The 144,179-nt window shown below is 36.0% G+C and overlaps 4 protein-coding genes and 1 pseudogene across 8 annotated transcripts; 3 read left to right on the forward strand and 2 right to left on the reverse strand.

Moving 5' to 3' along the window:
* The first annotated feature begins 1,853 nt into the window (after nucleotides 1-1,853).
* Nucleotides 1,854-47,390, forward strand: pak6 (p21 (RAC1) activated kinase 6). 4 transcript variants are annotated; one of them, XM_088925780.1, is made up of 9 exons: nucleotides 1,854-2,055; nucleotides 24,272-24,499; nucleotides 35,242-35,889; nucleotides 38,751-39,272; nucleotides 40,755-40,888; nucleotides 43,104-43,230; nucleotides 43,752-43,877; nucleotides 44,921-45,055; nucleotides 45,938-47,390. In XM_088925780.1, exons 2-9 carry the CDS (start codon nucleotides 24,296-24,298, stop codon nucleotides 46,103-46,105), a joined length of 2,064 nt encoding a protein of 687 aa, XP_088781906.1. In that variant the 5' UTR covers nucleotides 1,854-2,055; nucleotides 24,272-24,295; the 3' UTR covers nucleotides 46,106-47,390. The 4 variants fall into 4 exon arrangements, with proteins under 4 accessions (XP_088781906.1, XP_088781905.1, XP_088781904.1 ...); XM_088925779.1 differs by lacking the exon at nucleotides 1,854-2,055 and adding an exon at nucleotides 10,302-10,402; XM_088925778.1 differs by lacking the exon at nucleotides 1,854-2,055 and adding an exon at nucleotides 10,384-10,596.
* A 2,177-nt stretch (nucleotides 47,391-49,567) lies between these two features.
* ankrd63 (ankyrin repeat domain 63) lies at nucleotides 49,568-51,921 on the reverse strand. The gene has a single exon (XM_088925402.1). It carries the CDS (start codon nucleotides 51,795-51,797, stop codon nucleotides 50,193-50,195), a length of 1,605 nt encoding a protein of 534 aa, XP_088781528.1. The 5' UTR covers nucleotides 51,798-51,921; the 3' UTR covers nucleotides 49,568-50,192.
* Nucleotides 51,922-74,839: 22,918 nt separating this feature from the next.
* Nucleotides 74,840-83,722, forward strand: LOC148828340 (myosin-7 pseudogene; annotated as a pseudogene). The gene has a single exon (XR_016091526.1). The product of XR_016091526.1 is annotated as a myosin-7 pseudogene (transcript).
* A 10,065-nt stretch (nucleotides 83,723-93,787) lies between these two features.
* On the reverse strand, nucleotides 93,788-131,211 carry plcb2 (phospholipase C, beta 2). The gene is made up of 31 exons (XM_088925219.1): nucleotides 131,131-131,211; nucleotides 128,560-128,637; nucleotides 127,456-127,524; nucleotides 121,465-121,605; nucleotides 119,627-119,706; nucleotides 117,975-118,028; nucleotides 117,502-117,577; nucleotides 117,056-117,156; nucleotides 116,455-116,621; nucleotides 115,434-115,580; nucleotides 114,472-114,629; nucleotides 112,876-112,958; nucleotides 112,087-112,171; nucleotides 109,695-109,887; nucleotides 108,589-108,689; nucleotides 108,220-108,316; nucleotides 107,438-107,522; nucleotides 105,818-105,942; nucleotides 104,865-105,016; nucleotides 104,064-104,228; nucleotides 102,680-102,779; nucleotides 102,019-102,123; nucleotides 101,589-101,650; nucleotides 100,968-101,067; nucleotides 99,526-100,221; nucleotides 98,938-99,112; nucleotides 98,466-98,595; nucleotides 97,868-97,944; nucleotides 96,094-96,100; nucleotides 95,143-95,229; nucleotides 93,788-93,976 (listed from the first exon to the last, which is right to left on the reverse strand). The coding sequence occupies exons 1-31, from the start codon at nucleotides 131,209-131,211 to the stop codon at nucleotides 93,788-93,790; spliced, it is 3,966 nt and encodes a 1,321-aa protein (XP_088781345.1).
* Nucleotides 131,212-139,205: 7,994 nt separating this feature from the next.
* On the forward strand, nucleotides 139,206-141,169 carry LOC148828342 (uncharacterized). The gene has a single exon (XM_088925970.1). The coding sequence runs from the start codon at nucleotides 139,614-139,616 to the stop codon at nucleotides 140,535-140,537; it is 924 nt and encodes a 307-aa protein (XP_088782096.1). The 5' UTR covers nucleotides 139,206-139,613; the 3' UTR covers nucleotides 140,538-141,169.
* Nucleotides 141,170-144,179: the final 3,010 nt, after the last annotated feature.

Consider the following 144,179-nt stretch of genomic DNA (forward strand, 5'->3'; position numbering starts at 1 on the left):
TTAATTCAGTTTTGCCAAAGCCTATACAGGCTACAAGCGCAAAGGCAAAGGACAGGTTACCATGGCAAACACAAATTTCCAGGTTTCCCAGAAATCAATTACCCTTCCATTATGTTGGACTGTGGGAGGAACCTAGTACACCTAGAGGAAACCCATGCAAACATGGGGAGAACATATGAACTCCATATAGACAGCACCCTAGGAACTGAGCCCAGGGGCACAGCACTGAAAGGCAGCAACGCTAACCACTGCACCACTGTGTTACTCTGAAGTGCCTAATTTTCAGCAAATTCCTTGCACAAAGCATCATGCAATCTCTCCCCAACTTGCTGATTAAGGATTTTCTGAGTAAACGGTTTTACTAGGTTATCGATTGATAATGAATAGGAATGAAGGAAATGACTGTATCGGATAACTCCCACAGTGAATTGGCAGTGCATATTTCAGCTAGCATACCTGCATAAGGACACTCCTGAAACTCCCTAGGGTGCATACTGCTTACAAATCCATCCAGTTTTTTAAAAGCTGAAAGCAAATTTTAAAGAGGCCTCGCACAGAAAATTCAAATAAATGAGTCTGTAATTTAAAGAAATAAAAACCATTATATTATTTTTGAAATCAAGTATGAGTGCAGGAAACAAACGTGTATACAAGCAAACAGTTCAATTGCTGGCAATACCCAGAACTGGTGATTAAGGGCCCAGTTGGCATGAGCAGCCACAGGGGTACTGCAGTGCCAGGATTGAGAACTAGTGATCTAAGGTATTCTTCATAGGTTATAAAAAAACCTGATGTAAAAAAAGCGTCTTTCCCTTTTGGATTCCCGAATTGAGAAAAACATTTTATCAGTTATCTGCAAAAGGCATTTACAATGTACACAATATGTCAAATCGATTACTGCTTCTTTCTATTTCACAGTGTATTTTTTTTTCTTTGAATTGGATCTGTAATGCAATCAGTTGAAATTTGTTGGGTAAAAGATAAGTCTATGAGACATGATAATGTGCAACTTAAATAAAAAATGTTAACTGCATTTTTCACTCTAGGCTCTGAAATAGCCGCATGCGCAATATTGAAATTGGATTTTTTTTTTCAAAATCAACTGTATTGGACCCTATTCAAGCAAATATTTATTTGAAATAAAACTCCATCCATCCATTTTCTAACTGCATCATCCTATTCAGGGGGAGTCGGAGCCTCTCCTGGCTATTAATGGGCACAACGCAGGATCCATCCTGGCCAGGACACCACAGACACACACACTCACACCTGGGTCAATTCTTAGTGAAGCCAAATAATCTATAACATTTTTTCACTTGGCAAAAACCCACGCAAACACAAGTGAACATACAAACTCCACACGGATAGCACCTAGGTCCAGAATTGAACCCCAGGGCCCCGCGCTGCAAGACAGCAATGGAAGTAAGAATCTTTTTTAAAAAAACATTTCTAAAATGACATTTAAGCATCACCTAATTTTACTATAGAAAAGCACTACCCAGCTAGTTTGTACCTCATTAAATTTACTACAGTATCCCTGAGGATGATGGCTCTTTTACATCACATGATTTGAAAACAAACTAAAATAAAAAAATATATAGAAACAAATGAATAGCTCTGCAATTTAAACTAAGCAAATTACGTCTGTTTCACTTGTGAAAAACTTGTTCTGCTTCTGCAGTCTTTAATCTAGCGTTTGAAAATTGGAAAATATATTCAGATTTGGCAGCCATGAAACTTTTTATCTTTCTATTACATTGTCTGACAGGTGTTCAGTAATACAGGCTTTTCACACAGCAAAGTTAATGTTTAACTAGATGGGAGGTACGGTGACTAATTTGCAAGTCAAAACCAGTTACTTCGGCTTTCTAAAAAAGTACTTACTGCAGTTCTCCTGTCCTGCTGTTTGAATAAGAAGTTTTTGCTGGATGAAATAACAAGAAGTGAGGTTGAGGATTATAGAAGATTGCTGGTCATCTAAGAGAAGTCTACAATCGTTAGGAGGTGAGACTGCACTACATGAAGCACTGGACATGACCTGCATCTAACCCACTGGTAAGAGAATGCCTAGAATAAAAAAGCAGCTGTCAAAGAAAGAAATGCAGATATGAATGTTAAATTAATGGCTGCATTCCATCATTTTATTCCCTTTTTATCTCATGATTCTTTTTATCTTATGGTTCTGCTGATTGGCTTGGTATAAAAGAAGTAAAGGTAAGGCCCATGCTTATTCATTTAACAGATTACAAGGTTAAAGTTGGTACACATGTATACCCTTTTAGTGTGGTGTATATGTAACAACTCAATTGTGGTGTTAGGACAAACTAAACGTTTAAGAAATTGTCAAGACCTTGTACAAATGTACACTTAAGACTCTCCTAGCATGTGGAAATTAATGTTTAAAGGCACTATTTAAAATAAAGTTAATTATTATTATTCTGACACAAGCTCCTACGATCTCTGATTTTTCAGATCAGTTAGCAATTCAGTGAGGATTTTTGATACATGTATTTTAATGCCATAGCAGAAGGTACTTTGAAGTCTTTGCAATACAGATACCAGCTGTTGGTGATATAAACAGGTTAGCGTCGTCACTCCCAGAGAGAAGGAAGTTTAACAGCTGACACATTTAGTCCCTATTGAAATGAAGTACAATGCCTTCCAGAACCTTGCTCAAAGGCCTTTGAGCTAGCATGTAAGACTACAGTAAATCTTTGGATGGTCAAAACCATTTATTTTGCTTTGTGTAGATGCTGTACAGTTTTAACCCGTACAACATTGTTTTCTGCTTTAGAATTGGCAGTTCTGAAGCTAAACCTTGAAAATGTCTAATTCCCACTGCGTATAGCAGTAAATATGCCTTAAGTGGCATTACTGTTAACTGTAGAATTTTGTAAAAGAGTAGCTCTTGTTTCATGCTTATACAGTATAAGTTTTCAAGTGTCCTGTCATTTTTAAGATAGAATCAAAACAAAAAACAAACAATAAACAGAACCCGACAAATAAAGGAAATATAATTGGCTTCTATAAAATATTTTAGTTTGATTTAGCTTGTATGCAAATGATGACATTTACAGTGCACTCAAAGACTTATAATTTTTATGTAATTATAATAGGCTTATGTGATGAGTACTAATGTATGAACAACAATTGAGTGAAACCCTGATCAAAAGTGTTATATTACAGTTAAATGTTAAATAAATACTGTATTAGAAATTTAAGGTAAAGTTCAAATCCTATTCATAAAACAATAAAAATGATTAGCAAAGAACATTATAGATAGTTTGTCAGGAAATATGTTCCAAGTTTTGCTGGGTTTAATGCAACTTTGTAGTAAACTCCAGTTAGCAATTAACTACCTGTCTGGGCTTATACCTTTCACCTTTTCCCTGCTGGAAATGATTTCCTAATAAGGAACTTCGACTCTGCCTGAGGCCTTATTTCTACACAGAGATGTGACTTTATGCTTGACGAAGGGTTTGACTGCAAACGTCTAAGTAAAAGAGTATTAGCAGATGGCTCAGGTTTGCCAGAAGGAGACGGGCTTATAGACTACCAGAGGCTGTGGGTGGGGTATATCAAGAGCTTCAGAACAATTTCCAGCCTGGCTTTCAATTTTAACTTTTTAAAACCACCCACTGGGGTGCAACAGGCAGCCTTCAAAGAAAACAGACAGGAACCTGATCAAGTCCTTTGTTGGATTTATTCTCATCAGGGTGTTATCAGCAAGGTTCACCCACACAGCTGGCAATCCAGTGCCATGCATTTCTATTCCAGCTCCAGCAACCTGTTGATTTGTATCTCACAAACAAATAAGCCAGAACAAAATAAAGCATCGCTGACTCACGGTTCTCAAGTATAGATTTTTGGGCCTTTGCCTACCGTTAAATGTACCTGTTGCATGGTCCCTGTGCCAGATGAGTAAATATCAGTTAATGGCAGAATTACTGCCTTCTTGAAACTGATTTTTCCACACCTGTTTAGTTTCTACAGAATGTTAGAATGTACTAATCAATGGAGTATTGCAAATGTCTCTGCTTCTGAGTAACACGTTCTCATTCTTCTACTAATGTTGTAGTGGAGGTTGGGGAAAAAAGCTCAGTCACTTTTATCCTTCATAACATAGCAGAATAAGATCCTTGCATTGATAAACTAGTAATCAAATGAACAAGGCAGGCCCAACTATTATTAGGTTCTTCAATTTGCATTTGCTCCATATTAGGTTTAAGATCACTTTATTGGCCATATACAATTTCTTGTATTAGGAATTTGTCTTTTTTTTCACATACCCCAACTTGCTCTCCATAAGACACACAGACAGGGAGAGAAGCTTGGGGTCAGAGCGCAGGGTCAGCCATTTATATGGTGCCCCTGGAGCAGTTGGGGTTAAGGGCCTTGCTCAGGGGCCCAACAGAGTAGGACTCCTCTGCTGGCCGCGGGATACGCCCCAGCAACCTTCCAACCACAGGCGCAGATCCTTAGCCACAGAGCCACCGCACCACCCATGATTTACACTCGTAATGCTGTTGTTGTTTGTGTAAAGTGGTAAAGAACACCCTGGATGGCTTAAAATATTAATTCTATACCGTGTTTAATCCCAAAGGGTTTCATAAGCAATTTAGTTAGTCATTTTGATAAAGTATAACTGACAACATTTGATTAATTTAATTTTGAAAACTGTCAGTGTGTGATATACTGCACAAATCTCTTGCATAGCATTATTAAACAAAAAGGGAAATTATACTGAAAAGTAGGGCATTGGAATCCAAAGAAAGACTTCAGAATTTCAGTTCACTGTGTTCATGAATAATAAATAATAAATCTCAAATACTGTGTATGCTATTGACTTGCCTCATGCCTCCCAAATTATATTTCTACTTTATATAGGTATCTCTTGTAGCAAACATGTGCTTATTGTTTTACTGTAGTTCCACAGTAAAGCAATGATAATCAGTGTGGAGGACAGAGAACATGCTTCTAAATCACCAGAGAATAAATGAGCTTCAAATCATACATAAACGCTGGATGATTTAATTGACCTTCACTAGTTAAAAAGTGATGTCTGTTTTACAGCATCTTTTAAATTAAAATAAAAAGATCAAACGTATTGTATTTTAAGTCCTTCAGCATTTTTAGAGGATTTTCAAGATTTTCTTTTTCAAAATCTATCAAATGGTATGCTTTTGTTAATTCTTTCTGCATGAGCTCAGCAGGTCTCTTAATTATCACTTACAAAAAATACAAAGCATTGTTAGCAGGCTTAGCAATTGGCAAGGGACTAAAAGAATAATGCTCAGTTTACCTAAGCTTTTTCACTTCACTTTGTTATGATCAATAACACAGTTAACGACCTCTAAAACCCTAACAATGGTCTTGATAAACAATATGCATCTGCAGCACTTCATCTCGCATGGGTAAAAACCAATCACAGTGGCAGTTGTAGACAATTACTTTGTAGACAAATGAGGGTGTTTCTGTTTACACTGGCTTATTCACTAGCTTTGTTTGTCCATCTGTATGTAAGTAACACATATTGCATACTGAGAATGCAGGTAGGTAGGTCCCTTTCCAGGCCATAAAGGCCCAAGGGGGAATGGGGGTCAAGGGCCTCCATTTTTCTCAACCATCCGACACTGGGAGTGGAGGTGATGTGGTCAGTATCACGCTCTGGCCGGCCTATTACCCCCGGAAGGATTAAACCCTGGTACAGGCTGAGTGGACCTGGGAGCTGCCTAGGAGGAATTAGAGTAAGCTACATCACTTGCCCCTACCTGGGATTGAACGCAGGACCTTCCAGTCAGGAGCTAGACACCCTTGCCATCTGAGCTACCACTGCTCCATACTGAGAATGTGGCTAGCCTTTATTAGTTTAACTTTATTTTTCTCTAGTGATGTACACTGGATTAAGAAACAGTTACAAGGCCTTTATTCCAATGTGACACAGATGCTGCAGGGGGTTATGTTAGGAATTTCATAGTTTTATGTAATGTCTAACTCCAGTCGCAGGCAATGACTGAGACACTGATTTATTAGTAGTCATAGCTCTGAATTTCTTTGGCTGTAATTCTGTATGTATGCTTGACATTAATCATGTACTAGCTCAATTAGAGACTGATAAGCTAGACCAGAGCAATGCATCTGTTTTTTGAACAGCTTCAAGAAAAAGGGCAATTTTGGGGGAAGGTTTGGAAGGAACACTGGGAGTGGGGTCTCTAGTGGTTTGTTGTCTTCATATCATAATATAGTACCCCTTCATAGAGATGTTGACTGTATTGCAGTTGTGGGACGGAACAACATTCTACTACTGTCCATTCTGGGAGACAGAGTTTAAACTTTATATATTGTTCTTGGTACACCGGATATGTAAAAAAAAAAGGCAGGGTCATTGTTGACATAATAACAAAGAGAGAAACACGAGGCTGAAAGGTAAATTTGAATAAGGCCCGACTTTTATCCCACTTATATAAGGTAAGAATACTGAATGCTGCAGTTTCCGTGGGAGGTTTTCCTTTATACAGTATATCTCTTTTACAGCATTTTTCAATCGTGTTAGTTTCAACAGTGTTTCTGGTTCAGATTTGCTTCTAAATCTCCTGGGTTTTAATGGCTTATAAAATTGTGTAAATCTGCATTTTAAAGCCCTGGTTATTTAACTTTCATAGCCTCCTTCAAACTGCTGTGTCCCAAAGCACTCTACGTAGTAAAATGCAACAACATGTACAGTGGTTGCTTATAACTAAAATTAATTGTGCAATAAACACAACACATACATATGAAAAAACTACTTGCTAAAGTGCACAAAAATACAAAACAATAAAATACAAAAGAAAAATCATAAAAGAAAACCATTTCCCCCAACATTAAAGACCCCCAATATTACTAAAACTGTGTTGGGGGGTCTTCAAAACACTTTTCTTTGTCATATCATGATTGTAGGCAGTTTTATGAATGTATAATGTTTATATGTAATATAAGCTCCTGATGCTGCTACAAACACAAATAATTTTCCTTTCTTAGGATGATCCACCATCCTCCCTGTCAATGGATCCTTACTTGTATCAGTGGGTCTCCTGTAACCTTTGATGAGTGCAGTAACCTGCTTTTGGGCCTAAACAATGGCCATTCCTGCAAAATCCTGATTAGATTTCTGGACAACAGTTTTCCATGTGAAACTCTCTTTGCCAGTTGTAGATGATGTTCCAGGGAGATCGTGTCTCTGAGCTCAATGAAAAGCCAATGTGTACAATTCACATTTCTGTTGACAAAAATATGGGATCAATTCAGATTGTGCTTCATGGTACAATGCAATATTTTACTCTCTCTTGAAATTACCCAAATGAGTCCCAAATGACCTTACTGCTGCCATTTCAATATGTAATCTTCCAAACATGAGAACTTTCCCTCAATATAGTTATAGAATCACTCAGTTTCTCAGTGATTTTCACTTTCTCAAGACATTCATACCTTAAGAAGTTGGCTTCATTACCTAACATCTTTTGGGAAATGGGGATTTGATAAGAATGCAGATGTGGGCTCTTCTTTGTGGGGAAAGATGGTTGCAGGGTTAAATGAGTGTGTGTAAACTAATCTTCATGCACTGGAATTCTCTTCCAGTCTTCTCTGACTTGAAGTGGTTCGTGCACCTCACCATCATTATTTGAGTCTGGAAAATGGAAAAGCTATTGCTATGAAATAATGCTTTTGATGTTTCCGCAATTGAATTATGATTAACATTGTCTGTAGCAGATGCAGTGAATAACCCTTTTCTTAATGTCAATGAACACACTATGTCCTCTTTTAGTAATTTTATGACCACTACATCTACACATTATACCACAATTTCTTATTCTCTGTCATCTGGAATTACTAGTAATGTAGTTGTCTTTGTAAACAACGACATTCCCATGTGAACTGGGAGCAAAGATGCACAATTTTTTAAATGTCTATGTTGCTGGTTCTTCTTCGTAACCTACGAAACTGTTATAATGAAGCAGCTGTGTCATATGCATGTCTATTTTAGATATATCAAATATGAACTGAAATTTTATATCTGTACCAAGTTCAATCATGAATGCAAACTGATGACATGCTGGTTTATTCTTCAACACATCCTGCATTGAGGGTGCTAGAAAATTTAGGCTGCTGATCAAACGTATTCCTTCATATGATTTTAGCTGTTTTTACGAGGAGAACAGCTTCAACGTACTCAGAAGCAAGTGAGAGACCTTTGTAGTGAATCTTCAACGGTAGATGTTTTTTTGGTAAGCTGTTTGTAACTGGATGTTATTGAACATGAATCAATTGGTTTGATAATATTTTATTGTGTTTTTATTGGAGAGAGTCACAGTGTGCACCCGTTACCGTCAGTTGTGTAGTGTGACACCCCCAGCGACTCAGTTATAGCGCTCCTCATAGCCCCTACGACTCTCCGCGACTCGCTACGATAATATCAAACAGGTTTGATTTTCTCATAGCCAGTCCTAAGTCTTAGGGGTGGGTTCTTGTCTGTGACAGTCATAGCCGATAAGCGCTCAACCATAAGTCCAATGCATACAATACGGCTGCAAGGAAAGAAGGAAAGCAAGTGTTTTGGACTGGGCAAGTGGAGGAGAGGCGCGTCAAACTTTGGAGCCAGCACAGACGTCTGTTAAATGTTTTGTGTTTCTCATTTCGTGTTTGTTGTTTGTTTACTTTTGTGAGGTGCTCCTCCTCCTTTCAGAACCACTGAAATTAAGCCTCCTCTGCTGTCCGGTATTGCCATTTTGGGTTATTTATGTAATAAGATAACTGCAGCCACCTTGGCATTCAATAGCACCAAAACATTATTTACGATGTGGCATAAATTGCAAAAGCAGGTACTGTATGTTCAAAAGCATAGAAATTGACACTTTAATCACCCAAATCAGACAGCTTTGTCACATTCTGGTGCAAAGACAGGTATTCCTGATAATTATTTGTGGTCAACTTTAATTTTCATGCGGCTTTCTAAAAAAATACAGCAGTTTTTCATGCTTGTATTACCATTTAAACAATTCCTGTAATTAAAGGTACAATAATGTCTTCATATACAGTATTTCATAGATATAGTTTAAAATACCAGTATTTGGGGGATAGGCCTTTTATTTTATAAATTAGATTTTAAAACACCAAAATCTAAATCCTATTGCAAAATTAAATAATAATGTAAAAGCAATCTACTTGAAATAATTCACCACTATATTTCTACATTCTGAATTTTGTTTTAGATTAAAAAAAGCTTCCCCTGTAAATTAGAATTTTATTTTTTGATAGTCAACATTGACTGAGAAAGGAAATTGGGTTTCTAATATTTTCATTATATTCTGTAGTAAAAGTGAAAAAGAGCAATTTCATACATTTCTGACATTAAGTATATCAAACCACAGCAATACATTCTTAAAACATAAATGTGATGTTGGGGTAGTTGTTTCTGCAACAAGGTAAGAAAGAGAAAAAAGGAATAGGACTGAACAAACTCAGCCATTCTCAGAGTTGTAGGAGGGTGTGTTAGCTGTTCCAGTGGCCTGGTTCATAGGTTGCTTTTATATTTGTAGGCATTTCTTTTCTAACATCTCCTTAATAAATGGAATTTATAAAAAAAAAAACAACTAACGTTTCTACTTTACAAAAAAATAAATTATAGGGAACACAAAATATTTGAGTCCTATAATACTTCCCAGATGATGTTCTTTATATATGGGATACTGTCTTCAGATTATAATATTGAGAACAATTTACAGTAGTAGTAGTGGTGCATTGGCTGGCATCACAGTAGGCACGGCAGGGGATCACTGCCGTTCCACAACTCCATAATAACTTTCACTTTAGTCTGTATGCAGATCCCCCCCCCCCCTCCCCCTTTTTTCTTTACCTTATTGTGGTTAAAGCAGGAAATTACTAGATAAGAAGCAGGCTACACCTGCAATTACTAGGCAGATATTATCCAATTACATTTTGGGGGGTGGGGAGAAGGAAGACCAGGTGGTGTCCTGTGTGCTAACCTTTACCTCCAGTCAGTCTGAAACCTGACCTGATGAGCAGACTGTTATTTAGCACTCCACAAAGGAATTATTCATGGGGGAGCCTCTATGTTTACCTATAATAAGTTGCCCACTTGGACGGCTTTATTTAAAAAATGGGGTTACTAAAATCCACCGTAGCCTATCCTGGAGCAGGTATTGAGGAGCACATAAGAAGTTTGCAGGCATGATAAAATGAGTCATCTTCCACAAAGAATCTCTGAGCTGCCTGTCTGCCTGAGGGAGGAAGGCATTAGCTTTCTCAGGCAAGCTGCAGCCTGCAGTGAGAGGCAGTGTGAGCCAGCGCTCATCGTCTGTGTGCTCACAACCAGTCCCTGAGGAGGCTGTTCTTCGCAAACAGCAAGGTAAGGGCCTGCGTTTTTCATTATTTTAACTGCCAGAATCCCTCCCTTTTTCTCTTGGGAGTGCTGAGAAAACAAAGCCGAGATTTATTAACCAAAGGCTGGGTAGCAGCACAGAAGGCGAATGCAGTAAGCCCAGGTGAAAATGAAGAGGAGAGCACATAAGGCAAGCTTACTCGGAAAAGATGCCTCACAAGGTGCAACTTTTTTCTTTTTAATCCCTTCTTTCTTCTTCCCTCCTTCCTCTTTCACTCTTTCCCTTCCCATGAAATAATTTGATCTGCATCCAGGTGAGATAGAAGAAACTGATGTCTTTTGTTTTACTCCCTGTGAAAGAAAATGCAGATACCTCAAATAATTTACCGTTTGTGAAACACTCAGGTTTTGGCATGGTCTTTGAGCTTCTGTATTTTTTTGTGTATGTTGTGAAATGTCAGTATGTCTTTGAATGCTGTTCAGGTGAAATGCAGTATTATCAAAACCTCACTAAGCATATTGTGCCTGTCATTTATCTGTAAGTACACATTATTTTGTTTTTATTGAATTGTTTGCATTTTGAAGCCCGGGAGAATTGCTCTTTAAAGAAATAAAGATTGACAGTCAAGATGATGCATATCCTTAGCAGGCACTGGTTTTAGCAACTTGAAGAGCCACCAGCTGTGAGTTTATTTCCAACAAAATTTGTAGGGTTGTAAACTTATCTTGGGAAATTGAAAGGAGGAAAACAGTTCAGGATTTCCATCTGAAATTATTAAATAATCTTTTTCATAGAACTTTATTTAATTCTTTGTAGTCAGCTAAGACTTTATTTTTTAAAAATGGTATTGTATGGTATTTCATAACTTTTAAAAGTTGCTTCCAGCATTGAAACATAGTACCTATACCTGGCCAATCAAGTCATTTCACTCAGTTTTGAAAGTGCCAATGAGAAGCACACGTCATAAATCCATAAAATTGAGTCAGCTCTGTTAGTCTCCCCCCCCCCCAAAAAAAAAACAACTGACACACCCGTATGGTGTATCAGTCCTTCTAGCTAAACGTATCAAGAAAAAGAGGTCTTATGACATTCCACTTTGGTACCTTTAGGGTAATATAAACACCCTTTATGTTAAAAAGTATCACTCTGCAACTCACTACTGACAACCCACTGGAGCTAAGCAGGTGTGAGCCTGTTCAGTACCTGGATGGAAAACCTCCTGGGAAAATCTAAGGTTGCTGCTGGAAGAGGTGTTAGTGGGGCCAGCAGGAGGCGCTCACCCTGTGGTCCATGTGGGTCCTAATGCCCCAGTATAGTGACGGGGACACTACAATGCAAAAAGGCACCGTCCTTTGGATGAGAAGTAAAGCCGAGGTCCTGACTTTCTGTGGTCATTAAAAATCCCAGGGCGTTTCTCAAAAAGAGTAGGGGTGTAACCCTGGTGTCCTGGCCAAATTTCCAATTGGCCTTTACCAATCATGGCCTCCTAATAATCCCCATCTATGAATTGGCTTTATTACTCTGCTCTCCTCCTCACTGATAGCTGATGTGTGGTGAGTGTTCTGGCGCACTATGGCTGGTGGATGCTACACATTGGTGATGGTGGAGGGGAGTCCCCATTATCTGTAAAGCGCTTTGAGTGGAGTGTCCAGAAAAGTGTTATATAAGTGTAAACAATTATTATAATTATTATTATTAAAAGCTGTGAACTAGTTTTCATAAAAGTTTCTGTTTTATGGCCATTGAACAAAGAGTACCATTAGCCAACCTCTCATAATTGGAACAAACTGAATTCAGTTATATTAACTGTGATGCTTTCTGGTGTTGCATGTACAGTATAAGTGACAATGACATAGAGAGAACTCATGTGTAAGAGAAAGTGCACTACCACCATTTAAGTTGTATATCACCTTTCACAAATTTTAAACTTATTATTATGGCCAGTTTAAGCTCCAGAATACATAATTAGTGATTCTTCAGTAGGCTTCAAAAAGTTTTTATGAGGAATATAAATTATTATTGACCCCTCCTACACACACTCCTTTTTATATCACCCAAGACCAAACCAAACCACTTAATTTGAGCTCCACTACAATGGCCAATTCAAGCTAAATGTATCAAGAAAAAAGAATCTTTGAAGTGTTAATGCTTCACTGTTCTTCTGTATTTATATGAGTACTCCTTATGATAAAGGCTCAAAGTTTTCCAGAGACACTTTTGTTGAGTGAAACTGAGGAGTCAGTTTAGATTGCATTTTTAAACAAATGGTGTCAACATTTGTTTTGTCAAGCTAAAATACAGAGCAGAGAGAACTAGAGTTGAAACTTTAAGACAAACAAACGAGTTGATGTGTCTTCACAGGGTTTATCACCTGTAGGTTCTAGTTTCAGAGAATTAATGAAACCCAGCCTTCACATATCAGAACAGGCTTATTACCATTGAACATGGCCTCCTACGTTCACAGCTGCACTTCAAGAGAGCGGGACAGAATCACAGAAGCGCTATTAAGTGAAATTATATACCAAAGCATTGTGCAGATGTGAGGAAAAATACGGCTTTGCAATAGCGACAACCATGCAAACCCAGGATAAACAGCTTACTCAGACTATGTGCCATGTTACGCAAAACAGTTCTATTCAAAGCTGAAAAATTAGGACCTATATTGAACCTGTTCTATGAAACATCTCTTTCCTTTCAACACAAACCCATTATAAATGTAAAGCAAGTTTTTATTTCATGGTTAGGTGTTCCAGTAGCTGTCCAACTTAAAATTACAGATGTTTAAGTGAGGCTCCAATGTGATTTTACAATATAAATGCTAATAACATTGTAAGTTTGTTAAACTGTCTATAAAAGTCTATGCATATACGTTGCTATTGCTATTTTCCTGGCTGATCAGTTTAAGGCATAGCTTGATCTAGGCAGTGTCTGGATGGTGCCTTCCACTTTTAAAAGTACTGTATGTGTTCTCAAAAGAGGTACTTAATCAGTTGTTATGTCTATATATTGTTATATATATTGTTACTCAGCATTTACAAAAACAAAGCAGCTTTATAACAGATTTCTTTGAAGAAATCAAATGAGATGCTTGACCATATTCATAAAGCATTTGCCTTCAGACCACAATGTTTTCCTAATTAGAAAGCAATAGAATGCAGTTAGTATCCAATACATGTTGCAACAATACATGTTGCATGTCTGCTACGGGTCCCTTGTGAATTTCCTTTTGATTTTGTAGCTTAGATGTGTTTATTTTGCTCGTTATTTCATCTACAGAAAAGCATGGCCTGAAATGTATGAAAGCTTCAGTGTTTTTATTATGGTACACCTAATTTGCCTTCACTGGCAGATAGCTTTTAGAACAGCTACCTGTGCCAGAACAGGCAGTTAGCACTGACAAACAAGAATTTAAGTAGGAGCAGAGGCTGAGGCACCAGCAGTGAAGAAAAATTGAGCCATCAAATTTCACACTGGGGTAGATTATGACCTTTGTTCTATCAACAGACGCTGGTCTTAACAAATAACTTAATCTCCTTGAGTAGATAAGCATATTGACTTAACAAATACCCCAAGAGAATTCATAGGGGATTCAATTGCCATCAGCATCCCTACATTCCAGCATCCAGCCTCTCAGACTTTCTTTGCATAAATTGAATGATTGCTGATAATTCCTTTATGAATGAATACACTTTTGTCAAATGTTTGTGACTTTGACTAAATATGTAAATCTTTTTTAAATATAACTTTTTTAAATAAAGCCAAGATATTATCAAGGGGGATAGAGTGGGAAACAATATATTTAATCCCTACCTTCCATTTGTTCATTTGTTATAAAAATGGGTTATTGGTATAGAGTCAGTTCATTTTCAAATTGAATAAATGCACATTCAATTAATTGTCAATCCATTTACAAATTAAATAAAAGAACAATGAGAATGGCACATTTGCAGACGAACATATTAGCACCCTCCATTTGCAACATTATTCATTATTTTGCTGCATACCAATAATAAATTAATTAATCTATTAAATGTTATTAAGTATAGAATACTTAATCGAAAAAAATAACTGTGAACACTCAGCAGAACAAGTGGTAGTTAAGATTTCAAAAGAAAGTGAAGTAAATTTTTAAAGTCTTTAAAAACATATTTATATTTAAAGATATGAAAGGACTAATAATAGTGATTCATGTGAGTTCATAAATATGAATAAATACACATATCTCTGTAAGGTCCTTCAGTAGGGTAATGGATTTCATGCAAAGATTTTGCCATGAAGACGAAAGGACTTGCAAAACAAATTTAGGGCTTAAGCTTTAGAAAGGCACAATCAAGAGACATTGAATATTTCTTTTGAGAACACATTCAGTACATTAAGAATTGGATGGTTCCTGATAAAGGATACCATGGTCAGTTGCAAGTTTGAAAAAGCTGCTGAGTTTAATGGCTGAGATGGTAGAAAATGTGTCCATGAGCCAATCACACTGCAAAGCTGCCCTGTATGGCACAATGGTAAAGCCATCTTGCATCAAGATTGCTAAAGCATTTGTGATACTACAAAACTGTGGAAAAATGGCCTGGTGGCCAGATGAGACAAAATTGGAACTTTTTGATCTAAATGTTAAGCGTTATGTCTGGTACAAACCCAACGTAGCATTCACCAGTGTTCACCAGTCAACACTATCCATACTGTCAAGTATAGTAGTGGGAACATTATGTTATCCTCTTTCACTCATAAAAGTGTTCGGTCTAAGCATTTACATTTTGACTAAAAATATTCTCTAAAAGGGGGTAAATGTCCAGTACATGTAACTTACAATCATGATTGAGACATCTTTGTTCTCACTTCTTAGAACTAATAAAGATTTTGGAAATTAGGCAATGGTTTGATAGCTCAAAGTAGTGTCATACGTTTTGCAAACAAGGCTTACTGCGTCAATAATTTAAGCCTCTGAGAGAACATTTGGCTTGTTCTACTGTTGCTACAATATTACTGTCGTAGCTACCAAGAAGAGAGAGATTGTTAATGGGATTGAAACCTGCATATTCTTTAATTAACCTGAGTGCTGGCAGAGCTTGATTGCATTTAATTGTGCATTTTATTATCTATTTTAAATATGATATATAGCAATGATGTATAGCTAGAGTGTTTGGTCTAGCAAGAAGATTCCAGGATGTACAAACTATTCAATTAATTTAAGCATATCTAGTACATCAGACAAAGGGTGATTTAATGCACTACTACTGCATAGTGGCTGCCACACGTCATCCATGTGGGTGCAGCACCTGATTGTTATTATTTTCACAGCCTTTGTGACTTCTGAACATAGTAGTGCAGATCATAACGAATAAAAATAATGGGCTACTTCTGCTTCTTATCTCTGGGTATGATTGACGGACGTGAAGAGTATTTCTGTCCTGTGTTTCACCTTACATGAAGGCTTTAGCTTTCTGGAAGGCTAAAGAATAATGAAAAAGGTGTTATGAAAATCTGCTTCAGAATCCCGGTTATGAATTCTCAATCCTCAAAGCACATTGATTTAACTTCTTCCCCTCTCAAAATGAAAACCCCTCCAAAAAGTATTGCTTTGCAATCCTTTGGAAAGAAAAGCATTATGTAAATTCACAAGGGATTACTATTAAGCAAATATTATGACTATGCAGAATGTTTAAAAAAACTGTTGATTAAGGAGATTATTCTACATGCGGCCTAAATCTAAAACAGTGATATCTTCAGTATAAATAATGTTTAAATATTCCTATTTGTGTAACAGCTATAATATCCTGATCTAAAAGGCATGGTTTAACCTGAATGGAGACTGTTTCTGAACAGTTACAAATTTCGGTACAGTTACAAATAGCTGTAGGTAGTTAACAACATCTACAACTGACAGATCTTGACATCAGTTGTGAACCAGTTTGGGAGGTGCTATGAATGAAACAATTAGGAAGATGTCTACAGTTGTAGAGTGCTGCTAATGCTCATGGGGAAGAATGGTAAAAAAAGCTTTTTCTTATAATTTACATTGGTTTCCTCAAGGCATCTTTTATTTCAAGTATTGACCTTTGAATTCCATAAAGCCAAAATACCACCTATGCAGCTGTCCCATGAGCTTTACTCTTTGCTATAGAAACAAAGAGATCCTAAAACAGACCCCTTACAAACCTGAGATCAGAATATGACCTTTTTTGTGAATGCAAGCTTCTTTTGTGTTTTCTCATTATCCTGCAAAATTTGCTTTTCAGCTTTTTGGCAAACATTTGTCCAAGGATAAAAAATGTACTCCAACACAAATACAGATCCATGCTTCATTCTATGATATCAAATTTAAAAAAGAGCATTGTTTCCATATTTTGATTTATTGTCCATCTCATCCAATATTTCTGTTTATACCACATAATCCGTTGGGGTTTTTGCATTAATCTGTTGTGAAAGCCCATTTCCTATCCACAATAAAAACTGGACTAGCTCTAGCTGCAAGTATATCTGAAAGTAAAAGTTCTATTCGTATGAATACAGTTCAATATACAGTAGCAGGTTACAGAGCAAATAAATTTATATTACTAGATGATTTCACTGCATTTCTGCATTTCAAAAAGCTAAAAATAACTGTTACATAAACATGTATGCTTCATAAAATACAATATAAAATATAATTTAATATTATTAATTTGCATAACAGATGGCTTTATCTAAACATTTGTCTGCTGTAGGTACTGTAACTATTTAACAACAATAATAGTCTTTTTAAAACCCAGCATCAATCGCATTTTTTGCTTATGATTGCAATAGCTCCTTTTACATAAGGTAATGTTTGCTATAGCTTTGGTTTTCAAAGGTTCAGCATAGAGCTTTTAGGACATTTTTAATTAAGATGCAATAGTAACAATGATTTAAATAATGAGTTGAATAAATGAAACCCAGCTATTAGAAAAGCGCTACTCCGCTGTTTATTATTTTACATTATAATTATTGAAGAGAAAGCGACTGATGATGAGAGGCAGCAGCAAATTCAGACATGTATCTCATTTTTATCTTAATGAAAAACTTGACAGGTTCAAATATATTCTTCTTATTTTTTTTTTCTCCATATGCATTCCAGAAACAGGCCTGCAAGCCACAAGAAAAGAACTTAAATATATGAATAGCTCCCAACTTTGTCCCTCTAACAAACAAGCAAAACCAGAAACTGTGTTAGTGAGGCTCTGAGATTAGCATGGGAATCCGCATTTACTTATACAGTACCTCTGTGTGAATGGAGCTATGTGATTTAGCTGGGATTATACTTTTTTGACACAGCCAAATACAAAAGAGGCTTTGCCTATCTCTCCACCCACATCTCCCCATGATTAAATACAAAATGTCTTCTGCTAGGCAGAGAAACCACTCGGGGGAGAATCAGTGACTCAGTCTGCGATCTCTTCATTAGTCACTCATACCCTTCTAGCTTCAGGTATTGGTTATTCAGTCTCCCACCCCTTCCATAAAAATCAGGTTGAAAATTTAAACATTTTTTGCCTAAAGAAATTACATATGTACAGATCCAATCACTCATCACTATCATCCACCACACCCAGAATTCAAACTTGTTCAGTTTCTAACAAAATACTGTACAAACATGCCAACTCTCTCACTCTTTCATCTTTTCTCACTCTTGCAAACATATCTTTGAGTTCCCCATGGATTAACTGTACAGGGACCAGGAAGTCTAGTCCTTGCAATAAGCCATAGGAGAACAGGTAAGGTTAACTGTGTGTGTTATGTTACCTTTTTCAAGCAACGTAATGTTGAACTCTTGTAGGACACTACTACTGTTGTACTCCTTCAGATGGATGTGTTACCTTTTGCTTGGGGAAACTTTGGTTCCTCTGCAGGATTATTTTTTGACTAATTTGTAAATTTGTCTTTCTGGAATGTCCCTCTTTAAAATCAAGTACTGTATGACTCATCTGTTTCTGTGAAATAACAACCAAGGTGTGTGATTAAAGATGTGATTCAGAAAAGCACTTTATTGGAAACTGTACTTTGCAATTGTTTTTCATCTTCTGAGGTTCTTCAAAATTTCTATGGAAAACAAAATACATTCATTTGTAATTCCTGTGTTTTTTTAAGTAGAAGAACAGCATGACATTTTCAACTCAGACTTAAAGTATGTGTTGTTAAAATAAACTGTGATTTTAAAGAATGTAAAGGAACTATTTGGATATTTTGCTCAGTCCCTGAAGTTTTAGAATATAAAAAATCACAATGATTTCTTACTAAGACAAATCAGAGACTATGTATTAATCTGTTTTATGCAGAAATAGTATATTAAAAATGTAAACACTCATTTTAAATCCCAAATGGTGAAACATAATTAGTTATCAATTATTTCCTATGACATACATTTTGTGTATCACTTTACTATGTTAATAATGTGATGCTCACTTCTCTGTCAAATTAATAATAATTTGAGATCTCTTAGATTTGCAACCTGCTGATGGGGGCATAGAGAGGACTGAAAATGACTGAAAAATGATTTGGTATATAATCTTTCCTGTATGTTGTTTCTTTGCAATATTTTTTTTTATTCCTGACACCTAAAATGAGCTGTGATATGTCTTTGCTCTGTAGCATGAGATGAAAGAGCAATGCCTTTTATCATTATAATGCATGGCTGTGGAGCACTGGCTACAATTTACATGTAATTCCTGACTAAACATTTGCCAGTTTCTGTAGGAAAATGGTGCTATGTGAGTCCATCCCACTTCCAACATTTTAAAATGACTAGGTTTTAAGCATTTTTAAAACCAAATTTGTCCTAAAATTCTGAAAAGGATTACATGTTATAAACTGTCAATACAACTTTATTATTTCAAATAAAGTAATTCCACTTGATTCTGTTAATAATTTAGTCCACTTAAAGCTTTAGTGGATTCCACAAAGAAAAATATTGAGTTTTTTAAACCTATGTTACTTTACAAAATATGGGTCCTGGTCAGTTGTGAAAGATGTAGAACCCAGAGATTTAACCAAGTATGCCATCCACTTGTAGGCCAGAACACAACTGACACCTTCAGATAAATGGATCTGAAAACTTAAAAGAAACAGAATATTTTGCTAAATGTGCAAGACATACACACATTGGAAGTTTAAAGCTGTTTTTTATTTATTTTTCTCTGAGTTAGCCAATTCACCTTTACAGTATGTACTGTAGAGAGGATTATCTGTTAAATAAATCATCAACAACTGCTGTGATAATCCCATATCACTTTAAAGCAGCTTTCGGCTGTGTTGTGTGAAATGAAAGAAGCAATCTCATAACATGGAAAAGGTTAAAGTTGTCAGGAAAAAAACAATTTGTTTTTTTTTTTACATTCAAGATAGCTGGAATTGTTCTAACGAGTTACACCATCATAATCTGTGCAAATAACTTTGGCAAAGTCTCTTTATTATTATTATAATTTGGAAGCAAAGGATATCCACTTTGTTTTATAATTAATTACAAGGGACATTTCATTCCCTCTGTGCATAGGCTCTGAATTTCCAGCAACCACGAATGGGAATTAGCAGTTAGAAGATGGATGGAACCTCCATTCCCATCTTAGATAGTGCCATGACCAGTGTAGGCAGAGTATTCCAAGTTCCTTGTGCTGCTTTTTTCAGCAGAGAAAGCAGGAGTGATGAGTGATTTAAGTGAGTACCTTGTTTAGTGTGCTCTTGTGGGACATTTTGTACTAGAATTTGCTGAGAACTAGTGATAATAAGCATCACTTGGCATTCAATAGGTATTTTATATATCTTAATTTTTGGCCCAATACAAACCTAATGCATAGTTTTCTCTGTAACATCCTGATTTCAGTGACAATCTATATTTTATTCTTAGCCATTTTGTTATTTCAGCTCTTATGTAAAATTATAGTCACATAATGTGGCCAGCAGCCATATCACTCTGCAACTCATAACTGGCAACCCACTTAAGCTAAGCAGGTGTGAGCCTGGTCAGTACAGTACCTGGATGGGAGACCTCCTGGGAAAAACTAAAGGTTGCTGCTGGAAGAGGTGTTAGTGGGGCCAACAGGGGGCGCTCACCCTGCAGTCCATGTGGGTCCTCATGCCCCAGTATAGTGATGGGGACACTATACTGTAAACAGGCGCTGTCCTTCGGATGAGACATAAAACCGATTGTGGTCATTAAAAATCCCAGGGTGTTTCTCGAAAAAGAGTAGGGCCAAATTTCCCCATGGCCTCCTAATAACCCCCATCTATGAATTGGCTTCATTACTCTGCTCTCCTCCCCACTGATAGCTGATGTGTGGTCAGGGTTCTGAGCTGCTGTCGCATCGTCTAGATGGATGCTGCACATTGGATGATGCGATGGTGGAGGGGAGTCCAAAGTAAAGCACTTTGAGAGGAGTGTCCAGAAAAGTGCTATATAAGTGTAAGCAATTAATTAATTTATTGATGAAACTCAGTTGGCGAAGACCAGTTATTGTGCCTCTGGCTTCACAAAGTCTTCAAGATGATTCTTTTCTTTTATTCAACATTATTATTTGACATGCTGCACAAATATTGAATTTCACTTCAGGTCACAAAACATTTAATAGCTCTTTTACAGTTCCTTACATCAGATGCATTAGATACAGTAGTCTCCAGATATCTTAATATCATTTGATGAACTGAAACAAAATGTGAGACAGAAGCAAATCCAAAGCTAAAGACCTGCATGACTTTCAGAACTACACAGACAGAAATTGTTATCGTTATCACTAGTTCACTTGACTTACAATTTTATTCAAAGCAGCTTACATGTGAGCCCGTTCATAGAGTTCTGAATGTTAATAGAGCAATTCAGGTGATGTACATTACTCAAGGGTACAAAAGCAGTGCCTCATCTTGAATTTTAACTCACAAATGTTCAACACCAGTTCTAACTAGGTACCCGGGAGCAGTAGAAATAAACCCAGTCTGAGGCATAACAGCTTGCTTCCTATTCTTCACAAATCAATTTTTTTTCCACATGAGCTTCACTTTTCTGATCTTCCCACTTTCCTAGTGGGAATGTCCAAAAATGTAATTTGTGTTTCCTTCAAACACATTATATATTCCCATTTGACTTTGAAATCAGCTAGTTTCTGTTTGGCAAATTCTTGTTTGCCATATGCCCCAGACACGTACTGTAAGGTCACAAATTCCTGGTGATACCAGAGCAATTTTTGAAAATGCCTACTGTAGTTTATAATTAATTATAAATGCCTACTGTACCATATTCATAATTGGATGACATGTCACTGATAAACCACCTAATACAAATTGTATGAATACGATTAGAAATAGTGGTAATTGTTTTTTAAATTTGTATTGTGGATGTATTCAGTCCCCCTTGTATATAATTTTATTACATTATAAGTCATAAATGTTGATAAATTTAGGCCTATGCTTTCATTTTCTTGCTAAATCAACTTTTAGTTAAAGCTCATCAAAGCTATGAATAAATCTCATAAGTATAATCTATTTAAACACATGTAAAAACTGTAAAGATGTCTAAATGAAAGAAAAGAAAACGGAGAAATTTGAATCTTGAATGGAAAGTTTTAAAAACTTTGAATGGAAAATGGAATGCTGGTAACCCTTAAGATCTGGAATTTGTTCTGAGTCACTGGTCTCCAGCTTGGAGTCCCAGAGTTTTGGGTTGTAGAGTGCACAAGCCCAATGGGTGGGTGAGATGTGTCTTTAACCATGGTCTAAAATAAGGTTAATAAATTATGATGGCAATTCATCTATTTAAGTAAGTTCTGGATTGGCTGGACTGCATATCATAAATTCCTATAGCTTTCTAACATGAGGGTTGTTTGCTCAGTGACTTCACAATCTTCACCATGTCTGAGAACACAAATAAAAAGGGACATATAAACTAAAGAATTGAAAGTAAAAATTCTTGCATGTCACTCACAGCAATAAGAACGTGTCTTTTTGTCTCAACAAAAAAGGAAGTTATATGTCTTAGACACACACACAAACCACCCCCTCCTGTCCTAGTAATCAAAAGCTCCCTGCTGAAAAGTCTTTTGGTATTTTTGGAAGTAGTTACTTGCCCTTTATTTTTAATTTCCCTTTATTTTTTATTATGTAAAGCATTGTCTCACAGATTCCTTCTCAGAACCTATCATGTCTTCTGATTTCAACATTACATAAGGAGTAATGGCATCTGCTTATACGATATATATGCATTAGTTGTGTGATTACTTTAGACTTTAGACTGAAGATGTGTTATACAAGCTCATTGTTTGTGAATCAAATCAGTTAACTTAAGAATAACTACAGCCTTTTCATCATCATCCTTTTAAGATTTAATTAGCAAATCACTGTCATTGTTAGTGGTATAGGCAGCAATGCTGTGTATATAGGTCACTGCCACAGAAGAGTATTTTTTAGCAGAAAAGACACAGTATTGAAAAAACTGGTTCCTGAGCCAGTTTCTGTGACTTGTGGCTTCTATTTGTTTTCCTGTGGGGGCTCAAGACCTTCATTCCTATGATGGGATTTCATGGACAAAGAGGAGTTATAAAGAAATGCTTCTTTTCACAGTTGCACAGGGAGAATGTCTAAGAAAATACAGCATGTTCAATGTACTATATGTGAGAGGTATAGATTAAACTAATGTTAAATTGCAGAACAAATGATTTAGTAATTAACGGGTTACATCTGTATCCTATTGTGATCATTTTTACTTGTTTTAATTGTGAATTTAAGCTTTTCACTTGCTTAATGACTGCATAGACAAAGGGTATTCAGTTATTTAATATACACAATTAAAAAGTATGAGAGGAATAGTTAATTAATTAAATTAATTAATTAAAACCTCTCCTGTGCCACTTAACTACGAAATATTTTACTGAATTCCTCACAAGCTAGATGGGCAAGGCCTCTCATTTGTAACCTTTCATATGTTTTTTATGATTTGAAAATATTTTAGCAGTTTTCTTAATAAATGTCAAACCAAAGATAAAGGTTACAGTGTGTAGTGGGTTGGTACATTAAACAGTATAGCCTCAAGGAAAACATAACCTGTATTGGTTTATTTATTGTGGTTTCTGGTTTTCAATCAGTACAATTTCCTTAGAACAGATTTCACACCTGGGTGCCCTGAACCAGTTATCTTTCTACATGAATAGGCCTCATTCTTTTCAGTTAACAGATAATATACAGTAGAGTCAGATAAAGCTGATTTCTCATAAAATTTTGTTTGCTAATACAGATGAAAAAGAATGGGTGGTAAAAAAGCTCAAGTAAAATTCAGTGTCTGTGTCCCACACTAGAATTCCTTCCCCTTGGGAAGAAATATCTGAAAGCAAAACATTGGTGTTAACAAAAAGAGGACACCAGTTTTGCCACGTGAGGCTGAAAATAACACCTTCACCTTAAACAATATGGTGTCTTTAAATATGTTGATAATGTCATTTTGGATTGGATTTATAAACTGGTGGGAAGGAGTAACAAAACTAAATAAGTTCAGCTTCAAGGCACTCTCCTAATCGACACAAGAATGTAAATGGTAGATGTCTAATTTTCAGCCCTCAGTCATCTCTTAAATGTAAAAATGTCTCTTTCTTTAGCAGATTTGACTTGTCAAAGTTACATAGTGTATTTTGTGAAATATTTGGAAAATGAATTTCCCCTCCCCAGTCAGGTTCACCGGGATTCTTCAGAATGTCTGGAGTCCACATAGCCAGAGAATGCATTCCTTTTGTCATTCACAAACAGGAAGTTGTACTGCTCTTAAAGCAAAGACTCAGCTTTCAGACTCATAGTTTTTCTGTCTGTTAACCTGTGCTGTCCAGGTGGATCTCACAATGGCCTTGCTTCCTGACATGAACTCTTCTCGTTGTAAAAAAAATTTGCCCTGTTTTCTGCAGGGACTTTCTCTCGTGGACCTGAAAATGTTTCGCAAGAAAAAGAAGAAGAGGCCCGAAATCTCAGCACCGCTGAACTTTCAACACCGGGTTCACACCTCCTTCGACCCCAAACAGGGGAAGTTCATCGGCCTCCCCCAGCAATGGCAGAGTCTCATCGAGACCCTCAGAAGGCCCAAGCCCATGGTAGATCCCTCCAGAATCACTAATGTGGATCTGAAACCAAAGAAGGTAAGTTGTGTTCGTGTTTTTTCGCATTTGTGAAAAAAGAATTGCACTTTTTTTATTGCTTCAAATATATGGACAGTGTAAACTGCAACAAGGTTTAGCACTGTGACTTGTCTACCTCTTGGGTATTAAAGTTCAAGCCTCTATCGACAATTGATAGTTAGGTAATTATAAAGCCTTGCTTGTAAACAGAGAGTTAAACAGTGATTTTTACCTAAAGTTTTGAAAAGTTTTAGACAGAATTTATCTCAGGTTAGATAAAAGTGAAACAATGTTTTTTGAAACAGAAAAAGGTTTTTACGGTTGTCTCGCCAGTTCAATCCTGTGCTGCCATGGATACTGATTCAGTATCAGTAGATATTCAGTCTTCAACCTTGTTTTTTTAAATACCTAAGAAGAACTATTTTGCTATAGCAGTTGCATTGAGCTAAGATCATGTCTTTGGAAAATGTGTTTGAGAGTTGAAAGCCATCTGACAAATGTAGTAGTTCTTTTTTGCATGGGACAGCTATACATACATATTGTCCATGAAAAATCCAGCTGGATGTTAGATCTAACTGCTCTATATAGGTAATTTGTAATAAGCAATAAGCATTCACAGTAGATGTCAAGATCAGCAAAAAAAGTTGCACTTACAGCTCTTATTCAGCAGTATACATGCAAGCAGGCAATGATGACAATCAGACAGTCACTGTATTCCTACACACTGAGGTTCAGCTCTAAGCCAGGGTAAAATTTGGACACAGACTTAATTTTAAAGTTTGAATGTTTTTACTTTCTTTTTTACTTTTACTTTTAAGTATAAATCCTTCTATTACTATTTTTCAACATGGAAAGAAATTGACAGTTTTTCACATATACAGTATAACAGACTTCTATTTTGGTCCAATACTGCTGTTTACATTTTCATCCATCAGAATTTATTTGAAATTATTTCTTCTATATTCAGGCTTTTTTAGTATGCGATTTTGCACCCTCTGTTCATTCTGATGTTGACTGACAAAAGTAATTCATTTCACCATAAGTGGCTGCATATTTTAAATTTATAAATGCAAACATGTGGTTTAGTGATAAGACAAATTGTGAATTTGGAACTTTTTAATTGCAACTGCATTATAAAGTCTGTGCCACTATAGTTTTTAGCTGCCCAATGACTTGCTAACAGGTTGTGGAAATATCCAGATAACAATGACACATCTGAAATTTGACACGTTTTATTTTCATTAAATATAAATGATACAAACGTGGACAAACTTGTTAGGGCAGATTTTTATAATATTTTCCAAAGACTTGGCTAACTCAAAAGGACAGTTTATGTGGAGAGTGTTTAAGTTATTGATAAGCATTAAAAAAATGATTGAAATGTTGTTAGGATTCCGCAATGTGAAAATATTTCTTTCTAATGGCTCTGCAGCCACATTTTGTCTACCATACTGAAGGTGTCATTGTTTCCTTGAGAAGGCTGCACATTAAGCAACTAATTCTGAAGCCTCGCACCCATGATTTGATATGATGTATCTTACATATTAAGACACATTTTCACTATTCCTCCTGCTCTTGATAGGAAATGTAAAAGCATTCCAGGGAGATGTTGCAGAGATCTGCCAGTAGCTATGGTGACCAATGTTATCTATTTATAGCATGCTTTTTTATTTGGATGTATGCAGCAAACTGATTTCTAGCTTAATTTTTTCTCACTCTCTTATTGTCTGAAACCCTCCTGGCTCAGTAAAATACCTGCAAATAACATTTAATATACTTTAAGGATGACCTATAAGCAGAGCTCTGAGTGAAAAAGTGAAAAGAATTCTTTCAAAATTAACACTTGGGATAAATTCAATATGCCGAGAAGATAAATTGTTTTGTTATCTCACAACATCCCATTGTCATAAAAAAATTTAATTTCTATATGAAAGCCATTGTCCTTCAGCCACAAGTTAATGCCGAGGAGTAGCTGTATTTTTGGGACCCTTCTTTCCGATGTTTTTTTCTGATTCTCCCATGCATGTGAAAGAGAAGGCGAAGAACAAAGTACACTAGAAGAATATTGAAGCTGAATGCACATGTTTGGCCCATAAAGTAGTAGGAGTTCAGTGTGGTACTCTTAGTTTTGTGTCTCAAATCCCATGCAATTCACCAAAAACAAGCATCATGTACTGTGGCATTGCGTTATATAATACCAAGTTCATTTATTCAATTCAGGGTCTCTGGGGAGATGGAGCCTAACCCAGCAATCACTGGGCGCAAGGCAGGATACAACCTGGATTGGATGCATATCCATTGTAGGGCAGACAGACACAAATACAGACACATACTGTACATGAACACACTCACACCAGGGGCAATTTTCGCAGAAGTCAATTAACCTACCAGTATTTCTTTAGACTGTGGGAGAAAACCAGAGCACCCAGAGGAAACCCATGCTAACACGGGGAGAACATACCAACCCTATACACACAGTATACTATAATACCTCAGGAATTGAAACCATGGCCCCAGAGCTGTATGAAAGCTTACCATTGCACAACTGTAACACCCGTATATAATATGTGTGGGTCGTGTTCCCCGGGGGACACGATACTGTAAAAAGGCGCCGTCATTCAGATGAGATTTAAACCGAGGTCCTGACTCTCTGTGGTCATTAAAAATCTCAGAAAAGAATAGGGGTGTTAAAAATTCTAAAAAAGAGTAGGGATGTTCGATGTTCAGGCCAAATTCCCCATAGTATTATAATAATAATAATATACACGTGATCTGCACATACATGCATACTCCTGAAAATCATGAATAAAATTATAATCATGCATTTCTGTATGAAATAAAGGTCTTGTGGGTGGCACATTGGAGTGGCAGTTAGCAGTACTGTTTCATGCTGCTGGGGTCCTGTGTGCAACTTCAGCCTGGAGTGTCTTCTGTTTTGAGTTTGTTGAGTTTCTCCCTATATCTGTGTGGGTTTTCTCCAGGTACTTCATTGTCCTCTTGCCTTACAAAGATAAAATGTCTAGGTTACTTTATGTCTGTAAATGTTAACCAACTTTATTATAATAAGGAATAAGTAATAGGTTTATTCCATGCCAAAAAGAGAAGAGAGAAAACATGTTTCGGCTGTGAAGCCTTCTTCAGGTGTGAAGCCTTCCCTCACAGCTGAAGAAGGCTTCACAGCCAAAACGTTGTGTTTTCTCTCTTCTCTTTTCAGCATGGAATAAACCTATTTCTTGTTCCTGTGCAGACTATGCATGCTGATGCAGCTATCCACCTTTATTATAATAAATAATGTGTAAATGAAATGACCTGAAGTACATGTTTTGAACAGTAGATGGGGCTTTTGTTTCAGTTTGCAAGGCACTGTAGTGACCACCTTCAAAGAAAAGGCGTCCAAGTCCATGAACAATGCCAAAAGGAATGTTACGGTTGGTTTAAGAATTTGAGATTAAAATGTTAAATAGTGCAGTTCATGAAGTTCAAAGGTTTAGAATTTCCTCCCTAAATCTAACTTCCAATGCTCTCTGATTTTTTAAATATCTGAAAACAGTTAACAAAGGTATTCATCAGATTAATTATTAATAATCCACTAAATTTGGCATGAAAATGTGAAAACAAAGCGGATCCTAAAGACTGGGACTAAGACCCATTAACTCTCCTGTTGTCTCTTGAATGGGAAGGCTCTTTATCATGCAAATGACTACCTTCTGCGTGACACAGCACTTAATGCTTCCAGATGGAATGAACTCAGGCATGGCTCAAGGCAGTATTTAAACCTCGACGTCGCCTTTCCTGATACACTGGAACTTTACATTGAGCTAAAAAAGTCCAGGAAGCATTTGGTTGATAGGATGAAATGTATTTCTGAACTCCTCAAAAATTCAATTCGAAGACCTTGCTTCAGGGGCTTTGAAGTCAAGGATTTTTCTTTTTTCTTTCAAGCTTAATATTTAATATTATGCTATTTATGGTGACTGTTAATCATGTGCTGGTTGACATGTCCCTGGAAGGGCAGTTTCATGTAAAAAATATTTTGCTTCAGCTCTGAGTTTTGTTTTTTAAAAATCAAACATTTGCTTTTAATAGGTACTCTGAGAAAGGGTTTGCTGCTTGTAGCATAAGCCAAAATAACATGTATTCCCGACAGCCTGTTGCAGTCTTAACAAACATTTTTTTTCCCTGCTAAGGATATATCAGAGACACTTCCCCTCCGTCTGAAATGCAAACATCTGTGTAAAAACTATTTTAATTTATTTAAAAAGAAAAGTTTTTGGAAATCCAATCATGGCCTCTTAATAATCCCTATCTCTGAACTGGCTTCATTACTCTGCTCTCAACCCCACTGAGAGCTGGTGTGTGGTGAGTGTTCTGGTGCACTATGGCTGCCATTGCATTATCCAGGTGGGGCTGCACATTGGTGGTGGTGGAAGGGAGTCTCCATTACCTGTAAAGTGCTTTGAGTGGAGTGTCCAGAAAAGCGCCATATAAGTGTAAGCAATTATTATTATTATTATAAATCCACTAAAATCAAGGACAACCCACATTTTCACTGTAAAACATTTAAGTATATAAGGAGAGGAAAGGAAATACAACATTTCGGCCGTGGAGCCTTCTTCAGGTGCACACCCAAAGAAGGCTCCACAGCTGAAACGTTGTGTTTCCTTTCTTCTCTTTTCAGCATGGAACAAACCTTTACTCGTTCCTTTGCAGCCTACACATGCTGACTCAGCTACCTACTTGAACTATTTAAGTATAAATTTTCTTTCTTTTGTTTGTAATGTTTCAAAAATGTTTTCAATAGTAGATGAAAGTGTCATGGAGCGAAATGGCTGAGGGATGGAGGGATGCAAGAGACTTGCAAGAAAGAGAGATAGGGATCTCATAGGTATTCATAGCGTTTCTGAGAGGAATGGATTGTCAGGAGCGATTGCTAATTACTGACAGCTGAGTCTGATTGAACTTGGTTGTTGTCGTGCCTCCCGAACTTTTGTTATAAACTCCATGATGTACCGTGCATCTTGTTAATTACTCTAATGAGATCCCTGCTACATGTTGACTGTGTAGCTTTTTTTCCTACTACAAAACCACTGCAAACCTGCTTGTCCAGGTGTGACATAACTTGAAAAGGTTGTGAACAAAGATGTGAACAAAACTTTTGTAATTTGCTTTTAAGTACAGAAAAGGGAGTATGGTGTCATACAGGGCATTTTCAAGGCTGGACACATTCAAACAAACCTCCAATTCATTGAAGAGAAAAAAACTGAATAAATCAGGGCAGAGACCATCTCTTTTCTGTGTTTGATTCGTGTCAGCAACTACAGGTTACAAGCTGAGGATGAAGAGAAAAAAAAACTTCAGGGAAAAAGAAGTGATATGTGTCCTGACATTTACAGTGGTTAGGGTTAGTGCGTTTCTGTACATTGTTCATTGTCTAACAATGTGATGACATTATTAAGTTGTGCAATGCAATGATAATGGTAGATAATGACAAACTTTGCTGAACTGTTTTACGCTAAACTTTTCTAGACTCTTTCAATGTACTACTCCCTGAAGATCACTGTATTGTCTGCTTAAAAAAGGATTTGCTTAGAATTATTTGATTTTTTCATTTGTAATTCCGGATTGTCGACAAAGTTTTAGGAAGTGAGAGGTGAGTAGGTCATGTTTCACCTGTATAGAACCTTTCTGCTGTACTGTACTGTATGTAGGTTTCAGAAAGAATGCCAGGATTCACAAGTTTTAAAGAAACCTTACAAAACTTGTAAACCTTCTACATAATTAGAAAGAATGGTAATGTAACTACTTTTTGAGAGTATTTTACATGTCACTTAAATATTCACCATGTTCATGTTTTCAATATTTTAAATGAATATACTCAACAGGAAAAACATTTCAAAGTTTGTTGTGCTAAAAGAACAAAAGTCAAGAGCAAATTCTTAAAACTAATTTTAAATATTGATCAAAATCTATGTAAGGAGGCTCGCGGTGACTGTAATGTTTAACTGTTTCAGACCATGTGAAATTCTTTGCGCATTGAAGTCCAGGTTTCTTGGTGTAATTGAACTGTACTACATATGATAAGCATTTCATACATGGGGGTGGGGAGGTGGCACTGTGGCTGGAAGGTTGCTGGTTCAAATCCTGTGGCTGGCAGAGGAATCCTACTCCGTTGGGCCCCTGAGAAAGGCCCTTAACTCCAACTGCTCCAGGGGTGTTGTATAAATGGCTGACCCTGTGCCCTGACCTCAATTTTCTGTCTCCCCATCTGTGTGTCTCATGGAGAGCAAGCTCGGGTATGCGAAAGGTCAAATTCCTAATGCAAGAAATTGTGTAGAGCTAATAAAGTGATTTTAATCTTAATCTTAATTACACCTTGAATAAACAATAATATGTAAAACTCTTTTGGTGTGAGTCAAATTTATAGAAAGGGTTTTGGTCCAGTATTAAAATTGAAAATTATATAAAGGTCAATTGTGCTCTGAAATGGCTCTGTTCGTCCTAACATTTCAAAAAAGAGAAATGTTAGAGATTGAGAATTCATTTAAAAGGAGTTCCAGGCAAGTCAGCACAAATCATAAAAGCTCAACACAGACATACACAAGTTGACACGTCAATTAAGCTTGATTCAAATGGGGCAAAAGAAAAGTATTTTCTTTGTTTTGAGGCATTTTGCCTTGTCTCATAGAACTGCATTATGGGTTATTAAAATATTTGGGAATGTGTGCTCTGGAGTCGTATACTTTTCAGCTGCAAAATAAAATTTGCCCACAGGTGTTCAGTGGGTGTGAGATTGAGACAGGTATGAATCAAGAGGAAGAGAAACATGCAGAAAAGGAGATAGAGGTTAGAATGGTGGTGCTGTTTAGTTATTTAATGCCATTTCATTGTTATTTAATGAAAATAAAATATCTTTGCTAAATCAATGAAAAAGATAAAAAAACTGATAGCCATTAATGTTAAAAACATTCAAACTACAAAGTCATTTTCTGCAATAAATAATGAATATTTGATGTGATTAAAGAATCTTGCAAAAACATGGTGTGGTGCAACTATAGAGGGTTTCAGTTTGCTTGCCAGTTATAAATACATTTAATATTGTTTCATTAAAGGAATTTTACAAATGACACAGAAACCTGTTCACGTGATAACCAATGAAACAACCAGTGCTGATTATTCTTGGCCATGTTTTTGAATGTGTCACATTAAATTCAGGGTTCTACTATGTTTTGTATTGTATACTATGCCATGTTTTGCTCCTTTTTAAGACTGCATTTTATTTTAGCTTCCTATAAGCACGTGGTGTAATGTGCATTCAGCTTCTTCAGATCAACATAGCCCTTGACTGTCTGGAAAGACAATACAAGAACACTTAAAAAACATATTGGCTAGTTAACTGTCCATTATCCTTACTTTCTGGAATAATTAACAAGTCTTCAAATATGGTACATAAACAGCTGTTAATGATGTGTTACTAACTAACCCAGTCATGTTAAGCAACCAGTATGAGTAATCTCTCAGTTTTGCTCTTCAAATCCTCCAGGTTCAGAAGATCAGATATGAAACAGTATCTTGGATATATTTGTCATAATGTGACAATTCAATGATAAAGTAATGTACATGGAATACTGTTTCATTGGTTTCTCTCACTTCTCTCACTGCAAAGGAGTGGTGGTGATTCAGCCCATCTTGCTTGCTTGTTTGTTTAGTTGCTACAGTAAGTGAATTGTCCCTGGTCCGTTTTGCTCCATATCTTTTAACTTAAATTTTTTAAAACATAATTGTATCTAACACAGTAGATAGTATTGCTGCCTTGGCTATCTGTGGGGAATTTGTATGTTTCTCCCCATTGTTTCCTCTGGGTATTCTCGTTTCTTGCCACAGTCCAAAGCGATACTGGTAGGATAACTTGCTTCTGAGAAACTGGCCGTGGTCTGAGTGTATGCATGTCTGTGTGTGACCTGTGATGGACTGGTGCCTGATATAGGGTATACACTGTCTTGTACCTCTTGTTTGCCAATAATGAAGCAGTTAGAAAATGGATGTTATTTAACATTATTCAACATAACTAACTACAAGAATGTACCCAAGAAAGATTTGTATTGTCTGTTTTAATCCCTAATTGAAAACGTAACACTATTATTTTGCTGTCAAGTTTTTAAAGTGTATTTGCATTTGGAAATGGCAATACAAAGACATAAAATAGAGATTAGACAGAAACAGAACAACCGTGCACTTCTGCCATCTTGTACTACTCGTCCTAATTTTAAATGTAGAATTTACTAGTCCTTGTTCTAGGGATCCATTCTGTGCTTCCATTTATGCTTTTAGAAAGAAAACAAAGAGTAAATCTTTGTTTATTATCACTGTTAAATATCAATCTTATAAGTTGTTTTGTTTTTAAGTTGCATTTAGCTCGCACTATTTGACAATGTTTACTCCTGTACCAAGTGCTCTGTTTTCAATAAATCAATGTCTGGAATTTAATGCAATGCAACATAATGCAAACAAAATTGGCCAATACAAACTAAAAATATTTACTGAATGAGTATATTATAAACATGTCTGCATATCACTATTTTGTGACTTATGATGAACGGGTTAGATAGCTGTTATTAAGCAACAATTTCTACACACATTTAGGACAGACTGAACATATTTCTTTCATTTAAATAAATACATTGGCGTCTACAGACGCATATTTTGGAAGGGAAAGACTGAATGAGGAAAAAATCAGTTAAGGGAATAGATAATAAAATACAATTAGAAATTAAGACCTTAGCTACAAGAAATAAAATGAAGAAAATGGAAGAAAAATAGTGCTGTTGAGCAGAAAACTTCTAATTGCTCTTATCCCTCATGCAGCTTGTCAAATGTCAAATGCTCTGTGAGTACAAGTACTGTTTGCTTCCTGGATTTGAATCAGTCAATTTTATGAGTCATACAGATGGACGGAATTTGATTCATTGCACTCGACAGGAATAATTTTATCCCTTTACAACACCAAAGCTTAAAAGCACATTTCCTCTTTCACTGTGGGAGAGAAGGATGGACAAAAATCTGTTGGAGAAGCATGGCAGCTTTTGAATTGAAGCACAACCCAGTTGTGTTCAGGACACACCTGTTAAGAGTTCTGTCTGTTCCCTCTTTATCTCAGTATTGAAAACTGTCATTTGAACAATGTATTTTATCATGTGAAAGTTGCAAAGAATATTATCAATGAAGTTCTCAGAAATGGATTATAAAAGTACTTTATACATAAGGTAATAGTATGCAAGTGAAACAGATATCTTCTATGGCAATAGACTCTTGTATTCAGAAATGAAATTGTGACTCATGCATGTGACCTATAAAGTTTGAATATGGTTTGATATGAATGCAATTTGCTAGGAACACAGGAGTATAAGGTTACAGACAAGAGAAATCCATGTTGTCCACTTTAGAAGCTTAGTAATCTAAGCATCTCATCTATCCAGTTATAGAATATATATAAAGGAATTAGCTCCAGCTAAATGGCTGGGAACAGCCTTTGCTAAAAGAGCAGTCTCCCATTTTTAGACTTACTGTATATACATTTCTTTTTCAGTTACACTTACATTACTGGGCCTTTGTTTTATTCTTTAGAAGTTTTGCAATAGGTTGATTTTGTGAATATGTTCCTGCACAGTTTTGTAAATCACATACATCAGCAGTACTGTTCTATTGTCAAACGCATACAACTGCCAAAGATATTTTTTGTAGATCCTCACAATTTTCAATAGTCAATTGTTTCTTCAATTCTCAGGTCACAGCAACGACCTTTGTACTGCATTTGAAGAATAAGAAAGTGCAGACAGCATCTCCAACCTGGCCAGCCCTTACGCTAATAAGCATTTGATATGCTATAAGCCACATTCAGAAGGGGTAGTGCTAATTAGGGGTGTAGTACATCCTTCACTTATATGAATTCTTGCCTGTAGAAGCCTGATAGGCCTGAGGAGGTGTTCGGCTGAGAGTCAAAAAGGTTCCAACCAAATAATACCATTCCTGCTCTCAGCAAAAGCAAATTACTTGTGTGCATTGGTAGGGAAGAAGTGAATTTGTTCCTGAAAAAGTATTTTCCTTTTGATGGTGCAGATGATATGTGCATGGAGGTCTCATAACTGGTACAAGAATTCTAAGAGGTTAGTTTAAAAGCTTGAGATAGAATATCTGGGGTAATTAAATTCTTTTGAATCCTAAATGTCACTTTTTCTTCTGACAAAAATGCTATCATTATAGTTCTTATGATGTTTCAACTTAAATACCATTTTATTGCCTCTTTCCCTGCCAAATGTGCTGCTGTACATTTCAAGCTCATTTTAGAAAATGGAAGCAATTTGTGTTCAGATTTATCCAGGATAATAAACAGCAGATTTTAACCTTGTTTTTTTTTTGTAAAAGGTTCATTTATATGACAATGGATAATCTAAATTTAAAATCTCTTTTTCTCCACATTATGTGCAGACGTAAGCTTACTTCTCATAAAAATTAATTTGACCATTTTAATGGTCTATTCCTGTCACTGATATTTTGTTTTAACCAGATAATGATTTTTAACACACAAGAACACACATACATATAAATACACGTATTTCTGCTTCTTCATTTTCTACAAATATGAGACAAACATCGCCTGGTCCACACACCAGACAGATATAGTTTGATACATATGCAACAGAACTCTAAAAAATATAAAACAAAGATTAAGGGATTATAATTATTTCCGTTTCCATTTTCATTTTCAGACCATTGTACGTGGAAGCTTTATCGGCCATGGTGACTACATCTCAGCAGCCCTCTCAGACTTGAGCAGGCTCTCCGTGACGAGTTCCAACTCCTTGCGAAAATCCAGCCCATCCTCACGAAAGAGGGCTCAGTCTTTGGGTCGGCTGGGAGAAGTCAAAGAAACCACGAGCTACCAGTATGAAGACTTGAGCCAGAATGGGAAAAGTGAGGGCCAGCGCTGGAAGGACAGAGTCCGGAATGTCAGGAGTGAAAGTGGGAGTCCGCACGTGGGCTTGAGGAAGAGCGCTACTCTTCAAGCCAATGGCGTGCTGCCAAGGGCCAAGTCCACTCATGAAGTATCTCTGACGTCTCCGGACAGCCAAACACCATCAAGCTGTAGCCTTCAGCAAGGCAGCGAACTGGGCAGCTCAACAGAAAAACTGAATTTCAACCATCAGCCCAACGTGATGAAAAGGGAAAAGCCACACGGGAGGATTCCTCTTGAGCTGAGGCCTGTCTCCTGCTTCTATACATTGGGGAATCACTTAACAGATGGACAGCAGCAGGCCGAGTCGGGCTCCAACACCCCTGAGCTCAGGACAAAAGACAGGCTCTTGCAGAGGCCTCTCAACAGCCCTGGGCGGCCATTTTCTTCGTATGACTTACAGGTAAGGTTTAACTGATCAAATCAGCCAATGTTTACAGCTCAGTAATAAACTCCATTGGAAAACATGCTTTTTAGAAATTCTAAGAAACACATTTAAAAATGTTTAAAATAAGATGAAATCCAATTTCTATGATGAAAAATAACAATATCCTGATTATCAGAATGTACATTCTAAATCATCAGATTATGATTATTATGTCATTAGCTGGAAACATTTGAAAATGAAAAAGAAGTCCCCAGAAATGAACCTTTTAATTTTTCTTAGCTAATTATGTTATTATTCTAAAATATATGTAACAAATACAAAGCCATATTTAGATTTTATTGTATTACACATTAAAAATTACTTTTAAATTATACACTATTTCTTTCTAATAACAACAATGACAACAAAACGTCAGGCTTCACCTTAAGTAATTTTAATCTTGATTGTTGATTTATTATGTTTTCCCTGGCACAACCTTTTATTAAAAAACCAATCAAAAATTATTTTTTTAAATTTCTAATTTGTATATCTCTTTGTTCCTGAAATGCACTGAACCCTTTAATAAGTCATATACAACTCTCAAAGGCTCATTGTACCCCTGAGCTATAACCCTTGGTTATTCTAGCACAGTCAATACTCTGGTGTGTCTTACTGTTGATGTGAACTACAGGCCCTGAGAGGCTAAATGGGCTGTTGTTGTTCTAAAAACTTGTTATGCTCACATTTTAAGATAGATGCATATTTAGCATTCTTGTTTTTTCTGCCTTGGGCTTCACTGAGTGAGGACACACTTAATTTATTTATTTTTTCTTTGCTAACTGCATTATTCCTAAGAATAGAAGGGAACAGAAATTATAGGACATTATGGTACATATTAACTGGAATTAGAGCATCCTCTAGGTATTATTATTTGGAATATGATCTTCATAAACAACCCTCGCTTGACAAGCCGTGATAATAATCATCGTATTGTCAATTTTGGAGCATTTGCAAAAGAGCTCTTTTATTTTAAAAGCAGGCTATTCTTTAAGTGAAGATGGCATTGCATGGCAGTGAAACGTGATCTGTGAGTTACAGCTTTTCATAGCTAGCAAACATTGAAACACTGTTTGTTGCCAGGAGCCTAAGATACTTTCAGACTTAATACCATTAATACTAATGTTTCAGATAAGATCACTTTATTGGCCATTTCTTGTAATAGGCTTTTGCCTTTTCACATATCCCAACTTGCTCTCCATGAGAGATAGAGGGAGAGAAGCTTGGGGTCAGAGCACAGGGTCAGCCAGGTCCCCAACGGAGTAGGATTCCTCTGCCGGCCGTGGGATCCAAACCGGCAACCTTACAGCCACAGGCATACTGTAGATCCTTAGCCACACAGCCACTGCACATCCTTTAGAAAGGAAGCCTGTTCCACTTGTCAACTTGTGCATGTGTTCAGTTGAGATCAGGTGTTCCAATGGCTTATGGGCCTGAGAGGGGTCATGCAGCATTGTAAGAGTTGTGTGAGAACCATTACAGTTTTCTGTGAGTGCATGGGTGGACCTGTGGGTGGCACTATTCCGTCTGAACCAGAATTAAAAAAAATATAGAACTTAGAACGATCAAAGGGCACTTTGTGTTTTAGGACATCCTTTGGATGAGACATTAAAGATAAATTCTGTTAAAGCCACTTGGGGCCCTTGCCTAAAGTTCTTAAGCAATTTCTCACTTCGACTGATCAGCTGTGTGCAGTGTGCCTGCTGTCACGTAATGGCTACTGTGTGCAATCCAGATGGGTGTTGAACCTAAATCTATGAGGTGAGCCCTTTTGTGAAATGTTTTGGGATCCTTTAGGATCAAAAACACTAAAAAGATGCAACCAGTTATTATCCTCATTATCTGCGAGATCGAACACAAAAATTTTGGAAGATTATATAAGATTTGGAAAATTATATTATTTTATAAACATCAAAATGTGGCTTTTCCTCTGTGAAATACTACAACTATAACCTTATTAGCTCTAACTGAACTATGTAAATATTTTGCACAGTTAGACTTTGCAGCCATAAGGTTGCTTTTTTCAATGATTCCCCTGACAAGAATATTTACCTGTCCTTGTTACAGGTCCATCTCCTTCTGTTAAACCTACTACAATTAAAAAAATTAAATTGTTGAGGGGATGTCAATCAGAAGAAGAAAGAGAAACAATCCAAATTATTGAAAATCAGAGCTTGAAGAATGTTTGTGTATCTTGGGTTTTTGCAGGAACATGGGTGTTGGCGAGCTGACAGGGCCTTGAAGGCAAAATAGAAATATATCAAATGATATTTCAAAGATCACTATGAGTCATGATCAGCCCTCCATTTACATTTTCTTTTTTGAATGTCAGTTTTTCATGTGTAATTCTAATGAGCATTAATATGCTGACAGGCATTAAAAACTCCTGTTGCTTTTTTAATGCCTGCAATTCAGCAGGCATTACTCACAAAACTGGACTATTAGCTTTATGTAATTACAGAATTGGTAATATACCTCTTACAAGGTGCAATTTACAATACAAAGTGTCTTTTAGAATTCTAACTTAATGTACTGCAGTGTTGTTACTTATGCTGCATGTTTTATTTTTATAAATAACACATTTTATAAGTAACTTGAATTTCTTGCTTATAAAATATGTATTTTAATTTTTACTAGAACTTACTTATGAATTATTTAAAAGGCCTGAGTATGAAGCTTCATCAACATCTGCTTGGAAATGAATAGCAGCTCATTGTCTAAATTAAATCTACACTGCATCTTGTGCAATGGTTGTAGCAGGGATGTTATTTCTGTCCTTCACTGAGAAATTTAAATGTAAATCACTGCAATAATGCAAACGCTCTTCTCTGCCTTTACAGGCAGACTCAGTCTTGAGACATCAGCATGGTTTCCTGCCCAATGGCACCAGCAGTCCTCTGATAACAGGCACAAGAACTCATAAACCGTTGCGGCCTTCGTCCAGTTACACGATCGGACTACCGCCTAGACAGAACGGCACAAATGCATTTCTGAAAACAGCCACCAGCCCCCCGCCAGCTCTGCAACGACAGGACAGTCCCTCTCAGCCCAGGCCTTCTCCAACTGGATCTCCTGCTACCAATCTACCCAGCACCTGCTCCCCTTCTCTTAAGCCCCCTCCATATGCTTCTCCTAAGCCTGTCCAGGACCCGCCCAAAGTAACCCATGAGCAGTTCAAGGCTGCTCTCCAGATGGTTGTGGACAAAGGAGACCCTCGGACTTACTTGGAGAACTTTGTGAAGATAGGGGAGGGCTCAACTGGGGTTGTGTGCATAGCCAGAGAGAAACACAGTGGACGTCAAGTAGCTGTGAAGATGATGGACCTCAGGAAGCAGCAACGCAGAGAGCTGTTGTTCAATGAGGTACATCTCTTTCTCGTAAGGAGCTGACAGTCAGGCCACATTTTCAAATGTGAAACCAAGTTTTTGTCATGTGCTCAGAGGTAGCTGAAAGCAATTTATAGCTTTATTTCAGAAACAAGCAGTTGTAGGAGATTGGGAGTTTAAATTTGCTGTAACAATCAGAAATTGTACCATTAAATTATGAGAGTTACTTGACAATGACTTTTTGGAACCAATTAAACTTAAATAATTAGATAATAATGTAGATTCTAAATATACAACATACACTTTATTGATATAACCAAAACATGCATAACAAGCAACAAACAGAATACGTACTGTATCTGTGAAACAATCTGTTGTGATATGAAAGCTCAGGGATTACAAAGATCAGAGTTAATAACTTCAGAGTTAAAATATAACGTGTTACAGTCTAGCTTGTAGGTTCTATCAGTCTCGTATAACTAAATCATGTTAATAATCTCAGACACAAGTAAATATGCATTTACTGTCATGAACTAAACAACAAACATATGTTTGTAATGAGAGTTTAACTCTCCAGAATTATGATGTGAAAAATTCCGAATTATGAAATTTTACTCAAACATCTTTTGTCAAAATGTCCTTGATGATTATAAACTTTGCGATGGTAGAAATAATTGGTTTCCATAGCAACTTGTGTTGGGGCTTAAGCAGCTCTGCCAAAGGTATTGTGTTGCCACCACAAAGAACGAGTCCAACTGTCTTAATTTTGTTGATCAAGCAATAATAACCGTGGGTTAGCAAGTCTTCTTCTGTTTCAGAACGAATATCTTGGCCAGAATTCTGCACTTTACTGACTTACCCTCTCGGCCTGGTGTCTTGGAGAAAAGTTTAAGTCATGACTGTCTGCAGTCACGTGGTTGTAAAAGTCTATTTGCAAGTTTAGAGGGAGATTTCAAGTTAGTGGTTAACTGGCGTAGTTGTGTTGGGTTACAGGTTATACAGGCGACATCACCAGTTGCTTATTGGCGTAGAGGCCATTAGGTTTGGTTCTGGACACAACACATCCCCAATTGTTTAATCTTCCTTAGGTTGATGGATAGTGATCTTTGACCTGTGGTTTTGGGACGAAACCAGCCTGGAGACCTGCTGGAGCCCATCCGCATTATATATCATTACATTGTTCAGCTTTATGATGTCTCTCATCAGAGGGGCCTCTTTAGCCACATTCCATCCACAGACAGCACTTGGCTGCTAGGTCAAGGCACACAAAGATTATTAGAAATCTTTAATAACACTTAAATTTAAATAAAATGAAAGGCCTTGCTACTACAGTCTTTTATGAATTTGGCATTCAGCAGTGACACAGAGAATGCTTTCTCCAATGCATAAAGAAGTTTAATGGACTAATATGTTTTTTGTAGAAATATTGACAGAATGTTCTATATTTTGTTTAATTAATTATGGGGTTAATTCTATATGCTTACTAACCATACACACTATTCTAAATGTTCCTTTCAGGTTGTCATAATGAGAGATTACCAACACAGAAATGTGGTAGAGATGTATAAAAGTGCCCTGGTAGAGGAGGAGCTCTGGGTTATAATGGAGTACCTGCAGGGTGGTGCTCTGACTAACATTGTATCTGAAACCAGGTAAGTCATTATATTTTATGAACTCTCAAAGAAGATATGCTGTTAAAATATTTTGCTTGTACTCTCATAGCCGAACAAGAGTCTAACAACTTTATATGAAGGAAAAGGATTCCACAGCTGTAATAGCAGTAAAGTTAAAGGTGTACTTGGTGCCAGATTTGCCTTGAAGTTTGAATTGATTTACAAAAACTAATCAAATACTGCAATACAAAACAGCGAAGTGAAACCAGAATCCTTAATTGATTCCTTTGTTTTTTTTTATTTTTTATTGTATTTAGGAACCTCATACAACCTAAACCACAGAAGGATTCGATCATTTTTTCAGGGGAGATGTATGTAATACTGACTGACAACAGTGTATGTTCTGTGATTGCAATTGTATTTACATGTTTGTTAAAATCTATTTCAGTCTATTATGTTTTTAGAAGTACAATGTTACTCGCTAATATTACAGCCCTACATGTTTTCATGAAAATATGAGAAAAATTCAAACTGATGAATTTTCATTAGGAGAAATCTCTGCATGTTGTCCATGTTGTAATTACCTCTTTTTCACATAACAGTTTTGGTTCTAATTTATATTCCAGGATTGGGTGAAATCAGTTTGCTAAATCATCATTGTTCCGTAGTACAGCAACCATATCCTTAACAGGGTTTTAATCTCTCCTCTTGTGAGTCCAGCTTCCTGAACTGAATATCCCCATATGAACTGACCCCCGGCTGATATTATTGATTGCACCTGAAAAATGTATTGTCTTCCTTGTTGTTTGATTAAATAAATTAATTGTTAAAAAAATAAATAAGTGGCTTGTTGAAACAGAACAGAAGAACAGAAGTTGCAGAAGAACCTCTATAACAGAAAGGAATGGATGGGGAATATGTTACACAATAACTATACCTTCATTTTTACTGTATTTATTTTAAATTGTGATAAATTATTTATTATCTTTCTTTAGTGCCCTTCATGGTATATCATTTCAAGGCATTGTACAATAAAGCAATCCAGAAATCTGGACAGATGCATAAATACACATAATAAAACAGCAAATCAAATAGATTTAAAAACAGTATAAAAGTGAATTTTAAGACAGGATTTTAAAGTTTTAACTGCATTATAGAATCTGATATGGGCTCTGAGATCATTCCACAGCCTTGGAGCATCAGAACAGAAAATACAGTCTCCCTGTGTTAGGAGCCTCATTCTGGGAACTGGAAGAAGGTCAGAGTTCATGGAGTGCAGGTCATGTGTAGGTGTATAGGGGGTTAACAATTCACTGATGTAGTCAGAAACCAAACTTTCAAACCCTTAAAGATGAGCAGCAGTGTTTTGATATACTGTATGGCTGGCACTGCATCACAAGAATCAAGCCTGGAAAAGACAAAAGCAAACGTTAGCTTGGAGAACTGGAAGAGATGTGTGCCAAGATGCAGAAAAATATCTAAAACAGAGATACAATGTTGTTTTTCTGGTGTGCATTTCATGCCTTTCCTGTCCAGAGCTGTGCAGATCCACCTCTGTTAAAGATTAAAAAAATAAATAAATAAAAAGCTACACAGTGACCCAACACCTTCAATAGTCATTAACTTCTTGAATTGATTAATTTTTATTTTGAATGGAGCATTGGACTAATGTAGGCATAGTTTAGTATCTATGTCAGAGGATTAAGGGTAAAAAGGTATATACATTATATTTCAGTGTGATATACATTTTTTTAAACTGTCCAATGTTATAAATTGGTAGTTAAAATTGTGCTAATATTTTTCCAGTTTAAATGAGACATCTGAGGCAATGTACACTGTCCTACATACATTAAAAATTGAGTTTAATTTTTAAACTATATACTTATTAACTCTTTCTTATGATCTGTATCCTGTGATATGACCCACCTACAGTATTTGTTTACCTTTCAAGATAGGGTTATGTACTGTGGGGGTTACTCATTTAATTCTCTTTCTACACCTGTCACATCTGTACTTTAAACGTTGATTAGTACATGAACTCAAGCCACAGTTGCAGCATTTCCAGAAAATAAGCCTCCAGTTAATCTTCCAAAACAAGCTTAAATCAAATAAATATAATCTTATACTTAAATACATTAAATTGTTTTTTTCAGGTAGATTTAACTTATTTTCTCAGTGAGAAAATTAATTTGGAAATGCTAAATTTTAAGTATTTTTGGGAATGCAGGAAAATGACTGTTTTTTTTATTTGCAGGTTAAATGAGGAGCAAATAGCAACTGTGTGTGAGGCAGTCCTACAGGCTCTGGCCTATTTACATTCACAGGGGGTGATTCACAGAGACATTAAGAGTGACTCCATTCTCCTCACTGTTGATGGACGGGTAAGTTTGATGTACAATTGGAGTTTGTTTATACAGGATTAAGGGTAAACACAGATATTTGCACTGGCAAGACTAGTCACAGAGAAGAGTATGTTTTCCATTTTGTGGCAGATTTGTTTCAGTACTCACGAAAATACAGTCCTGATGTGTGATTTGTGGTTTTCATTTGTTCATTAAGAACACTCTACATAACGCTTTGCTTAAGAAGAAAAACAATACCCACAAAGGGAAGAGTCTATCAAATGAAACACATTTATTAATTAAACTCATTACCATTCTTCAAAAGTTTACTTTCTGATATTGATCAAATTGATGTGTAAATGAATCAGCACAAAATATCCAGCACATGAGAAGCAATTAAGATTTATTTAATCAGGATACCTTTAGCATCAGTTTTCCTTTTTAATTATAAGAATTTCTAGATGCTATGAGGATGAATACATGGTGTATTGTATGAATTGTAGTTGGAAGACCACAGATGGTAATAAAAAAATGATATTGTTTCTGTTTGTTTTGTGTAGGTCAAGCTGTCAGACTTTGGGTTCTGCGCACAGATTAGCAAGGATATCCCAAAGAGAAAGTCTCTGGTGGGAACACCATACTGGATGGCTCCTGAAGTAATTTCCAAAACACCTTACGGCACAGAGGTAAGGAAGCAGGATGATTTAGAAACTCACTCAACTTTTTAACATGCAATTTAATTTTCAAGGTATTAATCTGTCTGTTTTCATGTCTCTAAACTATGCTGAGATATTATATAGACATTAGAAATACACTTTACATTTTTCCTGTACCCTCAAGATAAATAATATAACAAAGTATTTCTCATGTTAAACTTAACAAAAGCTGGCATGTGCTCTGCGATTCATACCAAACCAAATTTAGCACAATGTATTGTGTTGCAGTAATTTCATTTTTCCAGTGAATCATGAAACTTTCTTAATAATTCAATCTTATGGACCAGATGACCATCACTAGACAACAAAAGACATTTCTTGTGCTTTTAACAATGATTCCCCTGCCTCAACACCAGCTTTATAGCTAAATTTAAACCCATTTGAACACTGTGAATCATCACTGCTTGAATACAGAAATGACAGGCAGGGAGAATGAAAAGTTAAGATGTCACTGTTTTCTGTTTGAACCTAGTCATTTATACTTGCTATGAATGTGAGAACGAGGACATTGTTAGCTCAGATCCTGAAAACCAGTAAGGAACCTCTTTCAAATGCACCTTACAACACAGCCAGTAGGTTAGAAAGATGAAACATTTATCTCTTTGTAAGAATGTCTTCTATATATGCAGTCCACACATCTAAGCTCAGATACCCCTTTAATAATAAATAATTATTAAATTTAATTTTCATGTATTTAATTTTCATGTATTTTAATAATTTTCATGTATTTATTATAGAAATATCTACTAAAATTTCACTATCATCTTCATGGTATTGGATTTGAGGATGCAACATTTGTTTCAAATCGTTGCATTTCTGTAATAACTCTGTAAGTTTTGGAAATATTTTCCAGAACACAACTGTAAGCTGTACATCTACTGGACTGCTGCTGTGCATGTCCCCATCTTAATCTATATTCAAACAGTTACTGTAGCTCACTCTCTTGTGATAGTGTTTGGTTTGTGTCCTCGCTTGTGTTTTATACAGTAGTTTGCGTTTGTGTTCATTGTCAGGTGGATATCTGGTCCTTGGGAATTATGGTGGTGGAGATGATAGATGGTGAGCCCCCCTACTTCAGTGACGCACCAGTGCAGGCCATGAAAAGACTTAGAGACGAACCAGCTCCAACAGTGAGAAACACCCATAAGGTGAGCTGCACTGGCACATGCTATCTCAGTGCTTTCCCTTCCATAAAGAAATGATCTAGCAAGCCCACAGTATAATGTAATTGAAAGAACTATTTAATGTGGGGAATAATAGCTTTTATTGCCGTTAGGTAACAAAGAAAAGAAAACACGCAGTAGCAATTCAGCATTGCTAGAGAGAGCCTTCAGGGTTGGCATTTTTGTATTTGACATTTCCTAATGAGTCATGTATTTAACATTATGAGATCAATGACAATAAAACAGATGTAGAACAATGGTTCCCAACCTTTCCAGGTGTGCAGACCCCTTTTTTTTAGTTCTACAGACCATCACGTGCTACTAGTTGTTTTTACACACATGTTATATATACAATATAGGAATCTAATGTCATTCATATTTATTGACTTTACTTTGAGTAACATACTGTACCTAATGAGATGACTGATACTGCTTTTCTGACTTCAAAGAATGGTTATCGGGTCAGAATGATGAAAATGTTAAATCTGATGACAGTGTTAAAACTATATATGAATCACACTTGGGGACCCATTGATGCTGAACTATCTGGAAAACACTGGGCACATACTGTAAATGAAATGGCTGGTATTCACATGCACTGTAATATGCTCTTTTCAAAGCCCAAGAAAGAGGGTCATAGTCTTAACCTTGCTGGTGAAGATTGTATAATTAATTAGAAAGCAACATAGGTTCCTTATTGTCGCAGTGCCACAGATTATAATAGAAAATATAATAGAAAATAGAAAATGCCATTAGCCTCTGTGCCTCTGATAGCACTAGTTTATTTTTTTTCCATCGAGTTAATATGCTGAGTAGTGTACAAATAAGTGTATTAAGTTTAAAATATTTTGTTTCTTGACTTAATAGATCTCACCAGTTCTCAAGGATTTTCTTGACCGCATGTTGACCCGGGATCCTTTGGAAAGAGCCAGTGCCACTGACCTTCTAGAACATCCCTTCCTCCTGCAGTCTGGAACCCCCCAGTGTCTGGTGCCCTTGGTGGACCAGTACCGCAAACGTATGTCCAGGTGTTGACATGGGAGTACTCCTTCCTGTTCTCCTCTATTGGTTACTGCTGCTATCTTGGTGAGCAGGCAGCATCTCCGAAGCTGGTCGGCCACAGCAGATATGATGTCAGGGAACGTCATGGGCTTTGGCTCAGAATCACTGCAATATGTGGCACTGCCTGATCCACCCTCACCTGGGCCTCACGGTAGACAAAGACAGCGTTTCTCTCGTGGCCTGGAAACACCTCCAGAGCTGTTTACTGAAATGTTAACACTTGCGGATGAGCTGCGATGACCTCACGTAGTGAAAGCAGCACTGGTGTTATCTACTATACTGAAAATTGTTCAGTTAGCATCTTTGTGAATTCAGTGCAGGTGCTGAATTCAGCAATAAATGTCTCTTTGCACTGACTTTTACTAAGTCATTTTACTCAGCCTGGACTTTGCTACAGAAATCTCAAAATAAACACAAACGTTTTTTGACCTATGCTTCTCGGACAGAAGTTATTGCATCGTGAAATCATTGGTTTTAGTTCCAGCCAGAGAGAGTCTGGTCTTGACTTGGGACTCCCCAGACTCATTTATCCTCAGTATTCCACATTAACAAATAATTGACAGGCTATGTTTCAGCTGGACAGTCCACAGCAATGCTAATCAGGCAACTGATGTGGCCATAGGGACACTATTAGATTTGTCCACCACCTCCTAGCTTTTGAGTGAAATCATGTGGATATATAGGTTTATATGCAAATTAAAGCAAGAGAACTGTATTATAAGGGCACAACAACAATGTGCTACAGGGAAGTTAATTGTTAAACTGCATTTTAAATAGTTGTTTAACATTTAAACAATGACAAATGTATTATTTTTTCCATAAATGTAACCAATATTTACTATATAATTAGTTTTGCTTTTGTATTTATTGCATTTTTTGTATCAATTGCACATGCTTTTCTTTAAAGTATTGTTGAATATTGTTAAGATGAGATGTTGTAAAAAAGACTTTTATCCTTAGAGTTTTATGGTTGTACAGTTTACCTCAGTTGTAATCAGGGGAAGGTAATGTAAATACAGAAACAATATATCTCTTGCATTGAGCAGCTTTATTGCTTAAATGGTTTACATAATATTGCATCCTTAGGCTTTTATACAGTATATTTGCTTTAATGTTGAAAGTTTACCATTTTGAATACATAAGTGTATTTAGCTTAGACTTTATCCTCATACTTGTTGCAATTTCTGTTTTTCTGATCTTACAATGAATGAATTAAAAATGAAAAAAGACAGATAATAAAAATTGGAGGTTTTGTGTTTGCATTGTTGTAAATGTTAGCCTTCCCATTTAAAAACACACAGACTTTACAGGCACATAAGGAAATTCGTTTTGTATAGTTTTAATGGCACATGTAACTATACAGTAAGACTTCTGTTTGTTTTTTGCTTTATATTTTATTTGCATTGTTCTCTCTCACACGTGTGTACCTCTGAAAGATATAATTCAGGAATGTTTTTAGACTCCACAGTACTGATGGAAATACAGTATATCACTGTAAAACATATTTTAGGAACCTGTGATGTCTCTTCAGTCGAGAGTTTTTTTAGACACCACAGTACAGTTATCAGAGCCTTCTTCCACCAGAGGAGATATTGCTAATCTTGTACCACACCACACCAAGATGTCCCTGCATTCCTTTAAGAGATAATGCCACAGAACACTGTCTGCTGAAAATATGGAAGCTTTTTAATATTGGAAATAAATTTATTTTTAAAAAAGTGGTTGAATGTTTTTTTACACTGTAAGTACAGTATTTAATACTAACACTAATCTAGAGTTGGCTTAACATAGCCGTAGTCTATTGCTGATTTGAACAGGAAAGTCTTTTTCTGAGGCATCTCTGAACTTTTTTCTGAGGCGTCTGATTTTTTTCACTAAATGTAAATATGTCTGAAAATATTCTTTGACACGGTTTTATTAAGAAAACTGATGTGTCCATATATCGGCATGTGTAGAGGGAGGTTGGTTTTATCTAACTTGTAGATTTTGACACTTTATATCCAGGTAGTACAAACTGGTAATACATTAAGCCTTCTTCCAGAAAGGCTGGGCATTAATACCATATTAACAATATACAGCTAGACTCTTCGTAAGAGAGAAATATAGAATTATATTATTTTGATTTGTTTTTGGCCAAAAGATTAAATGAAGTAAATGACCTCTTTCTTTATGGTGATATACAGTACTGGAAGCTTTCAGAGAAATACACTCTCTAATTTCTTTAAACTGCACCAAGACTGAAGTCATGCATCTTTGCATCTCCCATCAATGGGTTAAAGCCAATACAGTAACTCTATCTGAATGAATGGTAAATCTATATGAATGGTACTGTACTTGAATTTCAATCTAAATTGAAGAATTTGGTAGTGATACTTAATCCAGGCTCTATTAAATGTCTCATGTGCAAAATATTGTAGAAACATTCTTCCATCTCTTCCATGATGATCTTCCATCTCAGAAGCATTGCCAGACTACTTTCTATGTTGTCTCTGACTGTAACAAAAAACTGATCAACACATTCATCTTCTCATCTTTTCTACAATTGAATACTGCAAACTTCAGAACTATATGTCCAGAATTGGGCAACCAGACTATTGACCAGGTCAAGTGCAAATGATCATATTACCTCTGTCCTGGAGTCCTTGCAGTTGCTTCCTATCAGGTTTTGTTTTGATTTTCACCTATAAGGCTCAGAACTTATACTTATACAAGACTTTTATTTAACTGGTGTCTGTGTCTGCTTCTTACATCCTCGACTGCATTTCAAATCCCATGTGTTATATGTACACATGCTTACACACTTAGCAAGCCAGTTTCAGACCTGCATCTAAAATAACCCTTCAGAATGCTATTTTCCTTTTTATAATTTGCAGAAACGAGACTTGATTGCTTTTCGGGTCTTTCCAAACAGTATGGTATCTTGAACGCAACATAGTGCATTGTACCCACAGGGTCCAAATTTGCCCTATAAAAGGTCTCTTTTAATAAAATCACTTGACAGAGAATGTTATTAATTGTAAAAACGTTAACTCACAAACTGTTCTTTCGCTCTATACATTATGTCCGATTATGTAAAAATCTGAAATCAGATTAATGTGGAGACATACAAGAAAGTTAACTTTCCAGAGAAAGTTCTTTTTAAACCCTTCATCACATAGGGGAAAATATTTTTTTTTTCTTCAAACGAAACGTTTTCAATATGTAATCAAGGATAGTTATTAGTTTGATTACTTCATATTACGTCTGGTTTCACCCACTGAACAGTATGGTGTTATTATTATTATTATCATTGCCTTGATGGCACATTGAAACATTGAATAAGTACTTATTTTGACAGGTTCAAAAGACTTTAGGAAATTAGGAGAAAATGTAAGGCGATAGAGTACATTTTGTAAAGAATAATCAAAACCAACACATAACAAACAATAAACGAAGTTAATAATTTATTATAGTTTATTAACATTAAAAATAATTACAACAAAAACGGTCATATATTTAGAACACACTAGGTTCAGAAATATGTTTCTTTAAGACAACTACATTTGATTGCATCTTATTTTTAACTATTGGACACAATAGGACAACATTGTTACTGCAGATGCCACAGTTGGCTACAAATGTATACAGATGCAGTACATTCAGCTTCAATGCGATAAGGTGCAGTATATAATATTCTATCTACAGTATACATGACTTGGACTTACAGCTTTTTGCTTATAGCTTATAGCTTTTTGTTCATGCTTTTTAGAAATGTTTTCCTTAAACATCAGTTTTAGTTGTCACACTTCTGCATTCGTGATACTTTTATCTTAAGCTCTTTACATAGATATTAAAACATTTTTATTTTTAAATAATTTATCTCCGCTAAAATATTCTATAAATATTTACTTTTGCAGTGATTATGTTTACGTTACATTTCAGTATTGTAATTGAATAAATATGGTTAATCTTTCATCATTTCATATTTTATTAAAGTATTCGTTCTTTTTTACAAGTAGCTGTTTCCTTATTTAAAGAATGCTCTGAAATAATGTTTTTATGACGTTTTAATTAATACTCTTTACACATTATGGATGACATTGTAGCCATTATGTTCGAACTCACATTTTACTCCACTGATGCTGTCGACGCTTGGTTGATTATTTACTTTCTGGTGCGTGTATGAAAGAGGAAACGTCTCGGATCTGGACATCCTGACTCTTTCACCATCTGACACAGAGGGGAAGTCTTTTACCAGTTTCAGGAACTCTGGGGCTGTGAACCTCCGGAGTAACCGTGTTCCCAACGCAGAAATCATCGGCGGCCTCATCTGGATCCTCTCCGGTGGCATCTCCACTCTCTGGGTGAGAAGTTTGTCTGGGCGCCCGTACTGTGGAAGGCTTAGTCTCTTCTGACACATTCTTATTCCCGAGTGCGCAGAGCTGTCAATTTCTTTAGAGCTCAAATTTATATTTGCTGGCTGGCTGTGTTCGAGCTGCTCAGATTGCTCCCGCCTCTTGTGATTTAGTAGCGTTTTAGGCGCAGTGAGATATTTGTCAGAGTCATTCATCACGGAATACGAGTTCTCTTGGTACTGCATTTTTGCAATTACAGATTGCTCACCCTGAAGTGACCCCCTCCTAACTCTTATGGAGGGATCGGTTGTGTCAGACAAACCACCTTGATCTGATTGCTCGCTGTTGAATGACTGTGCTTTGCTCCAGACTGGAATTCTTTCTATCTCCTCTTGTGTAACTTCAGTGTCTTTGTACCCACCTGCACTACTTTGCTCTGCTGTGCCTTCTGTTTTAAAACCCTTTCTGTCCTTCAGTTTGCAATTTTGCATTTGTTTGACTGTGAAAAGAGCAGTGCTTTTAATTTCCTGGCCATCCTTGTTGAAGTTTCTGTGAAGCTGCTGCTGGCCTTTTTTTTCTGGGGACTGGTTTTGAACTTTGACTCGTTTTCTCAGTCCATTGCTGTCGCCTACTCTGAGTTGCTTTTGAAACACAGCAGGCAGGTGATCTTCACATTTACTGTGGAACTGTTTGGTGAACCTTTCCAGCACTTGTCTGGGCAGCCGATTGGGCCGCCGTGTTTCTCCCTGTTCTTTCCTACTCACATCCACGAGCTGCTCTTCCAAACTGAGGCATTTATTTCCTGGGATGCTCAGTGCCTGGACACACTGGTTGTGTCCAAAGAAATTCGCCACTTGGATGGCTGAGTGTCCAGCTTGATTGGTCCTGTCCAGCTTCAGCCCAAGCCTCTTGAAAGCTCGGATGAGAAATTCCAAAACCTGGCTGTGACCGGAGCAGGCAGCATACATCAGGGCACTATTACCCCACGTGTCAGATATTTCAGGGTCTGCATTGAACTGCACAAGAAGCTTCACCACATCTAGGTGTCCCAGTTCGCACGCCAGGCTCAACGCTGTCCTTCCCTCATCATCCTGGCAGTTCACATCTGCTCCCTTCTCCAAAAGAAGTCTAGTGAACTTCACTCTGGTTGCTGGGTCTGGTAGAGATACAGCAAACATCAGAGGAGTTTTGCTGTTCTCTGTTTTGGAGTTGATTATCCTTCCATCCAAGGCATCCAAGATGAAGCGAGCCAAATGCACTTTGCCACTATGCATGGCTTCCAAGAAAGTCTTGGTTCCAGATCCTTGACACAAGTCTTTTGGACGAAGCATGCCTGCAATTTTCTATTATTTTGATTCAGGAGATTTCTCTTACTGAAGTTTATCTAATGAATTCTACAAGTTGAGTTAGCTCACACTTTGCATCTTCTGTCCTTGTGTGTGTGGCGTGTAGCTGAGTGATGCTAAGGGAAGAGGTGTGTGGCTTTTTATACCTTCTTATTCATACTGCCTCTGTTGCTATGGGAACAGCCGTCCGAGGCTTGTGATGCTCTTACAGCATCCATTCAGAATAACTTCTCCATGCCGAGAGGAGAGGGAAGGCTGCGATCTGTAACTAAACAAATGCACAAGGAATCAGTTTGTATTTTCATACCTGCAGGCAATAGTGATGAGTATCACTTCCAAAAGGAGCCACTTATCATCTGTTGTTATGTCACCGAGGCTACATTTTTTTCTGTTGATGGATATAGCCCTGAGCTTTAAAATGCCGCATGTACAAGTGCACTTTGGAATGCTTATTTTTTATTTTAGGTGTGAATAAGAAGAAAAAAACGCTGTGCTCCTAATACCACTGTGAAGTATGCATAAAATAAATTAAATAGTACAGAAAATGGACTTCCCTTCAGTAAAAGACATCTAAATTTACCCTGTTGCAGATTGGCAGTATTTAGTGTTAAGTGGTTGTGTTTCATTCCCCATCAAAACAAGAGATATAGCAAGAAAGTTTAAATGTGTAAAACAAGCACTTTAAATTAAAGCATCTTTTTACTATATTTCAGTAAAAAGTCCTTTTGCCAGAAATGCATTTCAGGACATGACATAACCTTTAAATTTTTATATTGCTAGTTTTATCTTAGCTATTTAAAGAGATTAATCTTTTATTAATTAAATGAAAACATTATGCAAGTTAAATTTCTTTCTCTCCTTTTTATTTAATATATATTGAAGCTGAAATTTCAACAGAAACTCAAGGAATGTGCGTGTTTGTGAAGTGACCATCTTGTCAGTTTTATAAATGAGACTTCAAAAATTAAATCCACATTTAAAAGAAGACTTTCAGAAAGAGAACACTTTTGCATTGCAACTGTTTTAGGATGGCAAAATTATACAGTAGTAAAACACAGAACCTCATATTAGCTAGTCGTTTTGAGTAAAACAGCACACAATACAATACACAATACAGTACATTTCTCTTTTTAGTTAAATTCATGTCATGCTGCCTTACTCTAAGATTTGAAAATATGTTTTAGATATGTTAGGAAAGGAGTGAAATTAACTGAATTAACTTTGTTCTTTATTGAATATAGAGTGAAATTACTGTATATTTTACAGCATTTAGGGAGCTTGTTAGTGCACTGGTACTACTTTTACAAGGTTTCATCTTCAGAAACACCTTGTTGTGCAGTATGACCTTGGTGCTAAATGTCAGGCACCACCTGCTTCTGTACCAAAGCAACCTGTGAAAAAGCCTGACATTAATTAGATGCTCTCAATGATCCATAAACTGTGAGTATCTGATATACTAACTATGTAAGACCCTTTCTGATAGTCGAGTGATTGCACTTAACACACTTAATTAAATCTGCTGCTTGTCCCTGAAAAATAATTAGAATTATTTTACAACAAGTATTCAGAATTTGTCTGAATGCTGTCTAAGGTCTGTGTGGGCTTTGAATCATTGATGAATGAAGGGGATGAATAGGAAATTTAAATTTGTGAAAGGTCCAGCCGTAGATGTTTGTTAAAACGAATGGCATTTTAAGTTCCATTTTGTGCTGCTAATGTTGACCATTTTATACAGATACCTAGTGCCTTACAAAAATGGTAGAAACTGTACCACTTTGTTCCTGGTATAAAATACCCTCACAGATGTATTCTATGTTGCTCAATTCTTTTGCTTGGATTTTTATTACTTTATTGTCCATCTTGTTTTTCTTATCAAATATAGAATACTTAATGCAAATACTGTATAACTTTAATGTTTTAAATTTAGCCAGTTGCTGTTTGTCTACCAAATTACTGAATCCCTGCTATTCTCCAAACCTTCCTTCCCCCCTTCCAAGGGGATATTCAAAACCACTGATGCTCTTTTCCCATCCACTATCTCCCAGTCTTCCCAAAGCAATACTTACTATCAGCCACTAACAATGTGCTCCTGCAATGAACCAGGATTATTCCAGAATTAGGAAGCCCTCTGAAACCGTTCAAAATTCATGTCTTAAAATAGGTTTCCCTCCAACAGTCCAAGATAAAAACTGCCTTCTAGGGAATACAACCCACTTGTTCATTTGCTTCAGTCAGAATGATGCAGATTGTGCACTAAATGCAGATTATTATCCAGTAGTATAAATATCTGTTCGGCATCTTCTACATTGCTGAAACAACTGAGTTGACAGCACTGAACTGGCATTTCAATTAATCTGTAAATTAAGGCATACTTTGTCTAAAACAAAGAAAACTGAAGCAAATGAAACTATTACAAACACTTCTCTTTAAAATGCTTGCTAACATCAACATTTACAATCCGGTTCTAATTTTGACTGAAATCCCCAAAAGAATAAAATAAAATCAAATAAATGAAAACAGGACAAGTCACAAAAAGCCACATGCTGTCCATATTAATTGCATTTCCTCAGTAAATATAGTGGCAAACCATGCCTTTTAATCACTGCTGACAGCCACCTGGAAATAATGATCACTTTTGGCTAGCCACTCTGTGGGTTTTTTATGTCATTCACATAAAAAGCCTCTATCGACAATCAATTGTTTTCTAGATAGAAACCAATCAAGCTGGTTCAATGCTCTCTGTAAGCAAAATGTATTTACCCTGGGCTTCACAATGACTCCAGTTTATTCTCACTATTTTAACAACATTTTAGAGTCGTACTGGTTTAGAGAGGTCATGTGTACAAAGGATGTGTCCTATTGACTACTAGTAAGTAGTTCAGATTTTTTTGCCCCACTGCAGAAAATAGAATAATATTCTTTACATTTCACTCTTTTCTGTAACTTGTTTTTGTAAGTCCGTTGTTTCATAATCTACGTTAAAATTTTATACCTCTGGACAACATATAAAATTGTTGTTGGTGTGTTCTAAGCATTACAAAATGTGTCTACTTAATGTGGTTTAAGTACAGTTACAGGTAATAAAGCAGTGTATAACAGTAAAAGTGTAGTAAATCATAGAAAGGTATGATATAACATAAAAAATGGGCAGCTGATTTATATCAGCAAATATATCGGAAAATTATATTGGTTGAATTGGAAATTATATTGGTTGGAAAATTGCACCGGTTGCCTGCATGCTTAATACAGTATGTTGACCACATAAGGAGTATTCGGTATGGAGAGATATTTTTGTATGTTTGTAAATTATGGTTAATTGTGTTTCGAAATGTGGACAAAAGGTGTTTTAAAAGGGGATAAAATATAGTATGCTAGAGAATTAGAACACTGAAAAATCAAGCATTGAACTTATTTTGTGTATGTGAGGAGTTGAAAGGCTTGATTTTTAAATGTCTTATTTCTTAGAACATAGGCCTAAAACAATTACCCTTCATCACTAAATATCAGAAACCCTACCACTATGAATGCAGGTTTTCCACTTCAGTCAGGTATTAACAATGCCAATTGCCAATGAAACTATCAAGTATAAATAGTGGAATAAAATTTTACATATTTCACAATAAATAACTATTAATTCAAATACTCGGTTTCCTCTAGTCACCTTCTTCAGTTCAAGAACTACTAATTCCTTGGTTCAGAGAACAGGCCTGTCTCAGTCTTATACAGTAATTATCAAGCCCGACTTCAGCTCCACAGAAAACATGGACTAAGTGTTGAGTGATCTGAAAGACTTCATTAAAAAGGTATGTTTTTTTTTCTCAAAGGAAAAATTATGCTAAAGCTGGACAATATAAATATAAAATTCATATTCTATATTTAGATTCATATGAAAATAATATCAGGCTGAAATAAGGGTTTGAAAGCCTTATTTATTTTTCCTACGCTATTGCTATTGCTTTCTCAATCTGAGAATGCCATCCAGCCATTTCTTGAAAGATGCCAGGAATTCAGCTCCAAGAACATGACTGGCATTTTGTTCCAGACAACCACTACTCTTTGTTTAAAGAAGTGCTTCTTATTCTGGATAATAAAAATGCATTTCCATTTGGGTACTTGATTCACTGAAGTAGTCCTCATATTGTGACTGCATATATGTTCGAAGCTGTTTGGTGCAATGATGTAATAGTACTGTTCTTTTGGTACATGTTGCTATGTCAGAACAGCCCAGGAGAGTGAAGAACCATGGCAACTCAAATGAAAAGAGGACTCTGTGACCTCGCCAAACTCCCAGATCTTCATTCACACTCTACTTAAACCTCAGAATGTCATATGGCCCATAAGAATGATGAGTAATTGTATTTGATGGCTAATTACCGAAGACAAAGAGCTATTCTCAATTTTTTGTTTTTTACAAAATGGTCCTTAGATCTAGATAATACTACACATTCAGGCAGTCAATCAATGTTCTTAAACTATACAGTAGGTACAATTCATGTAATTACTCAGATAATTACTATATAAGAACAAGTAATAGGTTTATTCCATGCTGAAAAAAAGAGGAAAGAGAACACAACGTTTCGGCTGTGGAGCCTTCTTCAGGTGCTCTATATTACTAATTACTCTATATACAGCTGTAATGCACATAGTTTAATTTGGATCTTTGTTGTTTTTTGGTGTACACTAAGAATTGATGCATTCAGTTACTCTATTATTTTACTGTAAGTGTTTTAATATTGGTTTAATATTCATGCACAACTGATGTGTTGCATATGGTATGTTTGCCACAAAGTGTGAGTAAATCTCTAAGGCTTTAGTTATGGTTTTTGATTGAGTTGTTTTTGATTTTTTTAAAATGTCACTTGAAGATTATTTTGAAAAAAAAAGGTCCTTTTTGAGCAGTGTCTCTGCCTAACAGTAATGAAAATCATTTTTATTTCCAAAAGATTCTCTTTAAAATAATTTGTAGGCATATCTAAAGATTTGAAAGAGTTTCTTTTGAAGATTTTTTATCAAGAGGCTGTATGATATGAAGATGTAGCTGTAGATGTAATGAGCTCTGTAAGGCTTTTTTAAATTTCCATTCTGAACACAAATGGCTTTTCTAACAGCTAATTAAACTGCTGTCCCAGGATAGCTTACACGTTCCATTTTAATAATGTAATTACTGCAATGAAAGTGACATGAGGATGATGATGTAACCTCTGTTTCCATCCAAGGGCATAAACAACCAAATCAAATTTACCACAGGCTGAGTACAGGTAATGTGCTAAGTTTTTAAAAACTTTAAATTATGTGATTCGTTTGAATTTAACCAGAAAAATAAACATACTTTAAGTACCAAAGTACCAACAAATACAAATAAAAATGTGCAATGTGTAGAAAATCTCATGACTACAACTTATCGTAGATACTTACTAAAGCATGACATTCTGTTTTTTTCTTTAAACCTGCTATCAATTTTTAATGCCTTTTCAAGGTGACTTTACAATATTATTGTAAGTCAGAGATAGATAACTGAATCATCTGCTATTAAATTCGTGTGGATATACTGTATAAACAATAAATACATTATCATACACAGTACAAATAGATTTGAGTAGCTTTGATACTGGAATGCACAAATATAAGAAAGTTCTACTACTAAAGTAATAATAGGGGAATTTATAGTCCTGTATTTCTTAAATACAGATACTGTACTCTTTGGTGGGACGCATTTGCTGCTCCTCTGTCACATTTCTCCTTATCTTGAATTCCAGGATCGTTCTAGCTGTCCTGTTATTTAAGTTCCATATTCCCCAAGCTCAAGTGGAACTATTGTATTGGTTCAGTTGCTTTGAAGACACATGATAATATGTACTTAAGACGTATGCTTTGAAATTGCTTTTGGTAGGAACTATTTTTGACACTGTGTACACCCTGGGACATTCAGATTATAACTTATTTTTTACAGTGTTGGTAGTGGATCTTATAGTTTTTAAAAAGCATTTAAGATTTGTAAGACTTGACAAAAAAGTTACTGTACACACTATAGCAATATAAATATATGTCATCAATAGTGGCAGGAACATAAACTGTAATAGAATGTACAGTAAGTCACAAAGTTATTTCTAAAACGGTTTAGGCTAATGTGTGGTTTTAAAATAATTTATTTAAAGCATGTCATATATCCATTTGTTGAAACTTTAAAATAGAAAAAAAACTGTTTCATAAACATGCTTTATAAATTATTTTGAAACCTAATTCTTTTATTTATTTTTTTACAATCCTATTGTTTTATGCTCTTTAGAAAATTGCAATGCAGGCATACCTGAATCAACCGCCACCCTTACTCTAAAAACTATTTCTTAATGAAAAAATGCAGCATTATTGAAACACTAAAGGAGGGGATAATCATATTCATGGCTCTGACATGTGACAGAACAGCGTAAGAGCAGAGCAGAGCAATGGTAAGTAGAAAACTTAATGCAGAAATGTTCCAGATTTGTTTTTTTTAAATGTCTGTCAGATTTTATTACATTGACTGAATGGGCTTGTGAATGACAAGATGTTTGATAACATGATGGTTATCAACATATAAAACAGCGTATGTCTTTATAAAGTTGTTAAAATGACTTATGTAAATCTGCAAACATGTTGCTTGGGCTATCTGCAGACTTTGCACAATCTAATTTACTTCACCAAAATTAAAAGTGAAAATAAATCAGTGAGTGTCAAAATATGTACCCCTTTCAATGTTCCAGAATTGGCTGAAGATCCAACTAATAGAAAACATGAATGCAATAGCACAGAAATAGCTATAGATACAAATGTTATTGATTGTTTTTAATCACAGGCCAGTTCTTAGAATCATTAAGTAGAAATTAGGGTAAAGTAAAACTAATCTGTGGTCAGGAGAATCTAATTACAGAAGGCAGTATGAGAAACGAAAACCACAGCTGCACTTTTTAATTTGTGTCCCAAAAGGCAATATTATAACAGCCAATTTAAAATACCCCCGGGCATGCTGATTTTCAAAACAAGTACTTGTTTTCTTAAAGGTGAAATAAAAAATAGAATTTACTGGAATAAGTACTTTAGGACTCTCCATTGCCTAGTTAAAGTTTGTCTAATAAATGCACTTGAAGCCTTCAAAATAATTACATACAGCATGATGTGCACTAAAGCATTACATGATAACTCTCTAGTGTAAATAATCAGACCAAACCATTTCCCATGTACAAAACCAACCAAGTCAGTAGCAACAAGGTATTCTTTTGTATGATTTGACATACCTTAGTTAAATAAGATTCAGGCTAGTATACTGTAATCAGGTCTCCTTTCATCCCTAAATGTAAACATGGCAGTTGGAAGGGCATTTCAACCTAAATTGTGCTAAGTTACATCATACCTTTAAAGTGTGACTTTACAAGTCTGATCCATTTTTGATTTGGTCAGAAATATTTTAGTCTGATGCCATTTAGTAGTAGAAATAAAAATATATTTCAGGAAAACAATTTTACATCTTCCTAAATGCATAATTCCTTTAAAGTGGAACTGCAGTCACAGTTCTGGTTATTAAATCTCGATAACAAAGTAAATTAATTGCTATTACAAATTCCAAAAAAGAAAACTTTGTCAAAGTACTGTTGTCACAAACCCCTGCTCACGCCTCAGGTGAGAGCAAGAATTGCGAGGGAAAGCAGCCCTTCCTGCTCACTAGTCACTGTAATGATTAATGTAATGTGATGTAGGAGAGAATAAGTACAGGTTGTGCAGCAGACATTTCACTGCAGGAATGTTCCAACATTATCTGTATGCAGAGTTAACAAGTTGTATCATCTCTTGTATTGTATTGTAAGTTGTTTTCTCATCAAAACCATCTTGAAATTGAGTGCAAAATTTCTATTTGATTAAAAGAGATGTATTCAAAAGCCTGCTTCTTTACAATATAATAGGGCTGCTTCAGCTCACCAGAAGTTTGGTTGCCTCATACTAAATCACAGAATATGGTGTTGCACACACCTGGAAATTCAGTCTATTTTGTGTTATAAAGGTTTTACACATTACTGTGTACATTTAACTTTCATTGTGGTGTTAAGTGCACTCATCAATGCTGATTCTTTCTAACCCCAAAATATAAGAATAGTGTTGCTGTTTCATTTTAAGCTGAAAATTACAGTATAAGTGAAGATCTGAAGCTGTCCTGTCACAGAATAACTGAGAACCTTCTGGTTCTGTGATTTATTCTTCCAAAAGTAGTTTAATAAAAATAATGACAACCATGAATTAGGCGTGTTTGAAGATGTTAATTGAGTGTTCAGTAATATAATTGGTGAAATTTGGCTCAGCTTGATTGGCTGAAGGCCACATTCCTGGTCAAGAAGGAGGCTGGTACACCCATGCAGAGTGAGGAGTACATCATGCAGAGATGGGCTGGTGGAGGTCTAAATAAGGTGACGTGTGAAGAGAAGAGAGATTTGCAAGTTATAAAGTACAGTATATATTATGTAGGTTTTAGAAATGATGTTTTGAATGATAATGTGATTTGGTTGTGATCATCCTTCTTGAATGTCAGTAAAGATCTTCCATTCAGTGATTCATCTCATGATCATACCTTGTATTTTATTTTTTTCAGTTTTACCTTGACATGCTCCCTTTTGAGAAATAACATAAGCTAGCCTGTGAGCATGACTTCGATATTCAACGATTTATGTATTTACTCCTAAAAGTTGCATGTGTTGTATTGTAAGTTACATGTACTGAAAACTGAGTAAAGCTAAGCCACACAATTTCTCAGGTTCTTTACCTAAAGACAGCAGTAAGAAATAACTGAATCAGATGGCCAAAAACAGTGATGTGCATATTACAGATTGCCTTTGCTTATTTTCCTTATGGAGCACACCTACCCTTATCATTTTCAAGTGAGGCACTATGAGCTTTATCAAGGTCAACAGGCAATTTGATTGTTTTCTCTTCCTTCCTCTGCAGAGAACCTTCCCTCACTTCTATTTTCCTCTAAAATGTCTTCTAATGTTTTTTTTTCATTACAGGATTCAACAGCTTGAGTTTAGATATAGTTTCACACATTGTCACTCTCACTCTGTGAGAGCACCTGGTCTGTAGCACGATGCACGTCCATGTGCCTTTAGAAAGGCATTAGACTGGGATAGATCATAATCCCTTACAATGCCAAGACTTTCTCAATTGCTTAAACTTCTCTTTTTGTTTGCAGAAGACTGCTGAGGCACTCTTATAGGAATGTAATCTTATTATTGTGAGAATTGTTCATGTCCAGATCATGACCAGCTCCTGTCTGACTTGCTCCTACCCCATCCCAATTTGCAGAATGAATGAAATGTAGTATGATCTCTTGATAGTATAAAAAGGTGTTTAAAATTAAATTTTAGATGAGAATTACTAAAGAAATTGAGCTCTTTTATTATGTATTGTATGTATTGTGTGATGGTTGTCCATCAATGATGGTTGAACTTTGTGCAGCTCATCTGTTTGGAAGATGAGCTGCATGAAGAAACCTGTGCGGGAGAGTATTTTGAAGTGGGAAAGCCATTGCACTGGGGAAGTCCCACTCTCTCGACCTCAGAAGCCTGGGTCCAGTGGTACGAGTAGTCGTCACAACTGGAGACTTCCTTGGTTGCAGTGGCTTGGTTGATGCCTTTCTGTGCCTTGTCATGCCCTTCGCTTTCCATGGAGAATTGCAACAGTGTAGTATCCCATCTTGATACTGGGGCATTAGGACCCACACATACTGCAGGGTGAGCACTTCCCGCTGGCCCAGTAAAACCTCTTCTAGCAGCAACCTTAGTTTTTTCCAGGAGGTCTCCCATCCAGGTACTGAGCAGGCTCACACAGCTTAGGGGCAGTAGGTTGCCATTTGTGAGCTGCAGGGTGAAATGGCTGCTGGCTGAGTATTGTGTAAGTGTATGTTAAACCAGCATGGCTCCTGTATTTGTATTAGCCCTTAACATTCATGACATCAGATGCATTTATTTGTCCACTGGTATATTAAAATAAATCTTTAAATCATCCAGAAGAATATAAAGTATTTTAAAATACATATTATTTGTTCACTGGGATTGACTGGAATACTTTCCAGGATGTATCCTGCCTTGTTTCTATTGGAATAACTGGCTTGTGTTCCCGAATTGGATAAAGCGGTTAGAAAATGGATGGATGGATATTATTTGTTCACTGACGTTTGCCAGAAAGAAAGCAATTAAAGTTGGAATTATAATAGATTGCAAACTCAACCCTTAAACACAATAAGATATCTTATACACATACACACAGAATTTTGTATCTATGACATGCCAATATTAACCTTAAGAAAAAGTCCAAAACCAAACAGGACAGATATAAAAACCCCACTGCTATTCACTTTACTTATTCACTTTACTTATTGAGTACTGAGCACATTAAGATATGTCTCTTTGACAGACAAACCTATCTAGCCTTTTTGATTGTGTCCCTTTGTTGTGCTCCTGCATGTCACCCTTTCAGACGAGCATGCTATTATTAAAAGTTTAAGGATGTTATTGGAAGTGTTTAACATCTCAGTCAGACCTGTCAGTAACTTGACATCAACCTCATTGTCTTCCTGTCCTACCACAGAGTGAGGATATTTATCCCTGTGTTAAAACACAGCCTGTTGCTATGCATATCCACACCCTGTAATTACTACTGTTTCCCTTTATGTTAGTGCTAAACTGTAATTAATAGTTTTAATATGCAGTTTTGTTAAATCTAATACCTTGCTTCCAGCTGAAGAGACTTGAGTGACAGAAAATTACAGCTAACAGTACATCTTTCTTAGAAACTTGAAAACGGTTGTGTACCATAGAAAGCAAGTGATAATAAAAAGCAATAAACACAGTAAACAGGAAAATAACTTCGTAGTATGTATATACCTGCAGTGATAATGATCATGATCTGGCATTTTAATTTGTTAGTTCACTATACTGAGAATAAAAAACAAACTTCCTGCTCTATTTATGAATATATGTATTTAATAAAATAAAGCATACATATTTTGGATATTTATTAAATGTTTTGGTACAATTAATTGATCATTCATGGCTGACCATGATACACTAAAGTGACTATCTTTTGCACAAACATCATCTCCTCAATAGTAAGAAAGTTGAATGGCCTTGTGTGAATAAAGTCAAGGAAGAAAAACACAGGAGGGAACCAATATGCCCTTCTTATTAAGAAAACAACACCTTCATGCCATCAGTATGTTGGAGAGTGGACTAAGCCAACTCGCTGTTACTTACCATCTGGGGTGATCTCAGCTACCTTTTTTAACCTGGAAAAATGTTACAGTGAAACAGTCCATCAACACAGAAGAGAGGTCCTGATCTGGGAAGTAATGATTCATGATGCTTCTCTAAGATTGATAGGGAGTTCTTGGATTGATCAAATCCTGGGACCTCATTTACTGGCCATCTTGTGGGTACATCCTAACAAAACATCATCCCAGCAGGATAAAAATATGCTGTGGAGTCCTCATTTGCCAGACTGGATTCCCATGATACTGTACATTAGTGGAATGAGCTGAGATGACCTATGGCATCTGGGGTTTAGAGAGTATATGATTGCAAGTCACTTTAGATACAAGCATCTGCCAAATTAATTAGTATAAAAGTAAATGTGTGAATAAGCACATTATTGTCCAGGATCTACAAGAGGAATAAGACAGAAACGCACAAGACAGCATATCAAATCTGGTGGAAAGCATGTGTCACAGGTGTATACTGTAGATTGTATTGATACAAGGGTGTGCAGGCAAGACCCGTAACTGTTCTGATGACAAATATTAATCTGCATAATGAATTTACTTACTGTATGTCTTGTCTTTTATGTAAAATATTAGTGTCTCTGCTAATATAATATTTCATCATATTCCTTCTAATGACTTCATGGAATGATGCATTTTCAATATAAGTGATACGTGTACAGTATGTTTAGATTTTCTCTAAATCTTAATGAACTTCACGATACCTCACTTGTGAGGGCTATTAAAGATAGCTTTATTGTGACTTGATCAAGCTTGATGTTATCATTCAAAACCTGAGGTTCAGAGACAGAAAACATTTGTACATGTTATTTTTTATAAAAAGCAAAAACAAGCTCCTACCTATACATTATGTCTGTAAGAAGACATCACGTCTGAGTACATGAGAAACACATTTAATCTATAAAGTCACTTATCTTGAGACCACTTATGTACTGTATACTCTATGGTCATAAAGAAGCATCTTTGATAAAAACTACTTGTTGAACTTTTACAAAAAATGTGAACTTGTCTAAACTAATCTAAAATGTCTTTACTAATAGACATGTGCAATACATCAGAAACAGTCCCTAGTTCCTTCATGTCTGAATCCTGTCAAAAACAGATAGATAAAAAATAAATAAAGAAACATGAAAAAAATTAAAGCAACCAACAAGACAAGCTTTTATACGGGGATAATGAAGTATAAAGGGCTCCACTGAAAATGTCAGAGATTATGAGTCATCTTGAACAGCATTGTCTGTAAATCAATTACATGACTCCACTTTCTTTTTTAGCTTTAAATTATGCTGTGAGTTTACCAAGGAGCCATTAGTCTATAATTCTTATCAGGCTTTCTTGATTTATTCCTATAAAAAATGCTTTAACTTTACTTTAAATGCAGAAATAACTTAGAATTTGTGTGGTTAGGTTCAAGACTTTAACTATTACTCTAAAACTCATATTTGTCTGTCAGACATACTAGAAAAAACCCATCACACATACAGTATATAACTCACTCTATTCAGCTTTAATAATATGAGGGTAATACGAGGGGGGGGTTCATAAAGTAGCTTTTTCACCTTTATAAAGACAGTGGACCTGCTCAGAAATTGCTTTTACGCTATTTTCCAACCCATTAATTTCTAAAATGTAGAAGTCAACACATTTCTTTAAAAGACTTCTTCCGAACTTGCCACAATACGGTAACATATTTACACATGGCTATGGAAATGTCTTTAATGTCACTTGTAAGTGAAACAGCACTTAGCAACATTCTTATCAGCACTTAACATTACACTGGAAGATTAGAACTAGCTAATCTGACAAGCTTCACGTGGATTGTTTAAATCTGTCATGTCATCCAGATATGAACAAGCAATAATGATGAAATACTTATAAGCTCTTTGCTCAATGACTACAATTGCAATTACAATACATTGTATTACTTAATAAAAGTTAAGAGTTCTTGCTACACTTCAACACAAATAGGTAGGGAGGAATTGAACCCCCAGTAACTGAGCCTAAAGTCTATACCTAGTATCCTTCCCCCCTGCTCAGACAGCCCGTAATAACACAAGAAACTGAGTGCTATCTGTCTTTTCGACATTGCTAGTGTCAAAGATAATCAGAATGAACTTGCTATGATTTGGAAAGCTATACATAAATAATGAATTATACTGAGTGGTCAATTATTAAATTAATACTAATTCACCTTTATTATTTCAAGAAAATAAATTGTTCAATTCCATGACACATAAATTAAAACCCTTTACTGTATTTTTTGAAGCATCTTGTAATTGGTTAGTAGAAAGTTGAACTATAGGCAAGTTAAATAACGATAAAATCTTTAAAGGAAATTATTTTGAATATTGGGCAAGAAACAGGGTAGTATTTGGTAGTATTTTAGATGTCACAGATGATACTTGGATGTGTTTCAGGAGACAAACAGTTCTTTGTTTAAGAAAAAACGTTTTATGTCACAAATTTAATAATTTCTTTGAAAAACTGAATTCAACTTATTTCTAGGCTGAAATGCAAGCATGTCTCTAGGACAACAGTTAGGTTTGGCAGGCAAACATTTAAAAATAGAATAAGAAGGCACATGTGTTTGAAATCCTTTGTAATGCTGCTGAAGAGCACTATAAAAAGACAGTTTCCCATTGTATAAACTGCTCAGGGTCTAGGCTTTTGTTCAATCTCTGTGCATCTAGTATCAATTATTCATCTACTAAATACCTTGTTGAAGTAAAAAAATAAAATCTTGCATTGCTTAATTTTGTACATCAAAGGAAAAGCCAGGGCACACAAACACACAGCTGGAATACTGTATTGATTTTGTCTTAGAAGCAGCGCTGTATGTTGAAGTAAATTTATAAAAGCACTCATGGTGAAAAAAAAAATACACCTATTTGTGAAAAATATTTTTTACATACATGTGGATATTGACAATGTGGCATTATGATTACTGAGTAAGAGTGTAGTGAATTGAATTTTAAGAGCTTCTCAACATATTGAAAAACCATATTGAAAAACAAGACAACCATATTTCAAAATTCTAAATTATGTTAGCAGGCTAACATTTTGTAACATTTTGTAACTTGTGTATGATCTCCCCATATTTGTGTGGAGGTCCTCCAGGTGCTCTAGTTGCCTCTCATGATCCAAAGACATACTGGTGGGTTAATTGGCTTCTGGACAAATTGGCCCTGGTGTGAGTGTGTGTCCTGTGATAGGGTGATGTCCCATTCACGTGTATCCCACATTGTCCCTCTTGCTTGCTGGGACATTGAAGTGTATAGTGAATAGTTTATTGCTTGAGAATGGATGGAACATACTTTCTTAGTGGTTGTTACAGTTTCTTGTGCTATAAATAATTTTCATTTTTATTTTACTGAACTACAGTATATACAGGAAATTTATCATTCTAGGACCAAAATACTTACATTATAATTTAAATTAAAGACTACTATTTCCTACAATCACAGTCAGTCCCTGTGTTACTGTAGAGTAATGCCACAGAAGTCTTTCAGAAAAACAGTTCATTTCTCAAAATATGTCACTCTCTGCAAATATATGAAGTGTTTTAACAAAAGACTGGGAGGAGGTCCCATTCTAATCCGACCTATTTCCACTGTCCAGTGCATAAATGCCTCCAGACAACCTTGTTTGTACTGTATATCTTTTCTCGCACCACATCTGCACCCCATCTTCATCCTTGCAGTGGCTCCCTGGTTCATTCCTTGTGAACTGAGGGGGTGGTCCTGTTACCCTTGCTCTTACACTTGAGTGTTGTTCCCTAAGCCAAGCAATTTATGTCAAATAAATAATAGTTTCCAATAGTTCTATGTCACACTAATTAAGATTTGACCAAACTACAAAACATTTATTTTTGAAGATTGATTGGCTCTATGTTTTTTTCTTATATGATATGTTTTGGGTGGCTGTGACAGGTATTGGGAATCAGAAGCTTTCTGATAATGGATGAAGTGAAACTTATTTTCATAGTTTATCAGCTAGGCATTGAATACTGAGGGTTACATATAAATGCCGGAAACAAAACTACTGATGTTCCATAGTGTAATAAAGTTATGTGTTGATTACATTAATGTTCTCAGTAGTCTAAAAATGGCTTTTTGTACACGGAAGTCATTAGTGATTGCCCTGGGACAGAACTTAATGTTCTTGAGTACACTACTGTTGTTACCCTGTAAAATAATTATTAGTAGTTTCAGTCATAAGTGGTTTTCTTCCAGACATTTTTATCTTCAGTCATTTGAAATGAGAACATCTGTATTTTTTAACATAACATGCAAGTTCATTTCCTGCCTTCTGTGTAATCAAAATCTAGGACAAATTTCCCTTAATGTTTTCCATTTTATAATTTAATTTTCTTCACTTATCTGTGCAAATAAAAATCAAGCAAGTGGAAATTCTGTATTGTTAGCATGGTATAAATGGTATTTTCAGACTGTATAGTATATGTATAAGTGTCTATTTACAATTTGTTCTAAAGAAGAAAACAGCTGGTATTGAATTTTCTCAAGACAAGTAAAATTGGGAAGTCTAATATCCTTCCACATACTGTATACAGTATGTTTATTTTTAAATAAATATGAGTAGATTTGATAGAAATATTCGAACCACTAAAATTTTACTGTTACATGAAGCAAGCATTCAAAGGCAGAACTCAAAATCTAAATGAACTAAATACAAATTACATACAGAGAGTTTGTGAGCATCTGTAACATGACGTTTAGTTCTTGTCTGATCTTAGAAACTAAGCAAGTCTGCACCTGTAAATCAAATGGATAGGAGACATCTAGTGAAAATCAGGCTGATTGTAAATGGTTGAGACAGGGCATCAGTCGGTGTCTGTTTAGAAAGCCACAGCTCTATGGAATTGATGGTTTGATGAGCTACAGCTGTGGGCTGTCCTATTATACAAGGCCTGTCTAACCTCTTGAGAGATGCAACAAATTGTCTTGGACTGTAGGGAGACTGCACAGTTTCTCTTGTGTTTGATGCAGGCTGTCTGTGCATGATAAATGCTGGCAGCTATGGATTTGTTTGACACTGACAGGCTGGGCATGAGAGATGCTGGCAGCTGTGGGTGTGTTTTTAAGCAGGCTTATTGGACATGAAGAGAAATTGGTAGTTGCAGGAATGTAAGAGTACTGTATATGTTTTCACTCAGGATACAACAGGGCTGGGTAGCTGACTGCTACCAGCAGCAGGGTTGAAGCGCAAGAAAAGCAGCATCATGGGTGCTGTGTGAGTATGTGTGACCAAGGTCCCTAGGAAAGAGATTTTTTTTATGTGGGAGCCTACAGTGTCCACTGTAGCTCTGAGGGAGAGCCTGGTGAAATAATCTTCTAAGCAACAGAAAGCTGAAGAAGGAATTGCCTGAGATGTGATACGGTGGTACAGAGCTGTGTGCTCAGTGCTGTCACATTTGTCTGTAAGAGTGAATGGTGAGAAGACAGCAGGTGGAGAACACCAAGGAGTCTTCTCCAGCAGGAGTACAACATGTGAGATCAAGGAGCTTGGATAGAGAGAAAATTTCTTGTGAAAGCCTGTGTAGTTGTTTACGATGAAATGGCAATGTATTTATGAATGACTGAATGGTTGTCATTGAGCTGGAAGGGCTGCCCATCAGGCTTGTGATGAATGTGTAGCTGTGAGACCAGAGATCAGGAGACATGCCTGTAATCCCTCAGCCCAGATGAATGAAGGGTGGGACAGATTATTATTATACTCCTTGCTTTGACACATTAGTGTGAAGTTGGGAAACTGAAGAGCAGCAGACTCAGCTGAATTCCCTCTGCCCGAATGAGAGCAGGGTGGGAGGGCTGATTATTAGCTCCTAGCACTACCTTTTCCAGAAAGCAGGAAGTGTAGCCAGAAGGACCCTGAATTGCAGTAGTGCCAGCCTGTGCAGAATCTGTCTGGCTGAGATAAGTATGTATTGTATGTGAAAAACAACGCTAGTAGTGAGTGAGAGTAAGGAAATCGTGTCCAGATGGGCCCACAAAGAGCTTACCTAGTGGGGTTGGGTGTGTCCCCTCTAGGTGACAAATTCCAAAGCAGTGCTCCACTATTGGCATCATTTGAATGACATGTTAAACCACAGTCCTGACAACCTTTAGTCATTAAAGATTCCAAGGTACTACTTTTAAGGAAACAGGGTTTCTCTTATACACTAAGGTTAGCACTACTTCATGCAATATCAGTATAGGTTGTAAGAAATGTTCCCACAAAACAACAAGTAAATCCTTATGTCGGCTCCTGATATGCTGTATAGTCAGCCGCCCAGGTAAATTACCCATAAACCAACCTATAATACATTTTTAAAACAAGTCAGTTCAGAAATTTGAAACAGATGCTGTCCTGTTTCTCCTTACATGTTTCCAAACCCTTTCGTAATTAGAAGAAGAAAGTAGCTTTGTTCAGACAAATGAGCATATTTGATTTGCAAGCACAGTAAGAAGTACTACAGTATATAAGGCAACATACACACTCCCAGCAGTTGTATAACTTATCTGGTTAAGGTAGAATGCTCTGGATGGCCACCAGCCTTAGAAAACACCTAACTATGGTTGGGTAGATAGCTGCTCTAGTATGGAAAAGTATTATTGAATCTATGGACTACAGTGAAGAAGAATGGAAAATATTTTTCTCTCCCATAGCCACACCAGTTTTACTTGGTACCACAGACACTGTGTTTATTCAAATGTTTGAATGCATTGTATATTTTAATCCAGTGTAAATTGTTTACTTTATTTTGTTTGCTTTGAGTAGATTTACATAATTTATGACAGGTACTAAGCTAGCTTAATGAAGGTATTTTGATACTGGACCAGTCCTTCATTTATCACTCCTAGTACAGGTTTTGCAAGCAGTTATTATGAATTTAAAACGAACATGCTTCCTTCCACCCCTAGATTTAAATCATTATATTCCTCCTTCTGAATGTGCTGGAGATTAAAGAGATTATTTTTATTTTGATATTATTTAAATATTCAGATTTTCTCTGAAATAATTTTGGCTCCATCTTCTAATTTCATTTTTATTGTTTTAGCCCATCTCATTCATAAATGCATTTCAATATATCCTATGAAATGAAAGAAAAAGTAAGATTAGTTTTAGAGGATGGTTGAAATGGTCATATTTTTCAGAGGAATGCTGAAAGTAATACTATAAAATTACAGACACATGACATATTTTCAGAAAAATGTAACAAACAACTCCAATCCATTTTTGGAACTAGTTGTTGGGCCAAGCAGTCATCACAACAGATGGTAACCCTGAGTTTAGACAAACTGTTTTAAAGTTTGTTGTTTTAGCATAAAAGCCCTGTGACAAATGACAAAACAGGCAGAGTTTGACTGTAAACCTGAAAAAATAATTAACAGTATACAGTTTGATTGGTTATCAAACAATACAAATAAATAAACCCCACAGGAGAGGAAGGGGGCAGAGGCTGGCGAGAGGGAGTCAGTCTGCCAGTGTAACAGATGAGGGGGAGGGCAAAAAAAACATCTTTACTGACTTGTTTCAGAAGATTTCGGGAAGCATGGTGGTGTGTTGCTTAGCATTGCTACCTCCTGGCTTCTATCCTAGTCGTGGGTGTATGTGTGGAGTTTACATGTTCTCCATATGCTTGCGTGGGTTTTTATCTCTCAGAAACACGTGAGTAAGGCTAGATTGGCTATGTTTTTCCATGATCATTGTAGCCTTGCAAAGGAATGACATCCTTTATGGGGTAGGAGTAGTCATCCGATCTCAGTTTTGACACAAGTGCCTAGAGTTTCCAGGATACGTTCCAGCTTGTTGTGACCTGACCAGGATAAGTGGCTCACTGATAATGGCTTACTGACTTTGAAAACTTTTCGCTGTGGTGATAATAATCAAGACTGGGTGACTTTAATCCTCCATTACTTAGGTTTTCCGCAATAAAATCACATTTTTCTCATATTTCTCATGTATAGTATGGATCTATCTTGCTTTATTATGTCTTTCTCAGCAATATAGAAGATCTTATATATCTACATGCTTTCCTTGTACTGTACTGTATTTTTCCTTTACCATAGCAGGATATGAAGTTCTTTGAAGGCTTGTTAATGCAGTCTGAGATGTGCACCAAATAATGTTAAAAAATGATTGTTTTACACAGAACAGAAGGTGTTCAGTTTTCAGAAGAATTTTGTAAATTTAAGTTTAATTTTCATTAGAAGTCCCAGAAACAACCCCTTTTTACACCTAAAGAGATTGTTTTATCTGGGTAGACCTGGAGCTCAAAAAGTTAAAAATAAAGAAAACGTACAGAAAGAAAACTGTCAGTTCAGACTGCCAGAACCTTGAGTCCTAGAATGATTTGCACAGGAAAAGGTGATAATAAAATAAGAGCGGTGCTTTATTTGCTTCAGATTATTTAAGTTCCACATTAAATATTTCAATTTGAGTTAATTCCTAATGTATTTCAGTCATGCCTCTACAAATTTATAAAATTAATTTTAAGTTTAAACAGGTTGCATTCAGGTGTGTACAGCCCCCAGATTCTGTAACATCAAATCCATTCAAATGATCTTATTTTGCAATTTCATTTGATAAAATTCCAGTATTTTGGTATCTCCCTCATTATATACTTTTCCACTTGTATTTTCTTCATGGTACAACACACGTTTGGTAATTATAGATCACAGAATATTACCCTCTTCCACTCTTACCAGCTACTGGAGATGAACTATAATTCTTAATCTATTCTTTATGCTGGTAACCTGCTAAGGATTTACTGTGGTCACATGAAATATGTAAAAATATCAGATTTTTACCCCCCTAGTCCAGAGTTAAATACAGCAATACTTTCAAGCATCCAATCAATTGTCACTGTAATACCAATTTACAAGATCTCAAGTGCATACTGTATATTACTTTGATCATGCAGAAGAGAGCTCATGTCATTTTTATAGCGCCAAGTTCTTTCATATTTCTTTGGAAAGTAAAATGTCTGAAAAAGGCCTTTTCTGTCTGTGCAACGTTTGGAGTCCAAATGCTGAGTATTTAAGAACAATTCACTTTACTAAATTGCCAAATTTTCAAATAAGTAGTACTCATGGATGCTAAAACATACAGTACTCAGACCCATGTTAATCTCAAAAACTTCCAAACAGCTAATTAATAAAGATGGTAATATTCAAATTTGACAGCTACAGTACTTCAAATTGTTAAAATTAGAATTTAATCTTTTTATGCTCTTCCCAAATATGAATATTGGAATAGTATCACCTAATGTAAGTAAAGTAAATCATAAATAAGCTTATTGTATGTTTGCTGAAACAGACATTGTAATTTCAAATTAAATAAGGACTTTGAGAATCTTCTTCCATCGAAATGCATATTTAAACTGCACATCAGAAAAGAAGTGTAAGTACAGACTAACAAATTGGTTCCAAGGTATGTGCTTCCAATTCTGAAACTGAAAAGAGTCAAGAAATCTTTAGCTTGAGATGAGATGCAGATGTGGGGTTGCCAAAATGCAGCCTTAATATTCCAACATAAAATAAAAGCTGACATTAATAAATGCACATCAGTAACAGATGGGTTTTTTATTGTACTGTAGATTCTTAAAAGATGTAAACTGAAGAAAGGGAACAAAAGGCTGTTCTATTTATAATAATTTGAAAAGCAAGGTCGTTGATGCTTCATCCTTGGGCTATCTAGCCTTATTGAAATTCTTCCCTAGTATCACTGATGTGTGAAGTGGCAGAAATAGAAGACAGAGAGCTCTCACTCCATCTCCCCTGACAACCTCTATTTGTAGCTCTCTTCCTGTGCTTGCAAGTGACAGCTCAATAAATTGGACAATTGGATAACAAATGTATTACTTTCACAACTGCATTTGTTGGAAGAGGAGCTGGCTGAGAAATACTGGGAGTAATGGTTCTACATGTAATTGTATCCAGTGAAAAAAACAAAAACAAGGCCACAAACAATTTAACTGGGCCAAACTAAGAAAAACAGTCCGATCATAAAACTCTGGCTTTCATCACTATTCTGATGCCCACCCCAGGTGACAGGGTGAGATTTTATAAGACCACCTGTATGATATATTTGTCATGACTTTAAACCACACAACCTGTCACAGAACATTTGTGCATACCTCTGTGTCAAGGTTAATTACAGTAATTAATTGGAAAACAAACAAGAAACACAAGAAACAACAAGATTTTTTTGTTTATTTTTGTATGATATTTTTTAATTCTCTCTGCTGTTGCCTTTACAATTAAGTAAAAACTGTTGATGATTTATAGTTTGCTACAGATTTATAGCTTGCTACATGGATAATAAATTGATTTAAATTCTTAAGATACAAGACATTTTCAACATTAATTCAGTTGTTTACTGCATTGATAATTGTCTGAAGATGCTACAATATCTCAAGGCAATATCTTGAAGGCATCAAAACTATTCATCAAATGATTTTGATGCTGTACAACCAGTTCGATATTAAACAGGACATTTATATTTGAAAGAAATTTAGCAAACAACTTTCATCCCACATTGTAAATGTGGTATGCGTTTCATGACAAGAGTGCACAGAGCATTGCATTATATAAATATTTAAAAACGGCTTTAGTTTTTCCATGTTGAACATAGTTATACATTTGTAAGTAACAGTGGTTACCTGGTTGTGGTAAAATTGTATTGGATTTAAGTTAATCTTCCACATGTTGACCTACATTATCTGTGTGAAAGTGCTGGGAAAGGTATGGAAAATAAGAGTGATTTATTGAGGAAGAGGAAAGTCCGGTTTCAGGATCTGATATTTCTTTACAAAATAAAACATGTCCTTCTTCATTATAACTAAGTTCAAGGAGTGCAGGGCTTACAACCCAAAGACAGTAGAGTTAAAAGAAGCATCATGTACTATGAGATCTGAAGATGACAGCTGACAGAGGATGAGCTTTGAGTGTCTGCCAGTACTGCATGGATAAAGGGGTGTTAGTGCAGGCAGACTGAAGGGTTCATGATAAAGACAGATGCAGTAAGACTAAGATAAAGTTGCATTAATACCACAAGCCTTTAAATATCAAGTGAGCCTCTGTTACAGGTTAATAAATTAAGCTCTTTAAATCTTACATTTTCTACTACAATATCTAATGATAATTGTGTGTTTAATGATTTGCCAATGATGTAACGTACCAATGTTACTTTAATGATGTCTGGGTTGGTACACTGTGTCTTTTGTCCCAGGTGTTAGCAAGGTCTGAGAGAAATGCAAATTTGTAAATGTCTGTAAGAGCTTTGGAAAGGTAGGAGAAATGGATCTAAATGAAAGAAAACATGCATATCCATGCTAATTTAATAATTGCACTACTTTTCAAATCAAAGTTGAAATACTGTATATGTGAATTCCTTCCAGATGAATCTTGGTTAAACAAGCTTTGCAACGTGCATTTCTTGTCTTATATAAAGTGACAAAAAACGTCCCTGTGATTTTTTTTTTGTGAAGTGAATCTCAGAGCTAGATTTAGAGAAGGTGGCTGGAATGTGTGCAGAGGGGGGTTAAGAGTGGTTTAAGAGTCTGAAAAGATAACTACACAGCTGTCAGTTATCCGAAAATGGACATTAACAAGCAAAGAAGATTCCACTTGGGACTGAAATGGATTGATTTGCTCAGGCTTGAAGTTGCATCCTAATTTGGCACTCTCCTTAGCCTTTATAAACCTTGCACCAGAAGAGCAATGATCACAGGAAGCTGTACTGTCTGCTGAGAGTTTCGAGTCCTCGACTTCTTTTCCAGACTGAAATATCTTTTATCACCCTGCCACAATGGCCGATGCTCAGATGGCTGAATTTGGAGCTGCTGCCCCTTACCTGAGAAAATCCGAAAAGGAGCGTCTGGAGGCTCAAACCAGGCCCTTCGACATCAAGAAGGAGTGCTTTGTTGTGGACGACAAGGAGGAATATGTCAAGGGCCAGATAGTGAGCCGTGAAGGGGACAAGGTGACAGTGCAAACTGAGCATGGAAAGACTGTAACTGTGAAGGAAAATGATGTCCATCCTCAGAACCCTCCTAAGTTTGACAAAATCGAGGATATGGCCATGTTCACCTTTCTTCATGAGCCAGCCGTGCTGTTTAATCTCAAGGAGCGCTATGCAGCTTGGATGATCTACACCTACTCTGGGCTTTTTTGTGTGACTGTCAACCCTTACAAGTGGCTGCCGGTGTATGATGCACAGGTTGTTAATGCCTACAGAGGCAAAAAGAGAAGTGAAGCACCTCCTCACATCTTCTCCATTTCTGATAATGCCTACCAGTACATGCTTACCGATCGGGAGAATCAGTCCATTCTCATCACTGGAGAGTCGGGTGCAGGAAAGACTGTCAATACAAAGAGAGTAATTCAATATTTTGCCAGCATTGCTGCTGTTGGAGGAAATAAGAAAGATGGGGGCAAAGGGACACTGGAAGATCAAATCATCCAGGCCAACCCTGCTCTAGAAGCTTTTGGCAATGCAAAAACCTTGAGAAATGACAACTCCTCACGTTTTGGAAAATTCATCCGAATTCATTTTGGCGCCAGTGGGAAGCTGTCATCCGCAGACATAGAGACTTACCTTCTTGAAAAATCTCGTGTAACTTTTCAGCTCAAAGCTGAAAGAAATTACCACATTTTTTACCAGATATTGTCTAATAAAAAACCTGAGCTGTTGAACATGCTATTGATCACTAATAATCCATATGATTATGCCTATGTTTCTCAAGGAGAGGTTACAGTTGCATCTATAGATGATGCTGAAGAACTGATTGCAACTGACAGTGCTTTTGATGTGCTTGGCTTCACTCAGGAAGAGAAAATGGGGGTTTATAAGCTGACAGGTGCCATTATGCATTATGGAAACATGAAGTTCAAGCAAAAACAGCGGGAGGAGCAGGCTGAGCCTGACGGTACTGAGTCAGCTGACAAGTCAGCTTACTTAATGGGACTGAACTCAGCTGACCTGTTGAAAGGTCTGTGTCACCCCAGGGTCAAGGTTGGCAATGAGTATGTAACAAAGGGGCAAAATGTAGATCAAGTCTATTATTCCATTGGTGCACTGGCAAAGTCAGTGTATGAGAAAATGTTTAACTGGATGGTTGTGAGAATCAACCAGTCCCTTGAGACCAAACAGCAGCGCCAGTATTTTATTGGTGTATTGGACATTGCTGGATTTGAGATCTTTGATTTCAACAGCTTTGAGCAGCTTTGTATCAACTTCACTAATGAAAAACTGCAACAGTTTTTTAATCACCACATGTTTGTTTTGGAGCAAGAGGAATATAAGAAAGAAGGCATTGAATGGGAGTTTATTGACTTTGGCATGGACTTGCAGGCTTGCATTGATCTCATTGAAAAGCCCCTTGGAATCATGTCTATTTTAGAGGAAGAATGCATGTTTCCTAAAGCCTCTGATCAGACTTTTAAGGCAAAACTTTATGACAACCACTTAGGCAAATCAAGCATGTTCCAGAAACCACGAATTGTGAAGGGCAAGACGGAGGCTCACTTTGCCCTTGTGCATTATGCTGGCACTGTGGATTACAACATCACAGGATGGCTGGTGAAGAACAAGGATCCTCTAAATGAAACAGTGGTGGGGTTGTATCAGAAATCATCTCTCAAACTGCTCAGTTCCCTGTTTTCTAACTATGCAGGATCCGATGCAGCTGAAAAATCTAGCAAAGGTGCTAAGAAGAAAGGTTCATCTTTCCAAACAGTGTCTGCTTTGCACAGAGAAAATCTCAACAAACTGATGACCAACTTGAAGACAACTCACCCCCACTTTGTCCGTTGTCTGATTCCTAATGAAAATAAGACTCCAGGAGTCATGGACAATTGTCTGGTCATGCATCAGCTCCGTTGCAACGGTGTATTGGAAGGCATCAGGATTTGCAGAAAGGGATTCCCGAACAGGATTTGTTATGGTGACTTCAAACAGAGGTACAGAATCCTGAATGCTGCTGCAATACCAGAAGGACAATTTATTGATAGTAAGAAAGGTACTGAGAAACTCCTGGGGTCTTTGGACATTGACCATAATCAATATCGATTTGGACACACCAAAGTTTTCTTTAAAGCTGGTCTTCTGGGTACACTGGAAGAGATGAGAGATGATAAACTTGCTCGTATCATCACAAGAATTCAAGCAAACTCTAGAGCTCTGCTCATGAGAGCAGAATTCAAGAAGCTGGTGGAGCGAAGAGATGCTTTAATGGTAATCCAATGGAATATCCGTGCCTTCATGGCAGTAAAGAATTGGCCATGGATGAAACTTTACTTCAAAATCAAGCCACTTTTGAAGAGTGCAGAGTCAGAGAAAGAAATGGCTAATATGAAGGAGGAGTTTTCCAAGCTCAAAGAGGCTCTTGATAAATCCGAAGGCAGACGCAAAGAACTGGAGGAGAAGATGGTGTCGCTCTTACAGGAAAAAAATGACCTACTTCTCCAATTACAGTCTGAACAAGATACCTTAACTGATGCTGAGGAACGCTGTGAACAGCTGATCAAAAGTAAAATCCAGTTAGAAGCCAAAGTGAAAGAAATAACAGAGCGAATGGAAGAAGAGGAAGAAATGAATGCTGAGCTCATTTCTAAGAAACGAAAGCTGGAGGATGAGTGCTCTGAGCTTAAAAAAGACATTGATGACCTGGAGCTGACCTTAGCTAAGGTCGAGAAAGAGAAACATGCCACAGAAAATAAAGTTAAAAATCTTTCTGAAGAGATGGCTTCTCTGGATGAGACCATAGTAAGACTGACAAAGGAGAAGAAAGCATTGCAAGAGGCACACCAGCAGACACTAGATGATCTTCAATGTGAAGAGGACAAAGTCAATACATTGACAAAGGCCAAATGCAAGCTTGAACAACAAGTGGATGAATTAGAAGGCTCCCTAGAACAGGAAAAGAAAGTCAGAATGGATTTAGAGCGTGCCAAGCGAAAGCTGGAGGGTGATCTGAAATTGACACAAGAAAATGTGATGGACTTAGAAAATGACAAACAACAACTGGAAGAGAAACTGAAGAAAAAAGACTTTGAGATAAACCAGCTGAACAGCAAGATAGAGGATGAGCAGGTGGTAGCAGTTCAATTTCAGAAAAAACTAAAGGAAAACCAAGCACGCATTGAAGAATTGGAAGAAGAGCTAGATGCTGAGCGTGCAGCTCGTGCTAAGGTAGAGAAACAGCGTTCTGATCTCTCACGTGAACTTGAGGAAATCAGCGAACGTCTTGAGGAAGCAGGGGGAGCCACATCTGCCCAAGTGGAACTGAATAAGAAACGCGAGACAGAATTTCAGAAGCTCCGAAGAGACTTAGAAGAAGCTACTCTCCAGCATGAAGCCACTGCAGCTGCTCTGAGAAAGAAACACTCCGATAGTGTGGCAGAACTAGGGGAACAAATTGACAACCTCCAGCGGGTTAAGCAGAAACTGGAAAAAGAGAAAAGTGAGTTAAAACTAGAGCTGGATGACTTTGCCTCCAACATGGAGCAGATAGTCAAAGCCAAAGCCAATCTGGAGAAGATGTGCCGCACACTAGAAGACCAAATGAATGAATACAGATCCAAGTCTGAAGAAAATCAACGAGCACTCAATGACTTAACCACTCAGAGAGCCAAGCTGCTCACTGAAAATGGTGAGCTAAGTCGCCAGCTGGAAGAGAAAGAGTGTCTAATTTCTCAGCTGACCCGAGGGAAGTCATCCTATAGTCAGCAACTGGAAGACCTGCGCAGACAACTTGAAGAAGAAGTTAAAGCAAAAAATGCTCTTGCTCACGCTGTTCAGTCTGCTCGTCATGACTGTGACCTTCTGAGGGAACAGTATGAGGAAGAGCAGGAAGCCAAGGCAGAGCTACAGAGACTCCTATCCAAAGCTAACAGTGAAATGTCACAGTGGAGAACCAAATATGAAACTGATGCTATACAGAGAACAGAGGAGCTGGAAGAAGCTAAGAAGAAACTTGCTCAGAGATTGCAGGAAGCCGAGGAAGCAGTTGAGGCTGTTAATGCCAAATGTTCCTCCTTAGAAAAGACCAAACATCGCCTGCAGAATGAGATTGAAGATCTTATGCTAGACCTGGAAAAATCTAACGCTGCTTCTGCTGCTCTGGACAAAAAGCAGAGAACCTTTGACAAAGTAATGGCTGAATGGAAGCAGAAGTTTGAGGAATCGCAGTGTGAGCTGGAAGCTGCCCAGAAAGAGGCCCGGTCTCTGAGCACAGAACTTTTTAAACTGAAGAATGCTTATGAGGAAGCACTGGATCATCTAGAGACACTTAAGAGAGAAAACAAGAACTTGCAAGAAGAGATTTCTGACCTAACTGACCAGCTTGGTGAAGGAGGGAGGAGTGTTCATGAGTTAGAAAAAATAAGAAAACAGCTGGAGCAAGAGAAAACTGAACTGCAGTCTGCTCTGGAGGAAGCAGAGGCTTCTCTTGAGCATGAAGAAAGCAAAATTCTGCGTGCCCAACTAGAATTCAACCAAGATAAAGCAGACATTGAACGTAAACTAAGTGAGAAAGATGAGGAAATGGAGCAGGCAAAAAGAAACTATCAGCGTATGGTGGACTCTCTACAGACATCCCTAGAATCAGAGACACGTAGTCGGAATGAAGCCTTGAGAATCAAGAAGAAGATGGAAGGAGACCTCAATGAAATGGAAATTCAGCTTAGCCAAGCCAACAGACAAGCAGCTGATGCCCAGAAGCAACTGAAGGTAGTCCAGGCATACCTGAAAGACAGCCAAATGCAATTAGATGATGCCCTGCGTTCAAATGAAGACTTTAAGGAGAACATTGGAATTTTGGAGCGCAGAAACAACTTGATGCAAGCAGAGTTGGAGGAACTCCGAGCTGTTGTTGAACAAATAGATCGTACCCGTAAACTGGCAGAGCAGGAACTTACAGAGGCCACGGAGAGAATGCAGCTCTTGCACACTCAGAACACCAGTTTGATTAATCAGAAGAAGAAGCTGGAAGCAGATACCGTCCAGCTCCAGAATGAGGTTGAAGAGGCAGTGCAGGAATGCAGAAATGCAGAGGAGAAAGCCAAGAAAGCCATCACTGATGCTGCCATGATGGCAGAAGAGCTGAAAAAAGAGCAGGACACAAGTGCTCATCTGGAACGTATGAAGAAAAACATGGAGCAAACCATCAAGGATCTACAGCATCGCTTGGATGAGGCAGAACAGATTGCAATGAAAGGAGGGAAGAAGCAGCTCCAAAAACTGGAAGCTCGGGTTAGAGAGCTTGAGAACGAGCTTGAGGCAGAGCAGAAACGGAGCGTAGAATCTGTCAAAGGAGTGAGAAAGTATGAGAGGCGCATCAAGGAGCTCACCTACCAGACGGAAGAAGATCGAAAGAACATTACTAGACTCCAGGACCTGGTAGACAAGTTGCAGTTGAAGGTGAAGGCCTATAAGAGAGCAGCAGAGGAGGCAGAGGAGCAGGGTAATGCCAACCTGGCCAAGTTCCGAAAGCTGCAGCACGAACTGGAGGAAGCTGAGGAACGAGCTGACATTGCCGAGTCTCAGGTAAACAAGCTTCGAGCTAAAACCCGTGATGGAGCTGGCATGAAATCACTTGATAAAGAATAGTTAGATATGTTTCATCTCCAGTCCAGAGGGGAGGTTTCTAAAACATTATTTCACTGTTGAATTTTTGTGCTAGGTGACTTCACAACATAGAATCGTACTCTATACAGTATGGCAAAAAATATTCTTATTATTATTTACAATGTTTCCCTTATATGTCCTTACATTTGTTTCTGCACTTGCTAAAAATGTGTAGTCGCTCTTTAAGTAAATCTTAATTTTAATTGTAATGCTCAAAATTTTCTTCACTTTCCATTTGCTCATCTTTTAAGTACTGATCAATGACAATGAAAGTGGCTTTTCACAATTTGCATATTACAAAGCATTCTTGATTGTTTATTGCTGCTCTTTTGAGTATTTTGTATTTTATGTTTTAATTCACCTAACTACATGAATTAATTAGATTAATGCATAATGGAATCATCACAGACAGCTCATGATCAGTTTGTTAACAAGGATTATTTTCCATAGTGATACTACTTCTTGTTAAAATATATAAAAATATATAAAACATATATATAAAAGTACCTTTTTTTTCAGAAAATACAATACAGCACTAATGAAAAAAGCAGCAACAGTGTAATATACTTTGTGGACAGCAGTCCTAGTCATTGGTAGCACCTCATGCACTCATTTATAGGACATGGGTGTTAAAGAATGATTTTCCAGACCAAATCTGGATTTAATCAAGCATCCTTTGTAATATGCTGTAGACAATGCAAATCCAAATACAAAGACAAATAATAGAACTGCTATTTAAAATAATAGCATTACCAAAATAAAATACAAAAATCAACTTCAGCTACATATTGTTCTGCTAAGTATTACTGGTCACTATCAAATTCCAAAAATGGACAAAATCTGGTCAGTAATGTTTCAATTCTCTTATATCCTAAAAAGATAGAAGGTGAAACAGTTTTCATTATTTTATTTAGTTTTAAAATTGAGTGTTTGAATTAGATAAGGATGTATGAATAACTGATATTTGTCTTGGAGAATGTCAAAACAACCTTCACTGGCGATCGTATTAAGTGATTTAAGAATTCTTTCATTTTTATGTATTCAACAGAATAAAAATTAGAACATTTCTTATATTGTAAAAAAGGTATTATGGCAATTCGACCAGACATTTACTCTAAAGTCTCATAACTAATGTTTCATAACATTATTTCATTTATATTAAAAGCCAAACTTAGATGAATTCATGGGATAATTAAAATTGTCTCAATGTGAATTTCTGACGTAAATTAAATAGCTGAACTTTTATGTTCTTAAATCAGAATTTCAGAAACAAAATGTTGGTTACCAATCCCAAATTTGCATACTTCTTGTTCATATTCATAATTCCACATTCTTTAAGTCTGTGGCACTGCATGGGTTTTACAGAATAAAAATATTTAACAGTTAATTAAAAAGTAAACATTTGTCATTTACAGCAAGATTCACTATCCTGCTTTATGAAGGCAATGGCTTCAATGTATCCCTGTAGTTAATTCCTGTAAAGCATGTACAGTGCGACACTAGGACCTATGTATATCAAAGACGAAAGCAGAGTTTACTTTATGATAGGAAAAATAAAAATCTCAACCACTACCTTGGTGCTTCTACTAAAATTGTTGCTTAGATTAAAAGTTGCAAATAATTGTGCAACTTGTTAAGATGCGTGCTTACTGAAGAATCAAAAGGCAACTTTATTATGAATGCTTAGTCACCACAAGCCAGTTATTGCTCAGGTATATTTTTTGGCACTTCTTTTTTAAAACCCCAAAACAAAAAGGATTGTGTGGACCTTCTGACACAGTCAGTACTCAAATTAAATACAAGAGTCCCCTGTCTAATCAATTAATCATTTGGCATTCATTGTTGTGTACCTCTCTGCTCTTTATGTAGCTCTTACAGTATACATTTATTCACACTAACAGCTTTTCTTTGAAATATGTGTGTTTGAATCAAATTCGTAACTATAGAGTGTAATTTCTCATGAATAACAGTGCTATGTTATCAGGTTTTAGAGACTTTGTACTGCACTGTTCAGTATTTATTCTTACAAAGTCTTCCTTTGCTATAGCAGATTTTCATTATGTGCTATAGAAGTGTTTATTTCTACTGAATATAAAACAGACTTGTTTATGAGGAAAACTTCATTAAAAGCCTGCTAAAACATTTAAAAAGCTAACCTTCATTGAGTATGCGATAGAGCGGAAGTAATTTATCTGAATGATGCTGCAAGCTGTGTATGCCAAATGATTAGAGAGAAAGGGAAAATTTATCTGTCATCGTGTCACCTTTTGCTCAGCTGTTTTGACTTAAGTCTCTGTGGTAATACTAAATTATGTTTAGGGAAATCATGGGCTGTGGTGCAGCTGGAAAGCAATGCATTGGAAAGCTAGGAGGGGACTATTTAAAAAAATAAAACAACTAATTTCTTGGAAAAAGAAATGTCACGGAAAGGGAATCATGTTGTTGGGTAAAGTGTGAGTACTTTGGATTGTGTTCGGCTGTGATGGCCCTAGGGAGCTTTTATTTTTTAGTTCAAAGAAAATTAAACATGTTGCATAACCCTTTATGTAAGTCACTTTCTGTATCACATGGAAAAACTGCATGTATTACAATGATTTTTTTACATAAAGTATCCCTAGTACTCGTGTTCACAGTACTATATATTTCTAGTAAGACTAGAATATATTTTGAGCATGTGTCTTTTGGTGTGCAGGACATTTCATAGACTATTAGACTATTCTGATTTTAAATGTAACATTCACAATTCTGTTAAATCTGAACTGCTTAGTAGTGAATGAAGTAACTTTAAACTTCATAAACTGTAATTTTTGTTCAAAGGCATGGAAACTTTTTGCTCTAAATCCCTTTAGCTCCTAATGTCACTGAAGAATAAGGGGAAAACATTTCACCGCTGAAATTGCTGTGCATCAATGTGATTGGAAGGACTGAAGCTTATGCCAGATGACAAATATTAATAAAAATAAAAAAAGATTGTAATTTCAAAGTGTGTACTGCTTCCTGTTTTCAGGTTTCTTTCTTTTATGTTATATGTGTACAATTTCGAGTTGAACATTTGACAAATTCAGTTTAATACAGTATGTACAGTATCAAATTTGGCAGCTGTCATTTTATTTCACATTCCCTGTACATTCAAACTAAAATCTTCTAAATTTATTCCAACATCTTTTAATGTGTTTTTACTTCAAAGTAAAACCATTCTGGGGGGTTGTTGCAGCTAAGGATTGATTGATATACAGTACCATCCGCAGAGAACAGAAGACATTTTGGAATTTCATTAAGCACATTTTCAGAGCAATCCTGGTTCTGTCCCTAAAGTGAAGATGTTGACAGAACCAGGTATTCTCATGTTTTGAGATATTACAAAGATTCAGACAGCTTTTACTTTCTTACTTGAGTGCTGGCAATCAATATATAATGTCTAAAATGTAAATTTTAGATGATCTTCAAAAGACTTTTTGGCCAGGATAACAAAATCTAATTAAATACAGTTCTGCAACAGGCGATAATGCCATTAATGACATCGCAGCACAATTACACATTTCAATTCACTTATACAATTCATAGGACAGACTAATTGTGTATTTTAGCAAAATGGTAGTGGATAAACACATTTTTGAAAAATATTCAGAAAAAAAAACAAGGCTGTAGCTGCTGTTTCATTCCTGAAAATGCTATCAATAAATGTCTTAAAGGAAATAGGTGTTTAGCAATATGGCAATATGAGATTCTTCCATTTCAGATCATTGCAGAGTCCAGCTCTATGAGTATTTAATTAATAATCAATAGGATTAGTGTAATAATTAAGTTGATCGTTGCAACAGATTTTGCAATAAACTGGATTGAAAGGGTCACAAGTTGGGAAGCCCTGATTTAGCAGTTCACTTACGAATTAGTACTATGACACCTGAGCTAAAATTGTTGGTGGTAAATGATACACTCACACTTTTTTTTAATTCTGAGGTGGCGAATGTTAGAAAATATTTGTTGCTTTCTCATTGCATTTTACATGTGCTACAGTATATTACCTACAGAAGTTACAGTTATGTTCCTTATAAACTTTGTGAAGGTATGTGGTTATTACTGATTTTTAAAAATACTTAAGTAAATGTAATACATTACAGCTAAATCTCATTTACAATATTTTGCTATTTTTAGGAAAATGATGATATTACTTACTGTACAATAAGATGGAATTAGATAAACTCCAGGTTTAAAACATTTAAGAAAATTGTAGAGGAAACCAAGCAGTGTGAATTCTAAAATCACATTTCAGAAAAGCATCCAAAAAGTGTGAATCCACACTTGACAGAGGAGACAGTAGACAGAATAGCTGCTGTCCCCTTTAAATGTCATAGAGGGTGATAACTGCTACCTTGCTTTGTAAAATAGTCTTCAAAATAGTTCAAAAAGATAAAGAACAGAAGTTATTAATAATGTTATTAATACATTTTTATCAAATAAGGATAAACTGATCATTCTTCCAAAGGATGAGGATGAACAAGGAGAAAACTGATGGTCAGTTACAACTTTGAAAGAGCTGAGAAAGGGTCTGAATACTTTTGCAAGGCAGAATCTTGTCTACTTCTTCCTAATATTACTATATGTGAAATGTCGGTCTTGATTTTTCAGGCCATTCATTTAATTTTGTGGCTCATTATGGTAATTTAGGTTTGCCACACCACAGGGCTAAAATACTTATGCATTCATGATTTTTCCATTTTTTATTCATATTAATTTACATTCATAGACATTATCTTCTTTTTTGAATGTGTGGAGAAGGATTTGTATATAACAAATATATAACCTATTTTATACCTCAAAGTGTCTGTAAACTGTAAACTTTAAAGCAGGCACTGTATATATCTTCCATTATCTTGAGAAATACATACTGTAATACTGTGTATATGCAATAACGATAATTTTTAAATTATTCTACTCTGTAAGGAATAAACAAAACACGAAGCCTAAGTGACTGAAGACGTTGGCTTCACCTTGAACTATCTATTCCCTGTACAGTTTCAAAAACAATCTGCACTGATGTACTGTACAGATTCACGTACTGTACTGTAGGTAGTCAGGCACTTTGTTGTTTTTGATGTTTACAAACAGGATGTTGGTTGTGTTTTCTTATAAACCAGTGACAACTTATTTTATGATTTGAAATTCCAGAGAAAACCTTTTGCTTTAAATCAATTTTCTATAGTGTGTGCCTGTGACGCAAATGATTAACTGGGCTTGATATACTGTACACTTCCTTGTCATGGATTCTGTCCTCTTTATTTTCACCTTCACAGTTTTTCTACATCTATCGTGACAAGGCAAGTCCTTTCAATTTGGAATACATCGATCATGCATGTTTTTTTCCCAGCGATTGCAAGCTTCATCTCTTAGTGGCCTGTGAATATATTTATTCGGTTTAAAAATAGCAGTATTTTGCCATTATAGAGAAATTACTAGGCAACGCCATTTCCAGATGGTTATGAAAAACAAGGAAGAAGTGCATTAATTGCCTCAGCAGACTTAAAGTGTTGCACTCCAGCTTGCGATGGAACCTCAGAAATATGAACTAATTAAAATTCAAGAGGCACCTCTCAAAGAAGTCTCAGGGAGGCAAAAGACATGGCTCTTGGAAAGGGTCCAGTGCCTTGTCAGCTTTACCATGTGTTTTGAGTTAATTTTAAGGCTGATTAGCTAAGCCTCACCATCCCCTCTCTCAGCATCTTTCTGAAGGTGTGAGGTTAGACTCTAATTACAAAACTCAGTTTGCACCCCTTCTCTGTGACAGACTGGTCTGAGTGCTGTATCCCCAGCTGTCAAATGGGCAGATTATATTACATGACAGGAATCAGGGATCTAATTTTTTCATGGCTGATTTGCTTGTACCTGTGAACTTTTAAGCTGTAAAATCAAAGTAGCCCACATGGAGCAAATATGCATCATTGTTTTCCATTTTTTTTAAGAAGACAAATAGAAATATGAATTTCCAACCATTTTTGGGAAGCTGATTACGTGTGATGAAACAGGAAACAGTGCTTTACAAAAAGGGATCTGAGGTCTGGAACAAGCTACTGTACCAAGTTATATTTTTGAAATAGGTCAATAAAATACAAGTAAACAATAAATATAGGCCGAAAAGCCTCATCGCATGTGTTTTCAAATGAAGGGTTTGATTTAAAAATGGCAAAAATGTATTAAAATTAATCAGAGATACATTTCTATTCAACATGTTGTAGCTGATCAGGAGGTGGAGACGTCCATTTTTCCTTCAGTCCTAACAAGCTTTCTAATCCATGCCGAGGAGAAGCATCCACATAGCACAAAGCTACCACCACCAAGCTTGACTGTAGGGATGGTGTTGACTGGCATATGTGTTTGGCCTGTGCCAAACCTCCACATTTTATATTGCACATGCCAAGCAATTTAGACCTCAAAATTTCCAGATTTCCAGATGGGGCCATTTGACCCCAACACCTTTTGCCACATTTTCACATAATCACTCCATGCTCTGCGCAGGAAATGAAGTGGGTTTTCCGCTCTGCCATAGAGGTCAGCTTTGGCAATAACCAGGATATTGTTAATGATATACTGTACCTATGTTACCTATGTTACTGTACCTATGTACCTGACAGCCAGCAGCTATATCACTCTGCAATTCACAACTGGCAACCCACTGAAGCTAAGCAGGTGTGAGCCTGGTCAGTACCTTGACGGGAGACCTCCTGGGAAAACCTAAGGTTGCTGCTGGAAGAGATGTTAGTGGGGCCTGCAGGGGGTTCTCACCCTGCAGTCCATGTGGGTCCTAATGCCCCAGTATATTGATGGGGACACTATACTGTAAACAGGCACCGTCCTTCAGATGAGACGTAAAACCGAGGTCCTGACTAGGGTGTAACCCCAGCGTCCTGGCCAAATTTCCCATTGGCCCTTACCAATCATGGCCTCCTAATAATCCCCATATCTGAACTGGCTTCATTACTCTGCTCTCCTCCCCACTGATAGCTGATGTGGGGTGAGCGTTCTGGCGCACTATGGCTGCCGTCGCACCATCCAGGTGGATGCTGCACATTGGTGGTGGTGGAGTCCCCATTACCTGTAAAGTGCTTTGAGGGAGCGTCCAGAAAAGCGCTATATAAGTGTAAGCAATTATTAATTATTATTAATATTATTATGTTACATGCAGGCTGATTAGTAGGGCCTGACTAACTGTCAGCCTAATTCACTTCCTTACTGCTATTTTTAAGTTGTTAATTTTAGATTGTAGTTAACTCACATACTCTTAAATACATTTACCATAGGTCTGGTAAGATAGACAAATAATTGCAATGCAAGATTTGCTTTAAATCTAAAAAATAATTCAGATTTGTACCATTCATTTACTGTAATAAGGCTTTTATTTTGTACTTTCGCAAAAGTACATGACAATATATCCTATATTGATGTTGTCTTAAAATGATTAGCCCATCAGGTCCTTAGACTCCTCTGTTGTTGGAATTTTCTTTTAAAGCTGGAGAGATTGACTAGGCCACATAATGTATTTGTTGTGTTTATGACCTCCAAAATGAGCAATTTTATAGCTGTAGTTTCTATAAGATTCTAATCTAAACATTTTCTGTTTTAATTTTCTCACAGCCAATTCAGCACAGTCCCTATCCAAAGTATGATTTGCAGAATTTCCCTCAAGGAACATTTCCCTCAAGGATTGTTGTGTTCGTATTTGCAGTTACAGTAGGTACAAATAACTGAGACATATAGTACGCTTTTAAAGGCTAATCCTTTGCATCCATCCATTCACCGTCTTACAAACCAGGATGTCTACAGTATGTTAAAATGAGTTGACATGGTATTTGCTGTGTCTTAAGAAAACTGTAATGCCATGGCAGTAGTGGGATGTTACTTGACATTTAACATGCCCACAGTGTTACTGCTCAAAGAGTTTAGAGTTGTTTTTCTATTATTAATGCTATTTACATGAGTAAATGCTGCCTGGTAGCCTCTTGTTAATTGACAGGAAGTGCAGTGTGTGTAGGTGGAGTGACACTTACACTCACCCTCCTCGCCCTCTGCCTAATCATTGCAGCTGGGTGCTGCACAGAGCACTGCCTACAGACAGTTACCATCGACAACCCTCCTGCCGGACTGCATTTTCATTTGAAGAATAGCTACTGTATTTTTTATTTAATTTAATTGGAAACTACAAGTACTTCAATTTAGTAATTCCTAAGTAAATTCTTAAGGAATTTGAATTATTTTCAGACATTCTACTTTTTAAAATAATTTTTGTGCTATTTGTATTCTATTTATATATTGATTGATTTCCCTTTGATTCTTTTTTAATTGACTGTCATTTGTTGTGATCACTTCTTCGCGTCCCAGTGAATTACCCACTTAAATGTGTATACAGTAATGGTAATTCAGTGCTGGTGCTTACAGCAGTGTATTGCTTCCTGGAAAGGCACAATCTGTTCAGTTCAGTTTATTTTGTCATATGCACAAGTGTGATAAAATGCTCATTTGCATGTTACACAGAAGAATGTTATTTAGTTATTTTGGCTTTTAAGAACTTGAAGTGTGTCATGTGTTTTCTACCTGCTAAATCAAATCAACAACTTCATTTGGCACTCATGCTTAACTAATGTAGTTAAACTTGCAGTTCATTTATTTAATGCTTTTTTGATTGCTTAATTCTTGCCATGAACGTTTGAAATAAAATAAAATGGTTTTCATTAAAATAACATTTTGTAGTTAAAAATCCATTTAACATTCTGTAACCTTACTCCCCAGTTTCAGTGCCCTCTTTCTTAAAGTTATTTCAATTCACTCTTACCTTTCCCATTGTATCTGGTTTATTAGAAATTCTGAAATTTTCTCTTCTAAAGCCAAGATTGTCTGAGAGGAACCTTGCGATTAACAATCCTTTGTATGAGGCAGATTGTCAAAGCAAATCTTTCAATAAAGTTCTTTTAAATCAAATCGCAGAGTGACTCACAATGTGGTGTTTCACAACCTGGATATTTTTCAGTATCTCACAAAGATCAGTACTCAGTGAGTCAGTGAGTGTTTCCTTAAACAACACTACAGATTGTTTGCCATTAATACTACATACGATATTAAAGGAGATTAGTGGATGGTACCACATCCTCATGACAGTATACATCCAAAGCCAACTGTTTTAAAGGCTTTAGTTCTATTTAAGAGATTAATCTCCTTACAAAAAACTGGAATCCTATGGGATGGGACCAGGGCTGAAATCACGAATGTAGATGGTAACAGAGATTCTGTACAAGAGTGTATTGATTTGTTTTGCAAACAAGCATATGCTCAGATACATGGCTCTCCCACTACAAAATATAATTAAATCTGTATGCATATACAGTACAGTAATTAGTTATCTATCTTCAATTTTTTGAATGGCATACTTTATTGTTGTAGCGGCAATGCTTGTTAATAAGACAGAATTAAGTGGTGCTGTGCTTTCCCAAATGAGGCCCCATCTCTCTCTTCATCTCTGTGGTGCAGCCACAGAGAAGCTATTCTTGCAGGCTGATTTAAAGATATTTTCTTTTGATAAGGGACAGCTCCCAAATGGGGATGCACTTAGCTAAGCCTGGCTATCATGATCAATGGTCATCCATTGGCGCCTATCTGTCTAGGGAGTGCCAGATAGACATCTGGACTGCATTCCTAAGTGTCAGGAGTAAGTGACTCATATCTCACCTTGATCAACCAATCAGGGACTGGTAGGGCCGGGTAACCCACGTGGGTCTCTGATGCCCATGAAACTTTCAGCCAATGAACGAGCTGAAGTTCCTCCAGGTAAAACAGGCAACACAGAGAGCCTGTGAGACTATTCTAAAGACTAATTCTAAGGAGAATTCTAAGGAGAATTCCAGGGGTGCGAGACAATTCCAGGGCAGGACGGCCCAGGAGCAGAAAGGCTCCCAAGGGCAGGACATTCTCGCAGCGCGTCTCCTGACCATCCTGAGACTCAGCCCGGACAACCACGAAACGGCCAGTGTGTCCGAGTGCCAGAACTTTCCTCTGTTCTAAGAGTCTAGAGTGGAGGTTGCCAGAGAGTAACCAGAGGATCCACCCGAGGTTAGCATCAGCAGCAAGCCTCGTGAACAGGTCGGAACTGTGGACAGCTGAATCACTATTCAGAACTAGTGCTTCATCAGGAACGAACCGGTTCTCTTCCTGACCTGCTGGGACCCACAGTCATCTTTTCTCCTGTGCAAACTTTGCTAGTTAAAGCCAGCACTAACTAGCCGGTCTTCAGAGAGCATCCGCAGCGCACCGTCACAAGCCGCACAGCACAGCCTGGCACGGAGCCCGAGAGCGCGGATTGGACAGCAACAAGCCTGCAACTGCTTGTGCCCGCAGGAGATCTGAATCCCCAGAGATCGGATGAGTATTCAACTTCACTGCATTACTGCTCGAGAATTCAATTGTTATCCCAACCAGTTGATATCAATTTCATTCCTAAGAGTTATGTACTTGTTTTGAGTATCTAATGTAGAAGCTGTAACCAAGTTCAATTACGAAACGGTCTAAATGAATGATATACTGAACGTATGTCCTCTTGTTATATGTAACTCTTCGTAACTGAATGAATATATACCTTTTGTATTCTGATAACCCTCACGATAAGATCTGTTAGGTTTACATGCATATTCTATGTATTAATAAATGTATCCTCGTGTATTAGTACCTGTGTGTGTGCGTTGTTTGAGTTATATCGCATGGTTGGATTCTAAGGCCATTAAAAGAATCAATTTCGTGATTTACTGCTACAATTAATAATTGTCCCAGTAAATGCCCAAACGCCTACAGAACTGATGCCTCGTGAGAGCACACTACATTGTACAAGTGATGTTAAGTCTAGTGTTTTTATGACATTCCAATTTCTCAGAGGTTTCTTGTTTATAGCATTTACAGTATAGAGCAAAAAGCAACAGAGACCAGTTTAAGAAAAACACTGCGTACAGCCAAAGATATGGCAACCAACCCATTTTTAATATTACATACAGTATTATATGTTTTCCTACAACCTTATAATATTTAATTCTACATAACACCAAAGTAATAGAATATTGCATTGATCAAATAAATATAAAAGTACTATAAGAAATAAATTAATACCATATTTACTTTGGGATTATTTTCTTTAAAATGTAGTTTAAAATGCAGTGCCATAGCAAAGGATAATTCAGAACACACCAATTAGCTAATTAGAAAATATTTTAAAGGCTAAAACAGGAGAAGTGTAATTTTCAGGTACCGTATTTCTTACAAGTCAATTTAGTGTTTGTTTTAAACAAATGCCAGAATGTGTATTTACACAATTAAAAAAAGCTCAGATTATTTTAGCATTTTCATAGTAACCTGCAAAGAGGTGGTGCATCCTGGAAAAACTGTATTTCAGCAGGTGACCTAAAATTACAAAGCTTTTACATCAGGACTCACTTTGCTTGTTAAATATTGTTAAATATTGTTTAACAATTGCTTGTTAATATTGTTAAATATTCGTTAAATATTTATTTATTTTAAAATACATTTTTTTGATTGTCCCAGGATTTGATTTCACCTGGGACAAGACTTTAGGTACTAACAAATAAATATTTATAAATATTAGTACCTAAAGTCTTGTCCCAGGTGAAATCAAATCCACTTGTCAATAGAACATCCAGTCATGGTATCTAACGGGTTTCCTGTTGAAATGGAAGGGTCAACTGGAACTACAGAACGCTGTCATCAAGTCCTATATTTGCACTTTATCATTGTTTATTAATTACAGTATTTTGAAGCATTCTACTGTATTAATAAGAGTGTAAATATGCTCATGATTTCAATTGTTTAAAACACAAGTAGGCTGGTCTATTATTGTCTCTGTCCTAGGGCTTGATGATAAGCAAAATTTGTGATTTACTATATCTAAATTGATTTTGGCATTGATGTTTATTCGTGAATTTACACAAAATCCCTCATAAAAACAGTGCATAGTGTTATTAAGACCCCAAAATTAGCTTGCCTCTTTCTAATCTCTGTCAAAAATTACTTCATTTTGAATTAAAGTCACTTTTTTAACCAGAATCCTTTCCCTTTCCTGAAAGCAACACCAATAAATAGAAACTAAGATTGTTCTCCTGTCATTCCTATACATTACAATCCGTTGGTAGTTTTACCTAACAGGAAATAATTAAGAAGAAATTAAAAATAAATACATATTTTTTCCAAATATAACAGACAGCTTCACTAAATGTACATAAATCTAGTTCTGGCCAGAAAACATAATACAATATTTAATATTCTCTAATAATTTTAGATATTAATCCAACAAAAATAATGCATGCCTTCTAATCATTTTACTCTATGATTATTAACTTGTCAACCAATTACAGTACATTTTCCAGATTAATTAACTTTTTCCTCAGATAATGTGATGAATTAAAGTATGGGGGGTGGTGGTGTTAAATTAATAAGGTCATACAGTAGGTAGCTAGAAGTTGAATTGAGCTGTGAAAATGTGATTTACTGCTTTGTTGCTATTGATAGATTGGTTACAGGGAGCCTTTTTTGTAAGTAGGTTAACAGTTGCATTTGTAATAATTTCATATTATCTGGAATGTGGTTTTAAAAAGCAAATTTTTCTTTTCTGAAAGCTGCTTCAGTGTTTTTGGTTGAAACCCATCACACGAGGTTTTGAATTTCATTTGGTCAAAGAAAGATGAAAACTGAGGGAGTGTAGAGCAGAGAGATAGTATAACCCTAACAGTTAGGCAAACATACTGTAGCCTTTAATCAGGTTGTCACCTATTTCATAACATATTACCATTCAGGTATTGAGATATTAAAAATGATCTCTTGATAATTTTCTCGTTATTGATTAAAACAAGGAAAAGCATGATATCTTCCTGATCTTCCAGTCGGTGTAGACTTTTTTGTTTCTCAGGATTTTTAAACAAGTCAGTTCATTTCGATATATTAAACTTTACAATAAATAAGTGTTTTTCTAGAACCTTAATAAAACAAAACCTGACGTACTGTGGCTCTAGCCAAGATAGACATCACCATATTCACAACTTGAATCTGGGTCACCAATGGCAGCAGCCTTGTTTTCCAGGAGTTTTTCTGCTTGGTCTGGGAAGTGAGGACTAACACAAGAGTTCACGGCCTCGTGGATACGGCTGAGGAGAGACTTCATTTTCTCCTCATATTCTGCATTTGCTTCCTCACTGTGCTGTTGAGGCGTTGAGAAAAAACAATATTCAGTTTGCTAGAAGGAACTTGGAATGAATCTAATCTTCAGCATACCTGGCAATCTCAAATCTCATCCCATCAGTTTCAGCAACAACCACTCATCCAGCTCAGAGTTACAGTGGCCCTGATCCTAGCATGGGAAGCATTGGGTGCTGGATGGAACACCAATCTATCACAGGGCACACACAGACACAAATATGCACACACTTACACTGTGGACAATTTTTACAGAAGCCAATTAACCTACTAGCATATCTTTGGACTGACAGGGGAGCCAGAGAAGTCCGAGGAACATGTGGAGAACATCCTGTACAAACTCCACACAGATACCACCCCAAGATTTAAACCCAGGGCCCCAGAGTGCAGCACAGCTAACCACTCTGTGACTGTGCCACCCATCTCAAATTATAATACTTCTTGTTTACTTAATACAGGGCAAACTGTGCACAGAAAAAAAAATGTATTTAATGGTTCAGATTCAAATTCAGAAGTAGTGGAACTGTACAGGTGTTCCCAAAGTAATTCCAATATATAACTGTCAGCCTTATACAGTATGTGGAACAAGGCAAGCTACCAAATATAAATGTTAGCATATCATTTCTCTGGTTTATTTTTCCACTTATTCTGCTGTAATTGTCTTATCTCCAACTCATTTTATCAAGGCTGCCTATTGTAACATGGCAGGGGTCTTTATAATGACTTATATTGTCTTTATAATAATTTACATATTTCAGCATTTCGTTCTTGAAATGTGCTCAATAGTAACTCAAATAAAATTTTATTAAAGGAACAGAAGTTTTTCAATATACAGTTAGAGGCCAGTTGCATGAATGCATTCCAGAATTTGGGATATGTAATACAGTTCTCTATTGAACAACAATAGAAAAGTTACTAAATTAAAAGAATTGTCACTTCTGCAATTTGAGGGAATAGAAGCATATTTTAAAAAAATCAAAGCCTTCATACGGCCCCAAGTATTGTAAAGGAGAAGTTAGCCACCTCCTGTAATTCTATAACTCCTGATTTTTTTTGGACATTTTAGTAAGTTCTATCACCATGGCGGCCATTAGGGGGGGCAAATGTTCTTCATTTGCAAATCCGATTTATTGAAAATCCTTTTAAAAAACAACTTATTGTGCTTCTTACCTGGTTTGTAATTCCTTTAATTTCATCAAGAGTATCAGCTTGTTTCTTCTCTAGCATCTCCTGCTGAACAGCATTATTGTCTGCCAGCTACAAAACCAGGAACAAAAAAATCTACAGCATGTCTACATAGAAGACCCAGGTTTCCCTTCTGGTGTTTGTGGATATGTGTGTTTTGTATGTGGTCTTGTAAAAGATACAGTAAACATATCTGACTACATTATTCTATGTATTTCTGCATGATATGCTGCAAGTTATGCTGCAATTTATGACAATATTTTGGGCTCAACTGAGAATGCACTATCTTAAAAGATTTGATTCCAGTTACAAATTGTTCATTCAAAAACTATATAAACGGTATATACTGTACAGGTAAACAGATTTAATTGTATGCACATTATTTTTATATTTGTCAAAATACTTATTCCAGCTTTGAAATGTTGTACTTAAATATCATGGTTTAATGTATCTGGAAAATAAAAATGATTGAATTAATCAAATAAAATGTACAGGTGCTTGGTATTGACTGGGTTCCCATTGCTGTGTCCACCTGCTTTCATGAACGTTGTGCTCCTCTCTTTAATTTATTGTTGCAACAACAGCATTTTCATTGCTCCCTTTGATATACACAAATCAAAACAAGATTATATGTACCTGTACAGATACATTGTGACCTATATAGGTTATTTTGCTGTTGATTAAATTTAAAAAAGGAAATAAATGATATTTTTTCTACAGGGTTAAATAGCGAACTGGATTTTCATAATCAGTAGGCCATTTTCAATGATCAATCTTCATATTGCACTGCTGAATAATGCAATTTGCTCATGTATTTTGTTTTCAAATAAAAGCTGAATTTTACTGATAAAGAATGACCTCAATCTTTCATAGAGAAGAACAGAACATTCTCCCAATTTGCATATGTACAGCATATACAGTAGCAGAATAACTCACATTTTCTCTGTAGGATAACACATAAATCCATTTCTTAGATTTCAAAACGTTTTGTACCAACATTCTGTAAAATCTTACAATATTTAATGAAAGCTTCACCTAATTCTTAAAATAGACTGACTAACAATAATAGGAAATGCTGTATAGGAAATACCCTTTATTTGATCAGTTTATTTTACCACCTCCGTACCATTTCTTTGTGACTCCATTAGATTAATAGTTACTGAAGGGAGGTACTGCAGGAGCCATTTGTATTGTTCTTACCTCTTTAGTCATTTGTGCCACCTCTTCGGTGAGGGCATTATTTAGCTCCTTTTTTGTCCTGAGAATACAGAAAATGGATATAATGGTTACATAGAGAAGAGCTCCCAATAAACGGAGGATTTCAAGACAACTAAATATGCACAATGTCCTAGTTTTTATACTCTGATCCCAATATACTGTATATATATGATCTTACCAAACAGCGTTCAACAAATATGCAGCTTAATGATCATAAAGTGTACTAAAAGACCAAAGGAGAAGATTTTAATACCAAAGCAGCAGACATGTTTAAATGCAAAGTAAAGGGATATTTTACTTCAAAGTTTTCATTATGTATATTTCAGCTGTTCGTAAAGGTAAAGAGGGAGTATACTTAATCTCCACCCTGTTGTATTATAATTGTTCTCATAGAAACCCATGCATAAACTTAAAAAAACATTTTTTAACACAATACAAATATATAATAAAAATATGATAATATATTAAGGCAGCACAACTTTGTCATTCCAATGTCAAAACAAAGTAAAAACTACTAACAAATTCCATAAATATTAGTAATACATTCCAGATACAGTACTTCTCCTGTGTAGCTTTGTCTGACCCAGACTTGGTTGAGGCATTGAGTTTTTCATTCCTTTTTGCTTCAAGTTTCTTCTTCATGCCTTTAGTTTGACTGTGGGAAATTACAGAAGACAGAATAACAGTGGGGATGCACAAAAATAGTGCAGAAACTGTTTTTGTTTATTCTTAAAACAAAATGGACTCAATTTTCAAAATCGCTAAAGCGGAAATTAAATAAAATGCACTGACAACTGCAAAATAAATAAAAATATTTAAATAAGCATTCATAAGTCAATCACCTGAAAAATAAATTAATAATAGTTTTCATTCTCCAGAAATGCAGTTATTTTCACAGAACACAAATGACAGCAATCCACAAGCCATCTAAGCTGTAATAAGTGACTTAAGGCCACTTTGAAAGCTTTCCAGATGCATTCAACATACCGTATTGTAATAGCATAAAATAAAACACTAGTTAATAGATAATGGTTTCACTGTATGAAAGAGGGATGTCAAAAACAGGTTCGTTCAAGCTTATGCAGTACTTCAGTCAGTTCAATAAGTGAAAAAGAAAACAAATGTAAGGATAAAATTACGTTTTATTAGGTTGCACTTCCTAGTGAATTTATTTATTTTTCATTATGTTTTGTTTCCTGAAAATGATTAGGCAATTCTCCACAAAACAATTGATCTGTCTACTCAGGCCACTAGACAGTGTAAGTCAACATCAGTTATATTGAAGGTACTAAAATGATGTTGAGTGCATCATTTCTTGTCTAAAGGTCACATTTGTGAAACAGAAACACTTGCACCCCATGTGATCTATGTGGGAAGAAACTAGCAAAACATTACTGTAGCTGCTAGCCAGTGGTCTTTTAGAATCATCATCCCTCTACTGTATACTGTATGTTCTCTGATCTGTTGAGAGGTACTGTGCATACAATCTTACCTATCAAGGGAATCTTTCATTGCCTTCTTCTCACTTGCATGTTTATCTTTTGCTATAGCCAGTAGCTTGGCCGATTGCTATAGAAAGGACAAGTGAAATATTGTCATTGCCGTATTTATTTATGTAGGAAGTCTTGATATTTCTTATTACAACACCATTTTCTCCCACTGTTGATAGTAATCGACCAGTAATCTAGCAAAACACTCTTCATTCCAATTCAATCTAAAGCAGCAGCATTTAAAAATTCTGTACTTGCAAAACAAGGTTTTAAGGGAGTGAGAAATATTATTTTTGCAAGGACACATTTTAATAAAATCTAGCATGTCATATTGTCATTGTTGTCTTTGAATATTTTAAAGGGGCAAATACAGTCATAAAAGAAATATGATAGCATTTTAGTAGGCAAATTGCCCTTAAAATAGTCTGGCACGATGTGTACCTGCATTGACATTTCCTAAATAGCAATGATATTGACTCTGGCTTAAGTTGACTGGCTTAATTAGGAACAACTCGACCCCTCTGGGGTTTTTTTTCTCTTCACAGCAGGAATTTGAATAACATACAAACTACTGTAATTTTGAGACAGCAGCTGCTGTACCTCTGAGCCGTGCTGTTCTTTCTTCTTTTTGATGAACTCATACTGCTCCTCATACAATGCCTTTAGGTCCGTGTGGAATTTCTCCATCAGTTCTTTTACTTTCTCTGAACTAGAATCTGACTTGCCATCACTGCTTCTGTGAGAGAAGATGGCAGAGTGAGCACCATTTCATAGACAAATGCACTGCATTCATGGAATATTGAGGTGATACTCTTCTCTTACAGTATGTGTTGTTTTGGGTGAGAAAAGGTTTCCTGTTCATGTTTGTGAGCAGGTAAGAAACCAGCACTTGTGAATTCCTGAGTATAGTGGATATGGGTTTTAAGCTGAACAGGAAAGAGGAGTGAAAGAAATAAGAACTGAGCAAAGGTCTCCATCTAGTGGGAATGAAACATCATCTGAAAATCTGTCTTTGAAAGCGAGTGAATCTAAAATGCAGAATGAAGCAGAACATTACTCCTTCCTCTGGCACCTCTTTTTGTCCGCATTGCTGAGGTTCTTAAACTGAGTGCTGTATTTCTGAGCCAAGTCGTCTGCTTTCTTCTGGAACTTCTTTTCTATTTCTTTCAACTCTTTCTCCTGTTTCTTGGTGGTTTTAACAAAATTCTTGTGCTGCTTTAGCTCTTCAACCGTTGCTGTTGAAGGCTCTAAAGAAAATAGAAAAGGCCTTGATTTATACTGCAGATAACAATTATGAAAAAGAATCTACTCTTCCTAAACACAAACAATCAAAAAATATTTTTCTAAAGAGAAAATCAGCAAATATTGTAAGGGAGAAAGAATTCTCAAAATCACACCAAGATACAACATTTATCATAGCTTCTAAATTTTTCCATGTAGATTAATATCCTTAGTAGTTTTCCTGGGTACATACAGTACACAAATGTTTCACAGACACAGTGAGTCAGAACCCAGAATACACAAGGAGAGTGCTACTGTATACTAAAGTGGCTTTTTCTTATAATTGTAAAGCGGTGATCAAAAAGTAGGTTAGTACTGGAATTACAAAAAAAAGTGCTAGAAACAGGAGCGAGCTGCCAGCTGAAATATTTGCATTTACCTGGAACAGTTCTTGCTGATTCATTGGTGGAGTCAGCAGGCGCTTCAGGGGAAGATGTGTTTGCGATTACAGCAGTAGATAGGATGACCTCAGTTTTGGCAGGTGAGGCAGAGTCAGATTCAGTAGTTTGGGCAGCTTCAGGTTCGCTAGAAGGAGTGGGTGCAGTATCAGAGGATTGGGCAGGGTCTGGTTCAATAGATTGGGGAGGTTCGATAGGCTGGACAGGCTCTGGTTTGGTAGATGCAACAGGGTCAGGTTCCGTAGATTGGGGAGGTTCTGGTTCAGTAGATGGGGCAGGGTCTGGTTCAATAGATTGGGGAGGTTCGGTAGGCTGAATAGGCTCTGGTTTGGTAGATGCAACAGGGTCAGGTTCAGTAGATTGGGGAGGTTCTGGTTCGGTAGATGGGGCAGGGTCTGGTTCAATAGATTGTGGAGGTTCAGTAGGATGGACAGGCTCAGGTTCTGCAGATGGAGTAGACTCAGAAGATAGGGTAGGATCAGGTGGTGTGGAAGGAATAGGGTCAGGTTCTGTTGATGAAGCAGGTTCAGACATTTGAGCAGGGTCTGTTTCTGTAGACTCAGGTTCTGCAGATTGGGCAGAGATAGGCTCAACAGATGTTGTAGATTTATTAGTAGTGATTTCAGCAGCATCGTCCACTGGGTCAGGAGTAACTTTAGCCTCTGGGGCAGAAACATCTGAAGACAGAAAACATAAACAAAGATTTCCACATCTTTCCATGGATTTCTTACCTACTTATGGGATAAACGTGATAAAAAATAATAGAAAGATGAGGAAAATACTGTAATTAAAATTTGGCTTTTGGGAAAAGTGAATTCCATAAAGATGGAATACTTAAAAAAAAAACTAGATACCCTAGAATATGAATAGCAGCTGTTAAAGTAAAAGTAAAGTAAAGTAAAAAGTAATTTTTTTGGTTATTTTGGTTATTTTTATACTGAAAGTTCGGAAATACAGTAGAATTTTGTTTTGTCATTTTGAATGTTTGTAAAGTAAACACTAAGTACTGGTCTCGAAAATATATATTTTATTTTAATTCATTAATTCTAACTAACAAATCATAAATGACTTTCAGACTTGTGACTTATATGGTACTGTATATCTTTTGGCTTGACCAACCTACTACAGTCTTTGAAGGCCAACATCCAACAGTTTTATATTAAGTCGCCCTTAACCATTAACAGCTAAAGACCTGAAAAGCTGTTAAATTGGTCCAGCTAAACAAGTCTTATCATGTCATACAGGTAATTAAGTGTTTGAGCAGTACAAAATACAGTTAACTAGAATTCCCAGTACTCTTTAAGGAATAATCCCCTCATCTAAGCTACCAAACTAGACTATAAACTTATAGTTCTTCTGATTCCACATTTCCTATGCTGTACCCCAATGATAAGAGGTGTTTTGAAGATTTCTTCCAGCCCACCTGCATCATTGTTTATTTCTGGCTGTGGTGCCACTTGAGTTTCAGGAGTTTTATTACTCGATGTCTCAGTAGCAGGTTTCTCCTCAGCATCAGGCTGTCGCTAAGATAAAGTTAGACATAAAATATTTACAAAAACATTCCACTATCTCAATCTTTAAATGTCTTTAAATCAGGGATAATCTGAACTGGTCTTGGAATAATGTTTTTTCTGATGTTTTTTTCCTCCAGATGAACTCTTGGTTGCTCAGCCTAATAGCCCAATCAATTTAATTTTTTTCTTTTTTTCAACCTTTTTTCTTAGAATTTCTTGATTTCAAGAAATTCATGATATTTGATGTGACTTGAGAAATGTACTTCTATGAACTCATTTAACCCATCGTTTAACTACAGTTTAAAAATATAATCAAGAAATATAATTAAGAAATGTTAGTTTCTTCTCAATAAAGTACTGTAACTAACAGGTCACTAACAGTAATGTAAAGAAGAATTCACAGGAGCACACTAGGCTGTCACAGAGAAAATCCCAATTAGGTAGCGGTATTTGAAATCAGTCCTGTGCAAAAACAGAGAAAGTCTCACAGCATTCATTCCCAAGGACATAGATAATCCTAATTTTCTTACCTCTACAGGCTTAGGTTTCACAGGCTTGTCTTTTAAAGGATTAAATAAAGCATCTGTGAACCCTGAAATTAAAATAAATAGTTTAATTAAAATCAATGCTACAGAGCCCAGCCTCATTAAAATAAGCACTGTACCTCCAGTCGTTGCTGAACAAATTATTTTTTCTTTTGCATGTTCTAAGTGTTTTCTAGATAAACAAAAGTTACCAGATGTTCTAATCACAAGAAATCCAGCTCCATATTAATTTTAATACAAGAGGATGGTATATTCTCTTGAATGACTGTTTTCACCATAGAGAAATGGAAATCAGAAAGATAATTTAATTATTTTATGCCATATTTCACTTTTATTAAAATAAATCAGCTAAAATAACATTGACTTACAAAGCAGCTTGAGGGTACGGTGGAAAAAGTAAGTTCAAATTACATACCAGCGAAAGATTCGGGAATGTAATCTTTGACCTCGATGTACACAAACAATGCAGGCAGAGTGAGTGGCATGTTGCTCTCAGTTCGGAGGCATATGTGCTGATAGCCTGGGGTGTAAAAACAAGTGAGATACAAGCACTACAGCACAAAAGGCAAAAGGACTTTACAAAGGACAACTTTTGACTTTCCAGAAACCTAGTCTTACTTATTGTACTTAGCTAAACCAAAACAATTTTACAGCAAAACAGTTTGTATAGTAGTATACCACTATGGAGGAACACAACCACTGAAGAGTTCTGCTCTTGTTCTGCTGGAGTGTCGAATACTAAGATCTCCTTTTATATGTTGTAATTTATGGAACTCTACTAATTATGTCACCAAAGCTTAGAGGCTATACACAATTTCAGTAGTTGGGGAGGCGAACAGAACTACCCTTCAGCTTTCATGAGGGATTAGCTAGGAGTTCAGGTGGAGATACTGTAAATATGTAGGAGAGTGCAAGTGGGTGAGACTGGGATCTGATCTTCCCACACATTTCTGGTAAAACCTTTATCTGGCACAGTAATCAATCAAAAGTTGTAACTCAATGGTTGAAAGGAAAATATAATAAAATCTTTCATATATTTTATAAACATAATAAATGTATTTTAATGGTAGTGTCACCTGACTGTATGGCATAGACTGGGAGTATTCTGTGTCCAATGAACTTGCCACCTTCCTCAAGAACTACTATCCTGAGAGACGCCATGTCTGGTACAAGAATCTGTCAGATTAAAAAGAAAATCTTTAGCACCACACCACCACATTAATATTCATTGCAGAGGTAAATATTGAATGACAAATTTATAAAGCATGAAATCACATTGTCTCAATCAGGGTGGAAGGACCCCAATTCTGGTCAAGGAGAGCAATACATCATCCTTAACCATCAGTGTATAAATGTATGTTTTTAATGGAGACTTCTGGTCCTGTAAGGATTCAGATAGGATGTTTACATTTTCATTTTGGATCTCTAAAAGTAGACTAAAATAGTGATACAGTACATTAACTCATGTTTGGATATTTGATGTTTTAAAGGAGACGTGTAAAAATCTGCTAGGCTGTGGCTCTGCAAGATCAGAGATCACTGCAGAGTTGGTCAAGATCACTCCTGGTCTAAAAATGCTTTTGCTTTGATTACTCAGAGCAGAAGTATCTTTTTATGTTGTAAAATGATCAAATGTGTGAAGAAAATTTCTAAAACTTACAACTCACAATGTTACTTAAATTCTGTCTACAATCTGATTTATTCTCGTAAGGATTAGCTTGTTCAATTCAAATAAACTCTCTAATGCTGTGGAGATCAAGAGCTGATTATTAATCCAAGGGGTTTCACACCGGCAAGCAGAGACACATAATATATACTGTTGTAACGATAAGAGGATTTTACAAAGTGCAAGAAAAACTCCTTGTTCTGTTCCTCTACAGTCTTTTGCTACTGTTCTTGTCTCTGCTACTCTCATTACACATATCACTATACTAATTAACACTACTGTTGCCTCTAATACTACAACTAGCACAGTTAGCACAGTTGCAAAGCACAGTTGGACAATAATTTATTGCATTCTTGGGAGCCCCCTTTCTTTATTTGTGTATTATAGGGGTTTACCTACCGCTAACTTTCAACTTTTTGGGAGTGGGATGGGGGGGGGGGGGCAATGTGATCATTTGCACATGCCCTGCAGAGTCCTGGAGGGTTTGGGGTGGAGGGGTAATAACACCTGACTGACATAACGTGATCCGACTGTTACTACTTTCTACTACTAACTCTCGAATGGGGCACATTTTTCATGACACAGTTGACTGAATAGGCTGATTTAACTTAATAAGGATCCTATACAGTACTTCTGCTTCTTCTACTACATTAATTTCTCCTCCTTCTGTTTAATATAACTAATACTACTCTTACTCCTAATACTGCTACTACTATTTCTGTCAGCGCCTATGCTGTACAAATGAGAAAAGGGACACATTTTAGACAATTGAATGGAAACACAGTACACTGCACCTTCTCAAACACAAACAGCTCTTCATTCCACACTGGATTGACGGCATTAGCTGTGGGTGACCACTTGGTTTTGTACTTGCGTTTGGGGTCTCCTGGCAAACCAATCAGCTCCACTTCCACACCTGTCTTCACATTCTTCTCAGACAAGAACTGGCCTGAATAGATCTGTCAGCGATAAACATACAGGCTGACACATCATGTCAGTTTCCGAGGGATGTCTGCTCTTCCTATCCCTCTGAAATAGAATTTGCCAAGGAGCGGATTGTTCACCCACTAATAGGAAATGTGAGCAAGGTTTAGACATTTTGGTTTTACCTACTATACACCCTACTGAGGTGTTGTTGCAATAGTAATTCTGCTCATTGCGAGAAAAACTGCAGGTTCAGACATGTGGTGTCTGTGCTTAGGTGTAAAGTCAGGGTGTGAAGCTGCCATCTGTGGGATTATGACTGAACATGTCAATGTCACAGCATTTCCAAACATCTAGTCAACCTTTTAGCCAACCAACTGAACCACTCTTGGAATTGGAATGGAATTCTTTTCTTTTCAACCATTAAATCAGACTTCATTAAAAAATGCTTGTATGTTTATTATTATCCAGAAGAATTAAAGTATTTGTGAAAAGCAGAAGGAAAAAAGGTGGCCTTTAAAGCTTGTAAGCATTTGAGCAGTAAAATGTATTATAACTGCTGGAAAGCTTGCATTGTGATGAAAAAGCAGAATAGTCAGAGTCAAGCTGCAATAATAAAAGTAAGCTTAATCAAGCAGATCGGAAAAAACAGCGAAGGGTGAAAAACGTGCCTTGATTTTCAGAGTAGTTGCCACAATAGAGTCAATCCTATCAGCAAACGGGTTGAACTTCTTGTCTGGCCGTCTCATAAAGTCATGCTTGAGGAGATAACCAGTCCTTCCATTAAATTCAAACAAAGACATGTTCAGCTGCATGGGAAAATCTTGCAAACAAAAGGGAACAGAACATCAAACATCTCAAATTAAATCCTTAATATTTTTCTGTTATACTGTATTTTCATTGTATTGCACAGGCATGCTCAATTCTCTACAGATATACAGTATAGACAGCACAATTGACACTGCTAAAAGCTATTAAGGGCTACCAAGTGGTTCAGCCAATAAAGGTGCTCATTCCTTTGCCTAGTGCGAAAAGGATTCACCAAGCAGTGATGTATGATTGGCAGAGTGTTGCTGGAGCAGAACAGGCTTTAGCTCTCAAGGGTTTTCTTGTCTTTCAGTGATAAAGTGATGAAGGTAAGAGACAGTGTTCCTCCAACTGGCACTAAATGTCCTGTAAAACACTGCAGAGATTTCAGCCTATCAGAAGGTATGGTAAATGACTCTAACAGGTGGACACGTCTGCAGGTCCTCCTTGTCTTTATTTGTTGCTGGAAAACCAAGTTTCCTCCACCAGCAGTTGACAATTCCAAATCAGGTGGGTATATAACAAAATAATTGGTAAGTTGAAGAAACACTTGAAAAACTTATCTGAAGTTATTGTTAGTTACGTTACACTGACATCTAGTGGCATTTTTGAGAAAAATTATATTATATATACTTTTATATATTTTTTATTTAATAGACAATGAGGACCTGAAGAAGAAAATACAACTGCATTAATATCTCGTCTTAAAAGCAAACTTTAAACATAAAGGAATCATAACATATTGATTATTTAAAATGACAGTGCTGGCCCTTTGAAGGAACACTACATAATAAATGATACAATAATAAAGCTTTACCCATAGTCTGATAGTTGAGTGCTACCATCTGACAGCCAGCATTCCAGAAGGGTTGTGGGTTGTAGTTGGAGGAGTCCATCCTCGTCCCTTTGGGGTAGATCCGACTCATCTGCCTCTTGTTGTATCTGGATTACACTGTATAGAAACTTGCTTTTTCCTTGATTTCAAAATGCATCTGCTTTCTTACTTTTTCACTTTGCAAAATACATTTTTGTCTCTCTACCTTCTGCTTTTATAGCACTTTACTCATACTATATCTCTTGTTTCCTCCCCAAAACGGTTCAATTACCAAAGCACAGTGGACCCTTCTACAAACACCTCACCACACTTAATGACAATATCAATTACATAAATGGTTAAAAAGTATTTCTAAAACTTCAAATGTTTAATAGTACTTTTTTATTTTGCAAACCTGGGGAGGGGGATAATAAGTGCTTGGGTCATCAGCAGTAAAGTGATCTTTGGTCAACGAGTGTGTCAGATGTCAACATCAGACACTCAGCTGATGCTGATCAACAGCATTGAGCCAACATCCACCAATCTCTGTTTCTAATGCAGAGCCATCTTGAGACTTTCCCTGCTGCCTTGGTGGCATTAGTGATAATTATTCTGTTGCTTGCCTGTGTGAGGCCCAATATGCTATATACTGTAGAAGGATTGTTTTGCAAATACCTTACAGCTACCACTCACTGTGATGTCTGTCTGCCCTGCCTGCAACCATCACTGATCAGTCTGTCGTACTTGGTGCTCTTCCTTTCATTCCCTTCCTCCATACAATCTTTACAAGGACCTGTTAGTTACTTCATTGTCTCTACAGTTTAATAACACATTATTACTATTAAGATCCCAAAAAGAAAATATAAAATATGGGTTACAGCAAAAAATAGTTATAATAGATTTCAAATACTTCTGCATTTCTATGCTTGCTGCCTAGCATTCATTTAGAAGCAATATTATTGCTCAATTTTCTTTCAATCAATTATCTTTCATCTTAAATTGATTTTAAATACCCTGTTTTGTTCCACTGTGTCCTGACATTTAGGGCCTACTAGATATCTGCATAAAAGAACTTCAGTTTAGTTTCCTCTTAGCTTAAAGTTATTTTTGAGTGGGTTAAAGGTGGTTACACAAAATATTTATAACAAGTAAGGCAGCATTACAGACTGGAGAAATAGTTTTTGAAAGTTGGGAGTGGATGTACTGTCATGGGGTGTGGGGGGTGCAACTGGTACAAGATAATACAGCCACTTTTTTAGTAATTACTGTTTTCATTATTTACAGTTTTTCATGCCCTCTTTCCACAGGCATTTGTGACTGAGAACTTCATATCCGAAATATATACATATATACCAGCCTAGTACCACAAACCATTTTGCAGCTTACCCTTATACACATGGATATTTCATATTATGACAGTAAATCATCTGCAGGTGGCATTCAGAATGTATAAGAGTACACAAGAATGAAGCCCAGGGTGACATCTGACATGTCTTATACGAAATGAAATACAATTTATTCTATCTACTGTATATAAGATAATCAGTTATCAGGTTTTATAAGCTGCCTTTAGAAACAGAAGGAATAGTTTGGAAAGCATTCAAAAACTATTTAAAAGGATACTCCACAAATTCCACTGGATATTTGGTGAGCAAGTCTCCCCCCTTTGTCTCCACAAAAGAGGAAATTGAATAGCTCTTGTTCTTTTCTAGGGAAAGGACAGAGAGAAGGGGAGACTCTAATAACATTTCAGCTGAGGCCAAAACAAATATACTACTTCCTGCTATGGCTGGTTATTGTGAGAATTATGGAAGCCCTGTGGTACAAACAATATTTGAAAGCCAGACATTAATATGGCAAGAGGAATTCTTCTTTTTCATGGTGTAATGCCCATAGCAACATTTTACTGTGAATTATAGTACATTGTTTCTAAATGCCAATAATCCGCCTGTTAAAGTGACTTCAATGTACTGTATATGACCAATGTCTTTAGATATTTTTTATATTTCTAATTTCTATTCCTTGTAAAAAAAATATTGTCAGGCTTAAGTATTTTTTTGCAGTTTTTTGCATTATATACCATTGAAAAATTTACAAATCTAATTTTGGGTAGGCAGAATGTTGTCCTACAGTATGCATCTTTATCATTCTTTGTCTTTGTATTCATAATTTACTAATACTAATTATATTTAGTTCAATTTCAATTGTTATATTTAAAAACAATTATGTGAAAGCTTGCTTTGAAGCAAACATTTTGTGGAAAGCAACTTCAAATATAATAGGGATAATACAGTATATGGGAATATTCCATTGTTTTCTTTCAGTGAAAATTCAAAGACAATGTTTACGAAGGCATATCACGCAACTTCTGCCCTATCAGACAGAATTTGTAATCCATTGCTTACTTTTGGCATGTTCAAAAGAGATGAATTTATTTGGCTGTATGTAGTTCACCAAAGCTGACATTTCCTCATAGGCGGTTACTTCTTGACCAGCTGTACCCTGAGAAAGATGACAAGTAACTGCTGTTAGTCTCTTATTTCCACAGACACAAGTCTCAGTTTTGAAGACAAAACACATCTGACTCAAGAACTACAGTCAGTCATCCAAATACTAAGAGATGCTATTTGAATGCATAATTTTGCCCCAGGCCTGTATTGTCAGTGAATGAATACAATACAAGCAATGGTAGTGAGGTAGTGGGAGGCTCAATCTTGACACAGACATTTGATCTTCAAGTACTCCCAAAATGTGAACATCAGCTTCTACCAGACCTCATCAGAGTTTTTCATCTTTTCCTCATCTTGCTCATCTTCCTGCTCTTCCTGGTCATCTTGCACATCTTTTGAAGGTTCTTGAACTTCTTTTGGAGGATCTTGTGTGTCTTTTGAAGGATCTTGCCCCTCCACCTCTGAAAAAGAAAAGGATAAAAAATAGTTGTGATTATCCAGCAAGGTAGTGGTGCATCATAAACATTCAGTTTTGATCCAGCTGAAATGAAGGACTATTTGTTAGGAAATGGTCAGTTATCAAAAGAAATGTTTCTTGGCAGTGAATTTCTAGAATTAATAGCTTACCCAGATTTTAACTGTAGATGTAATAGATGTGAAAAGCCACATGAAACCATCAGTTATATCTCAACATGGGAGTTTCTAATTGATTAATGCTTGAAAGTTTGATCTAACACATGCATACAGTAAATCTTCTAAAACACCTGGCTTTACCTGTGAATGCAACACTATTCCAGTATAAAATAACATGACCTTTTAACAGTAAACCTGAAATCCATTCAGGAATAAAACCTCTCAGAGACAAATGGATGCCTTTGTTCCTAAAAGTATAAACACTTTTAATATGAAATTATATCATGACCATGTGTATCTACATCACAGGTAGATACACAAGGGCCAATATATTGTGTTGGTTGGGATACTTTGGGGGGTAGTTGGTCAGCACAGGTGTGTTGACCAAGCACCAGTCCTCTAACGTTATAGAAGTGGGTTTACTTTTATAAAATCATTTTTTTTCTCTGTTCCTTTTTCCATTAGAACTACAATTCTTTTGGCAACTTTCCTTTTCTCCAAGATTACTCCACCCATTCCAGTTCTGGTGTCCAACAGAAGACCTGGAGCTGTGTTTGCCATACCTTTTATACACCAGCCCTCAGCAATAATTGAAAGCAGCCGCGCTAAATCAGACCAGTGAAACAATTTGAAGCCAAGAGCTTCCTGGTACTTGTAGTCCAGCTTATGGGCTTTAGCTGAGAACTAAAATAGATGTAATGTAAAGGGTATACATAGTATAAATCTTTCCATATGCTGAGTCCATAATATACACCTTTTATTACCTTGCCTGTTAAACCCTTGGTTTCTAAACATACCAGAACACGCTTGATTGTCTTGCTCAGGACTATCTTGCTGTTGGTTTGTGCTGGCAGGAGGTTGCTGTTGGTCCTCAGAAGCCGGTTTCTTGACTGTCGCATGGGTGGGTGCCTCTTTGCTGTTCTTCTTGTTCTTGATCAGAATTTTCCCCATCAGTTCTGCAGGGCTTGGTATTTGATGTCCTGGCTTTAGCTATTGCAAAAAAAGGATAAAAGCGCAAAAAGGAACTGTAAAATAAGACGCATGATTGGCACTATCTGCAGAAGTACTTTTCTTGTCCTTTACTTTGAAAAAATGTGATGGTGTTGTCATATCGAAGGACAGAGACCAGGCATGGGAATAATGTACACTGAATGAATACAAAACTTCAATGAGCAGTGATCTTGCGCAGTCGTTTTAAACAGACAAATTAGCTATTTGTCCATGAGGACATTTATATCATAGCAAAAAAACTCAATATGAAGGTAAAGCAAATAGAGGACAATTCAGACAAACATTCCTAAATTAAACATCAGAAAGACACATTTTATGAAAGATAAGCATATATAAATGGAAAGTCTACTTCATCAGCAGCATGCAGGAGATCTTGCCTGATTATAGTATGTCATGATTTATCTTAGTCTCTTTAGCATATGTTTGGATCCCTGTGGCACTCATAGATGGTGTTAAATATGCCTTTTTGTCTTTGAAGCACTTTTTTTTGGTACTGTGCCAAGACTAACTTGGTATTGATCAAGACATGCTGTTCTTCACAAGAATACTTTTCTGTGCTCTGAGTTCAGTCTCAAATGTGTTTTTAGCGACTCTTAAGAGTTGTTTTAGTGTCTCTGAGAACTCTGTTAGAATGCACATGGGAGCATCTTGATTAACATCTGTGATTCACAGGTCTGTTTTCCATTAGCAGAATGACTGTCATGGGAAGATGCCCACAGCCATGATTATCAGCTTGGAAAATATCCTGATTCAAAAGGAGGCCAGTAGTTAACTAGTTAACTGTACAGTACAGTATGTACAGTAGTTGTAATGAATGGCCTAATAGCTAAATGACCCAAAGGTCATTGACCCATCTGGCCCTTCTTAAAAAAAAACTTATTTCTCTTTCACTTTTAATTTAGAAGAAGTCTAGAAGGTTTGATTTAGTCAATGTCTTTGAAGATTTTGAATACCTAAACCAAAACACCTCTGCATCTTCTCTTTTCAGGACTAAAAAGATGGAGCCATTTTAGCGTGTGTATAATTAGGGTAATGCGCCATGCAATATTCACAATGTAATTGCTCTGCAGTTGACATTTTTTCCATTCAGTATAAAATATAAATTTCAGTAAATTATTAAAATACCTTGGTATATTTAATTTGATTAGATTTTTATTTGATTAGTTAGTAGTTAAAGGATCTGATCCAGCCATTTATTGAAAGAAACTAAGGTACAGTATCTGCTTCTACAAGGATGGATAGCTTGTTCCATTCTCCCACAACCCTATGGTTAAAGACTGTTCATTATGAAGAAATCAGCTGAGTTGACTTGTCAATAATTTTGATACTTGTATGAATATTTTTGTAATGTTCTCTGTTCAAGACTAAAATTGTTCGGTTTCTTTAGCATCTCTGTGAAGGGGAGTCTCTTAAGCCCCTGGAACATATCAGTAGCTTATCTCTAGAGTGATTCCAGAGCAGCAATAGTTTTTCTATAAAATGGTGACCAAAACATCATATTCTAAACAAGGCCTTACTGATGCTTTATACAATTTTAACATCACATCCCTTGCTTTTAACTACAGTTTATATCTGAGCATTTTGTTTGCCTGTTTAATTGGTTTCTCACATTGTCTAACATACAGTACAACAATGAGTCTTTACATTAATGTCTGTTAAATAATATTGTTTTTAAATTTTAATTAAAGTAAATTGTAGGATAAAGGAAATGCAAGATTGACAGCTTGTTATAATGAGAGCAAAAAATGCTCTTCAGTGTTGAATTGTTCATTCAGGTTAAAAAATTAATGAAATTCTGAAAAGAAAATAGAGAAAAAGTTGTGAAAGCTTAATGAGTGAAACAGACAGGAGTGGGAAAATGAAAAAAAAAGAGTGCGAAGGTGCACTTTTTGAATTTGCTAAAATATTTATTCCTCTTGACACATGACGGAGACATAATTCCTCCTGAAGTCCTTGGTGTTTTCACTGTATTAATCTAGCACACTTCTTGGTCATGGGGAAACCTTAAACCACTCTCCTAAAATGATATAAGGTATGTTGTTTATTCCTATTTTGTATTAAGTATTTTATAGAGTAAATGATTTCTATTGAAAGGTTTTAACCTTGAGTGCAGGTGTATGGTACATAACTAGTCTCAATTCTGTTAAAATGAAGAAGAAAGGGTGCTTTTTTACTTACTGGGTATTTCTCAAGTGGATCTACAAGCAAAGCATCTCCAAATATTGTCTTGCAGTAATTGGCCATCTTTTCTTGTTGCTTGACCCTAAACAAAAAACATTACGAGCAATCCAGTTGAACAGTTTTTTTTAAGTGAAAATAAAATGATCTTTTCATTCCTGCATTATCTCTTATTGTGTTTGCTGACTTTAAATTGTTTGCATTTAGTTATCTCAATACAGTATAGTGAAAATGGAGTACAAAAGTTGCTCTGGAGCAAAAACCTCTACATACTGTACAGTATCATCATTAAATGTTTAATGTATGGGATTTTGTTGTTTCATTGTTTCATTGAAGATTATTGTTTTTTCAGCCTTATTTCCATTGTTTATTAACCTCAATGTTAAATATATTAAGTTTGTATTTTTAAAAACCTGTAACAACGTTCTGCCTCCAGTTTCTGTCTAAATGCTCATTGTAACTCGCAAAGCCTGAAAACAAAACAGATTGAATGAAGTTCATTCACAACTTAAAAACACAAAAAAACATATTTGTTTAACTCAAAACCTTTCGTTCCTAAGATCTGAAATGAAAAAATGAAAGTTGGAAGTAGAAAGAAAATTTAAGATTTTCTTCAAAATATTGCTTAAACAGTACTATCCTCTACTCAAATACTACAGTACGTAATACTAGTAACATCTTTCATTTTCAATATTTTTATAAGCCCATCAAAGTTTTAAGAAACAAGACAGTTTAATCTTTTTTTTTGGATAGATAATGAGATCATTGTAATAATAAAAAGCGTCTTACGAGTCAACATGGTTCTCAAAAGACAGGATGACAGGATACTTAGAAGTTTTGAATGCGCTCTCTGCAATAGCTTCAATGACGTCCTGCATATACAGTAGGGGGCAGAGCAGAAGGCAAGAACCATTAACCTTTCCAGGATGACCATAGCAGAGTTGCAAGGCAATTAAGCAGAACTCCTATGCTCAGGTGATGGTATCTTTAAAACCACTTAAATTACAACCCCTTAGTTCAAAGTAAGACACACGTATTTGATCTGAGTCTGAGATCTATTGTCAAACATTTCACTGCTCCAAATATGGACAAAAGTGAAGACTGCAGTATATGAAAGTGTTTAAAACTGTGAAAGAAAGTAGGTCTTTACTTAAAGGGTTACGGGCCTGAGGAACAAGTATCGAGATAAAAGTATCTAGAAAATTGACGGAATTCATTTTACATTCTTTTTACCGTGCTCTCAGTGGGAGACTGAAATCAAGGCTTTGAAAGGACAGATGTGCTGCTGTGGCTTGACACTTCACAGAGCTGTAGCTCTCTTTATCTCACAGGACTATTGCCAGTAGAGCCTGAGAGAGCAGTGCTTGTAAGAAACCAGGCCACTGTTCATAAAATCCTCCACTACTTAGCACACTGGTGTAAGTGACATGAGCTGGCTGACCTGTCAGGTACTGTTGTGTCACCGATTTATTTGATTATGTGTTCAACAGTTGTCATAAAGTTCTGCTTTGATCATTTGCTAAGATACACAGTCTTTCCTGATCCAGCTGTACTTATGTTCTTTGCTTTTTGTTTTTTACAATTCATTCCTACAGTAATATTGGAAATGTCTAAACGTTTATTTGAAAGTTTTGGCTAAGCACTTTGTTTTATTCAAGCCCTGGATTTTTGTGCTAGCAATTTCTGTAAATACTGCAAGCCGGGTAATTTTACCTGGAAACATCAAAAAAACATTTCTGTTGCAGTCATTTAAAATTCATTTTGGATAGACATGGGCAGTTACACTAAGTCTTCGCGTGCAGGCGTTATGACATTTTTGAGATATATATATATATTGTTTCATAAGAAATAATTAAAGTTAATGTAAAGTGCTTGTGGGAGTGATGACAATGTTGACAGAAAAAAAAAACCTATGAATATCTATTTTTTTCTCCAGCACGTTAAGTACGTTGGAGGTACTGTGTACTGCCTACTTTGAATAAAGAGACACAACTTTTTATTTTCCTATATTTTCATTTTAACATAGTGTGTTGTCTTCTCAATTGTGTGCTACAGTGGCTATCATTACCTACTGTATCTCTACTGGATTTATATGCTGGTATCTTTCTAAGACCATTCAAAGTGTGTTCTGTTAAAAGCTTAATATTGTGATGTTGTATTCAAATTTCAATTGTTAGGTGACATCAGAATATTTATTCCAACAGTTAATTATCCACCTTTTCAGGTATCTACCCACTGGAGCTTGATATAAAATGGAATTCCTATTGGACAATAAGATGTCTACATTTACTCAGCACTCCTTAACTCCTGGAGCCGCTCCCTAGCTTTATTACTGACATGGTTTGTAGTTTTATTAATTGGATTTTCTCGGTTGATCCTGCACACCTTGAAGAGGATTTCTGTGGTCATGGTGAATCCATGGGTGATGATTGGCTCTTCATCAGGTGGTTTTCCCTTCCAGCAGTCGAGCTCCAGACAGCGACAACCCGCCAGGAGACACTGTCGGTACATCTCTGGGGAGGACACCCCTGAAAACTGGCCCGCTGCGCCCCAAAAAGAAATGCATCTTCAGTTCAGACACAGTACCTTCAATTTAAGAACACTGGGTGTGCTGTGAAATCATTCTTAGGTTAAAAGCCTAAGAGAACAACTTCTAAAGCAATCTAGTCTAGTGCAAAACTTTCCAAATATTCTTAATAGTGATTAAAACCCTTAACTCATGATTATAATAAAGTGAAATATATCTCCTTTTATACTTATGCTTTGTTTCCTAATGTTTTTTCTACGTTAAGCTTTGAATTTCCCACCAAGGAAATGGAGATAAAACTTTGCTCTAAGTTACAGATTGTTACTTGTTAACACCTTTCCATTCTTAGACACCACAGACATTAAAGATATGAAACTACTCCATGCATACAAGGCAAATAGCAAGAAGATGTGTATTAGTGGCTGAATGAATTGGCTTCATCACTCTGTTCATCTCCCAACTAATAGCTGATATGTGGTGGTGCACTACGGCTGCCGTCGCATCATCCAGGTGGGGCTGCCCATTGGTTGTGGTGGAGGGGAGTCCCTATTAACTTTAAAGCGCTTGGAATGGAGTGTCCAGAAAATGATAATTATTATTATAATATATGATTATTACTTTTAACATGAGTACTGTCCAAACTAATCTGTGTATTAAAAATCAAAGACCATTTTCAATCTGGGACAATAAAGGATGTATAGATGCAGAACTTCTTCACAATCCCACAGTCATAAGCCAGTCCTTGTGACCTTTTATGTTGATACTACTAACCCCATTCTCAGAAAATGGCAGAATTTCTCATTTTCTTACTGTTTCTTACCTGTGAGGTAAGTATTGTGTGAGGATTTTACAAAGTAGTGAGGCAGAGGTTGCATCATATCCTGCCAAATGCCAAGCTTGTCCGGAGTAACAGTGGATGTTTCAGGCCCAGTCAAGTAATACAACAGCCCTTCTGGAGAGATCTGGCCTGTAAAATAAAAATGCACAATAAGCTTTACAACATCCCTATCATAAATGGAATTATAGCCCAGAATGTTGTTTTCTAGTTTTGACATCTGACAACATTCATGACAACATCTGACAACATTCCTTCAGCATTGCTATTTAATCTCATTACTGTAGAGAATGTTGATTTTCACATAGACAAACTATTTGTGAAAGTGAATAAATATATAATAATTATTAAATATATTTAATGCATATATTAAATATATTTATACAGACATAAATGTATATATAGAGACATAAATATATAATAGTACTGTATAAGTACAGACTAATTATATAATCTAATTACATAAGTACACAAGAATATATATGATTTCTCAGACAACGTACAAGGATGTTTACCTATTCAGCAGTTCCGCTTCACAGTTATATTCTATAGTTTTACCAGTAATATACCGGTAAACTAAGTCCTAAAATATGCAAATACGACTGAATAAGATTGTCTGTTTCAAAACACTGGAACAAGACTTTTAACTGATACAATTTTACATTATTTAAATTAATTATGGGATATTAATTTTTCTATAAAAAAGAGGTTTCACTTTGACCAGGTAATTTCTTGTGATATATTTTTTGTAGAACAAGCTCTGTTTATAAATTGGAATATTTAAACGCAAATCATTAATTGCAAATCATCTCCTACTGTATATTTATTCTTAAAATTGATTGTTTTACAAATTTAACTAACGAAAATAAAAAAAAAACAATTCTTACATAACGGAAATGCTCAAGTAGTATTAGAAGTCATATATGAAACATTAAATTGTAAGTGTGTAAAAGAAAGAAACACTACCTGCAACAGAGCAGGGGTCTGTGTTGTTTGTGCCTCTCACCTCTGTTTGCATTTGATGAAGTAGGCTCATACTTCTCAATCAGGTTCTTGACCTGTTCAGGCTTTATCAGGGGAAAAAGGGTCTCATTGAGTCGTGAGTCACGCTGCTTCTCATTGATGAATTTAGTGAAGTTCTCCTTTGTCATGTAAGGCTTTGCCTTGGCAGAACTGCAGAACAATTAACAATTCTTACAACAGACAATCTAAGACAATCTACAGTACCTGTATTATGATTATAAAGTAGAAGTGTTGTTATTCTACAAAAGATTAAAGTGAAACAGTTTTGGCAACTAAGAAGAATGTTCAAAAATGACTTTGGAGGAACAGGTGCCATAGGCAATATTGCTTTAAATAGTTCTAGGGAGCTGAAATATGGCAATTTGGAACAGATTACATCACAGATATAAACTAAGTCTTTTATTTATTATTAAGTTAAATAAAACGAATAAAAAGTTAATATAAAGATTGCTAATATTCATGTTTTACACTGACTCACACACATTATTAATAAAGGCTTTTTTCCTAGATCACTAAACACAGATTTGATATGAGAAATATGAGATCTTGCAGAAGAACCAAAATGCAAAGTAAAGGAAACCTACTAAGATGTGAATATTTCATAAATTTCTGGTCTGGGACAGAGGTTCATCAGGAATGACTTGAAGGCAGTTTCAGTGAAGACATCTGGCTTCATTGTGTCACCCTTAAAAAAACAAAGAAAACAGAAATATTGATTACAAATTTATAAATATAGTTTATGTGATTTTATTTTTGTAGCCTTTATTTTAGACATTTGATTGCTAATGCACTGTATCTTGAATGTACAGACTATACTGTACATCTTTAAAATAATTACTGAACTCAACGTATCAGTGTACATTTAAAACAATAACATAAGCTTTGTATTCTGACATTCTTTTCAGAATCACATACAGTTGAATTTTAACACTAAAGTAAAGTTTTCAAAAATGGCATAAGAAGATAAATCCCTTATAGATAAATCTCAATTTAAGAATGGCTGTGGTTAAAAGGGCATAACATATTTCACCTTCCCTTTAGGGAGATGGGCTGCAGCTAAAGCAGCTTCTATTCTCTTCTTGTCTGCAGGAAACATCTTATAAATACTGAAAAAGAAAAACACAGGTCAAGCAATATCAATGTCTTACAAATACAGTATACAAAATGGCATGGAAATTATGACATGGCTGAGTCATACTGTAAACATGCTTTGGGAAATTTAACTGTAGCAGCAATGCACTGTCTGGAAAATCCTACACAAACGAAGTTCCTTGGAATAAAAATAAAGGCTTGCAATCTTTGATGTAAAGCAGAATGTTGAAACTTTAAAGACATTAGACAAATAAGATTAAATTCAATTTTCTTTCTCTTTTCTGGTTTTCAGATCTACTGTATACTTCTGATGTCAGGCTAAACTATTGTCCAAATCTTAAACATAAAATATATGAAAATACCTGATGGTTTCTTAAAAAATCTTATTTAACCAATTCAAACATCACTTACGTTTTCACAGGTATCTTGCCATCCTTATTTCTCTGCAAAGAGATACGGACATATCTACAAGGATAAGGAATGAAGAAGCAGTATAAGCAAATGTAAAGAGCTGAGAGATCCGTAATTAAAAGTCATGGCAACATTGACATCTAAGTGGCTACTTCAGCATTTTGAAGCCTGTGCAATGCATTTGTATCGCATTATTCCCCAAACTTTGCTCAAATATTCTTTTAGATTCTTTTGTGTAAAAGGATTGGAATTTTTAGTAGTCAATTAATTTAAGTGTTTTATAGAATTACACATGTGCAATACAAACTGTTTAGGTTCATCTAAAGGTCTTTAAACATAACATACATTTTAAGAAAGGTAATGATAATTAAAAATAAAATACCACTGTTTCAATGGAGTGCTGAAATGGATGATAAAAAGTCAACTTCAAATAAGCCTTTAACCAATACTCTGTCCTAAAATTGAATTAATTTAATTATTATTATGAGATTTACAAGTGGTGGCACAGTGATTGTATTGCTGCCTTGCTACTGTATGCTTGGGCCATGTGTTCAGACTCCCTGCAAACCTGTATTGCATAAAGCTGTTAAATAATGATGGATCAATATGCACAAGTCTTCTAAGTAGAAATTGAATACATTTCTAATCACTAAAATAATAATCTTGAAGAGGTTTCCACAGAACTTTTAATATATCAGCTTGGATAAATATGAAAGAACCCTACTGTATATACTGTACTGTAGTGACACAAAAAGAATTGCTTAAAATGGCTTCATTGTTCCACAGCACTGCTCGTCAAGTCATTGGGCCACATGGAAATTGTGTTTTCAGTTCTCTTTAGCTTGGAATTAGGAAAACTAACATCTTAATTGAACCGATCCATTCGTCCCTAGGTTAAAGCATGCCATTATTTAAAGAGAATTAAAAAACCATTGGACTATGGCCCTCCAGAGTTAACATTCAGGACAGGGAACATTAATTCTTAACTTTGCAAGCTATGTGTTACATCACAGCACAGAAGAATTGTACACATTTGTCCTCAAAAGACCATATCTTTGGCATAGAAAATCTAAAATGTGTGGGACACCCCTTTTCATTCATTCCACACTAGTGCTTTGCAAGATGGACATCTGAGCTATAGTTTTATTATTGTTTTTCATAGCTCTCTCTCTCTTTCCTAGCATTAATCCCGCATCAGCAGGGTCCGCTTGTCGGCACACCAGTCTCCATTTGGTGGTTTGAACCAAATCTTTGAGCTGACGTTGCCATTAACTGCGACTGAGAAATACTCCAACCGGCGCGTCGCTCCGCCTGCCGTCGGAGGGGGGGGGGGGGAACAAAGTAATGTAGCCAATTCATAGAGGGGGATTTTAGGAAGCATGGGAAATTTGCCCTACTCTTTTCGAGAAACATCCTGGGATTTTTAATGACTACAGAGAGTCAGGACCTCGGTTTTACGTCTCATCCGAAGGACGGCGCTTATTTACAGTATAGTGTCCCCGTCACTATACTGGGGCATTAGGACCCACCTGGACCGCAGGGTGAGCGCCCCCTGCTGGCCTCACTATTTTTAGCTCAATCTTTTGAAAGATTATCAAAAATCTCAACAAAAGGATTTACAAAGTAGGTATTTTTTAAAGAAATATACTCACACTTTCTCCAGAAAGACCTGTCTGCAAGCATTGATCCTCACAGGGTTGTAAGCAATGGCGAGAACATCCTCTGCCCAGTTCTGCAGCAAGCAATTAGATAATTACTGTATAGAACACACTGCACCATATGGGGTACAGTACAGATAAAAAGTTGCAGACATACAGTGCAAGCAAAAGATGTTTTATATACTATATTAAACTTCATACCAAGGCTTAGAGCATAGCACAGAGATGAGACAACACATGAATATGATTAACTCCAGTTACCCATAAGTAAAATGTTAATTTTTCAAATTCAATTTTAATGTTAACTTTACAGGATGTATAATTATGGATTACAACACATTTTGGATTTGAAGGCATGAAAACCTGAAAACCCGGAGACACTGAATTTCTTGCTCCAATATATATAGGTTGTGTTTAATTTATTTCACTTTTCACACCAGTGATACTTCCTGTTTGATTTTAGACTTGTCGCTCATGTAACACTCGGATGACAAGATTATGAAAACGAGAAGATAATAAAAGCTTTTGAATTTAGACACCTTCAGAAACAAATTTTGTCTGAGAGTGAACTCGGGGAATAGAATTTCTAGTTGCAAATTTGGGTAAACTCTCAAGGTCAGTAATCCCTCGGCAAGGTAATACTTTTCCACAAGAGGGCCTCAGACACACTGATCCTTAGCAATGGATCAAAGCAAAAGCAACAAAGAAAGCAAGTCATGTACAGTACTGTAGCATTACTGTTAAAGTGAGCCAAAGGTTATACATTAGATAAGACAAAAACCAGGCTGCGAGACAGATAACAGCACAGCTCAGTAATAACTATAGAGGATATGCAGACAATGAGCTCTATTTTAATCAGTCATTGTCTGCATTCTCAATAGTGCCAGCCCTTCATTTTATTAAGACTTTTTCATCATAACATTAAAATGGAAACTTGTTTCAGAACCCTGTTTAAGAGAGTGTATTGTGCAGAATCAAAATGTCAGCTTTGTTGTATTCTAAAGTATTTTTTAATGCTGTTGAACCCCAAACATTCACAGATTGTTCTCATTTAAGTGTTATACATTTTTTATATCTCTCTATCTATTGTAAAATCAAAGAGACACGTTGATGACACCTTGGATTTTAATTTTACTTTTACCACCTGATTCCTGGTTTATTCTTCAAACTCAAAAGGTGCATTTTATTAAGAATTCATACACTGAAGCAGATGTACTGTATAGTACTTGTTTCAGGAAATATTCACTTTGAATCATCAAATGCTTTAAAATCTTAATTTAAAAATTATACTGGGAGCAATGAATTTCTATTTAATACCATTAATTTAATCATCTTGCTATTGAATCGGACCTCCATCAATCCAATTTAATATGCCTTTAAATTTCAACACATGGATTTAAAGGCACAGAGTGTGGTTTCCAGGTTACTGCACTGCATTACAATCACTGCCAAAAATTTTCAGTGGTGTTGCCAAATGTTTGTGTCTGTAATAAAAGGAATTTGATTGCCCATTAATATTTACTTTAACATGACATCATAATTAGACGATCCCTGGGGTATAGATGTGTTTACAAGGCTAAATCTTGACTGAAATACAGCTGTTTATCATTAAAATGACATAGCAAAGGTACACGAAAACAGGTCCTGGAAATGAACATTTGTTTATATGACATAAGTGAGCTAATTTTTTCATTAACAGATACTTGCACTTTAATTTAAAAAGACTGAAAAATAATCTCTCTGAAGCTTTAAAAGCATATAAACAGATGAGAAGAAAATAAAACAAGAAGCACTACTGAACTGATAGTGGATATGTACTAATAACATATTACCTGGGGTATATTTTCCTTGTATGCAAAGAAGTTGTGATATGTCAGGTTCACCATGTCTAGGCCTGTAACTATAGTTAGTGTTTTTGCAAGGTGATGGCTGTCAGGAAAATCCAAGTTGAAGACATTGCGGACCTTCGGGTTCTGTTGGGTAAAAAGAAAAACTTCTGGTTGAACAATAGGTCTGAATGAGCATTGTTAACACAAATACATACTATACCTGTACATGCCTGATACAAGTCTCAAAGCAAAACAAAAAAATAATAGTGAAAAAAACATAGCAAGAAACTATTCCATAACCTGACCCAACTTTGTTGATTACTGTATCTGCATTGCAGGTGAATTTAATCATATAGTTTTAATGAATGCTGCTTTATGCCTTCTAACTACAAATTAAGCTGTTATAATTATAATTACAGAGTGAAAGTATATTGTTTTGTTCTGATAACCAGAACCAGGAAAATAAACTTCAGTGAGGCCTGAATGACATTTTTTTTGTAATTAGAACTGAGCATTTAACATGATACTCGGGATGAGGTTTTTCAAAGAATTAACGCATGAAAGATTGAAGCTTTGAAGGGGATGACAGATAATCTGCTTCTTAACAACTACAGGTGAAAATTTCAGTAAATACAATTTAAAAAAAATTAAAATAGAGACAAGAAATGAATCTGAGCACGTATTTCATTGGTGTTATGGGATCCTGGCTTTTCCAAATTCCAGGTTTCCAGAACTTTCTAGGGCTTATATTCCTGGTGCTGAAAGAAGTTATGGTTATGGTGGGAAGTTGCTGCTGACATGGCCAGGTGTTATTGTACCTGTAGTTACACTGAACCTTTTCCACTGTTATATGATTTTGGCAAGGAGAATCTTTTAGGGTGAGGAACATGTGTTGCTGTTTTTGTTTTCAATTCATGATGCTTGGAAAATTGAAAATAGAACTTTTACTTGAAAAAGAAAAAAGAAACGATAAAGGGAAATCTCTGCGTGGCACTGGTCAAATACTTGCAGAGAGGCATTCACTTTGTGGCTGCGCTCGGTTTGCATCTAAGGTCACGAACTTCCTTTGTTTCGCTCAGAGACCTCAGGATGGAGGATGGCTCTCTTTATTTAAGGCTTATGATTTCCATGCCTCGGACATTTGCAAGGGTGAGGTTAAACAAAGCAGGCAAACGACTGACTGCATGCAAAATTAAAAGTAAAAAGAAAAAAATTCTGGACTATGAGGTTCAGAAAAGCACATTATGCTAAAAGGACTTTTCCACTCACCAAAGGTAATTTAATATTTATTTTAAATGAAAATAAATAACTTTTAACCATGAATAAAATGTTTAGATATTAGGGGTCTACAGCCTTGGCCCTGGAGAGCCATAGTTATGTATTGTAGGTCATATACTGTAGGTACCTGTAACTTTATAGAGTCTGTCCACCCAAGATCTGGAAAGCTTGATAATTCCTCAATTAAAAAACTGATTGATCCAATTAAATTATTCAAGGCTTAGGGAGAATAAAACCAGAAGATACTGTGCAATAGTTCCAGATCCAATAGGACCAGAGTTGCAGGCCCTGATTATGTGAAAAAAGGAGAATTTAAAGCATTTTCCAATGCATACACATTGTGAAAAGATAGGGGCAATCATTAGAATTGTTCTGTAGATTGTTCTCAGAGTATCATGGAAAGTGAGGACTGAGAATCAATTTACAGTAGCTGTCTGCCCCTCAATGGTTGTCACTCATCAGACTTTAAAACATGATTTTTTTTCAAAACCTGTTCTCTCAGCTATCTTTTGGTTAGGAGTAAATATAATTAATGCTAAGGAAAAAAGATACGGCTATTGATTATTAAAACAATAGTAAATACTGGAGAAATAGAACAACATCTTTAAAAATATATAGCACTGCAGCCTGCAATGGTAACATAAGAAACAGAGAAAAACTCTATGATACAGACTCTACTTTAATTCTTCTTCTATTTTAAGCATTTACTCACAATTATCATTGCACAACAATGTTCTTTGTAAGATATTTGCTACCAACCTCTTTTGTTTGAAATGAAGAGATTCCACAAAAAAGTATGAAAGTACTGACACTTTGTTTAAACAAGCTTGCTTTACTATAATACCTACTGTATGCATTCATAGTTTAAGAACAAGCAAAGCACTATGGATAAACAAAACAAAATAACTCCTTCTTTTAAAGAACAATATATATTCAGTTTTGAAGCATAGGGAGTATTTCATACATTATGTACGATTAGCATGGGTGCAAATAACTCTGTTATAATACTCAGCAAGTCAACATTGATACTTTAATTTATTTAGAACCATATCCTGCTCACAGTTTATTACTGTATATCTCATGTAGACGTGATCTTTATTCTTTCTGTGCAACATCACAAAAAGAGGGAAAAGTTTGGTTTTAAAAAAAAACAACCATTTTAATTACAGGTTATTTCCTGTTCCAAAAGACTGTAATAAATCTAACTGGACTAACACCTGATCAAAGCATTATCTGCAATGGTAGATCATACATTTAAAGGTATCTACAGTGTCATGAGTCGAATGCAATTACATTAGGGTGGCATAAACTGGGCCTAATGGCCATGGCAGGGTAGGCTGAAGCTGGTCAGAAAAACTTCACCTCACAATTAAACCTGCCAACCTTGTTGCTGGTCAAGTGCCTTTGAGTTTGTGGTATCAGTCAGTATAACCATGCCAGTATTCTATCAAGCATGAAAGCTTTTCTATGGCTCTGTGCTCACAGTGGAAACAAAACGTTAGACAATGCGTGTTGAGAAGGATGTGTGAATGCTGTCGTTGACAAACTGAAGAGGAGAGTTCGAAGAGATACATCACTTTCAGTAGTAATTGGTCAGTGGAAAATGGTGGGTACAAGTGGCAAAAAAACGGCTGGTGATTTTAAGTTCATATTGAGACTGAAAATATTTTTTGAAAAATGTGGTAATGAAAATTTCCAGTGGAAAACCAACAAACACTATGTTTCCTGTGGCTGCATATACAGTATGTAAAGTTTTCATCTTTCTCAACAGGGTCTCTGGATTTGCACTCCTCCTGATATTCTGGTTTTCATTCTTGTGTAATTAAACCTATTGCTGAGCTAACAAATCAAAGGTAACACAGTCTTTAGACATACAGTATGACATACGTTGTCAATGAAACCTGAAGAGTTGGATTTCTGCAAGGGACTCCATGGGGATTTTATATTTTTCAATTACATATTGTCCAGTCAATCTATCCATTCATCTGGTAATACAAATTATATAAATATTATCTTAAAAAACAATGGGTTGAGTAGCAAACCTTCTGTATTCTCTTCTGATAGAATTAACTAAGGTAAAAGTCAAAATTAATTCTGTTCATGGAAATGTACTTAACCAAAAGGACGACTGGTATACCAGGGTGTACCTGGAATGTTGTGTTTTACATAATTTGATTGACTTTCTAAATGATTATAATTGTTTTTAATGTGTTCCATCTCTCCCTACCTATTGTGGCCCAAGTAACTGATCTGTTAAAACGAATGGATTGATGTTTTGTTTTGTTTTTTTAAATTAAATAAGCAAAATCAGAAATTGCTTGACACATATTGTCTAAAGTATTTTACTCCAATTGCTAGTCAATTATTTCTTTAAAAAATGAGACTTCTCATTTAATATTCCCATTCTCTCTAGAGGAATCATATAAACAAAATATTTAATTGACAGTCTGCTGAGTGAAATAATGACTTTAATTTTCTCACAGTTTCAATTCTATCTTTAAAGATCAATATCTACATCATGTCTCAACATCTACAAATTCTGTGGTTAAATTGTGACCTTTGACCCCTGTGAATCTGAATATGTGCAGAATATTCAAAAACTGATTGACAACTGGATGAGGTCAACACTATCAAACTCTTTTGTTCTGTGAGGCAGAGATTAAATTAATCAAAAATGACAACCCACATTATGGAATATGTTTTTGTATTCCCCACAGCAACACAATATACAGTATGTGAGAATATTCATGCACAGTTGTGTTGTACATTGAATTGAAGTACCTTTTTTAAATGATTCCTATGTAAAACTGTGAACATTAAAAGACATTAGGCTTAACACTGTTACATTTTGTGATTAGCATTAGCATTACCATTAACCCAAAACTATTGTTGCTATGCATTCAATTTGGTAGAGCAAAAGTCTTTATCAAGTATAGTATACAGTAATAATGGACAGAAGCATGGTTTTTAAGTAAAGCAAGGAGCTATGAGTAATCCTTAGTTTTCTCCGATACGGTACTTGAGTTGTATGACCCAATATCAGTATTTTAAAAAATTATTATAAATTTGCCGACTGCACAACATATCAACGCATTCACTTATAACACTGTATTTTCTGAAAAAAAAATTCTCTTGGTCTTTTTATTGACTTGAGAAAACCCTGTTATTCTGTAGAAATGTACTGTACTAGTGTTGCTATAAGACAACAGAACAAGAATGTCAACATGAGGTAGATTTATGCGTATGATTTATGTGTATGATTAAATTGCATACTTTCAATATTTAATTGTTAATTTAGATCAAGAAACAGGATGGTCAAAGTTGGTTGTTCATCAGATATAACACTCAATACTGTAAGCCTTCTGTCTCCAGTATATATTTGTGTTATGACTGCCTGGGATCTGTATTCTTGTTAGACTATTTAGTTTGCAAGGCAAATAAAGCCAATACAGCAGCAGCAGCAAAGGATTATGTAGAACAATTGGCAAAGTATACTGTATGTGACACAGAAATGAAATAACACAAAGATACAGGCTGAATTATTCTTCTCCCTTAACATAATATCCACAAAAATGCTCTCCTACAGTATGTGTTTTTATCACTAATAAAAGTGAAAGTATGGTATATTGTATGTACTGTACTTGTTTGAATTAAAATGAAGTCCATTTAGGTTGTTCTCCTGTGTCTAACAGTAAACAGAGCAAGTCTATTAACATTTCATCTATGTACATCTAAATTAAATATTCATAAAGCAGCAGTAATGGGTCCTGCTTTAGGAAATCCACCAAGCTGAGTAATAGTCTCCTGTAGCTCAAAGGCACAAACAAGAGACAGCTGCAGTTTGCTCTGCAGGCAATGATCTGTAATTCAGGAGTGTTGAAAGGTTACATTTCAAGTATAAGACTGATCCACCTAGTTTATGCATAGTGTCAATTTCAAAGCATTGTTTTTTTTTAAATTTCATCTTATGCTGTACACAAGTTATGATTGCTCAGCAAAAATAACATTAGACTGCAATCATACTCACAGGCATTTTGTGATTTAAATATTTTAAGATTTAAGAGATCTTCTTTCTACGTTCCAGGCAGGAAGCCTGAAATGTTTTCTGTATACAGTATTTAATAAGCTGGAACATAAGTGTAATGCACTGAGGTGTACTATACAACATTCACCCTTTAAAAATGTTTTGGGTCTAGGTGTTTAAAAAAGAGCTACTGTAGCTTAAGTAACACAGTGCAGTCTTGTTGGCCTCCCATTTTTCAACTACCCTAAAGATAACAAATAGTTATTTTTCTATTTTTTAAAGTATTTGATGTAATGATTTATAAATCATATGAAAAAGGGGTTCACATATAGATGGCATGCTTTACACATATGTATATTCATTTGTTTTACTTTCAAAAACTGGTTTCTTCTTCAACATTTTCACTTGAAATGACCTAAGGGAGGGCAACCCCTCTACTCCTGTCAATTGTACAGTACCTCTAGTTCTTCTAGTTCTAAAAACTGAAATGCATATACTGTAATTGCATCATCTCAGGTACATTGAAAACTCTCTTAATACAAATTAAAACATAATTTTCTGAAACTCTGGAAGCTATAAATACTCACTTTTTCTTTTCAATCAAAGGTTTCAAAGGTAGGGAACATGGAGATATTACACACGATGTGATGATAATTAAAATTGTATTTGAAACCTTCTAAAGTGATGCTTACCTTTGGAATTTTAGCATATTTTCCTGATCTTGTATCGCGGATAGTGGCAATGTCTACAAATTCCATTTCCTGCAGGGATCAGATAAGATATGCAATTACAAGAACAAGGATCATGAACATTATCAAATTAGGCAATTTTATCAAATCCCTATTGAGTGTAAATAAAGATTTCCACTTATAAGGTGCTCTCTGATATGCAGGTATATTCTGCTATGGATCATATGCTGTCATCAGTAATATGGCCAGCAAAACAGCTTGCATTAAATATATCAGTTACCTGTATCTAAAAATCACTTCTCGACAATATCTTAAAAAATTACTCTATCCTGATGTCTAGGGCAGAGTGTTCCATATACTCTCACAGCTCACTGTGCAAAACACTTCTTCATGATCTCAGTTTTCTATGTGTGTTCTCCAGTTTGTGTTCTGCTGTAGAACTCCAAAGGGTTGAATTTGTCTATGAGGATTTCAAATACTTGAATCAGGTCCCCTTATAGCCATCACTAATTTAGACTTTAAACTATAGTATGTGACTTTAAATCTCCATAGAGATTAGGGAACATCTGTTTCTAGTTTTCTTTACTAGATCAGGAAGTGACCCATCCCACGCAAGTTTCAAAACACCAAACAACAATCAACTACACTGTGCAACAAGCCATGAAGGTAAACAATAATGTACTGCAATCAGCATACTTCAATTTGCTTTATAGATCATTACTGTAGCTCTAAGGCAACATGTAATTCATATAATACACCCAGTAAAAATGTATATATTGAGACTTATCTCAATTTGATTACGGACAATAACATTTCACATTTTAAATCAAGTAGACTGTATGTATTCTACAATTCTGTTTGGAGAGCAGCTGGTTTTCTCACTCATTAAATGTTGAAATGTTCTTATTGAACTGAACTAACCTTGCTATTTGTTAGATATTTCCTTGATAACTAGAACTGTAGAAGTTATATATTAGTATACAGTATATAAAAATACTCCTAGGATACATAAAGGTACTTTATTTTAAAACAACCTTAATATTCCAATACTCTAATCCTGTTTGTGATTTATGCTATCATGTCACCATGGTGAAAGCACCCCCTTACCTTATTCTGATGAGTCCAGTAGAGGTAAAAGCCCTTTGGATCCATTTTCATCATGACAGGGGAGGTGCGAGATGAGTCCTGGTACAGACAAATAGAAACATGTAGCACTAGTTGCAAACAACTCCGACAGCAGGACACCACAGTCAAGGAAATGTTACAAACATTGCAAAGAATGTTGCAAAGTCTTTGCACAGCATAAAACAAGAGAAACCATAGCACTACCTATACCAAACCAAACTATGGTATAGCACAGCTCTTTATATTGATATTTACTGATAAACAAAATGATTGTATTCGGAGGTAATTATGATTTCCTCTTCATGTATAAAGGTTGTGCATTTTTCAACCACATCATAAGACATTCACACTCACACATTCATACTCAGATGATCAAACTGAAAACGATTTTAATTAATATTATAAATGTATAAGAAATACGATGAATGTGAATTCAAACCATTTTATTCACAGACACAGATTTACACAATTAATTTGCAAAGCTTTGCTCTGTTATAATAAGCATCCTGAAGGGCTCTGCACTCCAGTTTATCAGAATTAACCAAATTAACCGGTTTGCGCTTGTTTGGCTCTTGATTGCTGCTGTATATGGTCACTTATAGTTTCCAGTAATTTCAGGATCTTAAGAGTTTAAGTAAAATATGCTGCAGTTCTCAGCTAACATCACTTACTATCTCTTAAATGTATCGGTAAAGATATTACTCCAACACGTTTCATCTGTCAAAACATTCCATCATCATTTATGGGAAGGTACATAAAACTTTGATGTTTTGGTTTTCTATTAATTTAATCTTTTCTTTCATAAACAAACAATAAAACAAAGACATATTGTATGAATATACACAGACAGAAAAAATACACGTTAATTTATAAAGACTTGCCCTATTAAAATAAGCAGTATGAAGGGCTCTGTTTATTATAATTAACCAAATTAACCAAAGTTTCAAGTAGGTAGCTACATCTGTATGTGTAGCCTGCAAAGGAATAAGTAAAGGTTTATTCCATGCTGAAAAGAGAAGAAAAGAAACATGTTTGGGCTGGTTTGGCTCCTAATTGTGTATTTGGTCACTGATATTTTCCTAAGAGCTAATAATTTCCTTTCAGGTTCCTTAGATCTTAAATAAAACATGCTGCAGGATGTTTCATTTATCCATCACGATATATGGGAAGGAACATAAAATAATAAAACATGCTGGTTTGGATTTCTGTTTATTGAATCTGTTTGTTTAACATATAAAAGACATATTGCATAAATATAAGTTCTGTTCTAGAATATTTATTTCCTTAGGTAGTTCATGTTCTCTGCAGGCAAAAATGACATTCTATCTAGTACTTTTTATGAAGAAGCATTTTTCTAGGAGAGGTATTCACTCTGAAACTGACATTTTCTGTGGGAGACCCTGTTAACACCACTATCTGATTAAACTATTCATTCATCAGTTCTCTTAGAGTATTGTACCCCCTGAGCTCTGTCCCTGTCTTTTAGCACTGTCCTCTGCTGTCCTAGGGAATGCACTACAGAATTGCTCCATAATAATAGGGATAGTCTACACAAGCATAATCATTATGAATCAGTCCAAGGATTCCATACACAATTGTATTAAGCATGTAGCTTATTTATTCTTTTCAAACAGAATTGATCTTAGGAGTCTTATCTTTTTTTAACTTTAACTCTTCTTGAAATCTGAAAGTTCACAAATGCTTTCATTTCAAATGAAACTGAAATCACTTTTTGTACGTACATGATGAGGTTAGCATGCCTTAGGGGATAACATCAAATTCAGGTGCTTGTGGAACCAAGTACTGTAACCCAAAGACATGTACTGTAGTTTTAAAGGTAGCACAAAGATGTGCCCCTGTGATTACACCATATTTCTCCTTGACATAAGGAATGTTCTAAAATGAGACATAGCAGAGACACGTCTATCCCATCAACAAAGAGAACCGTGGTGAAAGCATTTTTAGAGAACAATACATGTAAGTTATTAAGAGAAAAAATCTGATAAACATGAAAATTTCAGAAAATTAGGGAAAAGTACTCTTGATTCTGTAGGGAAATTCTTGATCATTTAAGGACAGTCATTTAGAGAAGTCATGAGTATTCATGACTTATTTAAGTGTTCTCCATTTTAATTGCATTAAATGTCCTAATTTGATTAGTTCAGTTTATTATTTACTATTATTGACTATTGGTAGGTGTAATTGAATTTGAAGAAAATGTCTGAAAATCTAAAAACATATCCATATAAAGAAGTATAATATAGAATCTGGCTTAGGATGCATATACAGGTACAGATACTGTACAGTATAAGCATTGACAACATACTGTATCACCTACTGTATATAGTTAATACTCTAATGTCATTGTAACATTTTGTTGTCAGTGATGCTTTTTCTAAGTTGCATAAGTTCATCCATACTGTAGCAAGATGTACTAGTGAATTTATGAAAATACAAATGAACAAAACTCTGTCTGCAACTGCAGTTCTTTAGTCTTAGCCTGAAATATTGAAACTATTTCTTAAAAGAATCATAGGTTTCTGTTATACTCACATCACTCCACTTTGTGAATCGGTCCCCTTTCACCAAGTAATCTTTTATGACTGGTGGCTCTAAAAGTCCACCTTTCTCCATCTTGACACCCACGTGTTCCTAATAATGTAAGCCTAATACTTTATGCTTTTACTGTCTTGCAGATCTTTAATGCTAGCAAACATGAAATCTCTATCCTTGTTCTGATAACATAGCACTCTACCAGCCCAATCAGGAAGCAGACAAGTCATTTTATACCTCCACAAGTATTCAGAAATGACTCAAGGAGAAACTGTCAGTGACATATGCAATGCAAATCATCACGACACCAGAGACACCATATATAACCTGATCACTTCTAGGAAAGTTTTTTTATCAACCAACAATGAAACGTAAAGCAGTTGATACAATAGTGACACTTGCACAGGAAGTCATAAAATGAAAACTTCACTTGACACATAAAGCACAAAAATCTGGTAGTGGTAAAAATTTCACAGAGTAGCCCCTCTAAACAAATTTTGAAACCGTGTTGAATGAACCAGTCACTATACAGGAAGTGGTTTTTCATAAACGATTTACGGCAATAGTATAATTTTAAGCATATCACTGTGCTGTCATCTGTTAGGTGAATACAGTAATAAAAATAAAATTAGTTTGGTGGTTAAAGTTAATCAGAATTTGGTTTACATCTGCATTTGAGCATTGACCTGTAGTTAAACTTTTCAATGCAAAGCTGAAAAAAATTCCTATAACTATTTTCACTTTCTCTTGTTCGGCTACTACAGCAGTGGTGGGTAACCTTGGCCCAGAAGGTTGAAGATCTTGTAAATTGTATCTCTTTAAAAGCAGTCACAGTGCTTGGTGTTCTTCTCATATACCAAATAATGACCTGGTTATACAAAGTAATGAGATGATTCCGTTTTGTACTTAAGGACTCAATGAAAACTTAGAGCACCTACGGACATTCAGGAACAGATCTGCTACTGTATACTGCTATACTGGAGACTCTTTCAGAAGATATCTTTCAAAGCAACATATTTTAGTTTTTGACTTTTATTTTCAGTTTTTGTTGACATTTAAATTTAACCTAAAGTTGTTCATCCTGAGCATTCATGTTTGTAAGTAATTCAGCAAAATAAGATATCATTGGAGGAGATGAATACTTTTGCAAGGCACTAACTAAGCCATTGGGTAATACAGATTTTTTTTCCAATGAACTTACCTACGTAAATAAGATACTGTAGATAATATAGTTTTCTATCTAGCTTATTTGAACTATTGATAAAAATTTCATTTCATTTCTCTTTACACAAAAATGTGGCTGGCTTTCTTAAAAATAGTTTGCTGTATCTATCAGGGACTTCTGTCATCCTTGTTTAGCTTGGTACGCATCTTTTATTTGAATGCAGAAAAAAATCAGGTTAATTTAAGTCAAGGATGCATTGATCATTCAGATTCAAATCCAGAGAGTGCCATTGTTTGAATAAGATGCAAATGTGTAACTCATGACAATAATCTATGTAAATCCTATAAAGCTGACCTATTCTATGTGTTCTTTCTGCAAACTGAAGAATAAAACCATTAGATTAAAAAGGACAAGACATGCTAACATCACTGTTGATGATATGAAAGTATGATGAAATACCAGAAAACTACAATGAGAAAATAGACTGGGAAAATGGTTGATGCTTGTGTCTCTAAATGTAGCTTAAGCATACATGTGTAGTACTTGATGTTATACAGGACCTGACTCAGATACCCAAGACAAAATGGGATAATCTAACTGCACTAAGCTTATATTTTAAAAAGACAAAAATTACTCTTATCTGTATAATATGCAAAAATTGCAGATGTAACTCTTTCTTTATTTATTGATTTTTTACAATATTATTATATATTATACAACATTATCTCCCAATCTCAATACAATCTGAATCTATTTAAACGCTACTGTATGTAAAACAGGACACATTTTCTGCTTCATTTCATAACCATGCAATTCACAGCTGCTCTCTAGACACAGAAAAGGCCGCTTCCTTTTTTTATTATGACAAGAAACTCAAAGGCTCAATCTTAGCATTCAGCATTGTTACCTTTGATGTTACAACCTTTATACTACAAGCAATGTTCTTCTGATTGCTTCATTCCCCACTTGAGCATTTTATATTTTTCAGAACTTGTCGTGTGAGGCACCTGGCAAAAAGAAAATACTGTAGGCAGGTTCTCCTTCTAAAGAAAAAGTTTAATAATAATAATGTCAATAAATGAGCTAAAGAATTAGCTCATTCTACATTTTGCTTCTGTTAGGTTTTTTTATTTTTAATCTGTTGCATTTTTAAACCTGCTTCATGTATTCTGTGTAGTTCTCTGCTATTGGGATTCAGTGCAAACTTGCTATATAAAAGTATAGATATAAAATAGTAATATGAAAATATATAAACAAAAAACTTTTTAAAAAGTAGTAGTTGACTGTGCCTACAATTGAACCCCCCCCATTTTCTTCCCCCACATTTCCACGAAGACATTATTCAGAAGTCCTTTTCAAAGCTTATTTGGTTACCTACTTTGTAAAACCATAAAACACTCAATATCTCAATATGGAAGCAATTAAAATGTATAAAACAAATCTTTATCAGTTGATCTGTTTTCCTCCCACAGTCCAAAGACATACTGGTAGGTTAATTGTTTTTTGGGAAAACTGGTTCTGGTGTTTGTGTCTGTGTGTACCCTGTGATGGACTGGCGTCCCATCCAGGGTGTATCCTGTTTTGCACCTGTTGCTACCTGGGTTCAGCTCCAGAAACCTCCACAACTCTGCACTGGATAAAATGATTTAGAAAATGGATGGATGGTTCATCACTTCTTTTGTGATGAAATATCCATCACGGGAGAAACCATGCTAGCTCCTTTCAAGCAGCGTTTTCTGTATCATTTAAGCAGGACAAGGGTAGCAACACATCTTCATGAAAACTGCTCTTGACCAGACTCCACGAAGACTGGGAGTTCTGACAGAGGTACAAAGAGTGCATGTAAATGTTTTAATGAGTCAGTACTTTCTTTTTCACACAGCTAGTCACCAACAGCACTGAATACTCACTTCCTGTCTCACTCATGCCCTTCTCAACACACAATGAGAGCGTTTGAGTTGTTTCCTCACTGCAGTTTCTCTTCTGAGGACTCCTGCTCAGCAGTCATTTCCTACATATTGGGTATTCACGTGCTGTAACAGGGAGACCATAGTCATTGCAGGAATTACACATTCTCTAAACATACTTTGTCCGTCCAACTGAGAACTCAATTAACAGCCCCAACATTAATCCTAAAGTGAGAAAATTAAGAAAGCCTAAATTGAAAATAATCCTAGGACTATTATTGTAGTTTAAATTAAAATTAAATGGAACACATGATACTGTATGTTTGTCTATGATAGCAACCAGAAGTAAAAATGCATACAGTATGTTGAATTGAGAATCTTTGACACAGGAATAGTATAGCTAAGACAAACCACAGGTCCATTAGCTACTGCTTTATTCTGGATTTGATAAAGCCAGTCATCTAGGAGATTCATAAGTATAGAGAGACAATTTGCCATCTCCAGGATGTTGGGGTGCACACATAGAAAAAAATATTTCTGGAATTTAGTAGAAACACATATATAAAATTGTAGCAATTTATACTCTAGAATCTCACAGCAGATTATAGTGTTATTGAAATTTACAGGTGTTGAGAAAATCTTTCAAATACTGCATACTAGACACATGCAGTATATCCATATTGCTTAAGAGGCAATAACACACATTCCAGTAGACATATTGGTGAAGACTTTTGGTGAAAGGACTTAGAATCAATAGTAGACTCATGAATCCTCTCTCAGAATTAAGGGCAATTGTGAGCACACTATTGAAATAATTTATGAAGTATTTTATCTGGGCAGACATGCAGCAAAAACCCTTTTTGCTTAAAAACAAATTCTCATTTTTAAATGATGTGGCAAAAGCTCAACACAGGAATAATTTCAATATTGCGTATTAAACAAACAAAATTATAAGATTCTCAGGACAAAAATAAATGAGAAAAATCCCAAGTGAAATTATGCACATTACAACTGAATAAATAAAACCTCAGGGAAGAGTATGCAGCTGGAGCCAAGGGATCAGACAGCAAACCTCCAGCCCTTGATAATTTTCTGTAATAACAAGCTATGGGTCGCCAGTGCTCCTGACTAAAGCCTTCTGCCAAATGTAATGTTATGTTCAACCATTGAACAGTGCATAACAGAAATCATTGGATTTAAGTTCCTGTACTCATAAAGGCTGGTTATTTCAATTTTAACAAAATATATCACAATGTAAAAAAATTAAAAAATCTCTATGAACATTTAATCCACAACTGTGCTACAACCATGGTGGTTATTGACACAGGAAATAGAGAAAACTGCAGATAAGTATTTCCTCTCAGTATAATTACAAATTATAATCATTACCATTATTGCTTTTGTTTTCTAGTTTCACCAATATCAGATCACTTTATTAGCCATATACAATTTCTTGCATTAGGAATTCATCTTATTGCATACCCCAGCTTGCTCTCCATGAGACACAGACAGGGAGAGAAGCTTGGAATCAGAGCGTAGGGTAAGCCATTGTACAGCACCCCTGGAGCAGTTGGGGTTAAAGGCCTTGATCAGGGGCCCAACAGAGTAGGATTCCTCTGCCAGCCACAGGATTTGAACCAGCAACCTTCCAACCACAGGCACAGATCCTTAACCACAGTGCCACCACTCCTCCCATATCAAGCAATTACTGTATAGCTCATATTTATATTCTGTTAACACTGTCGATGGCAGTGTATTAGACAGGTGGAACAAGATACCTAAAGAAAATAAAACATTCCAGAATTAGAAAACATTGACTCAGAGAGGAGACAATGTTTTAAAACAAAAGGAAAGAAATATCTCATTGGATAATGGAGAAGATAATCTGGTACTATGACTGCCTCTTTGGAAAAACAGAATGAGAAGATAAAAACTGCCCTCTGGAGGGGACTGTATGAAATGAACTTTAAGCTTTAGATTGGAGACAATTCTGCATTTCATACTAAACAAATATCTAAATAATCTCTCTGAAAAATACTTGTCCCCAAATAAATCATCAAAGGATACTCATACTGATCCATTGTTTGCATTGATACTGTACAAATCCAGTAATAATCTAGTTTGATTTTAGGATACATACCCTGTTTTTATTTTACCTAATGCTAGAAAAATAGAAGGTAACTCCAATGAACTTTCCTGTTTTATTTGTTACTTATCCTACAGTATAGTACACAGTATTTTACGTGATTGTGTTTTTACCTTTTGTGTTATAGTATTTTAAATTAAACACAAATCCTCACACCCACTCATTACAAATGACCCATTTCTTGATGGTAAAGCTACTTGGGTCAATAGATGGAGAGGAATGGACAGCTACAGTCCTCAAGGGATAGATAACTAGTTCAATTAAGTACTTAAGGTCAGACGTGGAATGGAAATTAAAAAACACTGCAACCCTTAAAAGAACTAGAGGAGCCACTCTCTTCATTTGCAGGAAAACAAAGGGTGACATCTGTTTTACACAAGCTAGCTGATTCTCTCAGGCAATGGGGTAAGAATGCAGGTTTTCAGCCATTATTTGCCTTGATTATCAGCATATAGCAAGAATAACAACAGTAACCTTATTCACAGCTTGAGGTCTAATTCAAGTATGTGAACATCTTTCATGGCTACAGGATGCTGAAACTAGTTGAACTATTGTCTCTCTAAAAATATAATTCTAAATCACCTACCTGCAACTTAAAGCTGCAGGAAGTATTTAAATTCACTGACATACAGTAATTCTGGTGAAAAATATTATATCTTGTGGTCACATGTGCTAGGTTCCTATAACTTACAGTTAACACAAGAAACTGAATTACAGATTAATTTTTTATAGAATATGTTTCAAGCAGGCCTACAATAAATGAAGGGCTGGCCTCACAAGGAAGAGCTTCATGTGTCGGTAAGCCCAGACATGAACCCCAAAAATGTCAGATACAGTAGATGGTTATTTTCTCCAATGTGAAAATTTGTCATGCTAAACTTAATTTACAGTTTTGAGGGCATCTATTGGTTTAATCTCATATGTTGGGAAAATAAAGGCGTCACAGCAGAAACGTTGTGTTTCTTTACTTCTCTTTTCATCAAGGAGGAAACTGATTAGGAATGCCACTGTGACAATGACTTTGAAAAAGCTGCTGAGTTCAATGACTGAGATAGGAGAAAATACCTAATGTTTAGAAGAAAATAAATCAATAAATTAAATACCTCAAATTCTGCATTCTCAACAAAGCATTTAAGTGATACTGCACACATATGGCAAAGTTTGTTTTGTAGTCAGATGAGATCTAACTGCAAAATGTTACATACTGTATAGTGCAAACAACACATCATCCAGTCAGCACGATCCCTACTGTCAAGCATGGTGGTGGCAGCATTATGTAATGGGGCTGTTTCTCAACAGCAGGGACTGAGGCTCCTGTCAAGACTGGGAAGAAATGAATGGAGCAAAGTACAGGCAAATCTTAGAGGAAATCTGGCTTCCATCTGCTGGAAGAACTAAAAGTGGGACAAACAAATCCCCTTTCAGCAGACCAGTGATTTCATTGAATCTAATTCAATAAGTTTGCACTTCCTTTCTGAAATAGGTGACATTCCAGGAAGTGAAATCAACTTTTGTCTTCCTAATCAGCATAATACTCAAATTCTCAATTCCATATAGTCTACCAATCAAATACCTGGGTGTTTTGTAATAAAGAAAAAAGGATTCATTTCAGTAATACTGGGCTCTGTATGGCAGTTCACCTTTTGACATTATGCAACCATCTCAAACTACAGAACAACAATGACCAAGTGAAAAGACATTTTTATGTACTAAGTCAGCTAAATATTTCTATTTTGGAGGTTTTGATGTTCCCGTGCAAATTGGCAGCTGATGTTTGATTATATATTATCCTTAAAGAGCACAGACTTTTCTATCTTATGGTTGGGTGTAGATAGCCTTTTCTACATCAGTTTTTCAAATGTCAATGTCACCATCCCTTATTGAATGTTTCCGAAAGATTCTGCTTTGTCTGAAACTAATTTCACATCTCTCGCAGATATTTGACAATGGTCTGCTTACATTTATGCAATGTAAGTGCTTTCCATGTCATATAAAAGGGCAAACGTGTTTAAACAGTTTATATTTTAATATGATTTTATCTTCAAATAATTTTCTTAATTCTTAATAATTTCTTAGTTTTTTTTATACCAGTAAACTGGGTCTTAGTATGGTTTTATGTGAAAAGCATAATCCAAAACTAAATCCCTGATTATCTGTAATGGGGTGGAGTTGCACAACACATCTTACACTCAGTTTCATCACGTTGTGTGTTAAACGAGTTTCAATGGCTCCTTTTTTATATTGGTCAGCTATCGAGAATCGAGAAGTTGCTCTCCGTGGTGCTGAACTGATCCGGAGATCAGAGTTGGTATCCGAAGACTTGACGATTGCGGACATATTATACACTCACGAACAACAGTAAATTATTCCGGGTACTTATTAATAAAATAACAATAACATATATGATCTTTTAGGAAATAGAAAGTATATGTAAACGTTCTATCCCACTAACATCGAATTAGATTTATAAAGATTAAAATTCCACATTATGTATAGTCAGTTGTAAAACAGCAAAGACGCAAAGGTAACGCTTATCAACTACAATTGATTAATACGGTTGTAGGCATATATGTTTTATATATTGTATACAAGGCCATGGTGTAGTGCAATATTTACAAAGGGAAGAGGGGATACTGGAAAATTGTAGGCAAAAGTTAAAATCTACCATTATTTCAATCACTACTATAAAAATTGCACGTGAAAAATAATCCTTCGTTTTTCAGGGCTAGAAACTGTGAAAACTTCAACGGATTTGCGTCGCTAGTGAAATGGAATGTATGCGCATGTTTTAGCCAGCTACCGTCCCTTTAAGAACCCTCGCCCGCCTCCTTCCTTCTGTTTGTTGCAGAACCAGACACTTCATTTGCTGGATAAGGGAGACAGGCGGCTTGTGTACCTTATGATCTCATTTAATCACTCTGATAAATCACAGTGAAGCCCTTACTGCGGAATTGCTGTATCCCTTGGAGGTTTCAGTGGAATAAACAATCTTTTTTCTGGGTATCGACAGAGTTCACGAATCCAAGAAAGGACCAGAAAAGAACAGACCAATTTATTATTCTCAAGCAAAATGGAATGCTGCCATGGATTTGAGACAGACGCTGTTACGCTTTCAATAACGGGATGAATGAAAGAAACATCTTTCTCTTAACAAAATAGACAATATTGTGTCAGTTTTTTTGTGCGTCTTCTCTTGGATTGTGGATAATCAAAAACGTTCAAGACGGACGGGGTAGTGGAGCACAGAGGTAAAAATCGGGGGAACATGAGGGAGAGGGACTTCATGCCCAGTATGGAGAGGGGCAAACCTGCCACATACACCGGGGACAAAAAGGCAAAGATGGCTGCGAAGACGAACAAAAAGTGGGTGAGATTGGCCACGGTTTTTGCTTATGTCTTATCCGTGTCCTTGGCAGCTATAATCCTGGCCATTTATTACAGCCTGATCTGGAAACCGACGTCTGCATCAACAACATCTGGGAAACCTGGGGGGCTCGAGGAGGTCACTGTAGCCACCAACATTTCTAGCACTGAGAACAATTCGTCACAGACAGACCTTTTGTCATCAGTCAATAAAACCATGTCTAATATGAGAGCTGAGCCTCAGACCAAATTATTTCCATGGGAGGATAGCAGTAGTAAAAGTCCAGCAATAATTCCAGACGACATTTTACCCCAAAGCATTCATAGTAGTGCAACAGGACGCTATACATCTACACCGAGTTACACAGCCACGGAAGCCGCAAGATTGCTTATAAAGGCAAAAGAGAGCAAAGCCTCGAAATCTGCAGATGTTTCACAAAACAATCAAAAAATGCGTGCGGAATCTGGAAGCGCTTTACACTTGGCTGCTGACAGGGAGACGAGAGAGGCGCTGAGGCCGATAGCTACCAGTGAAATACATCAACAGCACCTTGATGGAACAGGGACTGGTCCCCAATTCGATAGGCATGTGGCGGATGCTACTCCTAAGAACCAGCAACCTTCTTCGGAAACCCCGGCTGTTGGTACTGCAAGCTCACAAGGACTGCAGAGGGTAAAGACAACTGACCAGGCCGGAAAGGTTCTGACGGATACAAATCGAGAGCTGGATAAAACAGAAGGGTCTTCTTCCTTGTCAGAGGACCTGGTTACTAAGGACACAGAGGATGCAACAGTGAGAAGTTCATCAACTTCAAAACTCATATAATCAGCTAATAACTCATTGATTCCGCTTAAATAAAACATACGCATATATAGCTCCGACTGTAAACGATTACCATTATTTAGACAAGTCACCATATTTTGTTATGCCTTAAACGACTGTCATCTTTGTTTTGGATAGTCGATACTTTTCTTCGCATCACCAAGGTCTGGAAGAGTCACATCTACTGTATGTCAGATCCATTTTATATCATTTAAACCTATATATATATAAAAGAACGGCGCTTTTGCATTGCAGAACCTGTTAAATACAATGTGATTTATATTCTCGACAAAGCCTTTCAACTGACAAAAAGACATGCCGCGGATGAATTGTTTAATTTGTAAGGGGAAAGGCTATTTTTTAATATTATGGTTTGTCTACATATATTGCTTAATACTAATTAACCAGGATTCCACTGGCTTAAGGGAACCGGTATTGAGTTAAGCTCAGGTATGTGCATAGCTAAATATAAAACTATGTAAATGTGAAATATACTGTATTTGGTACTGTACATAAAGCATATTGTAAATGCTCCGACCTGAGTTAAAAATATACAAAATAGATACTTTTTATTAAAATAAGTGTACAATAGGTATATACAGTATCACAAAACAAAATAAAATTCCTTGTAAAAATGCTTTGTGGTTTAAGGTGTTGTGAAACAAAAATAATGCAAAGCTTCTTAATAATAATTTAACCTTGAACTCAATATTGAGAGATTAACCTTTTAAGACAAAATCACATGCATGTGTCCTGAACTATTCTACGCATGTTTTTTTATGTAAGAGGTTTCAATTACCACCCTAAAATCTCTTGAAAACTTTAACTTATTTACTTTAGAAGTAGCCCTGTTTTTCTCTCGATACTACTTTAAGAACAGCTCCCTAGACATGGCGGGTGCGTCGCGAATCTGGTTTACGGGGGGTTTGTTTTGTAAAATGTTGTTTTGCTTTTCAAAAAAGTAAACACTGGTAAAAAGTAATAATTATCCATTAAATTATTTTAAAATTAATCCTAAAAACAGCAAAATACATTTTTGAAGCACCCCATTTATAGAGCACAGTATGATATCAAATACTTTTTTACTAAATATTTTCAAAGATACCTCGGAGCTTGTTATTTTTTAAGCCAGTTAGTAAATTTTGAATTAAGCCATCCAGCACCCTTAGTATTAAGGGTCAACAGTTTTATTAAGGTAATAGTATTTTTTCTCTTTAACAGGTCCATTAACTTAACATAAACAAGGCTATATGCTTCTCTTTGATTTCTACTAATTTGATAAGGTCTTGCTAACATCGAGATGCGATTCTCCAATTATAGGTTGATAAAAGCTAGTTGTCTTTGCAATGGCGCAGATACTACTAGTAGAATAATTTGAAAGGTAATGCACAAAGACAGTAGCTGAAAATTTAGATAGAACTAGATTACTCCGAGTCTGGACACAGTTGTAAATGCAAATAAGCCTTTTTTTTCTTCACAATCTGATTTATTCAATTAGGTTTCGTTTTTCAAAGACTTCAACAAGTAGGCTCGTGCAGTGGAGCAATTTTGACCTCAGGCAGGAGTGAGGATTCATCTTCTTTTTTCAATAACATAAAAGCACAGCTGGAATGAACTGCGTATATATTTAATATAGTAAAATCAGGGAGAACCCTCAACTATAACACAAAAAATGCTATTAATTTATTTCAAAAATGATATTTCTAAAGAACACCTGCTAAATATATCAAACATTTGCAGAAATAATTCATGTACTGTTATTCTCATCATTCCTTTCCCCTTAGTATTTGCTAATATGCCAGCATACAATGTAGTCTTGTATACAGTACCATGCAGCTAGGACTTGAAGTCTTAAAGTGTCCTCTGTGCTACCTTCAATGATTGCAATGCAAAATGCAAAAAAAAGTTTTTTTTTCTTTTAGTTGAGGGGAAGTTGTGAAGGGCTTCTCTAGAATTAAGCTAACAAATGTCATCAACAACAACTGCCGAGATCTAAATATATGACCTTACATTCAGAAAGATAAGGAAGAGTGAAATGAATAAATAGAATTATTTCCCCATTGCAAAAAAGGACGTAACTAAAACACTAATTTAGCATTAATTTATGGTAAATGGTATTTAAAAATACTCATTACATATTACTCATACTGTAATTCACAATGAGTCAGTTTGCATTGGAAGAAGATTAAACACTATTTACTTGGCAAAACAAATCAGTATTTTCCTCTTTAATCCAAAACCATATTTGGATACCTGTATTATGTATGGTTTTTAACACATAGCCATACTATCATTAAGTAACAGAAGGTTCTGTCTTTGTCAAGATGAAATCAGCAAAGGAGTATAGAAAGCTGGCACTTTTATTTTTTTTATTTGAGTCATGTACAGCCTTGTTGAACTTACAGACTTATGTTTAGAAAAAAAAACTCTGCAGCATGTTTATTTTTAGGAAAAATGTGCCAAAGGGCTCTAATTGATTGAAGGCAGTTAAAAGCTAAGGAAAGACAGAATACATGAAACTATGCGTTCCTATGAAACTTACTGTTTTTGTTTTTATTTCCATTTATCAAGTGAAATACAGTATAATGGTTTACACATACTGTATATGTTACTATGAAGTGTTACAAACACTGCTACTGTATTGCCAAAAGATTTTCTTTTAAAAAAATGAAATATCTCCGTGCATAAGAACCTGTATAAAACCAGAAATGGTGTTTGCTGGAGTTCAGCATTCTTGCACTGAAGTAAGTTGATGCATATTTTGCAGGGTGCTGAGTTTTCACCATTTTCAGTATGATCTGAATTAAATTCACTATTGCATTGCACTTCCTGTTTTGGAAAAAAAAGTGCAATCTTATTTCTTTATGATAATTCTTCATCAGCTTCAAGATTTCTGGATGGAAACTACATACAGTAATACTGCTAGTTCAGTATAAATGGGTACAGTATAGTCTGTATTTGGTGCTTGTCTACTGTATTTTAATATAATTAAAAGGAGTTCACTTCAGAAGGGATGTCACCCTCCCTCTTCCCCGATGACTGTAATTGCATAACAGCTAAAAACCAAGGGGAAGCATAAGAGGATTTCTGCATAATCTCACTAAAGAGCTATATGCATATTTACTCTTTCAGTGTGAAGTTTATTTTTTTATAAGCAAAGAGGAGATAAAACTGCTAACATCCAGCCAACCACTGTGTAATAAATGCAGCAAGATAAATATGCCATTTACAATAAAGTAGCACTTTAATTACTTTTGCTGCACAGGTCAATTAAAACCAGCATCAGGTCTCATATTTCAGAACAAAACTATATGAAGATAATTTTGTAGCAGAAGAAGCACTGGGGTAATGCATATTGTGCTTTCTCTACCAGACCTAACTTATTCAGAAAAACACAGAAAGACTGGATAGAGGAACGTGTTAGTCATTATCTTGCAAGCACCTGATGAACAGTGAAAGATTTAACTGAATAAAACAATTTTTATGTGTAGCTGTTACCTACTGTAAAATAAGTTTTCATTTTTGTCTTCAGGCAGTGATACAGTAGAAAGAGAGATACATATTTAATCTTGACTAGCTCCTTGTTGAGGACTTTCAAGGTACTTTTTGGAGGACCATATTAGATTTTATTCCAATGTATTAATC

Source organism: Atractosteus spatula, chromosome 9, assembly GCF_055471065.1.
Source record: "Atractosteus spatula isolate fAtrSpa1 chromosome 9, fAtrSpa1.hap1, whole genome shotgun sequence".
NCBI lineage: Eukaryota > Metazoa > Chordata > Actinopteri > Semionotiformes > Lepisosteidae > Atractosteus > Atractosteus spatula.

What these genes read in the sequence shown, in the direction of transcription:
- pak6 (XM_088925777.1), top strand. Translation starts at nt 24,209, where the DNA reads ATGGCCTTGCTTCCTGACATGAACTCTTCTCGTTGTAAAAAAAATTTG. An exon ending in GAGAGCTGTTGTTCAATGAG is followed by an intron (nt 39,273 to 40,754) that starts GTACATCTCTTT and finishes TGTTCCTTTCAG; the next exon opens with GTTGTCATAATGAGAGATTA. An exon ending in CAGTGAGAAACACCCATAAG is followed by an intron (nt 45,056 to 45,937) that starts GTGAGCTGCACT and finishes TTGACTTAATAG; the next exon opens with ATCTCACCAGTTCTCAAGGA.
- ankrd63 (XM_088925402.1), bottom strand. Translation starts at nt 51,797, where the DNA reads ATGCTTCGTCCAAAAGACTTGTGTCAAGGATCTGGAACCAAGACTTTC.
- plcb2 (XM_088925219.1), bottom strand. Translation starts at nt 131,211, where the DNA reads ATGGAGAAAGGTGGACTTTTAGAGCCACCAGTCATAAAAGATTACTTG. An exon ending in CATTCCCGAATCTTTCGCTG is followed by an intron (nt 101,651 to 102,018) that starts GTATGTAATTTG and finishes TTTTAATTTCAG; the next exon opens with GGTTCACAGATGCTTTATTT. An exon ending in ATCAGCAAGAACTGTTCCAG is followed by an intron (nt 99,113 to 99,525) that starts GTAAATGCAAAT and finishes TATTTTCTTTAG; the next exon opens with AGCCTTCAACAGCAACGGTT.
- LOC148828342 (XM_088925970.1), top strand. Translation starts at nt 139,614, where the DNA reads ATGAGGGAGAGGGACTTCATGCCCAGTATGGAGAGGGGCAAACCTGCC.